The sequence below is a fragment of the Oryza brachyantha genome, chromosome 11 (genome assembly GCF_000231095.2).
Source record: "Oryza brachyantha chromosome 11, ObraRS2, whole genome shotgun sequence".
Taxonomy (NCBI): domain Eukaryota; kingdom Viridiplantae; phylum Streptophyta; class Magnoliopsida; order Poales; family Poaceae; genus Oryza; species Oryza brachyantha.
The window spans coordinates 5,882,867-6,027,045 of record NC_023173.2 but is presented as its reverse complement, the minus strand read 5'-3'; the positions used below and the strand labels follow the sequence as shown (position 1 = coordinate 6,027,045).

The window sequence follows — 144,179 nt, the reverse complement described above, 5'->3', positions numbered from 1 at the left end:
GGAGAAGTTCACCACGAGTTTACCCATGGGGCCTCCAAATTATAGAGGTATGTATGCATATTCATATAAAATATCCCATTATCACAAAAGCCTACCAAACACAACTCGTTGGAAACCATAAATATCATCAGTGTAATCCCTAATCACGATCCTTCCCCCTCCAGTAGCCTCCTAGCTCCATCTTCCCCTACACCGACAGTTGTCGACTCCTCCTCCACGCTAGCTCCCAGGCTAACGACCCTTTCCTTCACATTGACCAATGCCCAAGGGACCTCCCCTCCCCAGTGTTGGTCGGTGATGGGGCTCCACGAGACCGGAGATGAATTTTGCCCGGGTGTGCGGTACGGGCCTGGGTTCGAGACGGGGTCGTCCTCATCCAATTTGGCCCCACCCTGCCCCTTGCGAGTATTACTAGAGGGGGAAGAGTGGTCAGCTAGCGTCTTTGCTGATTCATGGAAGCCATCACAGTGTAGGCGTGTCGCGCCATCTTTCATCGTGTTGTTCATTATCTCGTAGATTTGATCGGACGGAGTTGATGACCACCAGGATAGATTTGAAAATTTTGAATTCATAAGCTGGTATGTCGGCAAAAACCGTGTGATTTCTTGACAAAACCATGAAGAGTGAAATCTAAGGGTAAAAAATTCAAAAAAAAATCAGAAAAATAGCACAAAATTATATAGAAAGTAGAATAAGAAATATGCTATAATTGTAACAAAAGGGGAAATTTTAGCAATAACTCTATTTAATTAGGGCCATTGCAATAATTATATATAACAATAGATAACTGCAATTAATATAGAACACAAGTGGTATTTAAAGTATATGAGTACACCACAACACAACTATTCTCTCCGTTCCATATTATCTAGATTCATATATATGCTAATGAATCTAGACACATATACCAAACATATATATTGATATATGGATGAATCTAGGGAAACTCAGAAAATCTTATAATATAAAACATAGGTAGTAATAAGTAGCACAAATCTTATATCATCCATTTTTTTCTACATAATCTCCAAAGTACAAATTTATACCTATAGATAATTCAATTAGTAACTATTACCTAACAAGTGACAAATATGATTTTTATTTTTCATACAACCTTAACCCTAAAACGTACAAACATATGCCTAGATGGCCACAAATCATTGACATGCTGACTAACAACTTCATTTCACATTTTCTATAGAATCTTATACCTATAAACAATTATTATAACTTGATAGCTAGACTGAAACTTAACCATCGACCTACAAACAATTATTATAAAATATCTACACATCAATTTACATACTCAAAGCATTCAAATACCTAAACCATTTAGATACATTTTAAATACTCAAAAAAGAAACTAAAAAATCATCGGTTTTACGGAAGAAACCACAAAAAAATAGATGGTTATCATGGTTTGGGAGGCGATAACCATGCCATTAAGGTGCTGACGTTAGCTGGTGGTTGGCCCTCAAAACAACGATTCCATGCTTAGGCCTTGTTGGGCTGTCCTTGCATTTTTTTTTTTTGTTTTTTCCGCCAGCTTTTGTTTTCACTTTATTCTTGTGTTTAAATTTGTTTTCTCCTCTATTTCTTTCACCTAACATCACTAGAAATTATTCTCTACCATGTATCTTTTTGTTTCGAATTTTCTCTTTTTTTTAATTCAACCTAAATTCATATGGCCCTAGTGTGGCTTACCATTACTGAGTCCTCGTCAACTAACCGCTATCTCAAATGTTCTTAAGGTTTTAGCCAGTAAACATTTACCGAACTTTGCTACAGTCACTCATAATTTGTACCAGAAAACTTTCTTTCTATGCTGAACCAATCCTATTTTTTCATCTCCAATTTTTCTACATCTTTTCCACCAAATTTGACATTGATAAGTTCGATGGCGTGATCAGTTTTTGTGTGTGACAGATTTTTATGAAACTTGTTTTGATATGAGTTGGTGTGGACATGCCAAAAATAATTAACTCGGAGAAGACTTTTATTCTTGTTTTAATTACTTTAATCAATTTGTTTTAGCTGAATTAGCTACATCCACCAAACATGTGTGTTTGTGGTATGAGAGTCAAGGTCTCTATAATAGTAGCTTGCTGAGCAGAGCATGGGGGCTGATGATCGCCTTCCTTTTTTTTTGGGAGGTGGCCCAACTTGATGCCATTCCTAGGGAGCGGGAGGGTTCTCCTGGAGGGCCTTACGGGATCCTTGACATTATGTCGATGAGAAGACAATCCTAGATCTAGGTGCATTCGTTTAGGAGGGGTCAGGCCACCCTGACCACTTGAAGAGCAAGCCGCCATTGGCAGAGATCGAAGTTCTTTGTTTTGGAAGTGCCAAATTTGTATCACTATTTGAGTTTGAGTTTCACCAATAGATTTAGGAATTAATTTCCATGGTGAGTTTGAAATATCATCTACCGCCTCTATTCAAGACAAGCGAGATTCATGTTGTTCATAAGTTTGATTTGTGTTCACTGTAGTCCACTATTTGGCGCATGATGAATTTACCTATATGTGGTTTTTTTTTGTGATTGATGATTTTTATGCTACAAGACAAATTCATCGCAAGACTTGTAATATTTTTCTATTATGACTCTTACACTATATATATATATATATATATATATATATATATATATATATATATATATATATATATATATATATATATATATATATATATTAAACTGTGTAGGAAAAGTGCAACGACCTATTGTTATTCTTCTCATTGTAGTTGCCTTCTTGTAATGGTTATTGTCAGTCGGTGACTTGTTTTTTTACTGGTTTCCATGTAAAATTTTATATCTGTGTTGTGTATCTAGTTTCCTAATAAATTTTTTATAAAATGAACAATGTATGTTCTATATAAATATATCATTGTCCATATTATACATAGGCATTGGCCACTCCATCAGCTTGGCAACATAGTTGAGTAACTGAGGTACACTATACACTTGTATAAAAGTGGTCTAGCTCGGTTTGGATGATTTTGGTAAAAGTGAATGTGAGATTTATTGCATCTTCATCATCTACTTTCATGAATAACACCTAAAACTTCGGCTACATTTTTGTCCCACTAATTATTCCTCAGCATTTTGCACACACGTTTTTTGAATTCACTACTAGAAAAAGCATTATCGCAAGCGGCCGAATATGATCTTCGCAGGTGGGGCGGCCGTCCACCTATACAAAAAGGACTGTGAAAATCACCGATCTTCGTAGGCGGGGTGGCCACCTGCCTGAGAAGATAATTTTCGCAGGCGGGCGTTGGCTAATTTGGTCCGCCTGTGAAAATAGGAAACTGCCGCCTGCGAAGAGAGTTAGAAATTTTTGATATTTAATAATAATTTGCCCATTAATAGAAATTCTTGCAGGTAGATTATTATATACATATAATGGAAGATTATCGAGCATTTGGTATTAAGAAATTTACATATATTACATAACTCAAAAGTGTTGCCAAAATATATATATTACAATATTTTTATATATTGTTACTTCAAATACATCATCTACTAACATTATGGCATAGCATTATTCCACTCCTAAAGATTCTTGAATTCGTCGCAGCCTTCACCCCCATGAGCTGAAGAATGAGCTTAGGTGTAGCCTCTGCAATTCAGGCCAGCCAAGCAAGGTTAGTTAGCAAACTTAGCATGAAGAAGAGATCGCTCGAAAAATAAAATTCAGGCTGACTAAAAATCCTGAATAAAATTCAGGTAAAGAACAGAAAGGCAGGAACAATTCAAGGTACTGTGGGAAAGTTGCTCTCATGAAAAAAAGACAGCAACAGGAACACGCTAGCTATGTCTACGAATACCAGAGAAACAAACAACCAAGGGCAACAGAAAACATGGTTGTCTCAGCAAGCCCTAGAGATAGATGGAGGTCTTGTGAGGATGAAATATAATCTTCCGATCGACGAATGCACGAGGAAAAAACGAGGATGAAATAATGCCCACAGAGAGGTGAAGCATAAACATCACAAACATGCATGAACGAACACTTGAGCTGTTGAGCAGCTAGCTAGCACTTGGGATTTGGGAATTGAAACTAGGCAGGAGGAAGGAAGAGAGAAGAACGCACTGTCTTGGCCACTGAGGAATTCTATGGCTTGCACGAAGCTGCAGTGGAGCTCCGCCGTCCACCTCAGCCTCGGCACCTTGGACTTGATGTACTGCCTCACAGCACCGTTCCTGCCTCCACCGCCGCCGCTGCCCATCTCCACCGTTCCAGCTCATGGGGGTGAAGGGGCCGGCGGTGGAGGCCGGCGGCTGGGGCTGCGAGGGGGCAGTGGAGACCGGCGGATGGGGCGGTGTCGCAGCTTGCGTCCGTGCGAGCGGCCAGCAGAGGCAGAGGTGGAAGAGGCGGTGAAAGAGCGGCGGTGGAGGCGGGTGGATGGGGCTGCGACGGCGACATTGGAGGCCGGCGGCACGGTGGATGTTCCGACGGCGGCGACCGGATGTCAAAGCGCGGCGGCGGAGGCCGGAGAGCGATGGCGTAGGCGGGCGGCGACAGAGGACGGCATGCGGTGGCAAAAAAAATTAGCAGCCTCACGGCGCCAAAAATGTAGGGTTTGCGCTCGGACTTAAAAATTTTAGGGCAGGGCGCAGGCGCTTATATAGGGAAAAGGTTTTCGCAGGCGGACGGTCCACCTGCAAAGCTCATTTTCGCAGGCGGACCGCCCGCCTGCGAAAACTATGTTCACAATCTTTGCAGGCGGGCCGCCCGCCTGCGAAAATGTAACCCCTACACGGCATAACTATCTTCGCAAACGACCCGTCCGCCTGCGAAAATTGTTATGGATGTGAATGTATTTATTTTGAATTTTTTTAGTTTATTTTTGTAATTTGTAAATGTATAATAAAAATATTAATTTTAGTACAAATATAGAAACCTCAATATTATTAATTTTAATTTTTTAAAAAATTTCCATACAATGGTAGGTTCACATAAAAGTTTGGTACTAAATTTTGAAACCTCTTTTTAAAAAAACTTTAACATATAAAAAACTGTACATTGTACCCTACAAATGGTAATTGCGCCTAAAAAATAGAAAAAATTATTATGCAAAATGTTGAGTAAAATTTTTTTAGTTTATTTTTGTAATTTGTAAATGTATATGGTAGTTGTAATAAAAATATTAATTTTACGTGCAAATATACAAACCTCAATATTATTACTTTTAATTTTTAAAAAATTTCCATACAATGCTAGGTTCACATAAAATTTGGTACTAAATTTTCAAACCTCTTTTTAAAAAACCTTTGACATATAAAAAATTGTACATTGTACCTTATAAATGGTAATTGCGCATAAAAAATAGTAAAAACTAATATGCAAAATGCTGAGTAAAATTTTTTAGTTCATTTTTGTAATTTTTAAATGTATACAGTTGTTGTAATAAAAAATTAATTTTACGTACAAATATAGAAACCTTAATATTATTATGTTTAATTTTTTTAAAAAAATATTTCCATTCAATGGTAGGTTCACATAAAAATTTGGTACTAAATTTTCAAACCTCCTTTTAAAAAACCTTTTGCATATAAAAAACTATACATTGTAACTTACAAATGGTAATTGTGCATAAAAAATAGTACAAACTAATATGTAAAATGTTGAGTAATTTTTTTGTCAATTTTTAATATGATAAAAAATAGTAAGACCAACGTAAATAGAGGCATCTTTGCAGGCAGTCCAAACAAGAGGTGCCTGCGAAAATAGATTTTAACAGGCGCACGACCTTGCCGCCTGTGAAGATTGTTCTTCGCAGGTGACGCTTATATGGCCCACCTGCAAAGATCCATCTTCTCAGGCGGGCTGCCCCCCCTTTCGACGCCGAAAATGAGTTTTCTAGTAGTGATTGTTGTATGTTTTCACAGACAATTTCTATATAGAAGTTTATCATCTGACCTTTGTAGAGTAGATTTTAAATTTTATAGTACTTAATCATTTACGCTATAAAATAGAACACAACCTTCGTAGTGTAAATTCTAAGAAACTATATGAGACAAGCTTGTGCAAGATACCTCTTTGTAAGAAACTATATGAGTAAAATGGTGGATGGTAAAGTGTCACACTCATACAAAATCTATAGGAAAGGGAGGCACCAGGAAAGTAGACCCAAAGCAACAACGTGCCTAACAGATAAACCGTGTCCCTGCTTCCTCTTTAGAAATTTATTATTTCTGCCAGAATTTCAGTTATGTCATATTATAATCATTATAATCCATTGCAATTGATTATTTTGTCCTAATTTCAGTTACTTGATATTCTACATGGAATTGACATATTTTCACTCTAAATTTTTGTAAGCTAACTCCACAGCTACGTGAAGGCTATATAATTCCTCTTTGTCCAAATTTTTAAAAAGCTGTTGTTCAAATTATTACAGACCGTAGTTTCTGCTAACAGATAGTCGAGCTTGTGTAGCCAAAGAAATACCAGCGAAAAAATTGCTTGTCTGTTCTTGAGTAATTGAACACATGTAGTATTAGAACAAAAAAAAAATTACTCTTGTCAGTGCAATATGGCTATAGATGCTTTGTTGATGGCTGTTCGAGTAAAAAGATTAGATCGACGGATACCCAGTATGACAACAGTAAAATAATTTAATATTGCAAATCGAAGTTCATGCGATTGCCGGTTCAGTCGTTCACTGACAACCGATGAAAAAAACACTCCATATTTTTTTTATATGAAACCGTTGAGTTATGTTTGACCGTTCGTCTGATTTAAAATTTATATTAAAATATGTAAAATTATATGACACACTTAGAGTTCTTATAATAATAAATTATATTATAATAAAATAATTAATAATGATATTTTTTTTAAATTATATGACACGCTTAAAGTTCTTATAATAATAAATTATATTATAATAAAATAATCAGTAATGATATTTTTAATAAGACAAATGGTCAAACGTAAAACTAAAAATCAACTGCGTCATATAAAAAAATACGGAGGAAGTATTAAAATGGATTTGAAGGAGCGGCACAATAACAATTCGATTAGTTGGTAGCCGGTGACTGCCTCCTGCCTCTTGGACCTTCGATGCTAGGGTTCTTGGTGGAGATCCAGTTCTTGTTTAGATCGATACTCATGGTTTGCTAGATGGGCTTAAAAAGCGGCCCAATATATTTTATTTTGGATTATCACTAGAATCTAAAGTTGGGATTATATAATATGTTTGACCAGTGGTTGGATTCTTCTTATTAACATGATAGCTCCTATAAGGTACCGGCCGGGCTTGAAAAGCAGCCCAATATATTTTATTTTGTATTATCAATAGAATCTATGGTTGGGATTATATTTTTTGTTTGATCAGTGGCTGATTTTTTTCTGATTAGCGTGAGAACTCTAAAAAGTTTGTAGGTATAGATAGATAGATAGATAGATAGATGAGCAATTAAGCAAATTGTATAATGCAACAAGGAAAGGTTGTCGCATGCGCTTCACTACAGCTGAGAACATAAAAAAAACTATACTCGCAGTTGTGATTCGTGCATTTAAGATTTATACCTAATTGGTAATCATTGTGTTATGTATACAGATCACTGATCACAAGAGTTTGAAATACATACATGATAAACAAAATTTATGTATATATACAAAATTTATACATATAAACAAATTTATAGCCTATAAAATATCCAGTAGAAAATATATTAAAAACCATCAATCTTCGAAAAATGTATTATGCACATACATGATACACGCGAGGTAGATGGCCATCGTCCTAATCGATAGTTGCAATAGGTTTGTTTTTCCTGTTAATGTACGTTACGTGGCAACAGATAGATCGGTCTTGGCTCGGTTGTTTCACGCATCCATCAGGCCTCCAGGCCAATGGCAAGATCAATCTGAAATTTTTTTTTCATTATGTATTCTTTTGATTAAAGATTACGTAAATTCTTAATAACTATTTAATAATATAAATGATGAAATTAATTGTTATAAATTAAAAATATATTCTATAAATAGTAGATGACAAACTTACACATTTTTTCTGTTTGGTAAACGTGCGAAAAAGGCAAGAAATAATCTCGTTCAAATAAGCCGACGAATATATCCTTCATCTTGTTTTATTTTAGATCTTCAACTAGCACATATATAACGTTATATACGAAGGTTCTGTCTATAACATGTAGTAGTACATTTCAAGATGCACATGTGAGAAGGTGTATTTGCCGATTCTATATTTGAAGCTCTCAATAGAGGGCGTTTTCCAACATAATTGTTAGAATTTAGTATAGAGACTCATTTGATTATTCTTTGGAGATGCTCTAAGGATGATTGTGAGTTGGTCCATGGGTAATCCATGACTGGTGAGTCCAAATAAATTAATTAGGTTTTAAGTTTTATTTTTAAGACCTTAAAATAAAACTTAGTTAATTTTTAGACCTCAAAATAAAATGTAGTTTATTTATTTGAAGTAGAGCTAGCCACGAACTACTTAAGTGCCTATCTACGCTCATCCCTATAGAGTCGGTAGTACTAGGAATATATCTTATAGGTGCCAGTGTGACATATATATTTGGTTTATTTATAGGTGTTAGTGTATTCGTTAATTTAGACATTTCACCTTACTTGGCCCTACTATAAATTGGATTGTTTTGAGGCCTACACTGTCATGGCTTCCATCCTATATAGTGCATCCTGGCTCTTAGATTGTGGACATCACTTGCACATATTCCGATAGGAAATGGAGGCATTTGGAATTCACATCAGAAATGTGACACTAGACATTGTCAATTTAGCCTTAGAAAGCCTATGGTTCTCTTTAGCAATTGATTTTTATTAGAACAAGGGTACACCAGGGTTCATGTTTTATCTCTCCGTATAATTTTCGAGCCTCGAAAGAGACAAGTTCAAGCCTGTGGTGCCCAATAACCGTGCAGCTTCCGACAGAAAAAACAATAGGTTTATTCTTAACACTAAAAGTTAACAGGAACACAACAAAATCTCATTACAGCTACATCATCATATTGAGTCAGAACTCTTGAGAGTGGATGAAGATTGGTTTGTCAACTACTGCGACGGCTGGCGTTCCAGTCTATCGGCCTTCAGTCCTGTTCATCCCCTACTAAGCTGCACACCTTTTTTGTATCTTATATCTTAGGTAAAATTTCATGCAATGGTTTAACATCCTGTAATGAATGCAATTTTCTTTGTTTTGATTCATAATTCTGTACGTACTGACCTTAAAACATAAGAGAAAAAAACAAGTATTGGACAGGCATAAGAAACACATCAAGGCCTAAGCAAATTTAATTAATTAGTTAAGTGACAAAGAACAATATACCCTAACATTTGACAAATAAAAAAATGTTACATTAATATTTTTGCGTTCTCTTTAGCTTAATTCAGTGAAAATTTCTGCTTGGGCTTTGGACTAGACATGTCAATCAAAACTGGCATACATTTATATACATGTGCAAGGAATAAATTAAATTTCCTTCTTCGATCATCAAAACATGCCACACTAACATCTTGTACGTCACCACCCAGATGGTTCAAGTTCATTTCTAATTTCAACACTATTTTTACATCCACCTTTCGAACCGATATTTACATATACATGTGGAAGGCAAGAGCACTCATATCGTATATTGAGTTGGGGCCTGCACAATGGGATTGGGATCCCCTGCTCCTATGTAGACACATGGGTCTCGTTCTCACATGGGTATATATAATATATGTCAGTGACCGTAATGTCATTGTTATAATGGCAGCGGATGTGAATCCGCCACCAAGATTGATATTTTTTGCCTTATTTGAGTTATGCTGACACTGGGCCGCTGCTCTCAATTGCCTGTCCCCGGAGATGGTGCTAGAACGCACGACCTAGCTGTGAGTCCTTTGGCAGCACTTGCAAAAGATAATACTATAGCCACCATCTGTTGAACATATAAGTAGATGTATATTCAATTTATTTCATAAACAAATCATAATATTAAATACAAAAAGTAACAGAATAATCTAATATACGATCTAAACATGTAAACTAAAGTATTGGACAAGAATAAATTGAATATAAGCAACATTACTAAAACATACCAACAATTTGGAACTAGATTCTAAATCTTATTGATGATTCAGAACTAGGATCTCAATTACAGCGTTCACGATAGGAGTCGCTCAAACTTTGTGCACCAGCACACATTGATAATGTCTTGCCGTAACGAAAGAATGAAGACATGCCATGGTGGAAGAACAACGAGAAGTTACGTGCAATGCTTACCAAAAACCTTATTCGTCCTCTCTCGGTGCAGGACGTTGAGCAGGATGGACACTGGCGATCGGGATGGACTAGACCACATGCAACGGTGAAGTATAGTGAAATTAGCAAACCCTAGTTGTTTTCACATATGTTGCCTAGAGGCATCGACTCGGTATTTATAGAGAGATCAGGACGCATGATCATGACGTTTGTGTCATCTCTACAACTTGTAACCTGATGTGAACGCATGAAGGTTTGGTTCCCGATCATTCGATGGGAGGAATTGATAATTCGAATGGGATAGAGACGACGTTCATGGCCCGACCGCAACCATTCAAGGATGTTGCACCATAGCAATAGTGAGTTTACTCATCTAATTTGTCGTGCACACTTATATGCTGAGGGGCAGGGCTTACAGAAAGAGACCCAATGTAAAAAATCAAGTCTATTTGGCCCAGATACGAACAGAACATGTAATCTAGGGATACAATCTAGCTAGATATTAACAAACTCCTAACTGACCTGGCACAAGATTACATCTTTCCAACTTACTTGGTACCCCCTTTCCTATATAGATAAGTACACCATATGGATATCCCATATCTAGGTATCCCACAGGAACCTTTCAATTTCCATTTTTAAGTTTTTTTATTGCATTGGGTGGTGGCGAATGGTCGTGGTGGAGTTGGGATGAGACTGAAATCCGAATTGGATGTGAATTTCATAGCATATTTAAGTGAAACATCTGATTGTAAAATAGAAATGTAACCCTAGTGTATGTGATTCCATGTTTATTATTAATTATATTTCTATTTGGATATTTTTTTGAATAAAACTAAATGTAAATTGTGTTCTAACATTGTAGATTTGTATTGGATATAATAAGGCAAAAAAGAAATGAATCAAAACAACCTGGCATGTGACCAATGCCTTAACTATTGGGCTACGTACGAAGCTTTTCTTTACTAAGGACAAGTATGGATCCTATCGAAACAACGGTTTTCGGATGGATGGCTACTCAAAAAATAAAGAAAAAACACAAAACATGCTCACAGCGAGAATCAAACTCATGACCATTCACTTATGAAGCGAATACACTATCACTGTGCTACATGCTGTGACCACTCAAGGTAGACCACTTGGAAAGATGGAAGGCCCATGCAGAAAATGAGAACGTGTAAAAAATATAAAAATTTTCTACGTAAATTTGTGATTGTGTACAAAAACACACACATAATGATAAAGTGTAAAAAAATACAAAGATTCTATACAAAAAATAAGAATGAATGCATAAATAAATACAAAAAAATTCTACACACAAAATAAGAAAGTGTAAATAAATACAAAATAACTACATACACAAAATGATAATGAATATGTAAATAAATACGAAAAATTCTATATAAAGAATGATAATGTATAAAGAAACAGAAATACACTATAGCCAAGTGATCTTATTGGCTTTGCATGTAAACTTCTGACAACTAGGGCTCAAGTTATTTCTTACGGATTCTACTTATGGACGACGGAATCACTGCTTATTTTTATAATCCCCTTTTCCGATATAGTTTACCCACAAAACTTAATTTCTAGGAGATCACATCATCATTAAATCATAGCCATCTGATCAAATCTGGTGAACTCTAGATTTTCGCCAAGTGTCCATAGATTTTCATCTATTCAGTTCAAAAGCCCACCATCCCTCAGCCAAAAAAGCCTACCATCATCCCACCACGCAGATCGTGTTTGAAATTGCCGCTGCGTTGGTAGATAATATATGATAGTTCACTCACTTTGTTTTCCATTGATAGTGTTTGGAGTTGCTGCAATTTCTATTGATAGCTCAACATTTCACATATGTACATATAATGTTGAACTTTGTTTGGTCTTTGGCATGTTTTATGGTACTAGGTAGTTAAATCATCAAACTGTTTTATTTTAGAAAAATATATGCTGATACATAATATTGTTATTTGTTATTTATTCAGAGGATGATATAGGTAAATTACATGCTAAAACTATGAGCAAATTAATAAGGTTTATCTTTCTTGGACCTCACATAAAATTATAGAAGTCTAAAGCTGCCGTGCATTATTATACCTTCAACACTATCAAATATAAGATCTCCAACATATTTTTGTCTCAAATTCTATTTTATTCCTTTTATCATATAGAATTATACACCACTCTTATTTCACTGTAAGTATGGTTTTACCCATATAGTAGCCCGCCGCAACGCGCGGGGTATCATCTAGTTACAATAGTAGTACATCCCTAACCCTACTCAAAGGTGGAGAGGCCCTGATGATTGTTGGCACAAGACTAAACCCATATTTAAAGGGCTACTGCGAATTTAATTAACTAGAAACCACCAACAGTGCAACACACACTTAATTAGCCCAATGAATTGTTTTTTTTTCATTTTTACCTTTACTTTGTATCCAGGCCTTTGGTTTACGCTATAAGACATCTTTCATTGCCACAAGAGTGCGAATCACTTCGTCATATGTCCAAAAAACCTTCCATATATACCATCTATGATATGATATAGTTAAATCCATCATAGTTGGTTCTGCTAGCTAGTTTTCGTCTATATAATGATTTTGGTGAATAGCCTCCTAAGGTCAAGGTTGGTCGGTGACTCCATAACACAATAAAATTTTCAGCTCCATCATGTTCATGACCTACCAAAAAGGCATGAAAAAACTTGTTATGTACTTTCTTAATTAACACCGTAAAAGGTACTTCATCTTATGATTTTTCTCAAGAGCTTCTTAACGTCCAGGATGGTTGGTGCCTCTGTGACACCACAAAACTTTAGGGGATTCCACATCATGTTTATAACTGACTGAAAAAGACGTCAAACGCTTTCCACCTACTTTCTTTAATAACATCGTAAAAGGTACTTCATCTTCTACTAGTATATATAAAGGAGGCAAGGTCATGCAAGTTATCTCCTCCCAAGAAATTGTAGCAATAAAATTGTTGATGATAGCTAGAACGCAAGTCAAAGTGTCATGCGCGCATATAGCTAGGAAATGGAGGCACCAGGAAATTAGATCCAAGCAACAACACACCAAATAGATAACCGTCTCCCTGCTCGCTCTTTAGGAGGCAAGAACGATCTATTGGATCGTGTATGATTCGGTGTAAGTTATCTCCTAGTATATATAAAGGAGGCAAGCTCGTGCAAGTTATCTCCTCCTAACAAATTGTACCAATAAAGTGGTGGACAAATTATACTAATAAAATGGTGGATGATAACTATAACGGCAAGTGAAAGTGTCACGCGCGCATATAGCTAGGAAACGGAGCCACCAGGAAATTAGACTCAAGCAAAACACACCAAACAGATAACTGTGTCCCTGCTCGCTCTTCACAAGGCAAGAACGGTCTATTTGATCGTGTAGGATGGTGTGCTGCAGCATCACTGCACACCGAAGCATGCCAATGAGCAAGAGTTTTCAATGGGAAACAGCAAAAATTGCGGTGTGGCAGCCAAGCGCATTTCTCAGGGCCAAGCTGACCAAGCTGGTGGGCTTCCATTGCACATGTAACTGAACAAGTGCGCTGGATGACATGTGCGTGTAAATGTCTTTGTGTTGTTAGGTATTCAGCTTGGGTGACTTCTCATTCTAGCCATACCATGAGTGATCTGTGATCGATGTAGTTCCATCGTTATGATTAGGGAAATCAAAACAATGGAACGGTAACCATAGAGGTGGAATTTCAATGCCAAGAAACTTAAATTTTGACCAACTTTAGGTTAGAATTGAATATTTTCTTGATTAAAAATAATTGAAATTTTTAGCTAAAAGAATATCTTATCGGAGGATCAAAATTAAATACTGTAAATTTTATTTTCAAAAATGGAACCCCGCTATTTACTAGTCACACCAAAGCAAGGTAATAAATGTGTAGTGCATAATTTACGGCTTTAATCATGAGAAGTTGTGTCAATATTGTGCTAGGTAGGGAACAATACTAACTTACAATTTATCCATTTCTCTTTTAGTTTAGCGGTCCTCTTTGAAATAAAATAGTGATAGAATACTACACTATCGCAATATTTTTTTATTTTTTGTTTCATATTGTATAGGCCGGTCAAATTTAAAATTGTATGTTTTAAAATGAATGTATATCAAAATTTATCCATCATAACAAGCAAGGAATTGTGTTGTGGTAAATATAGTACACATACATACATCGAGATTAATGCTAGCAAGGAGATACCCATTACCTATAGCCCGAATATTTGAAAACCTAGAAAAGGTATTGTATCTATGTCTCTATATATACATATGTACGGTCTGTATATTTCTTGATTTTACAAATTCAACCACATATGTTATATTTGAATTTCTCTTTATCCATATTATAACATAGACATTACTCTCTCGAGCATGCTATCATAGTTGAGTGGTCGAGGATACTCCAAGGGCAAGAACAAAGGCACACCATGATAGACGAACAACTGGCAGTGGCATGTAGAGTTTCTCAATAATCTTATTCACCCTCTCCCGATGTGGGACATGGAAGGCGGCGTTTTCAGATATCTGCTCTCCTGATCTACTAGTGCACACTAGCGAGCCGAATGGAGTAAACAATGTGTGAATGCGTAGTATAGAGGAAGTAACAAACACTAGTTATTTTCGCATCTGTTGCATAGAAGCATCAACTCGGTATTTATAGAACTAAACCAGATAATTGACACAACCTATCTACACTCCACGTGAACCAGACAAAGTAGTAAATAACCCAAGTTGTTTTCGCATCTATTACGTGGAGGCATCGACTCGGTATTTATAGAGAGATCATGACGCATGATCAGAACGTCTGTATTATCCCTACAATTCATAATCAAACCATATTAGTCACATGTAACATATCTAGACTCCACACGGGATGTGATCAGGATATCTGCGGTGTCCCCACAACTCATAACCAAACCAGATAAGTCACACGTAATCTATCCAGACTCCATATGAACTAGATAAACAAGAATTTCAAAGCAAACTCTAAATAAATCTGGTTAAATTGGTAATAAAATAAAACTCCAAAATAAAGCTGCATCTACGCAAGCATTCATCTGCATCAACAAAAAGAAGATAACCTTGATTCAGTGCATACTTGATATCGGTGAAAAGAAGGTAGATATCAGTGGTTTACTTTGCCTTAATTATCAGAGCTAAAATGCTACTCTGAAATCTTTCAATGACATCAAAGTTAATGTATAGTTGCCATGTAGTTTATTCAATTAATTAGTCTCGAGTTATCGTGAGGTAGGCATGCACATACCTCATGATTAACAGACTAGCAAGGAGTATATCCCTATATCGCGGTATCTTCAAAAACATAAAAAAAAATAACTCTGATAGCTAAATCTTGTGTAAAATTATATGTTCGGTATATTCAATGATTTTACATATTTAACAATATGTTTGTTCTATTTAAATTTATGTTTATGCATATTGTAGCATTGGGGATTGCCACTCGGTCAAACATGGCATGCAACTATGACGGAGTTTACTCGCAAATTGTTAGGTCAACTATACTTATGTAAAAGTAGTCTCATTTCATGGCGGTATGTGGTTAAGTAAAAGTTCATATGAAACATGTTTTTGGATTCGCTGCATCCTGCTATTGGCAACCAAATTTATATACGTATTCATGGGAAAAAAAACTAAACGGCATAAAATTCATGAATAAAAATTTTATATATGTATTCTTAGCGATCTAAGAATCGTGGCTGGAAAATAAGCTTCGGTGGAAAATAAAATTTGGTCAAATGTTGTCTTATAAGCATAACAAAAGCGAAAAGATGGAGTTTAATAGGATACGATTAAAGCAATTTCACGGCAAATTTAGAAAGAAAAAGAAAAGCCTTCTATAAGGCATCAGACCGTCTATTATAGGGGCCGATCTGACCAGGGGGTATGATCAACGGTGGCGCAACAATCTAACCCAACAGATCCAAGTACAGGTCGAAGATAACTCTCGTTTTTTCCTTAGGGCATGTTCAAGGGTAGTCTGCTATAGACTTATTTTTTATCCACCTCAGTAACACTAAATTATTTTATAAGATAGAGACGGTATGGTTTCTTCATTAATACTACATAATATATTTTTATTGTTCTTCTTTCCTTTTAATCTACCTCATACAACAAAATTTCCTTAAATAAATGCGAAGAGTCGACTCTAAGTTGTTGCTATGCATAAGAACTATTTTTATGTCTTCTCACTTCTCTTTCTTCCATGCCATCTTATTCGCTCACGTGGCAACGAACACAGTTAGCTAATTATTATCGTTGTGCATGCCCTTAGGTGTGCTCGATATTTAACAAGTTATAATTAATATCTAACCCTACTCGGAGATGGAGAGGGCCTGGTGATTGTTGAAGCTAGGGCTGGATAACGAGCCAGCTCGGCTCGGCTCGGCTCGGTCCCGCTCATTAAGATAACAAGCTGGTTTGGCTCGGCTCGTTATTGTAACGAGCTAAAAACCCGGCTCGGCTCGTTATAAAGCTCGAGCTGGCTTGTTAGGCTCATGAGCCGTGCATAAAAAGTTAACCTAAATAATTTTTTAATAGGTTATACAAACAAATTTTTATTTTAAACGTGTAAATCATATAAAATTGTATTTAAATATTAAAGTTTGAACCAACAAATCACATGGTGAACCTATGAAGTACTGAACACATGCATTCCAGGGTGAAATCAATGAACACCTATGAATCTTGTGTCTTTGGTTTAGCTCGTTAGGCTCACAAGCCAGCTCAAGCTGGCTCGTTATCTCTAACGAGCTAAGATGCTAGCTCGGCTCGTTAGAAAAATGAAACGAGCCGAGTCGAGCCGAGCCGAGTTTGTCACGAGTCGAGCGAGCTAACGAGCCACGAGCTTTCTGTCCACCCCTAGTTTGAAGCAACACTAAACCCATATTTAAACGGCTACTGCTGATTTAATTAACTGGAAACCACCAACAATGCAACACACAGTTAGCCTATTCAATCGTTCGTTCATCTTTGCCTTGTATCCATCTTTACACAGTTATGCTATAATTAAGACATCTTTCATTGCCAGAAGAGTGCGAATCACATGCATGGTGGTCTGTCCAGAAAACCTTTCGTACTATAAGATATATGGTTGAATCGATCCATCATAATTGGTTTCTGCTAGCCAGTTCTAATCTATCTTATGATTTTGGTGAAGAGCATTTTAAGCTCGAGGTGATTGGTGACTCCATAACACAACAAGATGTTTAGGCGATTCTCCATCATGTTGATAACCGACCGAAAAAGGCAAGAAACAATTGTCTTCTACTTTCTCAAATAACACCATAAAAGATAATCCATCTTATAACTTTCCTCACGAGCTTCTTAACGTCAACGATGGTTGATTCCCTCATGTTTATAACCGAAAAAAAAAAGACATCAGACCCTTCCCACCTACTTTGTTCAATAACACCATAAAAGGTACATCATCTTCTAGTACATATAAAAGGAGCCAAGCTCGTGCAAGTTATCACCTCCCAAGAAATTGTATGAATAAAATGGTGCATGATAGCTAGAACGGCAAGTGAAAGCGTCACACAAGCATAGCTAGGAAAGGGAGGCACTAGGAAATTGGACCCAAGCAACAACACACCAAATAGATAGTTGTGTCCCTACTCCCTCTTCTGAAGGTAAGAACGATTTATTGGATCATGTACGATTCAATGTAGGATGGTATGCTGCAGCGTCACTGTAGGCTAAGCACGCTGACAAGCGAGAGTTTTCGATGGGAAATAGCACAATTGTGCTGTGGCGGCCAAGCGCATTTCTTAGAAGTTTGGGTGGCTTCTTATTCTAGCCATATCGTGAGTGACATGTGATCGATGCAGTTTGATCGTTTTGATTAGGGAAATCAAAATTATGGAAGTGTAGCAATAGAGGTGGATCAGTCCCGAGAAACTTAAAATTTGACCAACTTTAGGTTAAATTTGAATATTTTCAATTTTTAGCTGAAAGAATATCTTATTACGGGATCAAAATTAAATATTAGAAGTTTTTTTCAAAAATGGAACCCTGCTCTTTACTACTCACACAAAAACAAGGTAATAAATATGTAGTGCATAATTTACGGTTTTCATCCTGAACAAGAAGTTGTGTCCATGTTGCGCTAGGTATGGAGCAATACTAACTTACAATTTATCCATTTCTCTTTTAGTTTATGGGTCCTTTTCAAAATAAAATAGTGACCAAATAGTACACACTATCCCAATCATATTTGTTATTCATTAGTGCATAACAGCATTTTGTGCCGAGTCTAATCATACGTTTGTGTCAGGTATTAACCAGGCACAAAATCCGTGACACTGATGAGGGAGGGCATCAGTGTTGGGTCCCACAACCGGCATAGTTAAGTACAACCCTGTGCATGGTTATTACCCGTCATTGATAAAAGAATCGTTAGTACTAGGGTCGCTTTCGGCACCTACTCTAAGGAATAAGTTCCTAAAAAGTTTTTTCAAAAATATCACATCGAATTTCTAGATATTTAAATGGAGCATTAAATATAGATAAAATAAAAAACTAATTGCATAGTTATGGGATAAATCTTAAGACGAATCTTTTGAGCTTAATTAGTCCATGATTAGCCAATAGTGCTACAGTAGCCAAAAAATGCTAATGACGACTTAATTAGGCTTAAAAAATTCGTCTCGCGGTTTCTAACCGAGCTGTGAAATTTGTTTGTTCATTCATGTCTAAAAACCCCTTCTGACATCCGATCAAACGTTCGATGTGACCCTTCCACAAAACTTTTGCCATCTAAACGGGGATTAAGTTAACTTAACCCCTCGTTTTCCGTGCCCACGCTTCTCAAACTGCTAAATTCTATAGGAAAGTTGTTTTAAAAAATCATATTAATCTATTTTATATTTTTTTAATAATTAATAATTAATTAATCATGTACTAATCTATTACTACGTTTTTCGCGCCGGGGTAAGTTAACTTACCACGTCTCAAAAGAACGCGGCCTAGGTATGTTTAGAGAACCAGCATAGATATGTTTACGGAATCGGCACAAGAGATTAGTTTTTTGCCGGGTATGAAATGGAACCGTCAGTCCGTCACAGGCAGTTTTATATATGGAACCGGCACAAACGAGGGCCTGTTTGGTAGGGCTCTAAACTCCAGATCCTAGCTCTAAACTCCAACTCCAATAAGAGCTGCTCCTGTGAGAGCCGGAGAGCAAATTAAAACTGTTTGGCTAGCTTGGTCTGCTACAGAATTCCTAAAAGAGAATACGAAGTAGATTGACAATAATAGTCTTGCGGATTATGTGTAGTCATGATTAAACCATAATTTAATTATGTTTCTTTTCATGTAATTAAATACTGATTCTTTTTCTTTTGAACTTCAACAACCAAACTATATGGTTATAAAATATTATATGATAGTTAACACACAATATAATATTTACTAATAATATATAGTAGCATGAGTGGTATATTCAAGTAATTACAATAAAATAATAAAGGGTAGTGGGTCTTTTGGCGTGGAGTGGAGCTGTGGAGCAGCAAAAACCCAACTCCACCCCTGTAGTTCATTTTTCGGAAGCAGCTCCACCAACTCCACTCTAAAATCTGTACCGTTTGGCACAACTTCAGCTCCAGTTAAGTTAGAGTTAGGAGCTGGAGCTGTGTCAAACGGGCCCTGAGTCTACGTGTGTCGGGTTTGAATTGGAACGTCACTGATAATTAACGGAACCTGCAGAAATGAGACTATTTGTGCCGGTTATAAGCGAAACCGTCACATATGTTTGTATTTGTGCCAGTTTTATACTGAACCATCATAGATGTACAAATCATTTGACAATGTAAAAAAAATAGGAATATTAGTTCATTTGACAATATAAAAAATAGGAATAGTAGTTCTGTTGAACCATGTCCATAACAAGAGAAAACATTATCATATCGAACACATACGAGGCATGTACAAGTTCACAAATCAGACATGTATACATACTGAAGTATACATGTAGAATATCAACACATGGCATATATCAATATAGGCTAAAACATCAGCATATACAGTGCAGTATACGACTAATTATGGCAATTTTCAGGCCATGAAAACTGGTGAAAATTATTTAGCCCATTCTCTCTACATCTAGATAGTGCATCTGCAATGGCATTCTGATGATGTGGATCAACAAGGATACCATTCTTCAGGACCTGCATTAAATCCACAAGAAAGTAGACAGTGATTTACCCCTTCAGTGCATTGCTGTATTTTGATAAGGAGCATTGTACTTTCACCGGTCCTAAGTGTTTAACGTCGTTGACTTTTTTATATACGTTTGACTATTCGTCTTATTTAAAAAATTTACATAATTATTAATTATTTTTATATCATTTTATTTATTGTTAAATATACTTTTATGCATATATATATATAGTTTTACATATTTTTTAAAATAATTTAAATAAGACGAATTGGTCAAACGTGTATAAAAGGTCAACGGCGCCAAACATTTAGATACGGAGGTAGTAGAACATAAAGTGCATAAAAAACATCAACAGGCAGTTCCTCAGAGGGTGGTTGTGCACAAACCATGCCTCTTCATGAGCAGACTCAGCCCGTTGTTCTCGTACAGCTGATAATCTACACTGCACTCACTGATATTTAACTTGACTATTTCTTCACCCAAGTATTCCCTCAAAAAATATGGAATAAGTTACCACAATTGGCAAGTAAGATCACCATATGTCAATTTATTTTCAGAAATATTTACAGCTTGTATATTTTTTAATGTTAGTCTAAATTTATACCTACACTAATTGAATAATAGGGAGGCCACTTTTCCTCCCCCGAACCCTAAGATTTTTTTCCAGAAATTCAGAAGGATGAGAGTGTCTGGCCAATAAAACCAATTATTTTCCAATTCTACCATCTTCCTCCGATCTTTAGATTTGGCCAATAAATTCGGGAAAAAATTGAGGGAACAGGAGGAGGAGAAGTTACCTTGCAATTTCATCCGAAAAAAATAATGCAAAACGATTGTGTTTAGAGTGGATTTGAGAGAGATTGGTGAGAGGATAAGAGAAAGAAGGAACCAGCCTTGGGATGGAGGAGGAAGAAGAAAGAGAGATTAGGAGAAGTTGGGGAAGGGAAAGTGGAGTGCCGGTCCCACTGCCCAGGGCTCGACGCTACTCCCCCCTCCCCCCGCGCCGTCACGTTGGAGCTAGCTCGGTTGAATGACAACCTGGTCAATTGGACCTCAACACACCACCTAACATGGTATCGAGATGTATAACTTATGTTTTGTGGCACTAAACTATGGGTCCATTTCTAAAATATGTAAAATATTTGTTTTAAAAAAAAGGACTAAATTGTGCAAAATCAACAACAAAAACGTGGTTCAAGTTACTTTTCATGGCTTGGTAGGCTCACTTAACAAACTAGAAAGACTATGGTCGTTTCGTAACCAGCGCGTAAAACAAAGTAGCGGATCAGTATATGATTAATTAGGATTAGCATATGATTAATTAATTAATTATTAGATATAAAAAACTTTAAAAAATATATTGATATGATTTTTTAAATCAACTTTCTTATATAAAATTTTCATAAAATATACACCAGTTTAGTAAGTGTACGCGTAAAAAACGAGTGAATATAAGCGTAAACACCTACTTGGGAAGAAGATAGATCAATTTGTCGAAGAACCAAGCGATGAATCCCATGGACACCCATGATAGGCCAGCACCATAATAGCTTCCAGAGTTTTATCAATCAAGTAGTGCGACTGAATTTCGAAAAATGATCAGAAGGTAATGGAAAAAAATCGCAAGCGCAGTTTTGCCATCACTCGACAACAGCAAGGAACATCACAGCGCTTCAAAGGTTACAACTTCCCAAGGTTGGAACTTTTTTTTTTCTTTGATTGGAAGCCAACACCAGTAGTGCTAGCAGCTGCACCCAAGCATACCACCATTCGATTTCGCACGCCAACACAAACCTTTCCTGCGTGTCAGGAAGAGTTTGGTCGCGTTCGGCTCCCCAGCAACTGACCTTACATTTTCTCGTTTTTCGTACGCATATTTTCTGAACTACTAAATATATATTTTTTATAAACATTTTCTATAAAAAAGTTACTTTAAAATCATATTTATCTATTTTATTTTTTTATAATTAATAATTAATTAATCATATACTAATCTATTACTGTTACGTTTTCTACACCAGATAACTAACCTCGTTTAAGCATACGCCGAACGTGGCCTTTGGACACTATGCTAAAGAACCCAGTACCGGAGCCAGCACCATAGCAGTCAGAGGTACATCAGCACCGGCAGCAGACTGCGGACTGTTCGAGACACCTCAGCAAGCAAGTCTACCACAAGGATTCAGACATGGACACTATGGACACGTGAACTATGTGTGTGCTGAGGAGACTCACCATGATCAAGGCTTAGTAAGGCCACGTTCGGTTAAAAGGTGATAAGTTACCTGACCCAGAAAACGTACTAATAGATTAGTACATGATTAATTAATTATTAATTATTAAAAAATATAAAATAGATTAATATGATTTTTTAAATAACTTTTTTTTTGCAAAAAATACACCGTTTAGCAGTTCGAGAAGCGTGCGCGCGAAAAACAAGTGAGTTAAGTTAACTTAGGGACGGTGGCGAACGCAGCCTAAGTGGTACTGATATGTTCTCTATTAAGATCACCCAGTCATGGTTTTTTGATTCAGGAGCTTCGCATTCATTCAATTCTTTGAAAGCAACCGAAAAACATAAGTTGAAAATGGTGGACGTATAGAAACCTCTACTAGTGCATTCACCTGGATGAGAAATTAGGGTTCACAAGGCATGTATCGATGTGCCCATAAGACTTCGGGATGAGATATTCCTGTCCAATCTAATGGTTCTCACCCCACAAACCCTATGCATTATCTTGGAAATGGATTGGCTGGGCAGCCATCAAGGTGTAATAAATTGTGCTCGTAGGGAAGTCACAATGAGCACACATTAGGGATCACCGATTAAGATAGTCATATATCATGACCTCAAGCTTTGTGAATATAGTCATATATCATGACCTCAAGATTTGTGAATGGGTGTCTGGGATTTTCACTTTGCTACCTATGGAAGGGATGTTCATAGTGCAGAAATGCCCAGACATTTTTTCAAAAGAATTACTGGAATACTCCCTAGCCAGGATATAGAATTCATCATTGAGTTGATGCCAGGGACCACTTCTATATCAAAGAGACCATATAGTATGCTCACCAATGAATTAGAAGACCTTGAGAAAAAAACTTAAGCTACAAGATAAAATATGTGTGGCCTAGCTCGTTGCCATAGGGAGCACCCGTTCTTTTTGTTAAAAAGGATGGGAGCATGAAGATGCGTGTGGATTACTGGTTACTTAACAAAGTGACAATCAAGAATAAATATCTATTGTCCTTAATAGATGATTTGTTCAACATGACTCAAAGGAGCCAAGGTGTTCTTCAAGATCGACAATACCATCACTTAAAAATTAGGGTCGATGACATTCTAAAATGACTTTTTCCACTTGATACAGGTCGTATGAGTTTACAGTTATGGTATTTGGATTGACGAACATGCCCACGTACTTCATGAACCTAATGAATAAGATGTTTATAGAATACCGAAACAATTTTTTTTTCAGTAGTGTTCATTGATGATATGCTTGTCTATTCTATGAGTGAGGAAGAACACGAGGAACATCTCAGCCTAGCGCTTAGAGAAATTAAGAGAGCATCAGTTCTATATTACCAGTGATTTATTGAAGGATTTTCAAAAATCATGTGACCAATAACCCCGTTACTCAAGAAAGAAAAAAAATTCGTGTGGACGGATCAATATGCCAAAATAACTTTGAAGGGTTGAAGAAGCTAACCTCAGCACCAATATCAATTTCACCGAATATCAGGAAAAATTTCATTTTATACTGTGTTGCCTCTAGGCTAGGTGTTGTAGTACCCAACTACTCATGCAACAAGGAAAGGCTGTCGCATGCGCTTCACTTCAGCTGAGACAACATAAGAAAAACTACTCGCAGTTGTGATTCATGCATTAAAGATTTATAGAAATTACCTAATTGGTAATCATTGTGATATCTATACAGATCACAGATCACAAGAGTTTGAAATACACAACCCATAATAACTTAAATTTGAGACTGGTAAGGTCGTTAGAGCCTACCAAGGATTATGATTTGGAGCTTCATTATCATCCCAGCAAGGCCAATGTGGTAGCACATTTTCTACTCTGTTCTACTAGGTATATATTGTTTACAAAAACTTGCCCCTACCAGGGTAAGTTGCTGGAAATTTGGCAAGACTGATGTCCCCCTACTCATTCTATTGAATAGATTTAGGCTATACAAAATAATAGATAATCTACCAATGATGCTGACAGGAAGACCATCCAGACAATATGCCAACCAAAAGAAGAGCCTTCTTCCTGATCTAGCAGGTCAGTAAATAATGCATCTACATCAAATACATAAGGCATCACTTCCAAAAGTTCTAAGAGGATCTTATTTTCTTTTGCTTTGGATTTGGACTTGACGATTCCTTGAAAGCTGAAAGACATATGTTGTTTATGCCACACATGTCACATTTGGGCCTAAGTGGAGTACAGATTGTCTGCCCAAATCCAACCTACATGAAAATTTTTTTAAGAAAAAAGTCAATTTAGACAAGCACTTGCACTTCTGCAATTTAGGTAGGATGCAGATAGCAATTGCAAAAGTCACTACCTTGCAGTTATTTATATAGTAGAAAATACATTAGTGATGATGGAAAGAAGATCCAGTTCATACCAGCAATGGGTTGATAGGTTCCCACTCATCCTTTGGTAGCCACTTCTCAAGAGAGATTCTTGTCTGCTCTGGTGTTGTAGTTTTCTGCGCAAAGTATACAAAAGGGGCAATTTGTCAGTGATAATGGATTTTCCTTATGTATAATTTATTTTTCTTCAAAGACACAAAAAAATTAATCAACAAACCTGTTTTGTTCCTTCTCGGAAAACCCACCCAAGACGATTAGATATGCGATGCACATGAGTGTCAACACAAATTCCCTGAGTATTTTTCCATGCAATGCTCATCACCTGTTTAGTTTTTTTCATTAAAAAGGGCTAACAAAATAAGCTTATGTTTCAACTCGAAAGGATATAATGAGTAGTAGTTGATTACTAAATGAGCCATTTTAGGACCAACTCCTTTCAGAGCAAGAAGCTCATTCAGAGAATCTGGAATATCCCCTCCAAAACGTTCAAGGCAAATTTTAGAAGCTTCTTTTATATATTTGGCCTTCCTCTGATAGAATCCAACCTGATTAAACAACAAGCAGTATGATGTGAAAGGCTGATCTGAGTAATTTCCAGCAAGCAACAAACAACATTATAACCATTAAAACTGGTACAGCTCTAGCTTGTTGACTTCTGGAGTTCAAATCAAGGTTATGCTTCAAGTAAATTAGATGCATTCAAAGTTGGCCATGTGCAAGAGCCCATTCTGTGATCAAGAATGCAGATGTATGTATATTGTTTTCTACATTTGTAGGTTCGATCCTTACAGTGGATAGTTCAGATGCAGTAATTTGTCTCCTAATTGTTCAAATAAGTACCCACATTGTTAAACAATCCTTGCAACTTACAGGTTTGATAAGATTTGCTAGTGTGACCTCATCTGTTCTGACAATAGCATTCGGTTCAAGTAACCCTTTCTCAGATAGACGTTCAACAGCAGCTGACAACAATTGAATCCAAAATACAATAATCATTTCTCTGAAAGAATGGATTACAAGATGCAGCAAACAGACATAGTTCTGGTACATAAAGTGAGATATTTATGACAAGGTTGGGTTGATGCACAGGATGGTCACATAACGTGAAGTTCTGAACTACCAATAATTACTAAGAATATAAAACAATTTGCAAAAATGAGAGTTTCATTCAAAACTGAGCAAATATATTTAGAAATTATCATGTGAACCATTCCTCAATAGAGTACACATAAACTCCAATCAGAATAGATCTCATGATCTTTTTCATTTTCTATTAATATTTTAACTATAGGGAAACCATAACAAAGCTGGCAAAAAGAATAGTATATAGTCAATTCCAACAAAGAAATTTTCATGAGGCATACCATGTGTAACTTCATCTTTTGTTTGGCTTGACATCATGGTTGATACCAGAACTGCGAATCTCCTTTCCTGTGCAAGAAATGCAGCATATGATTACATGGGATGAAGAAGAGTTACATAATATCATTACATATAGTTGGGAAAACCTTTTAACAACAAAATAATGGTATTAAATGGATGGATCGATATAGTACTATGCAAGACGACTTCCAAGCCAGGAAATGCTCGTAGTAGTGAATTGTGACTACCGACAAGTGAAACACTTGAATTTAAACTTTGATATGGCAACACAGCACAAGAAAAATAGGGGGATTGCATATGCACTACGCCTCTGCAAGAAAACTTGGGCCTGATCACAACAAATGGCTATGCACTAGATACTACACTTATGATATATCATATATTACAGGTTGAAAAAATGATGCAAGAACAAAAACTACCTTGGGTGGAAGAAGAGAACCAGCTTTTTCACAGCCCTTTGTATCTACAGGGGCCTCGCCAGATAACCTCATGTTTTTAATACCCTTAAGGATTGCTTCCCAATTTTCTGGAGCTCCAGCTGCATAAATGGTTACTTTAGCTTTCTTGCACCAATAAATGTATTTAAAAAATTCTTAAATAAAATAGACAGCAAATCTGATCTTGACATATATTTTGTTTGAAAGGTACAGCAATGTGTAGTGGCCACATATTCACTGATGTGTGTCATAAGGATACACTTAATTTAATGTTGAACAATCTGCTACTGAACCTGACATCTTTTTGGCAGCTAGGATTGTAAATAGTAGGAAAACATGCGATGCAAATTTGAAGTTCAAGAACTTGAACTTAACATAAGATTTAGAGATTTCATGAATAATGTGTATGCGAAACTGGAGACTGAATGGCCATCTTGTATTCTGACCACGTCAGAACCAATACATTAAAACATAGTAGTATATCTTCCGGTTTGGATGATACAAGCCTTAATCCAGTGACTGTTCATTTTTTGCAATCCAGAGAAGCATAAACATTTGAGAATTACATAAAAGTTATCTAGCATGTAATTGAAAACTTTAGCATAGTACTGTCAATATTGTTTGAACAGATTTAACTTGATATCAGCTGGCACAGAAAGAAACTAACACACAACCAGAAAACTATGATGATGTAAGACAAAAATGCATAGCTTTTCTCAACAAGTAGTCTTCTGAGTACCTTTTATAACAGATGAAACTCTGACCTTTTTCTCCAACCTAACTGAAGAAAACAAGCGTTAAGCTTCTTTTCTTTTGCGAGACATGGAACAAAGATAGATTATAAGTGTGAATAAGATTGTAGTATGGCACATGGAGGCTTACAAACAGATTATACAGACTTAAGATACCACAAATGAAAGAAATTAACAGTACTGTGTGTTAAAATGAGCAAACTCTTGGTACAGTATTTATCAACATCACAAAATTCCAATTGGTGCAGAAATGACTTATTAGCGATTAAAACATAATTTGTGGGTAAAACATTTATACACATGTTTTTAACAGTTTAAAAGCAAATGCTGGAAAATAAACTACGACGAGAAAATCGCAGAAGTCAACTCCAAAATTATGTTCTCAATACAGACTTTCTCTTATGCTTACAATCTGATGGCAAAACAATGCCCTGATAATACCTAACTGTGAAATTCAACAACAATCAAAAATGTTTTTTATAAGCAATAAATAGCAGACGCACTGACTGGTGTGTAATAATTGACAGATGAGTATAATTTATGTTTTCACTATTTAGAATGGTGTAACTGTTCTTACCCAAAGATGGGGATGCCTTGCCATATCGAAAATCTTCAATGTCAGGAACAATACCAACCTGCATGTGTGCAAAATTTATTTTCTTCAGTTCACCTCAATTGAACCAAACTAACAGGGCAAAAACGGAGCAACTATTAAAGTGAGTGCTGAATGGAAAACTGCAGTTGGAGAGAACGGGTATATTTACATTTTATAGTGAGGTCAGAATTTAAATTGAGGGGACAAAAGTGCTGAAGGAAATATTATAAATGCAGGAAACTTCCTTTTTAAGAATGATCTATCAAAGACATGGCATGGCATTCAGTCAGCAGACACTTCTTTCTTTCTCTTTTTTTAAACAAAGGACAGAAGCTATGGCTTGGTTATTGATGGAGAAGTGAGAAAACATCACCAATCAAAGAAGGTAAACACACCGACCTTTTTTTTAAGATTCTCCTCAGTAACTTCAAGCACCCGCTTAACATTTTTCCTCTTCACGGAAGAAACCACTTCAGGTTTGGACAATTCAAAAGAAATACTGGATTCACATTTCACCTCTTTGACATCTGAAATGGCATCAATTGTAAGCTTTACTGCCAAATAATCGACTGTACTAAACAGGCTTTAAAAAGCCAGATAGACAGTGATAAGCTTATGTGTTACATCAAATGGTAGATAGATAAAAAATTGGGAGTTACTGATGGATGCTTTTAAAGTTGGTGTGAACGGTGTCTAATCGATGCTTTATAATTGAATATCGAGCTTTTCATTCATCACTTTTTTCATCAAGAACTAGTAGAATGAGCAAGATACATTCATAGCATGGCAAAACCAAATTGTGGATACGCAGGTTCTGACACCATACTAAAAGCTTGTTTTGGCTGAAAATTGAAGGAAACATACACGAGATCATTCTTCTCAAAATTTCCCTCCTACAATGACTTTCCAGAAACGGACGCACAATAACACCACCAAATTTACAACACTACTAAATCACTAATCGACACGGCTTATGAGCAGAAATGAAACAAGATGGACAATCCACACCCCTCCCAACAGTATCCAACCCTGCAGCAAAGACAGGATAGAAGCATCTATCTGACGCATTTCAAGAAATAACCTCACCAAGGATGAAATATCTTAACTTTTTTTACCTAAATGCATAACCATTGGAATATTAAGCTCAGCTATCAAGCAAACAATATCCGCAATGGCAGCAGCGAGTCGGAAATAGAGTATAAGAGTGCTCTTCCTCTCCCAACGAGAAGGTAAAAGAAAGGGAAAATAGAAAAAAAAAGGAGGAACTTTTCACCTGGGTTGAGCTCCGCATGGGCGGCACGAAGCATCCTGGAGGAGCGCGTGGTGGGCGGCATGGCGACGGAGCAGAAGAGAGCGGCGCGGGCGAGGAGAGCGAGGGGCATTCGCGCGCGCTCGAGCGCCGCTGCCGCCGCTAGGGTTTTAGCCGGAGCCGGTGGCGTGCGTGCTCGGCGCTCATTGCGCTTTCGCTCTACTTGTCTAGGACTATTTTTTGTTCTCCGCTTCCTTGGTTTTTTTGAGTTGTGGTATTTGATCAGGAATCGTGGCCCTGTGGCTTGTGGTGCTCCGGTTTGTTGCGTGGAAGTCGATACATTTATTGATCGACGTCTTTAGTTTTATATTAACCATAAATAAAATGACTTATTCCCTTATATTAAAAAGCACTTGTTGTTTAGAACAAGATTTTTTAAAAATTTCTAAAATTTTAACAAGCAATTATTTCCTAAATATTTAGGTTAATATAAATTATATACATAGGTTCCTCTCGAAAAGTAGTATCATAATATCATAAACATACTAGGTTTTATAAATTTGTATTAACACAAAATTGCAGAGAGAGGTTGTGTGTTTAGTAGTTGAGCTGGTATATTTACTGTTAGTGACACTGCCAGGGACCATGGTCATCAATCAAAGTATGATGTTTCCCTGTGTATAAAACTGAACTAATTCTATCTTCAAGTTTGCTTGGTGTATGTTCTAGATTTTTCATGATTGCAGATCATTGACTATATTTGGTGCTGAATAGCATAGTTCCTTTCTAAGTTTGTAGGAAAGCGCGAAAAATCTGAATATAAGTGCACAACTGAGCTTTTAGCTAAACCTGGTGATGACTAATAGTACTATTTTGTTAGTTCAATATGTGATGTGATGTTTAAAACTTTGACAAAATCCCAGGTGATGTTTACATTTTCACCTGTTGCAAAACAACATTTTCATTTAATTAGCTAGCTTTAGGTTGCTTATATTTTCAGATAACTAACATGTTGATTTGGGTCGACATATGTACCTCTCAGCACAGGCAAGGATAGAAGGACAAATTCATTTGGCCAATGTTAATTTGACTTGGCATACTCTTTGTATCAAATGTTTTGTATATTATGGTGCCAGATGAAACGAAAGTACAGTGGTGTGTACAAGAAATAGAATTATCCAGGTTCAGGTCTTGAAATAAGAAGTAATACCCTACTCCTATTAGCTAGGGTTTAGTCGTGTTTATGGGTGGGTGTTGAATATCGATGTGAATCTCGTGCCTTCGAAGGGTCCCGTGTCTTTTCTTGTACATCGAGGGACAGGGTTATAAGATAGAGAACCTAGCTCAACACAACTTTGGTTTCCTTCTATGTAAATAATATTATTTGATTAAGACTCTATTTTTCTCATCCAAGTTATAGTCTAACTCATAATATAATGGATCCGGGCTATCCCTATCGATAGTTGGTTATATCTTTTATGTGAGGGTATTCGGTATTTATACCATCCACAGTAGTCCTTGAGTGCTTCATATTTAAGCTGCAGTCTTTCTCGTGGTTCACGGCTAATGTGAAGTGCTCCAACTCTCCTGATTGATCTTCTTGAGTGTTGTCTTTCTCCTTCATATCATGTAGATATATTGTGGTAGACCTTTGCTGATAAAATCATATGTGCATCGAATAGATGCACATATAGGTGTAGCTCTCCCCCCTTCAACTCTATACTTAGATGGAAGCAACTAAACATAGAGTCAAATGTGACTATATCTGAAGATAAAAATTCTAGGTTTGTCGAATAGGGACGCCTAATAGGTGTAGCCTCCTACTTCATGTTTATATTGAAAATAACTAAACATGGAGTCTTTTAGGATGGTATCCAACTATAGACTTGGTAGGTGTCAAGAGGCAATAACCCCGAGTGGTTTCATCTTGAGTGCAATAGCACCACATGGTTTTACTCGGGTATGAAGCATAGCTCAAGGCCCAATGCACTGAGGTTCTCACCTTGTACATGCATCTTTATTAAAAGACCAGCTATCGGCTCTTTTTTAAGAGCGTATAGTTGATGTCAAGAAACATCTATAATATCCAAAATTAAGCTATTGTAGCAGCATAGAACTATTATAGCTTTTCTTAAATTAGTTTAATGCACTGACACCATACATTAGCAATGGTCCCCTATCAGCGCAAATAGGGAAGCATGTCAACCTAACAACTTCGTGACTTTTTGTCAATAGACAAGCCACTTAGTTGTGTAATGGAAATTAAGCCCAACATTACATAGGTAAACCAAAGCATATTCTGCTCTTGAGTTTTAAATCTCTCAAGTGATGTAGACCAATTGCATCTCATCTAAGTGGCTTCTGATCCAAGTCTTCTCTTATATTTTGGTTATCATACTAGTTGCATTGATACGTTGATCTTACAAGATGGCTACTAATATAACTTACATAAGCTAAAAAAAGAATGAAGTTTTGATCAAGGTGATATTATATGTGAAGCAGGGCTATCGTCGAATCCTAATTGTTGTTCATAGGTAACCTATGGCCAGTACAAGAACTTTTAATATGAACTATGAAAGCTATGAAATTATCTAACAAAAGGCCGTACAAAATCATGATGCATATTCTACGAGCATTAATGCGATGTTGATCTAGAGTTAACAAGTAATATGGCATCTTTCTTGGTGAAGGATGTCGCATTTGAGGTCTCTCTACACTTGAGTGTGCTTCTACATCTCTATACTTCAAATAGATTTGTGCTCTTCAAAATTTATGTTTGTATATATAACATGGTGATTTCTTCGTATCCATGCTAATTTGCTTTTCTATGTTGTTCTTAAAAAGTACTAAAGATAAGAAAAACCAGCATGTAGTATTTGGTTGCAATAGGGGAGCAATGCTGGTAATTAGAGGCGAGGAGGCTTCTCTGACGTAAGTCACGTAACTGCATGAGCATTTCTGTCACTGACACGTGGATCATAGTAAAGTGGGGCCCACATATAAATGACTCAACTACACATAAAGTTAAGTCAGAGGCTCTGTGTCCAATTAGAGTTGGAGGGTAAGGCAAAGCAGGGAAAGGTCAGTGGTGCATGAAGAAGATGATAGATGCCATCACAACCATCATATGAGCTGTCAATTGCTTCATTTGTTGCTCCTAGTGTTAGACCCTATTATTCTTCATTGACTAACAACATTCCAGTGAGAAGGACTGTAGGTAAAATCAACCCGAGGGTGTAAGTTTCTCGGAAATCCACTGTTGTAATTTTATTTTATTTTGGCCTACCACTACATTGAGGAAAGAGTTTGTTCTATCATATTTGAAACACAAGAACCAAGCCTACCAGATGGACAATGAATGGTAGGAACACCAAAACCAAATATTTTTACCAAAAATAAAAAGAACTCTAACCTCATGAAGTATTCGCCGCCTCTAGTCTAACCGCCTCCTCACCGCCAAAAATACAACCCGAACATACGTTTGAAGTATATCAACTTCATTAATTAAATAGGACATACAAAATATGACTTTACTATTACTTATCATATTACATATAGGCTCAAGCTGCCTCATGAAAAACACAACTGCTCATTCTATGCTCAATCCCATCAAACACCTAGGCATCAGTAAGGGGTATCTTAATTTCTTCAAAACCGTACTACTATGTTCGTTTCATATCGTAAGATTTTTTGGCTTTGCCAAAATTTATCTGTCGGTGCTACGGGAACTAGGGTTCTTGACCAGTTGGCTTTGTGGCGTCCTAAGGCATGTCTGCATCTCCACTGGGGGTGGGGGGCTCGGGATGCCCCGATCCCTCCCCTCAAGTAGCAAGCGGGTGTCGGGGTAACTCTATGCCCGCCAACATAGCATGTTGTCGAAGTCCGGTGGAGGGGCCTACCAAGAGAATGTTTTCTAGCGAAGCGATTCTCTCACCGACCGCATTTAATGTCGAATACATGTGGTGTCAGGTATGCATGTCATCTGGAACTATTTGCCCCACACCACAACACTTGTGCTGGGAATGAGCCCGCCATTCGTTGGCTAGGTGTGAAAAATAGGACGTCTCTTGCTGGGTCCCCTAGACCATCATCATCATCAACCAAACTCATGATAGCTAACCAATAGCGTTGAGCTAGCTCAATGACCACTTGCCACCCGTTCTCACCAACAGGTGGGGGCCGCTAGGGCATATCCAAGGGGTGGTCCCCAAAATTCTATGAGGAGAAAAAAAGAAAAAAAATTCCTTAATAATATGTGATAATAATGTTTTGATAATTTTATACATGTACTATATTTTTGGCATGATATATTTACGGTATTTGGAAAACTATATAAGTTACCACCCAAACATAAGATACTAGATATACCACTTAGGGCCGCTGGTCAAACGTCTATAGGGAAGAAACATGGTTCACAAGGGCATGGTTCATGAAGGCTGACAAGTCTGCGTAAGGTTATCACCATCCTTCAGTACCGTCAACCCCATTGGAAGTCCCGTCAATAGGGAAGTAACATGCACATTAAATGGCTACGTAGAAGGCACAAGACGAACGAGATAAGTCCCTGTAGTAGCACGTTACATGACCATAATTGAACCATTATGGTATCTACTTAGCACTATAAAAGAAGAACTAAACTAAATGAAAAAGATAAATAGAATATCTTAGAAGGAAGAAGAGAAAATAGCTGATGATAATATTGACCTAGGAATGTTCATGATCTATGTAAAGAATAAGATAGTGGGTACTAAGGCTGCGTTCAATTTCTAAAAAATTTTGGAAGAGAGGTCACATCGATACGTATGGGCACACATTTGAAGTATTAAACGTAGTCTAATTACATAAATTTTAGATTCCGCCTAGAAACCGCGAGACGGATCTTTTGAGTCTAATTAATCCGTCATTAGCACATGTTGGTTACTGTAGCACTTATGGCTAATCATGTACTAATTAGGCTCAAACGATTCGTCTCACGATTTTCCCTATAACTGTAATTAGTTTTAATGTTCATGTATATTTAATGCTTCATTTAAGTATCCAAAGATACGATGTGATGTTTTCGGAACTAAACAGGGCCTAATTTAAGAGCTCGGAGTGTCGAAGAGCTAGATGAGGAAACTCGCAAGCATTAGAAATTTTTCGCTCATACCACATGTTGTAAGGAAACTATTAGAAACTATGAAATAAAACATACCACCGCTGATAGAGTGCTCATATTTACATCATCTATACTACATAAAATAAAAAAAAACATGCATAGAAGTACGATTATTACGTCTTCAGGCAGCTTAAATATGCGCGGTTATTACGCTTTCACGCCTCCTAAACATATATAATATTTTTTCATGTAATTTCTTCACACTTCTACCACACCACTTATCAAGTTTGAACTCGTGATTTCTCCTATGCTCCCTACCTGAACATAATTTTTTTTACATGGAACGAAAGAGTAATCTACCCTATAGTGCACCAACTCGTTTTACCCATCATCATCATTGTGTGACATATCTGACGGTCTAAAACATATATAAGCGGTTCAACGATCTAGATCCTTCTCCCTTATGGCAGTTAAATGTTTTCATTTAACATAAACCTTTAATATGGAAAGTCGACAACATATTATGGAAGGAGCACTAATTAAGAATTTTCCTTCAAAGATCTTATATATTTAATTATTTTTATGTAATGATCACTAATTTACGATGGATACTATTTGATATACTATTTCTATATTAGGAGAGTTTTTATACACAAGACAAATTATTTCACGGAATCATCGAAGATTGACAAATTACACTATTGTTGTCTACATTATTCTTAACCACAATGAACGTTGGTAGACAGCTGGCGCAGTAGCAGTCCCATGGCTAATAACACATTAATGTCGTCCGTAGCAGCCATGTATGTTGGCAGATGCCTGTTGCAATGCCATTTTCACAATTGATCAGTAGCAGTGGCACATGTTTTATGATACTTCTGTTTCATTCACTAATTTTGTATTAAAAATGTTGTTTTAAGTATTTTTACGTGTGTGCGCATATGTGTGGTTACTTTTCAAGGTAAGTAATAATAGGACGATATAATTATTTTGATTGTGAAGAGAATAACACCAGATATATAAATAAGTTTGAGTGTTTGGTTTATATATGATAATATTTAAAATAATTTAAAATATCTTATTTACATTATTAAATTGTACCTATATTGCTAGTTTTGGAAATTCATTTAATGCTTGTGCAGCGCTAGTTCGTGCCGCTCCTCCGCTCGCCGCCGCCTTCGCCGCGCCCGCCGCTTGGCCGGAGCGTCCGTCAGACCCCCGACGCCTCCGCCGAGCCCGTCTCCGCCGCTCAGGCTGCACCCGACCTCCCCGACCGAGATGGCGGTGAACCCCGGCTCCCCCCTTCTCCTCCTCCCCGCTCGGATCGTGTGCGCCGCTGTCTTCTTCGCCTGCCTCCCCGGCCTCGTCGCCGGCATCCGGTGAGCGAGATCCGTCCAACCTCACCCACCCCCCGTTCAGCTCCCCGTTGTGGAAAATGCGGCGTTAACCCCTTTTTCCCGCTCTTTGATGTGTTCCTGTTTATTTTATTCTCCGATGTATTTTAGTGCGCGTGTAAACCTCAATCGGGGGTGATGGAGTTTGGAAATGATGGATGAGGCTCAAAATGATTAAAGGAACATAAATTTGGGCGTGTGTGCCCGCGCCCTGCTAAGATCCATAATTTCCTTATGAATGCTGCAGTACTTCTTGTATTCACTCCGTTCCATATTATAAGTCTTTCTGGTCTTGCTTAGACTCATTTATGTGCTAATGAATCTAGATATTTATATACATTTATATAAAATATATATATAGATACATTGATGAATTTAGGTACAGTTAGAAAGTCTTATAATCTAGAATGGAGAGAGTGGTTATTAATGCCACACCTTAGCATTTCAAGAAAGAAGGGGGAAAGAAGCAATTTTGTGCCTATTTTTGCATTTGTGCCAATGCATAACCACTACACTACGGAGTGCAGAATGGAAATACAGAGGTGCAGGTTTTCAGTTAGGTATTATGTACGGGTTGATGAGTTCCATTATCAAATTGTGCTTTGAACTGGTTTCTGGAACTGGGAGTAGCCTGGGACAGAATTCATTCTATATATCATCATGCGGTCTTGATCCCATGTGTGCCCTTGAGCTATCAGCGTCCCCGTAGTGTTACAACATTCAGTTTTTCCTTTCCATGCTGAATATATTGATGTTGGAGTATCTGCTTCTGTAAGTCTAGTGATGCAGCTTGATTTTAAGTATTGTGCAGGAAGGACATTGGTTTTGCGTTACCCATCATGTGCAGGAGCACTGTGCAAGGACGGCACTTGATATCAGACGATAATGGTAGTATGCCTGCCCATCTCTTTTTGCTGACATGTACCGCCTAATAAGCAGATTATTTTCTTTCTAGACTTCATCTGCTGATAAGTACTTCTTTTTAGGTTATGTATGTTCTTCCCTTTCAATTGATCCATGGTCTGGGTGTTGCCCAAGAACTGGGTCACACTTTTCCTGTCAGTGAGTTTCTTATCTTTTGTTTCCCACTTCAATTTCAGTACTGCATCATAATAAATGGTTAGAGTTAATTTAACAATCTTAATGACACCTACCAGAGGTTGCAAACTCGATTTACAGTGCTGTGATTCTTATGAATATTGCGTCTCGTGCTGCTTAAACCCTTCAAGGGTAAGTTTGTATTATTACAAATTGCCCTGATTTTGGCATGGAAGAACTGAGTTGTTTCCTAAATTTGTACCCATGTTTTGACAGACCAAGGAAGCAGATGTGCTGAAGTTGAAGGTAGCTAAACCTGTTACTTCTGGTAAAATCTCGTCAATATCAATTGGTGGATGTAGAATACTAAATGTGCTGGGAGTTCACAGTTTATTGATCTCCAGGAACTTACAAAAATGTCTTTGATTTCTGCATGGGAAGATGCCGCCATAGTTCTGCAAGTGTGGTACTGTTTCTTTCAATGTTCTAATATGATTATTCATAATATTTTAGGACATGGTTTTCCACTTTTACCTTCCATACACAAAACAATGAACCAAGGCTCAGGGTACAGTTACATCCTGGTGTTCTTGTTATGCTAGCATGTATTAATTTTTAAAAATATATGTGCCAGAATGTTCTGATAAACAGCATTTTCTTCAATCAATTGTATTGTTTAATCAACCAGGTACATGAAAATGCGTATGCAAGTGACTTCCATCATTGCTTCTTGCTGCAGCAGAATTCTTCGGGTATGCATGTTTTGCTTGGTATTGTAATGCTCTATTGCTATAAGGCATAGTTTTTTTTTCAAACTTGTTGCAAAATAGAAGGCATTCATGTGAGGTTGTTGATTTTTTCAGTCTTATCACTTTATTAATTAGAAACATGTCCCTGTCCTCACATATTTCCAAGGTGTTTTAGTGTAGGTAGGATGTCCTGGAATGTTTTTTCTCACAAAAACCAAGAAACAAGACAGGGGCAGTTTATCATGCTATAGTCAATTAGTTAGATCAAGAAACCAAGATAATATAGTCCGTTAGATTGACTCAGTTGAAAAGTTCCTTTGATCTTAATTTGATTTAAGTAATCAATTAGTTGTCATTTATTGTGGATTCATATGAAGAGCTCGACTGGAGTGGATACTGATATGAGTTTCTTCTTGGTGGTTTTATTGACTGATGATTGATGAAGAGGTATCTGTCTTTTCTTTCTTAGTGGTGAAGACATGTTGCTTGCATGTTATGGCAGGCTGATAGGCTGGCAAGACACTTGCAGTCTATTGGACCATAACAGGATTCACGTCTGGGTAATTCACCAGCAAATTAGATAGTAATCCAGTTCTCTGCAGTAACATGCTCATTAGTTTAGATAAGGTTAGTATGGTTTATTGAGATAAGATGAGTCCGTTTGATTACATTATCTTTTTAGGATCCCTATCTCTTGATAGAAATAAGGTGGTTGGTTATCAATTACTCCTTCCATCCTAAAATAACTCCATCTTTTCAGTTCAAATTTGAATAGAAAGATGAAGTTATTTTGGGACGGAGGAAGTATGAGATAAGCAAGAATGGTGAATTAATCTACCTCTCCATGGTCACCTCTCCCTATCCCTAATCTAGTACCTCAAACCTGGTCCTGTCGGTATGTTAATTACTTTGATGAACTAACGCTCATCATACACAAATATAACAATGTAATAACATTCATGTCGTTTCTAGTTTCAAGCTTAATCTGAGCTGAGCTTGCCCAAGCAGCACACAAGCTGCTACCATTAGTCATTTATTCACTACTAGTACAATTGCAATTTTTGTTTAATTATGTATTAGGAAATGATTATAGAAAAACTATATCACAGGATCAGCTGATTTTGGTTCTGGACCAAGGCTGGATGGCGTTAACATCAGCATAGGAAGGTAAAGCCTTTTCCAATTTAAGGGCTCTATATATAGGAAGAGACTGTAACACCTTGGGATTGCTTTATGAAATCAAAGTTGCATTTCAGGAGGGGGGAATCTTGTAGTTCTGTGTGCAGAGCAAAAGGGCAATCATGTGTTCCAAGCAGACTTTCAGCGCTGAACAAATGCGAGATGTGAGTTCACTTTTCTGATTTTGTCCTTTTTGTTCATGATGTATCTTCAAATAACATGTTATGGTAGAAAACTGTAGTTTTTGTCATCAAATGGCTTATCCTCTTCAACAATAACTGAAGTTAATTGATTAGTCAAAGTAGCTACCTCCATTTTGATTATATATTGATTTGCATGATTACATGTACAACTTTTTGTATTAGAATGTTTCTGCGGTGATAGTTATGATGTAATGATGCTCTACTGGTAGCTTGAAATCAACAGTATTAGATTACTAACTTGGAGTATTTAACCTGTCTAACTGAAAACCATTAAATACCATTTTGTATTTACATCACTTTTCAAGTTTCAATTGCCATCAAATGATCAAACCACCATCACCAACACATTTTGCATTTGTAGTCTGAACGCTTACTCTTTGTGGGTGACCAATTGTCTGCTAGCTGTGTACCCCTATCCTAGAGCCACAGTGGTTAATTGCTTCACTGTTCCATTAGAATCTGGCTTTATCATTTTCTTTGTTGGAGAAGTTTAGATACAGACAGCCATCTAAATCATCATATTATCTTGTAATGCATATGTGATTAAGTTAGCTAGGAAAATAACAAACGGAGCACACATAACTGTAGATTGAAGAGCCAAGGATTCTTTGTGTTGCATTATACAAATGCAGTAGTAGAACTACAAAAGCTAAGAAAGTAGCATATATCTTAATATGAATGATTGTATGCATAGCCTAATTTGTTCAAAATCTGAAATTTTTGCACTATAGTTGTTTGTTCATGATGGATTCGACATCCTATGTGACAGCCTGGCTGAAAAATGAAGTTGTGCTGATCTGGAGTCTTTAGAAAAATGTAATTCTGTTTCTTTTCTGAGATTTGTGATCATTAACTTGATATTGATAATTTTGTTAACAACTTTATTTATGAATGAGATATTTGGTTTCCGAATATCTTAATATCGGCTTATAAACAATTTTCGATATGGTTATTATTACGGGGTTACCTACAACAAGTTGACAGCACATCCTCACGTTGTTTATAAACAATTTTCCCATTCACATCAGAACAAGGGGACCTTTTCATGCGGCACTTTCTTTCTCTGATATTATCATGTCATAATTATTGTATAAATATATCTGTTAATCTTTTATTGCTCAAATCAGTTTGCAGAAATATATGAGATGCAAAAGTGGCTGTTCTAGCAGTCTTGGACCAGATCAGCCTGCTCAAGTTGTAGATGAAGCTCCAAGCAATTTGGTATGACCAAATAACTATTTTTTTTTACTTTGTGTAGGTAGTAGTAGTGCCATAATGATTATCTATTTATCTAATGTCAGGACTGGAGGCCATGACGGGATAACCATTTAGATTCTTAATTATTTCAGAATTCTACGCTTCTTAACTTTGCATCATTGGAAGTCCTTACTCATGTATTTCCATTGTTAAAACATATTGCTAATTGCATTTTGATGCTATTTCAGAATCCAGGAGCATGTTTGTACATGCAGATGGATGAGCGACTCACATGTGACGGTTCACATCAACATACCCGAAGGCTCTGTCCTTGTGCGTGAAATTCGAAAAGTTGTGGCTATCATAACTCATAAGAGGTATTTTCCCTGAAAAGGCTCTTCAGGTTTTAAAAAATCACATAATTCCCAAGATATCACCAAGGCCAGTCTAGTTCACATCAATCAAAATCACTTGCCAGGAAACAAGTGGAGATGATCTTCTTAAAACTGATGGCTCTCCTTGATGAGCAACCTTTGTCACTGTTTGTTGTCCCAACAAGAAACCGCCATTTTACAAACAGTGCAACAGTTGATGGAAAACGGAATATAATATGGATACCTGTGAATCATCCTATGGTATTTGCTAGGATGGTACATATTGAAAGGAAATGCATGCATCTTTAGTGCCACTGCTCTATATACATTTCAGAATGCAAGATGCATTGCATCCATGCTTCCCTTAGAATCTTTTATTGTAGCTCTGTCTTACGTGGGTTATTTTATCTCTCTTCTTTACACGCATCATTCATGTGCAGAGCAAACAGCTTCTCAAACAATTATATTCATAATATATTGTGCAGTTTCCCACGCATGTTTAGGACATAACAAACCAGATGGAACTACAGATACATGTTCCCATTTCTTTCCTTTCTAAATTAATTGCACCACAACAGCATCTCTGCATCACAAACTTCCATGCTGACAGCCCCATCTTCAAAAGGAGTAGTCAGGCTTGAAATCTCTCATGAACTTTGGCCTCTCCTTCCCTTTGTTGTCATCCTTGCTCTGACCAGTGGCTGCAGGTGTCTCACTCTCCAACTCTGCTTCCTCTTCTTGGCCCTCCCCAAAGGCAGGGTGTGTGAGTATGTTCCCCAGGAGCTGTGTCCCTCTGAGGGCATTGGTGAGAGGCAGGTGCCCCTCAGGTGTGTCATCACTCAGCTCCCACACAAACTCATCAGGGAAGGCCCTGTAGTTGAATTGCTCCACCTCGGTGTCCAGCTTCTTCATCCAGCCCACCCTGATGAAGAAGCGGGTGAAGTCGCGGCGCGACTTCTCCCACAGCCGCCGCTGCACGCTGTACCCGAACTTGCCGCCGCTGTGCTCCCTCCAGAGCGCGTCGATGGCCCGGAGGTCCTCAGTGGAGATGAACTGCACCTCCGAGAAGAAGACGTACCCGCGGCGCCGCGCGGGCTCACCGGCAAGCTCGATGAGGAGCGCGCGGGTGGTCTCGTCGGCCCCGCGGTAATCCCTCCCGGCGAGCTGGCTGCCCAGGAGCTCCAGCGACGGCGGAGGAGGCGTGGTGGGGGTCGCCGGAGTTGGAGCTGATGAGTTGGGGCTTGAGGCTGTGGTCACTGATGATGATGAGGTGGTGTTGGAGAAGAGCTTGAAGGAAATGCTGGTGCTGGTGCTGGTGTTAGTGTTGGCTGTGAGCCTGAGTACCACAGGAGGGGAGGATCCTTCATGGCTGCTGCTGAGGAAAGAATGGTGGTGGTGAAGAAGAAAGGACCGGAGAGAAGCATTTGCCATGGCAGAAGAAGAGAGAGAGGAGGGGAGGAGCCAAGCTGCTCCTGGAAATGGAAATGAGGGGAGGAAAGGGAGGGAAAGGATGATAAAGAAGTGGATGGGGTTCAACTGAGGGAGAGGATTGTTTACCTGACCTGAGGCTGTCAAGGGTTTGTGAACATTTTGCTGGTGGTGGCTTTGTAGAGGGGTGTGTGTGTGCATGTAGGAGAGAGAATACAAAGGAGTGCTGTGATTGGTGGGCTGTGGGTGAGGTGAGGATACTGGCTATCACAACTAGATGGAGACCTTCACAGATCACAAGGGAGCCAGGCAGGGTGAGGTGGGTACTGGGTAGGCCTTGTCCATAGATTTTTAACTATTTCTGTGATACTAGCAAAATATCATGCTTTGCTAGAAAATATATTATAAAATACTACGATGTTTTTTTATCAACTGTGCTAATATAATTTGTTTGAAACAAATTTGGATTATTCTATAATATCAGAAAAAGCAGATGGTAATTTATAAAAAAAACTATAAAAAGCAATGAGTGGCAGATTTAATGTCATCATCCACTAGATATTTACATACATGTAAAGTAATATAAATTATACTTCCTCCGATGCATATTATAAGACTTTCTGGGTTTATCTAAATTTATTCATATATCAATGTATATGTTTTGTATATATGTTTAGATTCATTAACACTTATATGAATCTAGCATTAGAATCGAGGCAATGTTAGAAAGTTTTATAATCTGAAACGGAGGGAGGAGCAGTAGTATTCTGTTTTGTTTTGTTCTTAGTTTAATGAAAATTTTTGAACTTTACACCCTTGCTGGCCTCATATTTGTGTATTGTTTTTAAACCCTTGATTTTAGTTCCTAGCATGTACAGGTGATAATAGATTTCAGTTCACATGGTATTTTTTTCACGTATAAAAAATCTCTACTCTGTCCCTGTTGATGTTGATAGGTTCAGTACATTGGTTTAGGCTTTAAATACGGAAAATAATCATCCCAAAAACTTTAAAAAGTGCATGCATATTTTCCATACAATCAGCTAAGCATACACGGGCTTTGCTATCTCGATGTACCATCGAAATATGAGGTCCAGGAGATCATTGTTTTCACGATTTTTCAATCAAAATCTAACAATTTTAGCAAACTTTGAGAACCAAAAGAAGAATGTGAAAACTCAAAATGTTCTTCGCTCACCAATTGCTAATTTCTTTAAATCATCAAAAAATCGATTGAAATCCTTAAAGCTCGGTGATATTTTCCTAGAAATAGAAGGAATATGGAATAAATATTAGAAAACCGGGGAAAATTCTACAGAATAATGGGTACAATATTGGGAATTTATGGGAATTTTAGGAATTTGGAGAAAAGTGTGAAAAGTCGAATTTCATCGAGAAAGTAAAACCTGACTTTGCGTATACCTTTATGTACAGAATGTAATTTTATGTTGGACAGTCACAAAAAGATAACATGTGAATTAACGTAGTGCTAGTAAGTTTAAAATACACCATCATAGTCATCAACCATTTTTTTAATATAGAATTAGTAGATAGTACTAATAAAATATGAAATTCAACTTTGTTTTAAAAAAAATAATCAGGTAATCTCTTCCAGTACTTTGAGGCGCCTTTTTAATGAGGAGGTTAGGAGGGTTTTTTCATGCTAAACGAGGTGATCATTAGTATATCATTGATTAAGTATTAATTTTTACGAACTTGAAAAATAAATCTTCTGATTTTTTTAAAACAAAACCGGTGAAGTACCGATCTAAAACTCAATAACGGGGCCTAAAGCCAGTTTCATTTATGGTATACAAAACCATGATAACTGTGACTATTATCCCAATAAGTGCACGAGCCACCGGGACGCAGCTTACTTAGTTTCACGAGATTTCAAAAATTTTCAAGAAATATTTGTAAAATGTTCGAAAAAAATTGTGGGGACAGTTCTCATTTTTAGAACTTTTAGGAAGAAAATTTTTAAAAATAATATATATGTAGCATCGAATTATGATAAGAAAACGAATTGTATTTGAATAAATCAATAAAAGCCAAAGAGGGCGCAAAGTGTTCATCCTAGCCAAAAATTTTAGTTGTTGTAAAAACCACATTTACCGTGAGATATTACACAAAAACATGCAATTATAGATGAAATCCTTGTCATTATCAATATTGATCGTGCCACCGTGATTATCGGCATATGTAGTCCACAGTGATATTATCAAATATATCACGATAATTATGACATATCGTGCAATTTTCACATCAAACCACGGTCGTCGGTGTGTGTATATATCATGGTTATCAATATTAATTGTTTCGTCTTAACGATCGACAAATATATACTGCGGGATTTATCATCCAAACCGCTAAGGCATTTCCCGTGTCCCTGCACTTGATTTTGAGTGTTGATTGCAGGGCATTTCCCGTGTCCGTCCAGCGGAGGCGTGAGTTCCCGAGCGAGTCACGTGAGGCTTAGGCGTTTTGGACCCAAGTGCCCACGAGGCTGAAGTGGTGAGGTTTCGGGGAATTTAGAACTATTCGCCACTCTTATCTACACACCAAGGCGATCATTATTTTTCTTTACAATCATAAGCAAAATAATTTATTTACTATTAAAAAAATAAATTTTAGTTAAAATTTTTATATACGAGTTCATAGCGACCTAAAAGCGAATAATGAAAAATAAATTACTGTGAAAAATCTCAAAATCAACTCAAAATTAAAATTTTGTCTTATAAGCATAAACGAAAGTTGAGGAACTCTCTGAATATTGTTTTAAGTTTGCCTCTGCAAATTTACTATTGGAAATAGATGTTTATTTTAGCTATTTACCACTTTTGCCTACATGGTGTAGGTATGCTATCATAACACCCTTTTGTGGGTCTACCTGTTAGATCATCGTCTTCCTCTAGCTAATGGGAACCGAGGATTGTCTTTCCTCTTCTAGTGCTCTCTAGCACAGTAAACTATTCTTTGATACTCTATAACAACTTTGCTTGCTTATGTGATCTTTAGAACAATCTATCCCCCACACACACATGAATGTTTACTGGATATACATAGATCTATAGGAAAAATACCCTTGTAGTACATGTTGGGGCAAAAGCGTGACATCATCCTCGGCTCCCATGCACATGTGTGCCGCCACCACGTGCTCCATCACCCGTGACCGCGTGCCTACATTCAGCTTGATCATCCCTAGGGAGGTAAGACAAATGCAGCCTTGAGGATGATGCTCATCACTAGTTTCTCTTGGCTAGGTGAGGAAGACAACCCCTTGTTCCTCTTGGCTAGAGAGGAAGATGCCCTAACAAGTGGGCCCCATACTAGCATGTCTATATGCCACGTAAATAAAAGTGATAAATAATTAATCTATCTCCAATGGAAAAATGGGCATTTGGAGAGTCGATGTTCGTAAGAGTGTCATTTAGTTAAATTCTATTGTAAAACTAGATATTTTAGAAGTTGTATCTATATTTAGGATAAAAACTTACCAAAAAAATATAGATTTAAGGCTAGTATCACAAAACTACATAGTAAATGTTTAAGTTATCACAAAACTGCAAAATTTATACTATAAATTTGTAGGATATAACAAAAAAGTATTGTATTTCTCTGAATAAATTGATCCTAAACCAGTAGTTTTATGATAATTTTTTTTATTAAGTCTATACTTTTGTGATATCTCATCTTACATATATATTTTTGTGACATTTTTAGTGCTAAATCTATAGTCGTATGATACATTTGGTTAAATATGTAATTTTGTGATAATTTGGTATAAGAATATATAGTTTTTATAAAATTTACTAAAAAAACTTACCATCAAGTATCCACAATAGCAAATTGCATCCTAACATCATGAGAAAAACTAAAATTACCATCTTATCCTATGATTAAAAAATATTCATTCTGTTAAAAACCTTTATCTTTGTAGTTTTATTTAATCTAAAAATGTAAACTTATTATGAGATAGTCGACTATTATGCATGGTCGATGGTTCGGTTTTTTTGTTGAGTTTTTTTTATCTAGTTGGTTGTGCAGTTGAGCCTACGTAGAAATATGACTCCCCTTCACAGCTGAATTTTAGATCTCATTTCTCTTATTTAAAAATACATAATTAATATTATTTGTGTGATTTTTTTATCATTAAATAAACTTTAAACATAAATTATATTTTTTTATTATTTGTGCAAAAATATTAAATAAGATAAAATGACGATTCATATATCTTAGTGCCGCAGGCGTTAAACCTTAAAATTTTGAGGGAGTATGCTTTTGGTTCCTGCGAATGTTCATGTTACATGAAATTATTTCCGTAGTGAGTTGTAACTCATAGACTGTGTTCTTCTCTACTTATTATTCTCAGCTTTTTACTTGACTTGTGCGTAATTTTTCTAAACCGTTAAATGGTGTGTTTTCTACAAAATATTTTCTATATATAAGTTCACCATATTACATCTCTAAAATAGAATTCTAAACTTTCGATAGCTAATTCTATCATTTAAACTATTAAATAAATAACCTAAAAATCAAATCTTCCATATTTTATTTCCAGTGATAAAAGAAAACAGCCATAGGCCATGTTCGGCTTACCCTAAGATTTCCTTATTTTTTATGCGCACGTTTTCTGAATTATCTTTTACAAAAATATTTTATAGGAAAGTTGCTTTAAAAATTATATTAATCTATTTTATAATTAATAATTAATTAATTAATTAATTATATACTAATTTATTACTACTTTTTTTCGTGCCGGAAGTCAAACCCACGTGTGCCTAACGTGGCCATTCTAGCAGAAAACCCCTTGTCTGCACCGTCCGTTGTGCGTCAAGATTGGGTTCTTCCTGGAGAAATTACGGCCCCATCAGCCCACTATTTCCGGGCCATATTGCTCTCCGCCGCCGCCTCGCACCGTCCCTGTGCAGTCGACCGCCGCCGCCGCCGCCGCCTCCGCATCCACCTCCACCTCCACCTCCGGCCTTCTCCCTTTCTCGCCGTCGGGCCTACGCCACCCTACGTTCCCCATGGCGCTCGCCACCCGTCGCTGGTTTCACTAATACTCGGAGGAGTAGTAGGAGGAGTGCCACTGCTGCGCGGAGCCTCGTCCCCTCGCACTCCGGTGATGTCGGATGCGGAGGAGGAGGAGGAGGAGCGCCGCAGCGCACACGCGCCCGTGGGGGCGGTGGTGGAGGAGGAGGAGGATGCCAACGGGCAGGAGGAGCCTGGCAGGGAGGAGTGCGACGGGGATGAGGAGGGGGAGGGGGATGGGGAGGAGGAGGAAGAGGAGTACGAGTTCGGCGACGCCGACGAGGCGATGCAGTGCGTGGAGATGGCGGAGCGGAGCGCCCCCAATGCGGGCGTGCAGGACTACGAGGTGCTCGCGGCGCGGAAGCGCAAGGCCCTCGCCGACGAGCGAACCGAACGGTGTGGATTGCTCGCCCCTGATGCCGAAACATAACCTAGTCTCAAATCTGCTGCTCGAGATAATTTCACTTTGCTAAGTATGTTTATAAACAATCCCAGTCCATCTTGCAAATAGGGACATCCTGTGGAGGCAAAATTTTGAAAATGACTTGTTGTAATTATGTGATATTCCATTGATGATTTGATGCTACTGTTTTATATGCTTCACGAATTCATACTCTTACTTAATAATGTCAAAATTGTGTCGTAGTTTCATGAGTGCATTGTGACGTTTTAAATCGTACCTTTGGTTTTCTCCCACTTAGCTGTTGTCTATCACCTGTCCTCATCTCATGGTCTGTGGACTTGCGACCATTTAAGCTTGTTTTTGTCTTTGCATTCTGTCTAAAGTTTTGTTTCGAAGGCATTCTAGCATCCATCAAATATCTTGTTGCAAGTAACTTCATTGCTGTGTTGACATTTCAAGTCCTGGTCATCATCCAGGGATGCATCTTCAAAGAAGCCAAGGCAGGGTGAGCTTTCAGAAGCGGAAGCAGCAACTGTGTTTGACCAACTGATGGAAGGCTTTGGCCTTCGGCGGAAAAGAAGGTCCAAAGATGTATGGTACCACTTTTAATCTGTTAGCACACACGATGCTCAAAAAATCCCCTTGTAGCATTGACTATTCTTGAGTTGATTTGGAAAATATTTGGTGTTTATGCATAAGTTTTTGTTTATACTTGAGATGTAATGCTGTTCTGAATGTAGTTTATTCTTCAATTTGATATAATTGATCAAAATTTCATCAGGCCAAGAAAAGGGGAAGACGGAAAGGAACAAGGAATAAGTACAGTCCTGAAGTTACTAAAAAATTGGGTGATGCCACACTGCTTTTTACAGAGAGCAGGTTTAAGGAGGTCCAATATCTATCTTTCTTAGTCTAATCAATAGTTGTTGGGTGTTATTAATTAAATATTCTATATTCTGGCAGAATCAATGTTTATAGTGGCAAGATTGTGACTCTTGCTTCAGTTTGCATGGTGATTTAGTTAAAGAGTGATTTCTTTTTTCCTTCTAATCGTTTGTAAGTTGCATGATTACTAAATAGATTAGATGGATGATTTGTAATTTTGCATGTTCATTTGACCTTGTTATCTACTATTAGGACAAGTTTTTGACTTGAAGTGTCTTCAAAGATTATATGAGTTGGTTCCCACAAGGATTATTGATAACTGATTTGCTGATGCTTTATTATAATTTTATGTAGTTGTGTTGACCAATACACTAGGTGCTGGCCACAGCAGCAGACCAGGTCTCGGGTGCCTAATTGGTGATTAGGTGTTCTAGGCATGAAAACATGACTAGGCAGCCTAGCCTGTAGGATATTTATGAAGGAAACAAGATTGAGAACAATGGCATTATTTTAGTAATTCTAGATCTGGGCATGGCAGTGTCAAGGTGCGATGAGGTTCACGCCATTGTCCAGTCACCTCATCTTCCTCAAAGATCACCAGTGTCATGTGAACACCTGTTCTCGAAGGCTTGTGACCATGTTTAACTTTTGGAGTAGATCATGTTTCCATCTTGCCTTAGGAACTGTAGTTGATCAATCAAGATAGAGCTGTGACTTCCCTTCATGCTATTTCTTGATTGTTGAAGTTTTGCTATTGGAGGTCACTGAAATAGAGGCTTTCTGATGAGTAACACGATTGAGTTTTTTGCTCAATATTGTCATATTCTTACTTGAAATGAGTTTCCTCTGCTATAAGAATTGTTAATGCGTACTACGTCTTATCAATTTCCTGACGGTTTCTTAGATACAGAACAGCTTAGATATAATGTCCTTGGTACATGACAGAAAATGTTAAATTCATGAGATTCCACATTCAATTTGTAATCTGCATGATCAATTTACATGCATACCTATAAGTTCAAGTAAATGAAGATAAAAAAATCTTGCTAATGTTAATCCTTAAATATCAAACAAGACGGTCATCCTTATCATCTAGGGTATTTCAGAAATTTTATCCTTCGACTTCAACAAAAGGGCAAGTTGTCCAATAGTCCACCTTAGCTTGTTAGGACCCATAACAATTAAAACCAAACTACAATTCACTGAAATTGGAATGGGGTTCACTGGGTGAACAGAGGTGGAGGATAAGAAAAATTGTGGAACCATATGACCAGGAAAGATGGGGAAGTGGCATTAGGCATAAAACACAGGGTTTTGGCATGACCATTAAACATGTGGCTTTGTGCAATGCTGACCATAAAATATGTTTTTCCAAGCACTATGGAGTTTTAGAAATTTCTACAACCCAACTTATCCATTTTCATTTTGTTCTTTAATTGGTACGAGTCGTATGAGTCAGGTGTGATGGTAACCTTTTCCTTCCATACTGTACTGCAGGCAATTCCTATATTACATGAGGTTGTGCGGATTGCGCCGAATTTGTCAAATTCTTACCATTTACTTGGTAGCATTTATAAAGAGTGTGGTGAAGTAGATAAAGCCTTGAATTTTCTTATTCTTGCTGCATATGTCTCCCCAAAGGATGTTTTTCTGTGGAAGAAACTCATTGACATGGCATTGTGAGTTGAAGCTATCCCCTTTTCCTTGTCTCCTGTCTCATCTTTAATTTCAGTTCTCTTAATAAACTTTTAATTGCTACTTCCTCTCCCAAAATGTACGTATTTCTAGGTTGTTTTGGAGAGATTAAGAAATCTGATATAAAGACCAAAAATGCCCTCATTAATGCAAGGAGGCCTTGGGGGGGAGAACGACTTGGCAGGTGTGAGGTGGTTGGTAGGGGGTATAATGAATATAATACCAGCAAAATAGCTAAAAATGGCTATATAGGACAAAGCTTAGATGCTAGAAATAGCTACATTTTGGGACAGAGGGAGTGTATTAGTTAGCCTGATTTATGCAGAGTATAAATGCTGCATTCAGTAATAAGGTCTCATCATCAGTTTTTCTTTGATGTTTTATGATACTATTTTTCAGGAAATATCTTGTTCTCGTTACTACATGAATTCAAAGTATTCCAATTGCTGATTATCTGACATAATATTTTTCTTGCACATGAGACATACATATGTTGGTCTGAAACTTGGAATGGAGTTAATATAAGGGACCTCATTGCTTACTACTCCAATATTATATTTATCAGGAAAAAGGAAGATGCTGCTTTAGCAAGGCACTGTGTCTTAAAAGCAATGAGAGCAGATCCTGAAGATGTAGGATTGAAGTTTGATTGTGCCAATATATATCGTGCCTTTCGTGATTATCAGAAAGCTGCAGAGATATATGAGCAGATAGTCAGAATTTATCCTTCAAACATTGTTGCTCGTAAAGCAGCAGCACAGGTTTGTTTGCTTGTAACAGCTTTTGCGTTATTTTGTGGTGCACATAAATTATGCATTGATTTTAGCTGTTATGGGCTAGTAACGTTAGGTGAATGGAGTTCTTCCTGGTAGCTGTCAGCAGGGATGTCATGTACAGGAAGTCAGAATCAAGAGGAAGAGGGAGAAATAGATATTCTGATCTTGCTTGCCTCTATTTGAGTCAATCCATACAAATATATAGGTCCCTAATGCATACATGTAAATAGCACCCAATAAGCATCGTCTAGGCAGGAGTCTTATCTCTAAGTAGCTTAAGGCACAAGCAACTAATCAACTATGGGAGCTCTTAACTTTTATGGACTCTGGACTCCTGGATGCCAACTGCTAGGACTCTTAACTGTTATAGATTCTAGATTCCTTAATGCACATGCACATAACTAAGAACTCATTTATCTCAACTGCTATTTTGTCACTGAAGCCAGAAAATAACAATTGCAACTTTTGGACTCATTACTTCTTGCATGGTCTAGATAACTGCCAGGAACCAGCTAGGTTTGGTTCTCTAGACCCTTGTCCAATCCACATTGTAAATTTGAACCGCACTGAAAAAAGTGGTCCAAGTGTTGGCTGGAAACTTTGTGAAAACCTAGTTCTGGTTTTAGAATGTTTTAACTTCCACTCATTGCTTTGTTACTTCTTTGTCCAGATGTACAGAGACTGTGGTCAAATAGATAAAGCTATTAGTTTATTGGAGGATTATGTGAATGGTCAAACTACAAACATTGACTCGAGTCTTCTGGATCTACTGATATCCCTTCATCTGAGAAATGATGCCCATAGTGAAGCAATGAGGCAGATTGAGAAAGCACACCTAGTGTTTGGATCTCAAGACAAATTACCAGTACAATTGCAGGCAAAAGCTGTAATCTGTCATGCTTATCTTGGAGACATGGAACATGCTGAGGTTTGTCCCAGTTCTGTTCAATTATAGCTCGCTTCACTTGACATCCATGATTAGTCGAAAGCACTTTCTGCTACCATTGGTTTATTATAGCATTAGTATGTCAGACACTATAAATACTTGAGACGACTTTTGAAGAATGAGCTCCCTCTGATAACAGGGTGTACTCTGCAAGATTAGTTTGTGCTTGTATGGATACTGTTTCCAAAACTACTTAAATGTGTACCTTTTGAGTTTCTTAGTTGTTGAATTGGTATTTTTGTTCAGGTGTTTCTTCAGAATGTGCATCTGGAGCGTTCAAAAGATAACACTGATGTGATCAAGGAGGTTGCTAACACTCTTGAAAATTTAGGACAATATGAGTATGCAATAAAGTTTTATTTGATGATTGAAGATGTTGCTGTTCATAATGATGTGAGTAGCTGATTTGTTTCATTTTGAATTTCGCTTTCAGTATTATATGTTTCCAGAGTTCATTTTAGAATCCACATATCAATTCGTCCCTTTTGAATTTAGCATGCCACAAATGTTAATCAGGACCATCAGACCATGTAAATGATCCAAAAAGTCCACTTAACCCCATGAATTATGAAACCTGGTATTTTACTCCCTAAAGCATGAACAACTGTTTGAAACCCCCCTGGAGTTGTTTTATAAGTGTTTTCCTCCATGCGGGCAATGAAGAGAAGAGTGGCTTGGTGATGGATTCAGTTACATATTTTTTTAGTAGTGGGACAGCTTGGAGAAGAATAGTACTGGCAGGTGGTTTCTGGGCTTGCCAACTGAAGAAAGGGAGTGCTTGAGCCAGCTTGGGTTAAATAGGATGGTCATGTGTCATGCAAGTAACACCACCCACCAATGTTGTCACCCACATAGACTAACCACATTGCTTCCTGGGGTTAAGTAAACTTTTTCCTAAATGCTCTGAAATCTTCAAGAAATCAACTCAATCATGTGAATCTTTTGACATAGGTAACGCTATAAGTGCATAACATGTTTATGATAGACTTGTTAATTGGAATCAAACAACGAATACATTCATGGAAGGGGAAGAATATCCATTCAAAGGAACAGAATAAAGTTGAATCACCTATCCATTGGTAGTTATATTGGGTAAAATTATGTAACTTTATGTAATTCAGAAGCTTGGGTCATGTGAAGCCCTTTTCAACTGCTACTGAAAGAAGTTGGTGCCAAGCAGGTTCTGCTAGTGTAGACAAATAAATTCAAATTAATTGAGAGTAAATTTCAGAAAGCTACAACTATTTTGTTGAAACTATCAGTTTGCTGCAGCTTTAACTAAGGCCCTGTTTGGCTCATGTTTAGTCCTTACTTATTAGTCCCTTTTAGTCTCCTTTAGTCTCTAAAGTCCCAAATAGGAGGGACTAATAAGTCTCTATTTGAGGTGCTAAAATAAGTCCCTAAAGAGGTGCTTATTTGGGACTAAAGGAACTAATCGTGGGGCCCACAGAGCAAATCCACCCTTTAGTACTACTTTAACCGCTTATTAGTCACCCTTTAGTCCCTTAAACCAAACAGCACAGACTAAAGTAGGGACTAAACTTTAGACGTGTGACTAAAGTTTAGTCATATGACTAAAAGAACCAAACAGGGCCTAAGCATTTCAGTGAACTGCAACACTAGTATATCATTTTATCAGAAAATTGCAGCTTTATAAGTTTGACAAGTTTAGGCCCACCTGTCATACACATACAATACTTATGTTATTGCATGTTGAGCTCATGGCATACACAGATACAATACTCATGTTAATCCTATGGGAACTTGCTTATAGCATAATGTACATCTTCTAGCTAGTCACTTAAATGTTCCAAATTTGATTAGAATGTAACATGCTCTCTAGAAAGCTTGATTAGTGCTCCCATGATCCAACAAGGGCTTTGTTTCATTTAATGCATGATCCAAAAATGAGATATTCTGGAACCCATAAAAAATGTTCTAATTCACATTGGATCAACCAGCCACTTGCTTTCACATGTACAAAGGATGCAATCGTTCATAAAAAGATTCTATACATACCAAACATATGCCTACAGATATCCATCTATAAATGATACTTTGGAAAGGAAAGGATTGGTGTAAAGTCCATCTATAAATGATACTTTGGAAAGGAAAGGATTGGTGTAAAGCATACTATCACAATCACCTAGTCCGTTAAGAGATTAAAGATAGTTGTATATATGTTTTGTTTCCTTCACCCTTCCCTAGTTTGATATACTGTAATTTGTTTCAGGGTAGTTCATATGTGAAAGTTGGTGAATGCTACGTGGTCATAGGGGAGAAAAGGAAAGCAATCCCTTACTTTTATAAAGGTTCTGTTCTATTTCCTTGATGAATCCCTTCCTCTTTGGTAGCTAACTTCACATTGCTTACAAATTTACGTAAAAAGATATAACTAGTGAAAATCCAGTAAAAATGATGTTTTGGTTGGAGGAACACCGGATCCACTTAATTTGAAATATCTTTGGAAGTGTTGTTACTTGGAGTGGATCTTCTGCCCTGTGTCTTATTTTCTATTTTTTTAATATTTGGATAAATTTTGCTTTCTAGTATTCTCCCAATATTCCTCAATGGCTTTGCTATGCATGCCCTAAACCAAATTCTATACTTTCAAAATAGTTACTACTACGTCCGTCACAATATAATTGCATTACTAGCACTGTGGGGTAAATCAGTTAGAAGAAATAATGACTTAAATGCCCCTCATTAAATAAGAAAGTGGTATGAAGTGAGAGGTAGGTGGGGTAAAATGGAGAGAAATTTGAACATGAGGTGATTGATGAGACAACTAGTACTCTACAACCGAGACAAATTTGAATTTCAGAAATGCACTTATTATGGGACAAAGGTAGTATATGGAATCACAAAAGAGAATAAATTCTACTGATAGGGATGACGGCTGTTATTTTAATGGAACATCACGGAGGTTCAGCTTCTTAATTCAAGGACATGACATGCTAGGATCCTAGGAAATGACGTGTTATACATGGCCAATTGGCCATACAGAAAAGACAAATCAGAACAAATACAGAAAAATGTATTGTAACACCTCAGTAACTACAAGAAACCTAAGATGCTTCTAAACAACCATAAGCTACCTCATTTGGATAAGTACAACCCCATATGGTGCTATTTAAAATGGATTGGCAATTAGTTGTCAGAAAGTTCACTTTAGTTGAGGTTCAGACCTTCATTAGCTGTCTTAATGCCTTCTCTACATAACATCATAACTACACATTTTTATCTACTACTATTATAAAAGTGAAGATTGTTTCCCTCGTCCGTTACCTATTGCGCTGACGTCCATCTACATAACTACACGCACATAAACATAATTGTCGCGTTAGCCCAATGGATAGGGTGCGATTTCTGTAATTGTTCGGTCCAGGGTTCGATCCCCAACTTGGTTGTTTTTGTCTCCTTTTTTTTTCCAGCGCCAGCCAAGCTCTTCTTTTTTTTTTTCCCGTGCTAGCCAGCTTGGTCGTAGCACAAGCGAAGTTGTTTTGATTTTTTTATACTTTTTTTTCTCTTAGATATAAAGTTGCTCTTATATGTAACTCTTATATGTAATATATCAAGACAATTGATTTAAAATTTAAAACAAAACAATTATCACCTAAATAAACTCTCAAAATAAAATCATTATTATTGTGATTTTAGGGACAATTGATTGAAAATTTAAAACAAAAAAATATCACCTAAATAAACTCACAAAATAAATCATTATTATTGTGATTTTAGGGACAATTGATTGAAAAATTTAAAACAAAAACTTATCCCCTAATTAAAATCTCAAAATAAATCATTATTATTGTGATTTTAGGGTAGATTATTTTGATTGTTGTACAAAGTTGACGAGCAAAAATATTTCTAGAATAAATATTTTAATTATGTATAAAGTTCATGAACATAAATATTTTATTTGTGTTTAAAGTTTATAAATACCTATGCATAAAGTTTATGACTAGAAATATTTTATTTATGTGTAAAATTAATGAATGGACATTTTATTTGGGGCTATTTCATTATTGCCTCTGTTTTCAACTACCATTGTGATTTTTCCCTACCTTTTTCAACTTTGTGATTCTACCCTTGTGTTTTCAAAGTGAAGCTTATGCTTGCACCTATTTCGTTAAGTCCACCTAACGTTGTTAAATATATGTATGCCATTTGTAGATTTGTCCTATCTTTTAATGAATTTACCCCTGTTTTGACATGAAATATTTTAACATTATTTTAGCCCCACATCGAATTTTTAAAAATACAGTCAAGCATAAGCTTGACATGAATTTTGGCACTATTTTGACTTGGTTTTTGACATCGTCAAGGGAGCTTAACGGAATAGAGGCAAACATAAGTTTCAGTTTGGTTGAAAATGACATAACAAGTTTTAGCATGCCTCTGTCTTTCTTCATTGCCGAAAAAACACCCATCTTATTTAATCTGTTTATAATCTTACGCACATTTTACTATTCTCAATTATAAGCTTTCCGATACAACGCACGCTTCTCAATCAATTGTATGTTGATGACAATTTACCATTCCTGGCTCGAGGTACAATTTATTTTTTAAATTTATTTTAATTTGCACAATTAAAATTAACTTAACCCGGTGCAACACATGGGCATTTTTTTCTAGTACAATATAAAAATCTACACCCTGATGAAGTTTGAGAATTTTTTATGTTTAGTTACTGGTTATTAAGTTTTGAAGCATATTATCTGAATTTTGTACAGTTTTTAACCTTGTTTTCAAGTGAGGAATAGGAAATCTAAATGACAGTAAAAATATGGTTTGTACATTAAAATTGTTTTGGCATAGTTCTATGGTGGTTTAGTACTATCTCAGCCTCTCAGGCTTGTAGTTGCTGTGTTTTTTCTTTTACATGTATTTTGAGATTCTTTTTAAGATATGCAATTCTACATTTCTGAACTTTCATGTACTATCCTATCCTTCTGAATGGCTTTGAGACTTGTACAATAGAAATTACAATTATTCAAAGATGGGATGTTGACAATCCTGTCACTCATTTTCTGATGGTGACAGCACATGGACATCTATGAACATCGGAAAAAAATATTATCCTTTGTCTTATATGCTCTCTCTCAAGTGATGGCGCTTTCGGTGCTTATCTTCAATCATAAGATGGTCACCCGCCCTAAGCAACATCGGTTCACCATAGATATCTCGAGAACTTCTCTTCTTGACTAGGATAGCGCTCTTCCTTCCTTTGGCGATGAAGTTATGGATGCTCATTTATGGATAAGGCAAGGTCCGAATATTGGGATACAAGTGAGATTGCTATTGTTGGCGCTGAGCTTGCCCTAACCTTATTTATCGGGACAAGCCCAGCACTGAGGAGAGCAATCTCACCTTTATCCCGGTTTCACACCCTTATCCTATCCATGAATCAGTATCTATAACATATAAGATTGTGAATTTGGAAGGTAAATATTCATTTAGAATTCTTAGAACATATCTGAGGTTTGAATCTGTGTAATAGAGTGGTTAGCCCTAATAGTGAAAATTTCACGTCCTTGGCATGAGGTTTTTTCTATTTAATTTCTTTGAGGTTTGATGTAGTTTTTAAATTCTTTGATAGCCTTGCAAAGGATGGAGGACAATGTTGATGTGCGAATAACCTTATCCTCTCTTCTTGTTGATGAGGATAAGAGTGATGAAGCTATTGTTTTGCTTTCTCCTCCTGACAATTCAGGTATACTATTCCTAACTTGTTTAATGCACTAGCTGCTTCCGTTGTTCAGTTTTTTTAATGGCATTTGAAGAATCACAGTCTGCTAACAGATAAACCAAAACCATGGTGGCTTGATGGGAAAGTAAAGATGCACCTTGCGAAACTATATTACAATAAAGGCATGCTCGAGAACTTTGTGGGCACCATTCTTATCCCCATTCTTGAAACACTGAATATTGAGTATGCTAATCGAAAGGTAGAGACATTGATTTCCATCTGTAGTGTACATGTGTTTACTTGAGCATTGACTTCATATCTTTTTCATTTTGTTCTTACTGGTTAGTATACCATCTGATGTTTTTTCCTTACTAACTTATCATTTAGATGAGCCAAATTGGTCTGTACGCCTGCATGCTTTAGTGTACTTATGCACAACAGCTTTCTACTAAGACTACTTGTAGTTGCATCAGTTCTTTGGAATTTGTTAAATAGCTTTGTGTTTAATTTGTCTGTTTCCTTCCAGCAATTTGATTAGAAGACACATATGCTGGCTTAATACTGTGTTAGTTCATAATAATCTTGTTTGTTCTTTGAATTTTTTTTTTATTATCAGATCGATTTGTTTATCCTTCTAGCAGAATTTCTATAATTACTGGGACATATGGCCATTTTTTCTGTGTACTACTTAATCCAGTTGACATTCTGCAAACTAGGATTTTGTTCTGTGTTGCTTATCAAAGAAATAAATTTGCTGTCAATGTTGTATACCTTCAATGCATTTTTGGGTTGACTAAAGGGAGTCTAAATTGGCACATGGCAAGCATGATTGGTTCAGGAACCTACACTTTCTACTGTCGGTCGTCACCCTTTTCTAGATCTTATATATTTTGCTCTGTAGTGTTTTTCTCTTTACCCCCAATGGATGAATATCAGGTAGTAGAGAGAAAGAGGATGATGTGGTCCTCCTAGACATCTTTGTTTATGCTTATCTATGGATTAATACTAAGTTGTTTTTTTTTTATTTTCTTAAATAACAATATGTTTAAGTAAGTGACTAGTGATTTATGGTTGCTCTTGGGCTTGAAGTTTGATGTGTTAAGTGAATAAATTATGTATTTTCGGTAATTTCAATCAGGTGAGGAAATCTAAAAAACTTCCAACGAATGTTCTATATGAAAGAGCAAAAGTATTAGCTGAACAACGCCCAGAAAGTGTATTTCAAGGATTAAGGCCAATAGCGTCACCGGCGGAGTTGTAAGTGCACTGTTCTTCCACAATGTATTTCTGTAATCTTTTATTTTTCAGACTAGTTTACCACAAGCACATGCCCACAAAATATTATAAATAAAAACACCGTAGAATAGGGTTTAAGCTGTCGTTTGTGTGGTCTTAGAAGTTGAGTGTGAAAAATGACCGGTTTTTGAATCCAGGGTGAAAAATGGACTCTGAGAATAGTTTGAGGGCCAAAAAAGGACTTTGCCCTAGCTATGTTGCACAGAACCACAAATATATTTTGCATGGTGTGAGCAGGTGGAGTTCCATGTCAATTCTGCTGATGCACACTATCTAAAATAATCTATTCCTAGCCTATTCTCTGCCTTTGTTTTTTCTTTTTTTTTTAGTAATATTTGTAGACATTTTAACATCTAGCTTGATAGTTGGGTCACTAATTCAAAGGGATGACGTCCTGTGTCCTGCTATATTACTACCCCTGTACGACCCACAATTTTAGCAACCTGTGGCCTGATCCCATGACTTTATATCTTTGGTCCCACTTGACCCAGATGTCTGGCAAGTAGCAGCTGTGAGTTTATGTGCTATATTCAACAGTCTTTAGTTCTCATCAATTATCATTATGCTTTTGGTTTCATTCCATTCAATCGCTAACTTCGGCCTACATACGGTTTTCGTTTGTATTGACGTTTTACTAGGCAAAAGGCAAACAGAGCAAAGAAATTGCTAGAGAAAAGGGCAGCTTCAAACGAAGATATGATAAAAGATGATCTGGTATCTGTTTCCTGCTGGTGTTTCTAATTGGACTTGTTTTTTCCCTGACTAAATTCCTCACGCCTTCCTTGTTTGATGTTTTTAGCAAAGGTCGAAGCAAGTACCTCCTATATCTGGTCTATTAACGGATGCAGAGAATCATCAACTTGTGTTACATGTTCGTATCTGGCAGATGCCTTTCCCTACCCCTTTTTGATTAATGTTTCTTTTGCAATTCACTTTGCTTTACTCAGAATGTTTCGAGTAAGCCCTATAATTTCACAATTATGGTTGATCTGGCAGGCCCATACATTGTGTAACTGTGGCACTTAGGACCCTAAACTTGCATTTTTGATCTAGTGGATTCCTACACTTTAATATAATTTGTCCGTAAGGAGAATGCATCTCTTCTGGTGTTGCAGGGCATGCTGATAAACATATTAGGGCCGCGTTCGCCAGCGTAGGCAGGGGCGGAACCAGGCATGGGGCGGCTTGCGCTTAAGCCCCATGCCTGGCTAAAAATTGCATTAGGAGTATATTAAATTTTAGCTAAGATTTATCCAAATAATTCATACTCTATCATTTGAGCCCTAGGTTTAGGAAACTTCTGGTTCCGCCCCTGAGCGTAGCTAGGTTAACTTATCTCCCTCGTTTTCCGCTTTGCAGTTCAATTTCTCTGTTACTTAGTTCCGCTTCCATTTGTTCCTCACACCTTGTTCATATTCAAATATCTTGCTGGTACTGTGTTCAGTTGTAGGTGCTAACCGCCTTCTATCTTTGCTTCTTTGTATTCCTAAATCCCCCGTCTTACTTGATTTGATGCTGTGATTTGGAACATGTGAGGTATTTCACGGAAGGAATGAGAGTTCTAATTATTCCCAGTTTGTGATTCTTTACATGCATGAACTGTTCGCATTGGTTGTCTTTGCAAGGCTATGCTGACTGCAGACATTAGCTGAATGGATAATGATATACTTGCCTAATTGAGACAACTATAGGGTTCTAACTGCTACCTTAATGTAAATTTAAGGACACACAATACTAAACTTCGAGTATAAGGACCTAAATGCCACATCCTTTTTTTTGGGGGGACGAAAGATACAGCTCCTTTTTTTTTTTTTTTTGATATTGCCCTTTCTAATCTTGGACTGGCTATTAACCTTGCCTTTGTTTTGTAGCTTTGTCAAACATTAGCTTTACTTCACCGATACTGGGAGGCTCTACAAGTGATCAACCGTACTCTTAAACTTGGAAATGATACTTTCTCTGATGAAAACAAAGAGGAGCTCAGATCCTTGGGTGCTCGTAAGATCTATTCCCAGTACTATGTATTATTTAATCGAGAAAAATGATAAAATGTTACTTGTTCTTAATTCATCTTAATGGACAGCATGCTACCAATTTCAAGTTGTTGATCCAATGTTTCCATTGGTCTCATGTAATGACCACCCTTTTCACTGTCAGATTGAGCTGAACTGTGTATTAACATGGTTTGCTTCAGTCTGGCCAATGTGACAGATTAGCTCAGCCAGATAAAGATTCAGCCAATCATTTGCTCTGTTCTGAATATCCTCTGCTGTACACCTCTCTCTTACATCTCAATCACGCTGCTCCACTGCTCATCCACCCACACTAGTTGTTCTGGGAATCTGGCATAGTGAATGGCTGGTATTAGTCCTCCAGTACACTTCTCAATCACAATTTATAATTGATACAACTAAAAAACAATGGGCATGTTTGGTTTACCACTCTCAAACACTTCAAAAACCATACTGGTGAGTGAACGTGTCAGTCTATTGTGGTTCACAGGTCCAACCACAGAACCGCTGAACCAGATGGCTAGTAAATATTATTTTTCAATATTTTTAACTGAAAACAAGTATTTCAGTGCATATATAATAGAAATAAGGCTCATATAAGTACTAATTCCCTTTCTAGTCATGTAAGTGCAGTAGCCCAGATGGTGACTGTCCATGCATATGGATGTCAAGAAGTGCTGGGTTTTTAAACTTTCCTATTTTTTTCCTCCTCCATATGTTGCCAAAGGTTTGATTAAATAAAACTGATTGCTGGCTGCACCTTAGGCATACAGGTGTATGAAAGGGGGCTCTAGGGGAAAAAGACCGTCACACCAGAACTGTGGCAGTTAAACAAACAGCTACAACAAAAACATCTAGAATTTGCCAGTGTGGTTAAACCAAACATCCCTTAAACAAAAGGGCAACTATTGCAACCAGGAACTTTCATTCATCTATACGATCTGCAACCATCAGAATGACCTCACCTCATAATAAAAGTTTTAACTGATGTGGGACACAAAGCTGGTCCTGAATCTCTCCACAATGGAGTTCCCATGACTTCTGCCTTACGTGATATATGCTGGCTGTAACTAAGATTAGGAGTGGTGATGACTAGGTAGGAAATGCTCAAGAATGAGGCCAGAGTGATGTTGTATGTAGTGAACCAGAACCAGATTGCCAATTGCAACTAAATTAGTGTCATTTTGTTGATACTCTTAATGAGTGACTGAGTGGACAATTTGTCAATTTCTTATTGTATCATTAATATTGAGACAGGTTATTTGGTAATATTTATGAGAAGTTCTTAGTAAATGGACAATTTGTTTGAGTTGATATTATTGTTGTGATTTTGCAGAAATAGCTTATAGAGCTCCAGATCCCAGACATGGCTTTAATTATGTTCGCTATGTAGTTCAGCAGCATCCGTATTCTCTTGCTGCATGGAACTCATACTACAAAGTGACATCAAGGTGATTAGTTGATATGATTGATGTTTTGCACTTCATTATACTAGTCACACTATATATGTTCTGTGTTGCATGCTGTATTCAATTTTGTGAGGCACAAACCCTTGGGTGCCTTTTTGTCAGGTTCAAAGACCTTTTACTTGTTTTCACCAGCACTGGTAATTTTGTTTCAGTAACCTGTGTTAAACAATATTATGCAGCTACAAAACCCAGCTGTGAATTGGCTGAAGGTATCCTAGAGCTGGTTAGTTGGTTTTTGCTCTTTTTGGCATAGGCACCACGAAAATGGGTTGAGTTGTGTTGTCAATTCTTCAAGTTTTGTCAGAATATTTGAAAATGTTATAATTCAGAATTGAATGAACATTCTGGTCTGTGACTATAGCATATTCAGTCTAATTTGGATTGGCGAACCAACCTATTGAACCCTAATCTGCTTAATGTCTGAAACCTCTCAATTGTCTAGGACAGTCTTGTTAAAAAACTATTATTGATCTGTGGTACTAGTTTTCCAATCCTTCCTTTGTAAAAATAGATGGTGTTTTAGACTGTTAGAACATGGTTTGTTCAACACATGTTTATATGCAATATCATCGAGGACTTTCCCAATGGACCTTCTAGTGTTGTATCGTGTGGCATTGCTCTTGCTTTCACTGCTGGGCTCTACAATTTCCAGTTACTTTTAAAGCCTCCCATCCTTTCGCTTATTCTTATGCTTACAAACCAGAATTTGAATTTTAAAACATAAGTTTGGAGTTGAGTTTGGGGTTTTATCATTGTAGTTTATTTTCTCAGCCTTTGCTTTTAGATCGCTAAGAACATGTATATAAAAGTTTTACTCAAATTATTGTTTAATCGTTAATAAGCCATTTAGCTTATGCTTAATTTCAGCAAAACAATTACGCGATGTGGTCTGTATGTGTCTCGTTCGCTAAATATAAATTTTGAAATCAAAAGCAGCTGTTCACTCGTATTCTAATTTCGCATTGGCTTTGCAGAATAGAAGATAGGTTCTCACGTCATCATAAGTTTCTTCTTCGGACAAGAGAAGAAAAGACCGACTGTGTGCCTCCTATAGTCATATCTGGCCATCGATTTACTGCTATCAGCCAGCATCAGTCAGCTGCTCGTGATTATCTGGAAGCTTATAAATTGAACCCAGAAAATCCACTTATTAATCTCTGTGTTGGTATGTTACCAAAACCATGGCAATATTAACATGCTTCAACATGTAAGTACTAATTGTGGTTGTTCAATCTTTGCAGGATCTGCTCTAATTAATTTAGCCCTTGGCTTCCGGCTTCAGAATAAGAACCAGTGCATCGTCCAAGCTTTTTCATTCCTCTACCGGTACTTACGTCTTTCTGACAACAGCCAGGTTTGTCGTTGTGATTCATATGGATAGTGCTCTAGTATTACAGCATCTGAGCATCTAGTAAGGTCCATTGTTTTTTTATGGGTTTAATGGCTTGGCTTAACATGGAGTCTGCAAAGAGAGGGTATAAAACTCCTTTAATTTGGATTTTTGGGGTTTAGAGGGTGGGGTGTGATATTTTTATTTTTTTCTCTTAAAACCTCAAAAGCAGAAAACTAACTTGTCAATTAAACAAGACTTCCAAGTTGAATAAACAACAGTTAATACATGTATTTCATGGTCCATTGCTAACTATTGTTTTCCGTCTCGTAGGAAGCCTTGTACAACATCGCCCGGGCGTATCACCATGTTGGCCTGAACACCTTGGCAGCAATTTACTACGAGAAGGCTTTAGCCATTGAAGTGAAGGATCACCCTATTCCTAGGCTTCCATACGAGGAGAATTCCTGTGCCCAGCAGGATCTGAAGCCAGGGTATTGCGACGTTCGGAGAGAGGCTGCGTTCAATTTGCATCTGATCTACAAGAAAAGCGGAGCAAATGATCTCGCCAGACGGATTCTTAGGACTTACTGTTCTATTTAGTAGCTAGAATCATACATATATGTTTAATGGCCTCGCCAGATGTTACATGACTAAACTGTACAGCTTGAAAGAAATTAAATGTCATCCTGTTAAATTATTCTCCTGTTAGTGTACCCTCCATAAAAAAGATTAAATGGAAGGTGTGAGTTCAGGTGTAAAATATCATTTAATGCTATATTTTTCGTTACATTGAAATTCTTTACAATCTCAAGTTGCGTGGTACTTACAGAACAGCATGTGCTGTATCTTCTGTGGACTTGTGAACCAGGATTCCTGTTACGATGGTAACCGGGGACGCAGTACGAGATGTCACGTGGTTTTGAGTTTAAATTCAAGGAGGATTTAAAAATTGAGAAAATTTAATGGAAAAATATATGCTGTATAGGTTTATATATAGTATAGATGTAAAAGAAATTCATGAAAATGTGTATTTCTGGCGTAATTAAAAACCATAGCCAAGAATTTTGGGAGAAAAAATTAAAAAATAGTCTATTGCAAATAATATCTCATAACAAGATGGTTAAGAATATTTTGTTGTTGAGTCATTATTAATTTGCACGGGATATCCCAGTATGTAATATTGAAATACAAATATAGAAGGATGGATATAGAGAAAATATGTATGGAGAAAAATTATATGTGCTTGTTAGTACATACATAATTATTATTCGTAATAATGGATAGTAGGTATAGTTGTGACGTAGCAATCAAAATAAAGTTATTACTTGTTATTGATGTAAATTATTTGGTGAAGGGTGATATGATTGTGTATGTTTGTATGTTGCAATGTCAAGAATTAAAAAAAGGTCATATCAAATTTTTCTTGTTTTCCTTATAACATGTCCTAAATGTCACGAATATTGTCGCAAAATATTTTTCCTATTTTTTCTGTATTTTTTTTTCAATTTTTTAAAGTTTTTTTGCATTTGACATTTCACAAATTTTCTTATTTTTAAATCTTCTTCCTGCGATTTTCTCGCGATAACCGTGGTTTCTATGAAACTGCTCAGGAAACCACGGTTTTCACCACCGTTCCCTTCGGTTTCCTCGCGGTTAGCCGCGGTTGCTGTGCGAAACTTCGCGGTAACCGTGTTTACGTAGAGATTTGAATTTAAACTTTTGGTTTTAAAATTTATCGAGGTTTTTACGGTACCCGTGGTACCACCGAGCCACGGTAAGTGAAACCCGGTTGTAAACTCCCGAGAAGAAAGATTGGCACTGTTCCAATGAGCTGGGTTATTCACTTGTTGTATGTAGAAGTTATTTTTTCAAAAAAAAAAATCCAACGGAACTATTTTTAAGTAGTTAATTAATCATATTATGGGTGATATTATGGATTAAGGTTACCAATATATCATGTACAGTTTAACTCGGGTAAGAAAATGCCTATTATGATTTATGGTGTAATCCCAATAGGATGGGGTTAGATTTAGATATTACTCCCTCCGTTATAAGACACAACTAATTTACTCCTATGTTCTAAAATATAAGACGCACATTAATTACATTACTACATGCATTGACTGATTTATACTAGGCAGATATATGATTAAATGTTTCTTGGTCTTTATATACAAAATGGATGTGCGAACAGAGGGAGTATATAACAGATGGTGAGATTGTAAAGTACTTCTAACTAGGTAACTCCATTGGTCTAGTTCTTGGTATATAAGAGGAGTTTTTGTTATTCAATTTGGATAAATTCTCTGTCCCGTACATACTGTATTTCTTTCGATCTCACCTACCACTCACTTTGTTACATGGACATATATACTAATGCTTGCTAGTACAGATCCTTTTATCTGTGACAGCCCGTTACATGCCTGAGCTGTTGGACCATTATAATAAAGTCATCTCAGTCGGGCCTAAAATGAGCTCATCATAGATATAGTAGCACAGCCGAATCTAGATGTATATGCTTAGAGCCCGTCAGAGATGATACTCATCTGTGACGGACGGACACAAATATATGCCCGATTGAAATTGTCTCGATCATCTCAATCGGACCAAACTATTAAGCCCGTCAAAGTGACACTCATCTCAATCGGACCTAAATTATGGCCCGTCATCGATGACCTTCATCTCTGACGGGCTATAATTATGGCCCGTCATTGATGACCCTCGTCTTTGACGGGTCTAAATTATGGTCCGTCACTAATGACTATTTTTAAATATAACAACTTTAAATAATATTTTTAAATACTAAATGATTTCAAATGAAAAAAATTATCAACAATAAAGTTGTATAACTTACGAAGATTTACAACTTTTATTTTGGTTATTTTCTATATCATGTTTTTTTAACAATTTGAATTTAAATTTGAAAATATGACAATTTCAAAACACCATTTTCAAATACTAAATGATTTCAACTAAAAAGTCATCAACAACAAAGTTTTATATCCTTAAAATTTTATTTATAGCTGGCTTATAGTCTACTACTGCTTGCTCTTACAAGGTTGCATAACAACATAGGAACAGACCACAGCATTCTGACCCTAAAGCTAGCGCCTGAACGGCTTAATCAGTAAGCTCAAAATCAAAGCTGGAATAGAGCCCCAAAACAACCCGCAAACAGGCTGACCGAAAGAAAGGGAGGGGGAGGAAACAGAATACCTTTCCTATATACGACAATGGATTAGAGTTAATTATTCCTATTTATGAAAAGCAAGGGAACAAAAAAAATGTTGATTAGTTAACACACCATAGCTAATTATCTTTATATTAATATCCTAGAAGAGTTTAGTACTATACTCTACCTTTCAGCATAGCCAAAATAAGAATGATTTTCCATTCGAGGCTAAATAGTTTGTCTAAATTATCGTCCATGATGTAGTGAAACTATTACAACATCTATAATTCCAGGTACATATTTCCAGTTTTACATATATGCAAAAATATAATACACGGTTCTCCCATCGATGTTTTGATTTACTGCCTTATAGAGGTTGTTCTTGTTTAGTCCGATATTCTTCCAAGTTCCTGTCATCAGCAAGTAAATACGAAAAAAAGCATTATATACATATATACATACACACACACATATATTTATATAAATATAATATATATATATAGCTTAAAGGATAAATTACAGGCAATGGTAGAGACAGTTCTTCAAGTACCAGATAAAGTGGAAATGGTTTATTTATGGCGATCGGCGACAGTTACCGGGTTTCAAAAACTGGCCTGCATACGAGAATCCAATACCATAAAAGTAATTAAGACATTTTTATCTTACAGTTCGAACTGCACACATTTTGCTACTGTTGCGGTAGACGATAAGCCGTTCAACATAATGAGAAAAAATATTTCATATTTTATTGGGTTTTCTGCCATCCCCTATTCCGTTAATTTAAAGTGAAAACTGTTACGCACTTTACACGAAAAACTATCTTTGAACTAGCAACAATTGTCGAGATCATACATGCTGAAAAACAATTTGACGTGTACTAGTCCTCCAATATGATGCAGCCACCCGGTACCCATTAGGGTTGGCAACGGGGCGGGGTGGGACCGGGGAGTGCTGGAACGGTCTTGCCCCTAGCCCTGAAGTGGGTCCCCCTGGCCCCGAAATGCATTTCGGGGGCAAAACTGGCCCCATCCTTGGTCTCGCCAGGGCCTGCCCCCGAACGGGGACCTGAATTCTCCGAAGCGTCGCGGCGTCACCCTAGTGGAGGCGGCCTCATGGCATCGCGCCGTTGTGGCGTCTTTGGGCACTGGACACTGGGCAGGCGACGTCGGCCGAAGGCGGTGGCGTCCGAAGGTCACGTGGAGGTCAGTCGGTCGGTGCCCGGCAGCGGTGTTCGTAGGCAGCGGCGTGTCGGTCGGTGGGCGTCGTCCGGTGGCGGCGGGGTTGGTCGATCTACGCCTGGTCAGCAGAGGGCCGAGGGCGGCGGCCGAGTTGCGCAATGTCTGCGCCGCCGAGAAGGAGAGAACGAGAGAGTGGGTGAGAGAGAGAGAGTGGCCGGGGATCGGGGTGTGGCTAGGGTTTGCTGGTTTGGTGAATGAAGTATGCGCCACCGTGGCATACCACGTCAGCGGATGGAGCGGGTCGGAGCCCGTTTGGACCTATATGACACCCTCGGACAAGTTCGGGACCCAAAAACATATTTTGAGAGTTTAGGGACCTAGATAACATATGCACATAAGTTAAGGGACTGCTGGTGCATTTCACTCTTATTTTTTGTTTGTAAATATGTCTTTTACGTTTTTAGGAAAAAAGTTAAAAGATAAGGGCTCTAGAAACATAGGCAGGTGTAGGATTGGGCAAAATCTAACGAGTATTGGGTTCTTTGCACCATAGAGAAAAATACGAGATGGGTTGATCCGGTGATTCGTTTTGATTTAATGGACCACATCGCTTTGAATTTGCTGTATTAAATGTTGCATCTTCTAAATAAATGTGTTTTATTCCCATTTAATTTGTACTGTATTTATTTTATATTACAAAACTTTATTGTTTTATTTGGATTTTTCAGTTGACCCCTATATACAATATATATAGAGGCAAGACGTCTTATACATCAGGGAACAGAGAGACTGTTTATATGGGAAGTAAAATCAAATAAATTTTACTGCTATAACAATCAGTGCTAGATCTTGATTCTTCTAAGGGGGTGTTTAGATGGCAAAATTTTTTGGAACAAATGTCACATTGAACGTTTGACCGGATGTCGAAAGAGATTTTTGACATGAATGAAAAAACGAATTTAACAGCTCATCTGAAAACCACGAGACAAATCTTTTAAGCCTAATTATGCCGTCATTAGCACATATTGGTTAGCACATATTAGTCTCAAAAAATTCGTCTCATGATTTCTCTCGTAACTGTGCAATTAGTTTTTTAGTTTATCTATGTTTAATGCTTTATATAGATGTTCATAGATTCGATGAGATGTTTTTTGGAAAATTTTTGGGAACTAAACGTGGCCTAAATTTTGGTCAGTATCTTTCTCTTCGTTTCTTCCGTGATGTTTCTTGGCAAGTAGGACTTGGCAACGGTCCTTTGTACTACTAGTCTTATACTACTGATAGTATTATTATTAGTAGTAGAATAATATTAAAATATAATTTAGGACAGTCTAATATCACTAACAAAAAATATTGTACTATGAGCGGTGCTTTATTGGATTAGAAAAACTAAATGCAAGATTAATTCTACTGCCTATATAGAGGCGTAAAACAACTGCTCGATCGTGGTGAATTTTTCAAACGGATCACACTTGGTTAATCGGAGTAACAAAGTTCTCAGTACTCGTTTAATATTACTTAAACTTGTTTTTTTTTTCTGTATTTGTGGAGAAATTGCGCACTGTGATAGCTAAGGACATAGAAGGATAGGTAAAATTCATGATATACAGAAAAGGATTATCTTACTGAATATACAGAGGCAGTGTCTGTTAATTAATTTGATGGAGATAAATCTATGGAACCATGGTTCAAGAGGCTTAATTAGTCACATGGACGTGGATATACATTGTCGCCCTCCTTGACGACGACCGCCAGGACGAGCATCGGCCGCCGTAGGGCGGAGCTGCTTGTAACGGGGTTCTCAGGAAACTCCCTTAGATAAAATTTTCACTAAAATTTATCACTTTTCCATATATATATATACGTTCACTCGATCTAAATTCAAACACTCGTAGTCATCTAAACCTGTTTGAAAACACTGAAAACTGAAAAACGAATAAGTGACACCGTCCGCCCCTGTCGGTGACCTGGTGGTCTGGTCCCAAACACCCACGCTCGACCATCTTTAGCAGATAGGCCGAGACATCGTCGCTTTTGATGCCGCTTCTCATTGGTTTCGTCTTGAGGCTGTGAGGCTGAGCAATTAGCGGCAGCCCGCACGGACTACGGAAAAAATCTTTGTTGCATCCGGGCTCCAAACCCAGCGCTGCTCGCGATTGATGGAATGGAACGTCTCCAACCCCGATCTTTTCGCTTTTGCTTACCTTTAAACACCAAAATTTAAATTTTAACGTTAAATTTGGAGTTGATTTTGATAATACTAGTACACAACTTTCTATCCTTAACGGCCTCTAAAATGCCTAGAATTAGTGGGGCTGGGCCGGCATGGATCAGTTATCTGTGACGGAGCAAAAAATCGCACGATTGAAATATGGTCGAATAGACATGTTAGATGGACAAAAAAACTCAGACCCGTCACAGATGACACCTATTAGCGACGGGCCATAGTCTAAGCCCAATTGAGATAACATTATATATCTCAATCGGGCACCAGCTTAGTGTCCGTCACGGATGACTCTTATCTCTGACGGGGCTAAATTATAGCCTATCATAGATGACTCTCATCTCTTGTCACGAATAACCCTCGCCCTCTGACAGGCCTACATTATGTCCCGTCCCAGAGGACTATTTTTAAATATGACAATTTCAAACAATATTTTTAAACACTAAATGATTTCAAATGAAAAAATTATCAACAACAAAATTGTATAATTACAAAGATTTACAATTTTTATTTTGGTCATTTTTCTATATAACGTCTTTTTGAACAATTTGAATTTGAATTTGAAAATATAACAACTTCAAAATAATATTTTCAAATACTAAATGATTTCAACTAAAAAATCATCGACAACAAAGTTTTATAACTCATAAAGAGCTATAACTTTTATTTTGGTCATTTTCTATATAATTTTATTAAACAGTTTAAATTTAAATTTGAAAATATGACAACTTCAAACAACATTTTCAAGTACTAAATGATTTTAGCTAAAAAATTCATCAACAAAAAAGTTGTATAACTCATCAAAATCTATAACTTTTTGTTTGTCATTTTTTCATCTGACAAAATATTAGTAATATTGTTCACTTTGTCAGATGAAGAAATGACTAAAATAAAAGTTATAGATATTGATGAGTTATACATCTTTGTTGTTGATGACTTTTTTAATTAAAATCATTTAGTATTTTAAAATGTTGTTTGAAGTTGTCATATTTTCAAATTCAAACTGTTCAAAAACATGTTGTATAGAAAATTGAATAAAATAAAAGTTATATATATTGATGAGTTATACAACTTTGTTGTTGATGACTTTTTCAGTTGAAATCATTTAGTATTTGAAAAATATTGTTTGAACTTGTCGTATTTTTAAATTCAAATTCAAATTGTTCAAAAAATGTTATATAGCAAAAATACAAAAGTAAAAGTTATAGATCTTGATGAATTATATGTCTTTGTTGTTAATGACGTTTTCAGTTGAAATCATTTAGTATTTCAAAATTTTGTTTGAAGTTGTCATATTTTTAAATTTAAACTGTTTAAAAAAATGTTGTATAGAAAAATGAACAAAATAAAAGTTATAAATATTGATGAGTTATACAACTTTATTGTTGATGACCTTTTCAGTTGAGATCATTTAGTATTTGAAAATATTGTTTGAAGTTGTCATATTTTAAATTCAAATTCAAATTGTTCAAAAAATATTATATAGCAAAAATACCAAAGTAAAAAATTTATATGAATGTGGTTGTGTTAAATATATTAATGGTTGTGTTTTTGAATGAATCTATATGACTTGGGGATGCTAGAATGTGACATCCTGGCTCAGGGGTTAATAGAATTAATAGAATACTTATATTAATAAATTATAATTTTTTTCTCGGAAGCAATCTTCAAAGAACTATGAGGTTAAGCGTGCTTAGCCTAGAACAATTCTTGCATGGATCACCTACCAGGAAGGCACACCAGTGAGGGCAAATGCTAACCAGATGACCAAAGGCACATATATGACAATTTATTTTTTTCAGATTATACTCATCTGTGACGGGCCATAATCTAGGTCTGTCAAAGATAAGAGTCATCCGCGACGGTCGGATGCCCGAATGAGATATTTTCTCACATCACTTACCTTTGCTCAGTGACAGAGGCCCTGTCCGATATAGATGATACTTTAAGCCCATTAGAGATAACCGATTCCGTTCTAGTGTATATTTTTCCTTATAATTTATTTTCCATCTTTTGCTTTTAGAGATAGCTTTAAACACGTATAAAAATGTTTATTGGCAAATTATGTTCTATTTGAAAGAGACCCCTCTCAGTTCCAGGCGTTGGACCGCAAGGGGACACCTGCAGGCTGCAGCTCTCCTCCAGCACCGCCGTGTTTCCCTTACGCCTACGGTGCTATGTCCTGCTACCTCCGTTTCATAATGTAATTTGTTTGACTTTTTAGTTGTAACTTTTGACCATTCGTCTTATTTAAAAATTTAGTATAAATATAAAAAATAACATGACATGCTTGAAGTTTTTCTGATAATAAAGTAAGTCACAAACCAAATAAATGATATTTCCATAATTTTTTGAATAAGACAAATGATCAAAAACTGCAAGCAAAAAAGTCAAACATGGGAGAAAATTGCAAATCTATTATTATAAACGGAGGGATTCACTGGAATACCATTATGTAAATGGGCTTCGCCCAAATGCCATCCAAATGGTTGTGCGGTTTGCCCCAAATGCCATTCAAATGGTTATGCGGTTTGCTATTTTACCATTTTGGTTGTTAACACCATTTTAGTGATTTTTTGTTCCTAATTTGCCACTCCCAACTCATTCCTCCATATGTGTCATACATACGCTATTTGCTCTTAACTTTTCTGTATAGTACAAGAGGCACGCAAAGTTGACGCTCTTTATTTTTTCTCATCGCACAACACGGCATATTTTATTTTTTTATTTGTCAAAAATTAGTAAATAAAAAAAATACAGTGAGAATGAAGAAAAAAATACGCGTGTGACAAATAAAAAAAATAAAATATGCCATCATGCACGATGAGAAAAAAACGTAGAGTATCAACCTTGTGTGCCTCTTGTACGATACAAAAATTTTTGGAGTAAATAGCGTATGTGTGACACATATGGAGGCAATAAGTTGGGAGGGGCATATTAGAAAAACAATGCACTAAAATGAAGTTAACAGCCAAAATGATAAAATAGCAAACCGGGCAACTATTTGATGGGCGAAGCCCATTTACATAATGGCATTCCAGTGAATCCATCCGTTTACGAGGGGAGATACGCAATTTTCTCAAACTAAGGAGTACCTAGGATCGATCTCCTGTTGTAAGCAGCTAGCCAGGTGGAAGTTTATGTTTCGTTGACGAAAGAATATAGTCATTGAAGTTGAAGGTGTCATGTTTCAGAACAAATTTCAGCTGCTAGAACTAATTAAATAAATTAATTAAAGTATTGCTTGGGATCACAAAATCTATAATATTTTAGGATAAAGTTAAATAGGAAAATCATTTATATTATGGGAAATATCGATGAACTAACATTTGCTTCGTACTACCTCTGTCCCGAAATAAGATCGTTTTTCGTTTTTCCGTGCCTAACGTTTGACTATTCGTCTTATTTGAAGAATTTGTATAAATACTTAAAAAAATTAGTCACGCATAAAATACTATTCATGTTTTATCATCTGGTAAAAACAAAAATATTAATCACAAAATTTTTTCAAATAAGACGAATGGTCAAACGTTAGACACGGAAAAACGAAAAACGATCTTATTTCGGGACGGAGGTAGTATATACATATACTACTGCGTATGGACAAAGGAACTGTAGCTAAAGAGGCATACTTACAGGCAGAACTACAGGGATTTTTTAGGCCACAAGAATCCATGTGGTCGACCACGAATACAAGCAGGATGATCAATTTGATAACCGGCAATAAAAGTCGGACGTACCAAGCTCTGGTCGACATGTTCTCGGTGTTCACTACGAAGGGAGACACTGCGATCCAATTTATACCAACTTGATCAAGCCGTGTGGAGATCTATGAGTTCATGTAGACCACAATAAACCACTCTATAAGAGCACGTATAATAGCAGGTAGTAAGCCGACTAAATACTGAGGTGGAGGAGAGATGGCAGGAGAGAGAGGAGAAACGAGCTGTAAGTAGGTCTTATATTAATGATAAAAAGCTAACTATTATATGAGTAGGATGAAAGAAGGTTCTAAAGAGTCTTATAACCGACTTACTGACTATATTACTTGACTTGCTCTAACTACTTCATCCATCCTATAATATAAGACATATCTACCACTAATACTAAGGTCAAGAAAAAATTATAACCATATTCTTGTTTAGATTACCGTGTATATATGCATACATGTAAGGTGGTTGAATTTTTTTGATGGTGATGAATTTAAAATACATCAAGTTTAGAGAAAAATATATGCTAGTAATACATGCTTGCATGCACATCTTATATTATGTAGTATATAAAAAATAGTTATGCTTTATATTATAGGATGGAGCAAGCATTAGTTACCATAGCATCCCATTCATCGAGAAAATGCCACTTTAGAGATGTTCAACGTTTCAAGGAGGATATTCTGCAAAAGAATCTGTTAATTATAACAAACTTTTGGTTTTTTATCATGTTAAAAACTTTATGCTTTATTTGTTGCAACTCCATTCAATGTAGAGTACGTGTAATAATATGCCTTCAAGCTTTAAATGTTTTTTGATACTGCCTGCCAGTATATTTAGTTTGGCAGTGGCCCCTCCCTCTGACCCAAGCTGTGCTGGCGCCCCTACCTCCGGCCATGCCTCCGTTGTCCCTTGATTCTCTACCTCCATACTCGCTCGTAAAAGATCGAAGAACACATAAACCTTACGTCCAAATAGAACATATCAACAAATTAGACTAATACCTGTCCATATGTGTATGTAAGACACATTTGTCATTCTAGTACCATTAATTTTACATTAATGCTACATGTTATAACTTTTTCTTTCCGTATATTATCCCTCGTAGATCAATAGCTCACGTGGCCCGACCCCTCTGTACATTCTTGTACCTTGCAAATATTGTATGGTCCCTCTGGTTTTATGTATCATTGTGTGATTAAAATATATCTACTGTTGTGAAATTTACTCGTACCAATTTAATTTTAGTGGTCATGGATGACTACTTTAAAAAAATATTCATGGACACTATATCATCTTTTAGAAACTTGCTAAAAGAACACCTGGTTACAAAATTACACCTGGGGTACTCTATTAATTAAGCCCTGCCTATATATGAATCGATGTTCGTTGCTAACCAATTAAAATAGCTGACTAAAAGAAATATTCCCATTTTTACTGGCAACCCTCTTTAGAACAGCTACATAAAAAATAAATTTACTTCTCACCTTCATATCTTCATATCTGAAATTAATTTTTAATTTGTTTGTCAAAAAGCATTTTTTTAAGCGACCATGGTACAGTGCCTGTCTGCAAAAATTAATTTTGACATGCAGATTCGGTCCCTCTGAGAAAAATGATTTAGGGCGTGCAAAAAGAGCTAATGCACATATAGTATATATATAGTGGACTACAGGGTGTTGAAGTCTCTTGCCGCTGTCTGCTCTCGGTTTAGTCGACATCGAGAAAGTTATATAAAATTATACCAACACGACCTGCACACGCCGAGACCGTCAGATAGTAGGACAAGATACCCCTGTCCAACACGTCTGCAACAGTCCAAAGTAATGCCATCGCTTACGTAGAAAAAACGCACGCTTCAAAGGACCAATTAATTAATTCAAACTTAACGACCGGTGACTTAATTTGTTTGCATACATTCGAGTGACTCGATTCATCATCTATAGACTATAGACATGGAAGTCATTGGGAGTTGTCGTTTGGACGGCTACATTACTGATAAGTATGCTGGCCCTTGTCTCTCCCTCTGTCTGCATTACTGTTAAGTTCTAGTACTCTCGTATATCCATGGTTTTCTTATTTCGTGCTCCAGTTATGCACATTTTGCATGCTAATCTAGATCGATGACACTAGTAGGTAAATAACAATAAAACATACCGAAATTATGTTTGTTTTAAGCAAAATCCATATGATCGAATATATTTTAGGACATGTGTGGAATATACTAGTCCTATAAGATTAAATTCGGTAACCCGCTGGCCAATAAATAGTTAGGTAAACCACCACAATGAAGTAATGGTAACTACTATGTAGCGTAGGCACGTTATAACACCCTAGGTATCCAAAACACACCAAAAATCATCTTGTTAAAAGACTATACATGACAGGAAGTTTGTTAACATACTTGAATACAAAGTATCTAGAAATTAACTCAAGTAGCCATGATAATCTAATCATGAAATAATTTTTTGTATTAACAAGAAACTATTTTATGTTAGAGATCAGTCGAGATAAAATGGTACTAATTCCCGGTGGGAAGATCCCGCCCACATATGAAAGCAGAAGCAAAACCATCAAAGTAATCGCAAGATATCACCTCGACATTGTCATCATCCACACAAAAGTACATTCATATAGTACCTATAACGCGACCTGATATAGTGCTTAAACTAGCCTTATCAAAAGTAATTTCACAAGTTTCTATATTTATTGTTAGGCTTCGAATTAAACAAGTACTCGGTGAAAAATCTCAAAATCAACTCTAAATTTAAGGTTAAAGTTTAAATTATGATTTATAGGCATAACCAAAAGTGAAAAGACAGGGATAAAACATAACACGTGTGAGCGCAAGACTAGTCTAGTAGATGTAAATAAAACACACGCTTCAAAGGACCACTTCAAACTTAACGACAGGGGACTTTGTTCGTATACATTCAAGCGACTCGATCAATTGTCTTGACTCAAAAGTCAGTGAGAGTTGTAGTTTGGATGGCTACATCACTGATAAGTATGCCCTTGTCTCCCTCTGTCACATATTCTTTGTTTTCTTATTTCATTCTATAGTTATGCACATTTTGCTAATTTAGATGTCACTAGTAGATAAATAACAATGAAACTTAATTACTGAAATTAAGTTTGTTTTAAGCAAAAGCCTTATCAGTATATGTCAGGATGCATGTCAAATATACTAGTCCCGTAAGATAAGAGTTCTATAACCCGACAACCCAATAAATAGTTAAATAAAACGCCGCAATGAAGCAATGGTAACTATCATGTAACATACGCATGTCGTAACATCCCAGAAATAGAAAGCACATCAAATTAAAATCACCTTGTTAAAACACTAAAATAGCAACATGCATGATTGAAGGTTCATAAACTTACCAGATGACACGTATCTTATAAGCCTGATATCATGAACGATTTCCAAGAATTAATTAACTCAAATAATCATAAGCTAGCGCTAAAATTTGGTATGATTCATTAGTGGGTTCGATTAAGGAAAGGACACAATCAGTCGATGGCAAGATTATCCTCAAGTGTCTGAGTCTAAGAAGGAATCGTGAAGACCATAACAAAACATGACAGTTTAATTGTATCTATTAATTATGCGAAGTTTAATAATTTTCCATTTTCTTGATATGGTTTTATCTTATATCCAATTAGGACTATGTTTTTTTATTTAGGAAATGACTTCCACGAATTAACTCAAAAAGCCATGATAATCTAATCATGATATAAATTATTATATTGTCAGGAAACTATGTTATGTTAGAGATCTGTGTAACTGTTGAGGTAAAATGGTCCGACTTCCCACCATACATGCTGGTGTTACTTCATTCTTAAAAAACAAACAAAAGAAAAGATTGAGTATAAAAATATTCAGTAATTCATATGAAACTGAAAATAAATCAAATGGTTGGTAGGATATTACAACAAGAATCTATCATTCAAAACAAACTACGTGAATGAAAATACATGAATAAACACCATATTCATTGAAATAGTAGTTCCTCTCTTGGTCAAATATAGACGTCTTTTTAACTTCATCGGTAAGTCGAGTAAGTGGGACCAACACTTAGTACAAGAATCATACATGAAAAATTAGCTGAAATAGTCCATGGCTATGCATTGAACTTGAATGAGTTAATTGGAGAAGAACTATGATCATGAAACTTAAGAAAAACGTGGTGAACTGAATTGTCAACTAGAAACAAGAATAAATTTAATTTGGATATTTCCATGGAATGAGTTTCAGAAATATGGATGATCAACTAAATATATAATATCTTATATATATATATATATATATATATATATATATATATATATATATATATATGAAGCCTATATACTAACCGATCTTTCTGGCCGGAGGAGCCGCAAACGAAGTACGAACATCCTTTCTGTTTCCTAGCCGGAGAAGCAGACACGATCTAAAATACGGTAATAGTAATTTCTGTTTTTTAGCCGAAAGAGCAGTTACATTATTTTCTCTTTCAACGATCTTTTCTGTTTTCTAGCCCGAGAAATACAACAACGATCTTTTCTATCTCCTAGCCCGAGAAGCAGAACGATCTGTACGGTAATACTAATTTCTGTTTTTAATCCGAAATATAAATTTCGAAATTTCAATGTTGGATCAATCACGTTATACTAATTTCTGTTTTTTAGCCGGAAGAGCAGCAACATTATTTTCTATTTCAATAATATTTTCTGTTTTGTAGCCGGAGGAATACAACTACGATATCTTTTCTTTTCTGTTTCCTAGACGGAGAAGAAGAAATGATATGAAATACGGTAATACTAATTTTTGCTTTTAACCCGGAAGAGCAGCAACAATATTTTCTGTTTTCTAGCTGGATGAATACAAATTTCGAAAAGGTAAATACTAATTTCTGTTTTTAATCCGAAAGAGCAGCAACAATATTTTCTGTTTTCTAGCCGGAGGAATATAAATTTGAAAATTTCAAGGTTGGATCAATCACACGTTAGTGGTAGAGAATATGGATAGCATGGCATTTCAATTGTTATCTGTTGCAACGGCTTTGACAAAGCGTGTGGGTCACACTGCGGGCCATAGAGAGGAACCACAACACTCTAAGGCAAGAAAGAAAGCATTCTAGGATAGCACGCACCCCCGTAATTAATTAAGATTTTGATATCCATATGCTAAGAGGCATTCGGGAAGTGAATAGTCGCTTCGGCGAAGCTTAACAAAGGCCGACTACTACATAGAGACAACTACCAGTCAAGAGCGATAGTGAAGCCGTCAGAGTCAGACCAGAATGAGCTTGTCGGCGGACCACTGCCATCCCATTCTTTAGTGAGCTGGAGCGCTACCATCTTATCCATAGAAAACGTGTCAAGCTAGGTAGTACAAAGACTTTTACACAGAAACATACCAATTAATACACCTAAACATATTGATTTAAGCTATTTACTATCCTCATCAAGTATTATTCTCATGTAAACCAGGGATGGCATTATCATCATCAAGTAATCTTGACCCCTCTTCCTCACACATCTCCGACTTACCCTTACTATCAAGAATTTCCTTAAATGCGAAATCTTGAAATACCTTTTGGATCGATGATGTCACTTCCTCCAACCCTTCCTTTATAACAAACTTAGTATAACTAGGCACATATGCCTTGTCTTTGAAGAATAAATCAATAAATTCTGATGGTACCGGGGCATTTCCTTAACACATCAATGAGGATAAAGTCCCTTCAAGTTCAAAGAACTCTCTTTTCTTGCAATCCCCCTTCTCTCGAGCTTTAGCTTGATGAGAAAGAACTCCATAATAATGCTGATGAAAGCAAAGCAGAACTTTCCAAGAAACCCAGTCTCGCAGAGCACCAATTAACTCTTTTAGGCTAGTCTCAGGAGTTTATTTATTTGAGCCTCTGTCTCGGATAGATTAGTGCAGATCCTTGTTGTCAAGCGTGCAGGACCAGTGAAGAAAAAAGATTTGCAAAAACACACATGAAACATATTGAAATCCTAAGAAACACCTGACCTCAGGTGCTTTTTTCTCTTGCCTTCTGGATGGTTCTGAAGTAGTGAAAAGCTTCTAACCATTATGACCTTTTTATTGAATTTTGGATTTTCTATAGGAGCTCACTGCTGCATTTCAAATGTGCCCGCCTATTGCCTTAATTTACAGACCACATATTAGTCACACAAACTCATCCTGTACTTGACTCAACTCCGGTGATAACTTGGATCAATATTTCTCACGTTTGAACCCTCCACACTTATGGAGCAAAACATCGTAATACTCCCTCCGTATTTCTTTGTAAGGCATTTTAGACAACATTGGCAAAATTAAGGAAGGGGTAAAATGACCTTTCTGCCCCTGATTAGTGTGCGCAGCCGCCTTGAGCAAGGCCTGGACGTCGTCGCTGCCGAGGGTGGGTGGGAGGAGCATGCAGGCCGTTGCTGCCGAGGGTAAGGGGCAAACTTGGAATAATAATTTCGGGATGTATATGGGCGTCATACATTAAAAACACCTTTGAAACGTACGCGGGCGTCTTACAAAGAAATACGGAGGGAGTATAACTCTATACATAACCTTCTATAGCTTTTAGAACATTTAAAATCAACAAAAGACAAAGTTTTAAACTTTCCATCGACCCATGTTAATCAACCTAGAGTGATTATTGTTTTATACATAATTCATAGTCTGTCTAATAAAAAGTGGAAAATCATATACTTTGGATATCCACGGAAATTCCCTGCAACGTTTTGTTTTGAAAAAAAATCATATTAGGTCTGTATCAATCCAAGGTAAGGAAAAACAAACCGCTGCATCGGTTCCTAACCAAGTCAGCGGCACTTATTTAAGTGTTTCTACGAAACCATTGATCTGAATCAAGTGAAACCATCACTGATAGACATAAATTTAGAAAGGTATAAAACTTTTATTTAGATTGCAAATCATGATTGCTAATATATTAATCACTTCCCTAGGAACCCCTGACATGTCAGATGGTTTCCAAGAAAAAATATCTTTATTATCTTGTAGGAAAGTGAGGGAGCCCGAGTTCCTATTTATGATCTAATTGTGTTTCTATGAATGTAAACTTGGAGGGGTCGGCCGGATCAAGTGGGATTTGCTTCTTCTCATCGGAGGAGATCTTGACCGTCTTTTTGGATGGCAAGTCTTCATCCTCCAGCTTCTGAGTTGAGTCTTCATGTATCTGCTCTCGGCGGCCTTCTCCTTGGCGTGCTGGGCGATCTCGCAGCTGAAGGCCTGCTTGATGTCTCTGCGCAGAGTGATGACTCTGTGGGGTCCACGCATCTTGACCATTAGATAGCTATAGTTCGGGATCCCCATGAACTTCGCCAGCGTGGGCCTGCCAATGATGGTGTGTGATGGTGTGGTATGCTATTTCGAAGTTTGCGACCTCAAAGCTGATGTTCTCCGTCCGATAATTATCCTTCGATCTGAAGGTTACTGAAAGGGTAATTTGCCCGAGTGGTGTTGCCGATAGCCCGGGGATGACCCCATGGAAGGGTGAGTTACTCGGGCGTAGCTTAGTGTCTTCATGTCGTCTAGTGTCTTGGTGAAGAGGACGCTGAGGGTGTTCCTGCAGTCTATGAGCACCCGCTTTAGCTTGACATTGTTGCTGACTGGGGCTAATACCAGTGGGTACCGCCCCGGGTGAACCACTCGATCAGGATGATCCGAGCGGTCGAACACGACCGGAACCTCCGATCAACGCAAGTATTGGGGGACGTCCACCATTGTAGTATTTATCTCCCTTGAAGTCAGCTTCTTCTTCCGTTTTGACTCGTGAGTGAGTGGGCCACCCAAGATATGGTTAAGCTCGGCTTGCAGGCCCTGGAAGTTGTCGTTCTTCTTGTCAGCAGGGCTTGGTTTTGCTTGACCCGACCGCTCACGTCTGGCCCTTGGCGAGCTGTTTTGCGTAGCGACGCATGACGAAGTAGTCTTTGGCCAGGTGGGAAGTCTTTGGGTGGTAGGGGCACTTGCTATTTACGACTTTGTCATAGTCACTCAACTTTGGACGTTGGATCGGCTGTCGGTTGGCCACAGCGACCAACTGTTCTGGCACTCCTTTCCTTTCCTTTATCGGAGGGTTGCGATTTGTCCTCCTACTTGTCACCGCGTGAAGCTGACATGGCGTCTGCAGCTGCTGTGTAGGAATTGGCCATGTCAAAGAGGTTTTTGACAGTGGTCGGTTCCTTCCTGGTGAACTTAGCGATGAATGGCTCATCTCTCACGCCTTTGCGGAAGGCGGCGATGACCACGTCATCCTTAATGTCCGGGATGGAGTTGCACACTTCTGAGAACCGTGTGATGTAGGCCCACAGGGACACTCTTTCTTTGTTAGACTTGGTATAGGTCGTACTTCGTCCTTGGCCTCTCATACGTGCCCATGAATCGATGGATCGCTTGGGAAGCCCCGATAACCAGTGTTCATCCGATTCATCAAGAGCAACTGGTAGGTAATTGGTCATTTCTTTGGTGTCGTCAACTGTGGCTCAGATAACCATGGTGTGCACTATCAGCCAAGCTTTCGGGTCAATGGAGCCATCATACTTTTTTATGCTAGTCAGCTTGAAACCAGTCAGCTGGCTTAGATTTTTGGTAAAGGCTAGGACGCCGTCAGTCATGTCAGTGTTAGAGCTCTCTGGTGACCGATGCCTAGATGCCTAACTACGGCTGCAGTGATCCCGACGAGCTTTGCGTTGGTGTTTGATCTTGCGACGAAGGTCAGAGGAGTCCTCTTGGTGGAGGTGCCTCACCTTCGCCTTGAGATCTTGGCGTTGTCAATCCGGTTGATGGATCTCATCGTCGATGCGACTTTGTCAGTTGGTGGCATCTTTTCTTTGCGTCAAGTCGGGAGATCCGCGGTGCGACATGTTTTCAGTAGGTTGCCACGAACCAGTCGGCTGCCTAGAAACGTTTAGCCTAGATCTAGCGATCTAGACGACATAGCCTTTGAACGGGCCGCTAGTGTTCCTAAAGTGCGTTGAAGAAAATGCTGGATCACAACAGTGGTTACCATGGCCTTGATCCTGTTGATGATGTCGTCGACCACCGGTAGGTCTTACTGTGGAAGCTACTGGATCACGTCGCCGAGTAGATCTGCAGCCACTCAGACGTTCTGCTGGGGCGTTTTAAAGACGTCGTACCCCTCTACTTGAATTTGAAGTAGGTTTTCACGACATCTTCCAAGATTGGTTTCGTAGCTCGACATGCGATTGTGTCGCATGTCGATCCTTCTCTTCTCATTCTTGGCGTTCGTGCTCGTCTTGGAGTCGGTGCTCCTTAGCCAGTATGGCCGCCTCTTCCTCCTGACGCTGACTCTTGGAGGTTTCTGAGATCAGCTTGACAGTGGTGAAGATCTTCCTTGGCGGCACGAAACTTCCCATGCTGCTAAGAGTGTCAAAGGCATCAACTAGGGCGGCTGGCACCAACTCGGGGTTCATCTCCACCTCCATCGGGATGATGCCATGATTAGCCTACTGGTCGGCCGACTTTGGAGATGGCATCTCAGTATCGTGCGACCCAGATTAGATCTGGATCTGATCTGATGCCTTTGTGTCGAGCTCGAACCGGCAAACCTCTTCGTCAGATTCGAAGGAGCTCGAGTCGGTGTAGGAGAGAGCACCGAACTGGTTGGTTTGGAACCAAATGCCACCAAAATTGAAGGTTGAACCCAGCGAAAACTTGCTCTTCATGACGTCGGAATTGAAGTCCATTGAGTTTCGCTCAAAAGAACCTTAGAGAAAAAAGAATAGCGCACCCCTACCTGGCGTGCCAACTGTCGACAATTGATGTAACATACTAGATTTTTCAGGGAAAATTTCTGCGAAATTATTTTAAAAAATTGTGTTCTTCGTTCATCGAGTTGGAGCTTCTAAACTCTCTTTCTCTTTTCTTTTATCTTTTGTTCGTTACCGTCTACTAAAATATCTACCACCGAATTCGTTTTCTTCCACAATTATTCGATATCAAACCGGCGCTACCAAAATTTAGAACCATACCACCTCCCCTCAAAATATTCTAAATCCAAATCTCCAATATTTATATCTCATTCAAATATCGTAAATCTTCCAAACTCATCCCAAACAAAACAAAATTCACAAATTCGTTCATACCGATTTGCCACCGATCTCGCGCGAATGGCCGTTTCGCACTTTCATCTATCCATCCGGTCAATCCAGCCATCCATTCAACTTGCTCTCTCTGCTCCGGTTTCCCCCTCTCTCTGTTCCTCTCGGTGTGCAACGCTGCTGTCGCCGCCTTGCCAAGGCAGCAGCCACGCAGCTGCTTCAGCTGCAGCTTTCATCGCCACGCGTCGTCGTCCGACGCGCGACTTGCCACCGACGTAACCGGAACCGCCTCGAAGCTGACCTCGTCATCATCATTTCGCCACCGCCTCTCACCACTGCCGCCTCTACTCCCTCTCCAAGCTTTTCCTTATCTCTTCTCTCTTGCTGCCAATCCTACCAGAGAACGAAGCTCCTGACCCTCCTTTCTCTTTCCCCAGGCCGCCCCAAGCTCGCGCCACCGGAGTTGCTGCTGCCAGCGTCATAAACAACCAGTCACACTGTAGCCGCCGACGCCATCTCCTCCAAATTCATCACCCAGCTGCCCCATCCACAAAATTGACGGTAAAAATGGATTCATCGCTTCCTCATGCCCCTTTCCCCACTCCTTCCCCGGTGGATTCTTCGCCGGAACCTTGTCGGCGCCACTGCCGCAGTCGCTACTCTGCTCTGCCGCCGCCGGTTGCACGGTCCTGCGCCGCTCCGCGCTGCCCCACGCCCGACCGTCAGTGTCTCTAGCACCGCCGCCTCCCCTTGAACCTCCCTAGCCCTTGCACCCATGCCGGAGATCGCCGGAGCGCCGCCGCCGCGGCAGCTTCCGTTGCCCGCAGCAAGCCGTCGTCGCCAGGGCCACCGGCCTCCTCCCGGCCGCCGCCGCCCCATGGGACGGGGTCGCCCGGACCCCAGGGTCACGGATCCGGCACCCTTGGCCGGAGCCGGCTCCTCCCACCGCCGGCGCCGCCCATCTGGTCGGCCTCTCCCCCTGTGAACGAGAGGAAGAATAAAGAAGAAGGGAAGAAAGAGAGAAGGACAAGAAAAAGAAAAAGAAAAAGAAAAAGAAAAAGAAAAAGAAAAAGAAAAAGAAAAAGAAAAGAAAAGGAAAGGAGAAGGAGTAGAAAAAAAAAGAGAAAAGAAAAGAAGAGAAAAAGAAAAGAAAGGAAAGGAAAAAAATAAATAAAAGGAGAAAGAAAATAAAATAATTGGAGTCCATCCTAATTTTTTTTCTATTCAAAATAAATCCAAAAATTATTATTTTCTCTGATTTAAATAATTCTTTGACCTTCAAATCCGAAGCCATCATATGACTCTTGAGTTGTTACAAATTCAATGGCAACAGTTTCATCGCCATCCAAAATTCCGAAGACATAACCCTAAATTATACCTAGGGTTACTATTCATCCTAAAATTCCTAAAATTCATTTGAAGCCTTTCAAACCCCTTTGAATCACTAATTTATCTTTTTCAGCTCCAGTTTTGTCTTTTCTTTATTTTGTTTATTTCGTTTATTTATAGTTTTGCCTTTTCTTTATTTTGTTTATTTCGTTTATTCATAGATTTTGTTTATATGCTTATTTGGTCTGTTATTTCGTGTGTGCGATAGATTGGTCTGAAGCCGTCACCGACCCCGTAGGAGCTGACGTGGACCCTGATGGCTACGTTGAAGCTTTAGAAAACCACATTGCGCACCGCAAGCCACGAAACCATCTTTGATCATTTTGAGAACGTTAGTATTTTATGCATTATTTAATGCCTAATACTATTTTGGCGTATGATTTACTTTTAAAATAATATTGTTACGTTAGTTACTGCCTTTCTATATATTTGTTATTACAGCCAATACTCTATCCTGTACCTTGATAGTCTAGGTATAGCTCTACACACTTCAGAATAATATTGTAGTAAATAATACCACCAAACTTCTATGCACATATATCTGTTGTGTCCGTCGTCACATGATGACGCTATCGGGCTGCATAAAATATTGTTTTGGTATAAATCACTCGCCTTGAGTGATATGGAAGGTGACTCCGGGTGAAGGTTGATGTTCTGGATATTATAACATATATTACTATGCTTATTATATACACGTGTTATATTAATTTATTTGTTTCCCCGGATATAAGGACAAACTCACTTATGCTATGGAAAGTGATATAGTTTGCGCCCATCTACAGGACCGAGTAATCGGCTACGTGGTCGCACTATATGAACGACTGTTAGATGCTCTAGGAGCATATAGGAGTGGACATGTATAAGAGGCCGCGGGCCAAGTTGACATGATCTCACAACAGTGTCACTCTTGAAATCAGCGACCTTACTATGCCTTACTTGTGGCTGAGTGAGTGTCCGACTGCTAGGACGGACAATATCCCACTGGGCGGTGCTAATCCAGTCGTGATATTGTGTGGGTGAAGCTGGATAGACGCTGTAGAGTTATATTGTATTCGAATACACCGTGCTCCCGGTTAATGGAGATGTGTCATTGGGTGATTCATATTTCTTGGTATGAGTAGATTTTATAATTACAATTTGGATTGGAATGAGACGAGAATGTTGGTGATTAATATTGCTACGTTTTAAACTATCGATTTTTAAAGGTTTGCAAATAAACCGTTTTTTCAAAATAGGGAAAAACTACTTATAATAGGCTTGTTATCAACCCATCTTGATGAACCCTATATCCTTGTACTACTTGCATGTATTCTACCTATACTCTTGGATCGTGGTTTGCTGGGTACGTTAGTACTTACCTCTTGCATATAATGTGGTTCAGAGGAGTAGTTCTTCGTCGAAGAAGCGCCAGAAAGCGAAGAGTTTTTTTTGTGGCGAGGAGTTTTTTTAGGTCGGCCTGCTCAGGCATGCATGTGGTGTTTAGTTGGGTTTTGCGCTTGTTTTTTTGCTCGTAGGTTAGTCTATTATGTGAGTTTGGCCGGTTGGCCCTTAAAAGCTGAAGTTGTTGTAGTTGTCTTTTGTATGTTATTTCATGTAAAATATGCTGGTACTATATCCGTTTATCAATCTGTGCATGATCGAAATCCTGCACGATCGTGGGTGGATTCGGGATACCAAGCTTAAACAGGGTGTCTCCACAATTAATGTCGGCAATAAATTTATAGTGTGGTCATTGGTTAGGATGAAAAAGAAGTCGATTTACCCAGGTTCAAGCTCTCGGCTAAGCGAGATAATATACTAATCTTGTTTGGCAATTGTATTGGATGTGTTTGATCGTGTCCTATGTGGGGTGCCCCATACACCCCTTATATAGTCGGGGATTAGGTTTACAGATATGGTAGAGTCATAATCTAATAAGACTAAAACATATCTAAGTTCAGGGTTTACAGATCTGGTACGTATGGCATACAATCCGATAGTTACTGTACTCCAGTTGATACCATACATATATAATCTTATTCCTATTTGGTACCCCTATAACTATATGTATTCACATAGTCTATGGATACTCCTTGTATAGGTATCCCACAAAATTAATGATCGAAAAGTAGAATTTTGATGCGAGTCATCTAGTTATTTGTCTGAAAATTACCTAATTATAGCACGGAGTATTACGTATATGTAGGGGAAGGTTGTTGGCGAGCCTATATATCCGTCTCAGCTAGTTGCTACGTTGATTAGGGAGCACCCATAAATTAGAACTCTTAGAATTAGGCTTTAATTAGCTGAATATCCTTAACAAATATTGTGTGTCCGTGTGTTATCAGTTGGCGTTTTTGAGTTGATCTATGATTGGCAAGATCAGGAAGGCTTCCTTATCATGCAATTTTCATAAGATGTACTCCGTACTATTAGACTAAATGGTTTCGACATAAAATCAAGTTGTCAAGAGAAAGACCAAATAGGAGGTGGGACCATGCATCTATAGAGAATATCGTCAACTGTAGCGATTAGACGATGGCAACCATGAGGATGTTGTGGAGGTGAAATCCTGGCTGGTTATCAGACCAGCGAGGACGAAATATGACCAAAAGAAGGAGCCAGCTGCAACCAAACATGGCCGGAGAGAACGGAGGTGTATCTTCGGTGACAGAGTGAAACGAATGATCGGACGTCTGGCCTACTGCCAAGGTCTGATATCGGTCGCCATCTCGACATTGTCTTCGTCTTCATCATCCACACAAAAGTACCTATAATATCTGATATAGTAAAAATTTTACACTAAAAGTTTTGATACCTAAATATACTTTTTCAAAAGATGATAAAAAAGCTTATACGGATAACGGAGACTTAAGTGCTTCCCGATGGATATGGACATGTAGAATGCTTAACTGCGGTTTATCCTGTAGGACGCTTTAGGTCTATACGATGCGATTGCGTGGGCTGGTCGATCTCGTCAGTATGTGAAAAGGACGATTGTTTTGGCAGCTGGTCACGTGTGCAAAAATCTTTTGGTCGTCTCATGATGGCAATTATCTCATGTATTTTGATCGCCTGATGATAAAAATTATTGCACGTGCCTACTTCCCTATTGCCAACAATTTGAAGTGGAATATTTTTTAAATAAAAGGTCAGAGCTCTGCTTTTACAGAAAGCACAATGACCAAAGCCTCCCGGGGCTACTGGTTTACAAGGTTGCATAACAACACACGAATATACCACAGCATTCTGACCCTAAAGCGAGCGCTGAACTGCTTAATCAATAAGCTCAAAAGCAAAGCTGGAATAGACCCCCCCAAAACAACCCGCAAACACACTGAAGTAAAGAAAGGGAGGGGAGAAAACAGAAAAAATAAACACAGGAATTTCACTTTATGAGAATAAATAAAATGAAAAGCAAGGCAGCAAAAAAATATTTTGCTGATTGGTTAACACACCATAGCTAACACTCCCTTTAATTATATTAATATTTATAAGATGAGTTCTTATTGCTAATGTGGATTAGAGAAGAGTTAGTATTGTACTCTACCTTTAAGCATACCCAAAATAAGAAATATTTTTCATTTTGATGCTAAATAGTTTGTCTAAATTATCGTCCAAGATGCAGTGAAACTATTACAATATCTATAAATCCAGCTACATATTTGCAGTTTTACATATACACGAAAATATAATACACGCTCCTCCCATCCATTTTTTGATTTACTGCCTTTTAGAGGCTGTTCTTGTTTACTCCGATATTCTTCCAAGTTCCTGTCCTCAGCATGTCAAAACGAAAAAAAAAAGGCATTATATACACATGTATACACACATATATATTTGTTATATATTGTATACAAACATATATATACACACATATGTCTGTCTGTCTGTCTGTCTGTCAAGAGCTTAACGGATAAATTATACGGCGAGAGTAGAGACCGTTCTTCAAGTACCAGATAAAGTGGAAATGGTTTATTTATGGCGATCGGCGACAGCTACTGGGTTCCAAATACTGGCCTGCATACGAGAATCATCCAATACCATAAGAGTCATTAAGACATTTTTATTTTACAGTTCGAACTGCACATTTTGCTACTGTTGCGGTAGACGACAAGCCGTATAACATAATGAGAAAAAAATATTTGATATTTTATTGGGTTTTCTTCCCATCCCCTATTCCGTTAATTTAAAGTGAGATCATATATATATCCTGCAATATAATGCTGCCACTCGGTTCCCATCAAAATTAGATTAACTTTGTACAACTATTTTAAATTTAGTTCCGAAATTCAGTGTTGAATTATTACTTATTATCTTTATTATCTACTACCCCGTCCCGTAATAAGATCGTTTTTCAGTTTTTTATATAATGTTTGGATTCTTCGTCTTATTTAAAATTTTTTGCGATCAATATTTTTATTCTTACTAGATGATAAAATATAAATAGTACTTTATACGTGACTAATTTTTTTAAGTTTTTTAACAAATTTTTTAAATAAGACGAATGGTCAAACGTTGCACACAGAAAAAACGAAAAATAAAATTACTGTGGAGTAACATGGGACACTGTAGGGTCGTTGACGCAATCAACTGACGTGATGGCAGTGGCTGGGAGAAAAACAACCAGTCTTGTCTTTTCGTGACGCTTATAAACTTAAATTTTGATTTTGAATTTTATGTCGGGAGTTGATTTTAGGATTATAGTTTATTTTTTATTCTTTACTATTAGATCATTAATACATGAATATAAAAGTTTTATCGTAAAATATTTTTTATTTGTAAATATGTCTTATAGTCTTTTTTTAGTTGAAACGCTAAAAGATAAGGGCCCTACAAACCTAGGCAATTGTATGATTGGGCAAAATCTAACGAGAGGTGCACCAAAGAGAAAAATACGAGATTGGTTGATCTGGTGAATCGTTTTGATCTAATGGAGCACGTCGCTATGAATTTGCTGTAATAAATATTGGATCTTCTAAATATATGTGTTTTATTCCCATATAATATGTACTATACCTATTTCATACTCCCTCAGTTTCACGATGTAAGACTTTCTAGGATTGTTTAGATTCATATGGATGATAATGAATCTAAACATATATATAAGTTATATATATTCATCAATTGATAAATTTAGGCAAGGCTAAAAAATCTTACAATATGAAACGAACGTAGTACTATAAAACTTTATGGTTTTATCTAGTTTTTTTATTTAACCCATACATATAATTTATATATGTGTAGATTTATTACCATATATACCAATTTAGGAAAGCGTCTTATATTATGGAAAAGAGAAACTGTCATAGAGAAAACCAAATTAAATAAATCTTGCTGCTATAACTAACGCTAGATCTTAATTCTTCTAAATTTTGGGCAATATTTTCCTTTACGTTTCTTCCATGATGTTTCTTGGCAAGTGGGACTTGGCTGGCAACGGTCCGTTGTACTAAATATACTACTGATAGTATAATAATAACATCAAAGATAATTTAGAGCAATCTAATAGCACCAGAAAATATTCTACAGATGTGTTAGTTAGTATAAATTGATAAGGTTTATTACATTAGAAAAACTAAATGATAGATTAATTCTACTGCTATATAGAGGCGTAAAACAACTGTTCGTACAACCCTTGGTTAATCGGAGTAACAAAGCTCTCACATAAAATCAGTTGCTACTCGTTTAATATTATTTAAACTTCTTTTTTCTGTATATCTGGAGAAATTGCGCACTGTGATAGCTAAGGACATAGAAGGATAGGTAGGATTCAAGATACAGAAGGGGATCATCTTACTGAATATACAGAGCCAGTGTCTGTTAATTATTTTGATGGAGATAAGATAAACCTATCGAACCATGTGCTCCCTCTGTCACTTAAAAAGGTAACCTTTCGGTTTTCGTGTCAACTGTTTTGATTATCCGTTTTATTTAAAAAATTAAGAAATTTTAAAAAAATAGTCACACATAAAGTATTATTTATATTTTATCATCTAATAAAAACAAAAATATTAATTATCAAAATTTTTTAAATAAGACGAAGAGTCAAATATTATATCTAAAAACTAAAAAAATTGATCTGTTTTGCAACCGAGAGAGTATGGCTCAAGAGGCTTAATTACTCACATGGATGAGGATATACATTAACGTCCTTGACGACGAGAATGATGATGAGTTGCACGACCAACGACGGCAGTCGGGCAAACCACGCACTTGTCGTCGGCATCTTCCTAGAGCCAGTGAGGAGGATCATAACGCATCTTCCTAGACTCTTATAGCTTGATCTGGTAGCTTGTCAACCACAATTAACTGAATTTTTATAAGATAACTTAACACTAGATTTGATTTTAATGTGAGGCCTTGGATATTGTGCCAACTTGGCTGAGATGACGCCATCCCAACCCTCCATATATGTCATCTAGTTTGCATAGCAATAAATATATTGCCACATAAATAAAAATCTTATGTGGCAAGACAGTTAATGAGTAGAGAGGAAAAAAGATGAAGAAATCATTTCTCATGAAAAAAAAACCACCTCCACACAATAAGATGATATGTGAATAAAAGGAGAGAAGAGAGATGATTTGATGAGAATTACTTGAAGACACCATCGATTGAATACATAGTTTTTACTCATTATATCTATATGATATGATAAGTATAGAAATTGCTTGATAGTTTTGGTTTAGGAATGCCTATATCAATATCAGAGTAAAATTTTCTGCACTTTGTACACCTATATCAATTAAATATTTTAAAGAAATATAGGAAAACTTTGCTGATTCTAAAAAATATCCACCTATTAAAAAATGTACATTATATACTGATAAGATCGCAAAATGCATTTCAAACAAGTTACGAAATCATTCACGCGTACTCTTTGCAGGCTCCAAAATCTTACATTTTGATCCTTAAACATGTAAACCTTGCATTTAGGTCCTTTCGTCTCATCCAAAATTTAAATATATACTCTCAAGCTACCTTTGTTCTTTAAAACTTCTGTTAATCTTTGAAATATGCCCTTTCATATTTTACAATCCTAGGTATGGCAAAAAAATTAAGGTTGCGTTCGGTTGTCTCTTGTACGTAATCATATTCCCGTGTTTTTTACGTGCACGTTTCCCGGAAGGTTAAATGGTGTGTTTTTTACGAAAATTTTCAATAGAGAAGTTGCTCTAAAATACCATATTAATAATTTATTTTTTTAATTAATAATTAATTAATCATGTACTAATCTATTACTGTGTTTTCTGTACTGGATAAGTTATCCGTAAAAGCGAGCGCCTGAACGGTTTAATCAATAAGCTCAAAAGCAAAGCTGGAATTGACCCCCAAAACAACCCGCAAACACACTGAAGAAAAGAAAGGGAGGGGAGAAAACAGAATACCGTTGCTATATACGACAATGGATTATAGTTAATTCTTCCTATTTATTAAAGGAATTTTGTTTTATGAGAATAAATAAAATGAAAAACAAGGCAACAAAAAAATATTTTGTTTATTGGTTAACACACCATAGCTAACTCTCCCTTTATATTAATATTTATAAGATGAGTTCTTATTACTAATGTGGATCAGAGATGAGTTAGTACTGTACTCTACTTTTGAGCATACCCAAAATCAGAAAGATTTTCCATTTGAGGCTAAATAGTTTGTCTAAATTATCGTCCATGATGTAGTGAAACTATTACAATATCTATAAATCCGGGTACATGTTCGCAGTTTTACATATACGCAAAAATATAATACACGGTCCTCCCATCGATGTTTTGATTTACTGCCCTTTAGAGGTTGTTCTTGTTTATTCCGATATTCTTGGAAGTTCCTGTCCTCAGCAAGTCAAAACAGAAAAAAAAGGCATTATATACATATACACACACACCGCATATATATAGTCTTGCTAAAATGAGTCATAATTTACGGGCTGTTTCGTGAGTCGCTGTGTCAAAAAACATATAAAATCACCTCAAAATTTTGATTTATATGGCTCAATACATTCTTCATATCAAAATCTTATATCACACAATTTTTTTTATTTTTGGACACTTTTAAGTATTCGTTTGAGATTTTTTTAATGATACTTTTAAAAATTCTTAAACAAATACTTAAAAATTTTCAAAAATGAAAAAAATTTAGCGTGCTATAAGATTTTGATATAAGTAATTTATTAAGCCATATAAAATCAAAATTTAGAAATGATTTAATATATTCTTGACCCTGACTCACGAAACAGCATATGAGTTAAAGACTTGTAGCTAAACTATGTATGTATGTATGTATGTATGGGCAAGGGTAGAGACAGTTCTTCAAGTACCAGATAAAGTGGAAATGGTTTATTTATGGCGATAGCCGACAGTTACGGGATCCCAAATAATGGCCTGCATACGAGAATCCAATTCCATAAAAGTAACTAAGACATATTTTAACGCACAGTTCAAACTGCACATCTGGCTACTGTTGCGGTAGAAGACAGGCCGTAACTGTCATGCAGTTTTTTTATCTATGCTAAAAAATATTTGATGTGGTACTAGCCCTGCAATATGACGCGCGTCACCCGGTTTCCATCAAAATTAGATTAACTTTGTACAACTATTTTAAATTTAGTTTCGAAATTCAGTGCTGAATTATTACTTATTATCTTATCTATTAGTGCAATGGGACACTGTAGGGTCATTTTGAGCAATCAACTGACGTGATAGCAGTGGCATGGAGAAAAACGACCAGTCCTATCTTTTCCGGGCTATTTGTGCTTATAAACTGAAATTCAGATTTTTAATTTTAAATTAGGAGTTAATTTTAGTTGTTTTATTGTAGCGATCATTAATAATATGTATATAAAAGTATTATATATAAAATATTTTTTATTTGGAAATATATCTTTTAGGTTTTTTAGAGAAAAAGCTAAAAGTTAAGGGCCCTAGAAACCTAGGCAGTTGTAGGATTGGTCAAAATCTAACGAGAGTTGGGTTCTTTGCGCCAAAGAGAAAAATACGAGATGCGTTGATCCGGTGAGAATCGTTTTGATCTAATGGACCACGTCGCTTTGATTTGCTATTTGATCTTCTAAATAAATGTGTTTTATTCTCATATAATATGTACTATATATACCTATTTAATATTATAAAACTTTATAGTTTTATCTGGTTTTTTTTATTTAACCCATATATACAATCTATACATGTGTAGATTAATAAAATCAAATAAATTTTACTGCTATAACCATTAATGCTAGATCTTGATTCTTCTAAATGTTTGGCAATATTTTCCTCCTCGTTTCTTCCATGATGTTTCTTGGCGAGTGGGACTCGGCAACGGTCCTTTGTCCTACTAGTGGTATAATAATATCAAAAGATAATTTAGAGCACTCTAATATCACTAAAAAATATTATACTTCCATTGATGTGTTAGTATAAATAAGTAAGGTTTATTAGATTAGAAAAAGTAAATGCTAGATTAATTCTACTGCCTCTATAGAGGCTTAAGACAACTGTTCGTATAACCCTTGGTTGAGTAACAATGTTTTCACATAAAATCAGTTGCTACTCGTTTAATATTATTAGGAGTAGAATGATATCAAAAGATAATTGTGGACGATCTAATGTCACTAAGGAAAAATATTCTATTGTGAGTAGTTTGATGTGTTAGTGTAAATAGATATAGTTTATTGGATTAGAAAATTAAACTAAATGCAAGATTAATTCTACTCCCTATATAGAGCCGTAAAACAACTGCTCGATTGTCATCAATTTTTCAAACGAATCTCTAGTTTGTTCGTATAACCTGCCGTAAGGACATATACAGTGCTCCTACGTGGCTCACGGCTCTGGCTCGCCATGTAGGAACGTGGCTGTAGCTGGCCAAAAACGAGCTACCTACGAAGAGAGGTGTTACCTGCATAAGACACGAAGCCCTGGCTCAGGGCCACACCTACAGCCGCATTGGCTGGCCGAAAGCCTCAGCCCGTGGTTTCACGACCACACAATCCCCATCCCGTCCTCCCGCATGCATCAGTTGGAAGTTTATGGTTCATTGACAGAACAATATATTATTGAAGGTATCATGTTTTAGAACAAATTTCGTCAACTGCTAGAACTAATTAAATAAAGTACTGTTTGGGATAAAAAAATCTATAATATTTTAGGATAAAGTTAAATAGGAAAATCATTTCAATTATGGGATTGATGAACTAACCATCTGCTTCCTATATACATATACTGCGTATGGACAAGGGAACTGTAGCTGAAGAGAAGCTTACTTACATGGAAAATCAGGTTCGTTCTGACGTTGAGCTCCGGCATAAGAATCCATGTTGTCGACCACTAATACAAGCAGGATGATCAATTTGATAACCGGCAATAAAAGTCGGACAAACCAAGCTCTGGTCGACATGTTCTCACCGTTCACTACGATGGGAGACACTGCGATCTGTAAATTAGTGGGTTTCACACTAGACAATTTATACCAACTCGATCAAGCCGTGTTTGAGACCTATGAGTCCATTTAGACCCCAATAAGCCACTCTATAGATACTCCATCCATCCCATCATATAAGACGCAACTATCATTGACACTAAAATGAATAAAGAGTGCTAACCATTTTCTCGTTAAGATTACCTAGGTGTATCTAGGTGTATGTATGCATGTAACGTGGTTGGACATTTTGATGGTGAAGTATTTAAAAAATTCAAATTTAGATAAAAGATATATGTTAGTTAATATATGCTTGCATGAACGTCTTATATTATGTGATAGATAAAAAAAATAGTTATGCTTTATATCGTGGGATGGAGGGAGTACTAGTTATTACAACATCTCATTCATCGAGAAAATGTCACTTTATAGATGATCAACTTTTCAATGAGGATATTCTGCAAAAGGATCGGCTAATTATAATAAAATGTTGGTTTTTTTATCGGGTTAAGACCTTAATGCTTTATTTGTTGCAACTCCATTTATTGTAGAATATGTGTAATAATATGTCTTTATTTGTTTTTGACACTGGCCGCTCCCTCTGACCCAAGCTCCGCTGGCGCCCCTGCCTCCGTCCACGGCTTTACCGTCTCCCTCAATTCTCCGCCTCCAAACTTACTCGTAGTAGATCGAAGAACACGTAAATTCTCCCTACAAACAGAATATTGTTCTTTAGTCTTTCTGTTAAAAAGTTGATGAACCCTGGTTACAAAAATACACCTGGGGTACTCGGTTAATTAAACCCTGCCTATGAATCGGATTTCATTGCTAACCACTTTAAAATACTCGACTACAAAAATATTCCCATTTTTATTGGCAACCCTCTTTAGACCAGCTCTATAAAAATAAATTTATTTCTCACCTTCACATCTTCATATATATCTGGAATTATTTTTTAATTTTTAGTCAAAAAAACATTTTTTTGAAGCGGCCGTGGGGAAAGAGCTACATATTGTCTATTAACGGCCGCTGTCTGCTTTCGTTTTAGTCGACATCGTGAAAATTAGATAGTAATGCCAACAAGACATGCACATGCCGAGACCGTTAATTAGATAGTAGGACAAGACAACATCGTCCAAAGTCTGCAACAGTCCAAAGTAATGCCATCGTTTACGTACTCCCTCCATATTTAAATGAAAAAAAAATATGAGGGAGTAGAATATATACTCCATTCCACATAGCACGTGTGATCATAAAAAAAAAAAGGCACGCTTCAAAGGACCAATTCAAACGTAACGACCGGTGACTTTGTCTGCATACAGGAATTCTTTGAGAGTTGTAGTCTTGACATGGAAGTCCCCTTCTGTGTGCATCGAAGTTCCAGTCCTCTCATATATCCTTGGTTTTCTTGTTTCGTACTCTAGTTATGCACATTTTGCTAATTTAGATGCCACTAGTAGGTAAATAACAATAAAACTTACCGAAATTATATATGTTTGTTTTAAGAAAAATCCTTATGAATATATGTAAGGATATGTGTGGAATATGCTAGTTCTAGAATATTCAAACTTAACGACCGGTGACTTTGTTTGTATACATCCAAGCAACTCGATCCATTATCTTGACTCAAAAGTCAGTGAGAGTTGTAGTTTGGATGGCTACATCACTGATAAGTATGCCCTTGTCTCCATGACTCCCTCTGTCATATATTCTTCGTCTTCTTATTTTATACTATAATTATGCACATTTCCTAATTTAGATGACACTAATAGGTAAATAACAATGAAACTTAATTACTGAAATTAAGTTTGTTTTAAGCAAAAACCTTATCCGTATATGTTAGGATACATTTCAAATATACTAGTCTCGTAAGATTAGAGTTATGTAACCCGAGAACCCAATAAATAGTTGGGTAAACTGTCACAATGAAGTAATGGTAACTACCATGTAACACAAGCTTGTTGTAACATCCTACATATTGAAAGCACACCAATTAAAATCACCTTTTAAAAAAACTAAAATAGCAACATGCATGATCGAAAGTTCATATACGTACTTACCTGATAGCATGTATCCTATAAGCGTGATATCATGAACAATTTCCAATAATTAACTCAAATAACCATGTGTTAACACTAAAATTTAGTAAGATTTTTTATTGGGTTCGATTAAGGAAAGAACACAATCAACCGATGGAAAGATTATCCAGAAGTGTCCGAGTTTAAAAAGAAATCGTAAAGATCATGACATGACAGTTTAATTTTATCTATTAATTAGGCCAATTTTAATATATTCCATTATCTTTAGGAGGTTTTATCTTGTATCCAATTAGGACCATGTTTTCTTTTGTATTTAGGAAACAGCTTCCAAGAATTAACTCAAATAGCCACGATAATCTAATCATAAAATAAATTATTATATTATAAGAAAACTATGTTATGTTAGGGATCTGTGTAAGTGTCGAGGTAAAATGGTGCTCTTTCCCGCCATACATGCTAGTGTTCATTCTTAAAAACAATAAAAGACAAGATTGAGTATAAAAATATTCAGCAGTTAATTAATATGAAACTAAAAACATAAACCGAATGGCTGGAAATATATATCAACAAGAATCTTCCATTCAAAACAAACTACAAATTCAATTTAACGATAATTACTATCCCGTGCAGACATGAATGGACACCATATTTATTGAAATAGTAGTTCCTCTCTATGTCAACTATAGACGTCCTTTTAGCTCTATCCGTGCAGACAAGGATCATACATAAAGAATCAGGTGAAATAGTCCATGGCTATACATGGTACTTGAACGAGTTAATCGGAGAAGAGCAGGATAATAAAACTTAAAAACAACATGGTGAACTCAATTCTCAACTAGAAACAAGAATAAATTTAATTTGGATATTTGCATGGGATGAGGTTTAGAAATATGGATGATCAACTAAATAAATATACATTAGAGAATAGGGATAGCATAACATTTCAGTCACCACATATCAATCACACAAATTCATCCTGTACTTGACTTAACTCTGGCAAAAACTTGGATCAACATTTCTCACATATTTGAACCCTCCACACTTATGGAGCAAAACAGCATAATAAAACTCTATACATAACATTCTATATCTATTTAGAACATTTAAAATCAACAAAAAAACAGAGGTTTAAATTGTCCACTACCCATATTAATCTACCTAGAGTGATTATTGTTTTATACATAATTCATAGTCTGTATAATAAAAAGTGGAAAATCATAGCACTAATTTCCTGCAACTTTTAGTTTTGAAAGAAAATGATATTATGCATCCATCAAACTAAGGTAAGGAAAAACAAACCGCTGCATCGGTTCCTAACCAAGTCAGCGGCACTAATTTAAGCGTTTCTACTAATGAATCGTTAATCCAAATCAGGTGAAACCACCGCTCATAGACATATGTACTATTCCTATAAAAAAGAGTAGTGCTGATGGTGGGTGGAGATGAATCTGTCACCTACCCTACCACCAACTCCCTCTTATTTTTTATATACTAAACAACTTTTATTAAATTTACTTAAATCACATGCTAATAATATTTTTTTAATAAGATCTCATTATAACGCATGGATAATATGCTAGTAGTATTTAGAAAGGTATAAAACTTTTATTTAGGTTGCAAATCATGATTGCTAATATATTAAAACCAATTTTCAAGAGATTTAAATTTGGACTACCGGCGATAAAATCAATTTCATTTCGAAATGGATCAATCTATTGACTAATTTATGCATGGTTACCCTTGCAGCGAGAGAACTCAATTTGCGATGAAGGAAGCGATGACACGAGTACGTACGACTACCATCGGACTCCGAGTATCAGCGAGAAAACTCAATTCGAAGCGGAATAATTTTTTTAGATATATAAAACGTCAGAGCCCTTCTTTTATACGGAGTAGTAAGGCCAGGTTCGTTTGAGTGTGAGTAAGCTAACTTACCCTGACACGGAAAATATAGTAATATATTAGTACATGATTAATTAATTATTAATCATTTAAAAAATAAAATAGATTAATCTGATTTTTAAAAACAACTTTTCTATAAAATTTTTTTAAAAAAACATACACCGTTTAGCATTTCGGGAATTGTATGCACGAAAAACGAGAGGGATAAGTTAACTTGGGATGGATGAACGCCCTAAGTGCAGTGACCAAAGCCTCCTGGGCCTACGGGTTTACGTGGTTGCAAGAACAGTACAATAGCAGGCTATAAGCCAACTATAAGCATATTTTAAATAGATAAGAGGGAAGAGAGAAGAGAGATGGGCTACTAATTTATAGCCAGCTGCACACGAGCTCCAAGACAAAATGTGTGTATGACATGTAGGGTCATGTATTGATGTTTTGTAGCTAACTATTGTATGCATTGACTATTAGATTGGTTATAAATGAATTGGAGCTAGTAGTTAGCTATACTATCGAACTTGCTCTAACAACACAGGAACAGACGACAGCATTCTGACCCTGAAGGTAGCCACTAAACGGCTTAACCAATAAGCTCAAAGGCAAAGCTGGAATAGACCCCCAAAACAACCATCAAACACAATGAAGGAATAAAAGGCATTATATACATATATATATATATATATATATGCATCCCTTAGAATAAGCTATTCTATACCTTCTTCCCTCATATGACCCAAACCCACCTCCCAACTTTTTCCAAGGGCCTAAAACCTCTCAACTAGCCTGGTCAAAATCCTCCCACGCCGGTCAAATCCATCCTTTGACCTTCCTCTACGTCGCACCTTTGCCAACTCCCATCTATCTAAAAAGTACAGTAACACCAAGACAAAACTACAGTAACGTGCCGTATAAAATGCAGTAACAACGTCAAAATATAGTCATGACGGATCTATTATTTAATAATATTTTTTAACCAATGTGGTGAAAACGGTTTTAGAAAATAATATAAAACATATGAGATATTGCTCTCTAAAGATTGGGAATATAATATTTTTAGCTCTCTCACATGCATTAGTTGTAATGTAGCAATATTATACAATCATGATGTAACTGTACTTCTATCGTGATGTCACGACGTTACTGTAACTGTGTAACACATATGTTATTGCATGTATAACGCGATATTACTGTACTTCTATCACAACGTTACTGTAATTGTGCAGTAACAATACATATATTATATAGCAACATAATGTTATTACTGCATAGAAAGCACATCATTACTGCACTTATAGATATTTTTTAAGATTTTGAACTTTAAAAAAATTTATCTCTCACCTCATATATTATTTTTTAAGAACTTTTGTACCATATTGTTTAAAACTGTTTTAAAAAATATATCACTAATGGATATGTACCATATATATATATATATATATATATAATATACATAGCTTAACGGATAAATTACAACGGAAAGGGTAGAGACAGTTCTTCAAAGTACCAGATAAAGTGGACATGGTTTATTTATGGCGATCAGCGACAGTTACGGCGGTCCAAATACCAGCCTGCATACGGGAATCCAACATATTAATTAAGACATATTTTATCGCACAGTTCGAACTGCACATCTTGCTACTGTTGCGGTAGACGACAGGCCGTACAACATAATGAGAAAAAATATTTGATATTTTATTGGGTTTTCTTCCATCCCCTATTCCGTTAATTTAAAGTGAAAACTGTTATGAACTTTTCATGGAAATTTGTATTTGAACTAGCAACAATTGTCGAGATCATATATGCCGAAAAATATTTGACGTAGTGCTAGTCCGCAATATGATGCTGCCACTCGGTTCCCATCAAAATTAGATTAACTTTGTACAACTATTATAAATTTAGTCGAAATTCAGTGTTGAATTATTGCTTATTATCTTTATTATCTAGTAGTACCATGGGATACTTTAGGGTCATTGACGCAATCAACTGACGTGATGGCAGTGGCTGCGAGAAGAACGACCAGTGTCTTATCTTTTCGTGGCTATTTGTGTTCAATTTAGGCTTTTTTTAATTATAGTTTATTAGTTATTCTATACTATACTATTAGATCAATTATAATATGTATATAAAAGTTTTATTTGTAAAATATTTTTTATTGACAAATATGTCTTTTAGTTTTTATAAGTCAAGAAGCTAAAAGATAAGGGCCCTACAAACCTAAGGCAGTTGTAGGATTGGGCAAAATCTAACGAGAGTTGGGTTCTTTGCACCAAAGAGAAAAATACGAGATGGGTTGATCCGGTGAATCGTTTTGATCTAATGGAGCACCTCGCTATGAATTTGCTGTAATAAATATTGGATCTTCTAAATAAATGTGTTTTATTCCCATATCATATGTACTATACCTATTTTATATTATAAAACTTTATGGTTTTATCTAGTTTTTTATTTGAACCATAAATATAATTTATATACGTGTAGATTTATTACCATATATATCAATGGCACATCTTATATTATGGAACAGAGGAACTGTTAGAGGAGGAAAATATTCTACTAATAGTCGTTGATGTGTTATTATAAATATATAAGATTTATTATATTAGAAAAAATAAATGCTAGATTAATTCTACCGCCTATATGTTATAAAAAAAAATTCTACCGCCTATATATAAGCGTAAAACAACTGTTCGTATAACCCTTGGTTAATCGGAGTAACAAAGTTCTCACATAAAATCTGTTGCTACTCGTTTAATATATATTACTTAAACTTCTTCTTAAATTGCGCACTGTGATAGCTATGGATCGACATATAAAGAAGGATAGGTAGGAGATAAGATAAATCTAACTGAATATACAGAGGGGATTATATTACTGAATATACAGAGGCAGTGTCTGTTAATTAATTTGATGGAGATAAGATAAATCTATGGAACCAACCATGTATGGCTCAAGAGGCTTAATTACTCACATGGTTGTGGTCGTGATCGTTGATATACACGACCGCCCGCCTTGACGACGACCGCGAGGACGAGCATGATGATTAGCTGCATGACCAACGACGGCAGTCGGGTAAACCACGCACTCGTCGTCGACATCTTCTCAGAGCCAGTGAGGACGATCATAACGTGCTTGCTTGTCTATATATATACTCCTGTAGCTTTGCTTTGGTAGCTTGCCAACCACAATTAATTGAATTTTAATGTGAAAACTTAACTCTAGATTTGATTTTAAAGTGAGGTCTTAGATATGGAGCTGACTACGGTGTATTTTACTGATAGTAGAATTTAATCTACATCGTTGATCTATTTTATCGGATAGATATGATTAAATTATACTACCAACGATATTAGGTGTGGTAGAAATTTAAAGGGGTAATATCGTCATTTTTATTGTGATCTTTATTGCCAAAAAACAAAATTAAAAATACTACTAATCAATTAATTAACAAAGTACCAAAATACCCTTTTAAATCAACGGATGAGATTAGTTCTGCTATATAATACTACCAGTAGAATGGACCGGAGAAAGACCGTGGGATATGGTGTCAACTTAGTTTGAGATGACAGGTTCAGTTTGAACAGGACTGGCCAACCAACCAATCCTATAAGTAGAAGCTGAGTGGGTCAGGCGGTCAGGCCTCCCTTGATGCCTGGTTCAGAGCAGCATGCCTCGTTCCAACTTCTTCTAAGGTTGGGCCGGTTGGTCAGAGCTAGTAGTCCATTTCTGTAAGACGACAAAGATCCGTTCCTTCATTTTTTATCTTCATTTGTAACTATCGGCAAAATGGTTTCAGTATCATGCAACATTATGTAAGATTAAGGAGTTGATCTATAAGTTTGACGATAAACAATTGCCGATTTGTGATTATGAGTAAGGTTTTTTTGATGCACTGACCGTGGCGGAAATTACCTCACACATGCTATGACTATACGAGTTGATATTTTATTCTAATGATTCATAGACCACACTGGCAAAATATATTTCTAAAAGGGAGAACAGAGTCTAGTTTTAACATTATAATATAAAGTACTATAGTCCAAAGACTCCTTATGCTTAAGACAGTTCAAGGTGGTTCACAATACAATAATGCTCCTAATGTGCAAAATTGATCCATATGCAAGTTTCCAGTTGTATGCATCTGGAATTACATCTTTCTCTTCGGTTTCCAATCAGTTCGTTCTATGGCAAGCTTCTTGGTTAGCAATGAATGTGATGCTTTCTTAAGTCATAATCCCTTTTAGGATGGGAGGATTCTATATCCATAGCAATTCAAGAGTACAGGGAGTTCTCCCGGCCAGTCGCCTTGTAATGGGAGGCTGCTGATCGGATTCTATTTGTTCGCCGCATGACCAGTCTTTGTTCCACCTACTGAGTACTTCTTTCACTGGGGTACATGCACCATCTATCTTGTTGCTACTTGCTTTGGTTATTACCAACAAATCGCTAGGTGGATACGGTTCTTCCAATGAATATCATTGCAAATGTTACACAAGTAGTATTATAGTGGATCTCTTGGAGGGCAAATAGATTTCATGCGTGGGCGGAACATCTTGGATGGTGTCGTCATTGTGCATGAAACAGTTCATGAATTACATCGGAAAAAATATAATTCAAGGTCATCTTTCAAGGTGTTTAGGAGAAAAGTCAAATGACATATTTACAACCGAGAAAAAATTATCAATAAACCTTTTATATACGTTTTTCTAGCAATCCAAAAGGCAAGCCTGGAAAATAAACTACAATAGAAAAAGTAAGCATAAGCATAAGCCTATGTATGTGTGTATATATATATGGACAATTTTACAGTACTTGAATAGGTAACAACAGGTACTAAAATTTTAGTTTAAAATTAATTTGGTACCTAATAGTAACTAAGGTACCAACAGGTACCAAAATTTACATAGAAAAAAATGGTACTTCCTAGTACCCTTTCAAAGACCATACAATTAATATATATATATATATAACAATGTTAACACTTTCTGTTGAGTGGGAGCAGAAACAGTTATGAAAGTGTTTCTCATTATGAACGTGAAGAGAGTAGGTACACCTGATAGTAGGATCTATTTTTCATATATATATATATATATATATATATATGGGGGATGGAAATTATGGAATAGGGGGTGATGATGCTTATAGACAAGTGGAGCGCCACCACCACCGTATGGTTGGTCTTGTTTGGACCTGACCACGACCACGAGTATGAGCAGTTGGATCAGCAGCAATAAGAGTCGGATGGACCGCGCTCTCGTCGACATTATTTCTCAGAGCTTGGTAGGTGCCTTAGCCATATTACATTTTCTAGTCAATATATAGGGCCTGCGCGGGCTTTTTTTTTTTTTAAAGAACATCTTCTTTTATAATTTTTGGCTCTCCAAACAATCTGGATTTGCGCTAAAATTGAAAAAAATAAACTAAATCCAAACATGACAAACCTAGTCTCTTTTAAGCTCGCCAAACAGGGCCACTGGTGCCTGTTCAAATAGTAGTTCATTTTACACCTATGATGTTTTCAAACCGTTCTCTTTTTATCCTTCAAAACAACCAGCCCAATTTTAATCGAGGTGATGATTAGGTGGCGATGGGATCTACATGTCATGCTCTCTTCCAATCTGTATCTATTTTCTCTGGGCTTTTTTATTGTGCCGTCTTGTTTTCCTAGTGAAGGAGATGAGGCCAACGTTGCCCTTCTCATCCACCATGTCGAGGTGTTGCGCGTTGCTCCTCGTAGGTAAGGATGTTGTTTACCATCCTTAAGAAGTAATTTGAGGTACTAAAAAATTTTAGTTCAATATTTTAGTAAACTAAAATACATTGTACCTCGAGGTATTAAATTGTACATTAAAAATTATGATATCTCCTCAAGATACATTACAAGGATGGTAGAAAAGCTCCACAGGTAAGGGAACGTTGCCACCGCCACGCGTGCACTACCTCCTCTGTTTGGCTGCTGCTATTAGTACCCCATTTCTAAGGGTTGATCAACAAGCCACCTTGTCTATCAATAGGATTATGCTAGCATTGAAATATAGGTCCCTTGATCACTTCTTGTGCACCTTTCTTGACAGAAGAAGCACACAAATTAGCAACTGATCACTCCATGGTAAAAAAAAAAAAAGCTTGATTTGAATAGTCTTTCAGTCTTTGTAAGGGTTACATCCGAAATACCCCCTCAACCATCGCAAAAAAATCGATTTACGAACTCTGCTATGAATCAAAAATACAGCTCCCCATTCAAAAGGAATGGTTTTACTATTACGTGACAGTAGGGCCTAACGTGAATTCTTTATTCTGATTTCCTTTTCTTTTTACTGGTCCTTCAAAAAGTTGTTGGAATCCTCCTCTCCTTCAACTTAACAACTGTTAATCAAAATGGGCTAGGCCCAATAAAAGTTGATTAAAATTCCACTAGCCACAATGAATAGTAGAGACAATAATACCACCTTGGAGATTTAAAGTGGAGAAACTCAACTTAAATAGAGAGGTTAGTGAGACTCTCCGTTGACTGGTTGAGACAGTAGGAAGACCGCCACACGCGCGCGCGCCGGCTAGACAGCCGGTCCAGGACGCGGCGCCCGCCCATCCCTTCCTTTTTGCAACGGCTGGGAATTGAAGGAAAGAATTTCGAATCCCCGTAATTGCGCAGCGGTAATTACGCGATTTGACTGCGCGGTAATTCCGTAACGGAATCGCGAGATCAGGGGACGCGGTTTCGGGGGTTTCCATATTCCTCCTTCTTCCCGAGGTCAGAGCGTTCTTCTCCATAACTTTTTCTCCTCGAATTCTTGCGCCACCCATCTGTCTCTCCGGTTCTGTTTCTCTTGCGCGCACGAGAGTTCGGAACGAGCAGGCCTCCGGAACTCCTCTCGCCAGAGTACCTGCTCGGGTAGACGGGTGCTAAGGTTTTTGGGGAGTGCATTCGCACGACTGCTCACTGCGCCATGTCAACTGACGGGAATGGAAGCGGGAGCAGTGGTGCTCACGGCGACGACAGCGGTGCTCACGGTGACGACAGCCAATCAATGGGAACAACAACACCAACGGAGGCAGTACTGCCTCAAACACCAGCGGAGGGCTATTTTCAGGATATATTGCGCTCTCCTCTATTCTGTTTAATATTTTCAAATGCCTGATAGCAATGGTTTCATTGCTATTTCATGATCATATGGATGCTTGTGCTTATCGTATATTAAGCATGCTGTCAAATGTTCTGTTCGTAATCGTTAGATTATTACCTATGTTTGTCATGCCTATTGTCTTATTATTTTAGATTAAAATATGCCGAAATATGACCATATTTCCAACAACAACTACTGTGCCTAGTGGAGATGCCAGTCGAACCAAGTTCCATGAGGTCGTGACGCTATGAGACTTTTGTGACAGTGGAACAAAGGTAAAGGTTAAAGGAGAGTCAGTGACTATGGGTGTGCAGGACACCAGGGGTGAATAACAAAAGGAGAGGGCTAAGGAAGGAGTAGGGAAGAACATGGGTGGAGAGAGGCAGCATGGTTGCAATCCTTCGGCAACACCTTGGCAATGTCTCTCTGCTACCTTCCCGCTAAACTTCATCACCAGTTTTAGGTACACCTCTACCTCCTCCACCATTAGCTTCAGAGGTGGCGGACCTTGTGATTCCCTTAATCTCCTATTCCCAATCCCTAACCTCCACTTCAAAGCTTTGTGTTTGCCTCTCGGAGTAGCACATGCTCCTTGCATCAAAGGTTGAGGAGGAGACACACAATAGCAGCGGCCTTGGGGAGATTGGACAAGGTAGCACTGGTTGTCAGGTAGCACAAAGAGAAGCGACAAAGGTACAAGTTGTCTTGTCCCAAAGGCCCAACCTCGAATGCGTCATCATCACTTCCTGGTTGACAATTTCTCACTCCTTTGCAACTGCTACACAGGTTCCTTTCCCGTGGCAACGGCAATAGCCTTGAAGCTTGATGGAGACCTACGACTATGGGACTAAATCTCCTGCCTATATACTTAGCAGTAATAGGCCTCGCCAGACACTTGTTGCTATTCATCCCCTTTTCTACCAATCACTTATGCTTAGGTTGGTAGGAGGTAAACCGTTGGTGTTTAGGTGGGATAGAAGAAAGGGTGGCACCAAACAATCCACTCACCAAAACCTAGTTCTTGCCAGCCAAATCCACTAGGGGGGAAACTGGGGTCACTGGATCCACTAGTGAGGAAACCATCATGATATGACATGGGAGGAGCAATTCGTTCATGGTTCCATAGGCAAGAGAGTAGTGGCATCCTTTCATAGGGATGCATCCTTTGGTGTTGGTGCATGTGGGATAAGAGATATTGTGGCCAGCGGGGAAAGAGGGGATGGGGAATGATTGGGTGTGGCCCTATGCTTTAATAATTCTGATTTCTTTCACAAATAAGGTTTGCTTTGGTGCCACTTAAATTAGTTTTTTAAATTAGATTATCATACATAAAACTCAGTACATCTCAAATTAAAGCTCTTTTTTATAGGTTATCATATAAGTGTACTTTTTTAAAATCAGTTCCAATAGGCGGTCATTGACTAGAGACACTAATGCATTTTTACTAGTGGGTGTTGTTTCACACCACGTGTAAAAATAACAGAAACTCTAGGGAATGAACTCCCGTTCAGACGGGAGTCGACTCTACGCCACGTCGTCTCCTCCGTACTACTCGTTGGTGTTGCTCCTTCGTGTTGCTCGCACATGTCGCGCCTCCTGTTAACACCAGATTTTAGAAATTATCGTCATGGATTAATGCGGGATTAAATACCGAATTGGAAAAGAGAAAGGGGATCGGCTGGAAGAAGAGATTGAAGACAATACGAGTTCAGCTGATAGAGTCTGAATCAGACAAGGATTGCAGTCCGATTGGGCCCGGAAGATTAGAGATAGATTTGGTATTAATCAAAGTCCGTGTAATTTAGTTTTATTTTATCTTAGAGTTTGTTTAGGATTTTATATCTAATTAAGGTCCGAGTGTAATAGCTTAGTTACTAATACGGATCCATATCCGGTTAGATTAGTTAGATCAGCTAACAGATTAAGCAACCGAGAAGCGGAAAAAAGCAGTAAACCCTAAATGATCGAAAGCGGCGGGGTAAGAAAAGGGAATGAGAATGAGATTACCTCAGGAATCTCAAAAGGAGCATTTGCCGCTGGCGGAGGAGCGCTCGATGAGGCCATTGCACGGCGGATGGTTGTACGGTAGTGAAACCCTTGGCACGAGGCGGAAAAGGTCCCCGATGAGCATGGCGATCTCGATGAAAGGTGAATGCAGCGGAGTGCTGGAGAATCACAGGAGCTCAGGGAAGGAGATAAGAAAGATTGCGAGAATGCCTAAGTCTGGAAAGGCGGAAGCTTATAAAGCAAGCTAATAGGAAACGACCATTAGCACAGTGCGCTGAAACAGGGTAACCGTTAAACTGTACCGTTGAAGCTGCATTTGAGCCGATGACAGAAGGGTGTTGAAATAGAAAAGAGCCGATGGCGGAAGTCGGTTACAAGAGAGGAAATTTCGTAACGATAAATTATTCCAAAATTGGGGGGCATGTGTTAACCCTAGATTTTGGAAATTATCGTTATGGATTAATGCACGATTAAAGACCGAATCAGACAACAGAAAGGGGATCGGCGGGAAGAAGAGATTGAAGACAATACGAGTTCAACTGATAGAGTCCGAATCGGACAAGGATTAGAGTCCGATTGGACCCAAAAGATTAGAGATAGATTCAGCATTAATCAGAGTCCATGTAATTTAGTTTTATTTTATCTTAGAGTTTGTTTAGGATTTTATATCTAATTAAAGTCCGAGTGTAATGGGTTAGTTACTTATACGGATCCATATCCGGTTAGGTTAGGTAGATTCTGGGATATAATTAGGTGATCCCGCAGCTTTGTAAAAACAACAATCAGTTCATCAATTCAACTTCGGCACATCGCCAAACTTTTCGACAGAGCGAGCTCTCAGCGCGAGGTTTGTTAACTTCGCAACGTAAGTTCATTTTCGTCAACCCATTGATCGGCTAGAACAGGACTCTCTCGATTAAATTCGATCTCCTGCCTAGTTGGTCAACGGTATGAGATCTATTGTTGCTTTAATCTACTTGTAGTTTAGAGTCGTAGTAGTTCTCGATCAAGTCCTCACGGGTTCCTTTATTCGATCTATCAATATGAACTTGTTCAACTAGATTCTATCTTGGTTTGGTGCGATCAATCTAGCTAGTTGGTCGAGTTTGTATTGTCATATTGGATTGAGTACTCATGAGGGCTTTTCACTGGAGTTCTAGCCAACATTATCCCAAGTAATCCATCGATTTGTTTGTTAAACTCATTGATCTTCGTGTTTCCTATAGTTATATCATGATTGTCTGCATATTGTCTCGGTTAAGTTCGATCCATGTAAGTTTGGTTCGATCTGATTATAGGAACTCATCCGATCGGCTGAGATTAATAAATAGATTGACGGATTACACTGGTTTGGTATCTGATCACTCATATGTTGCAATATTTTACTGATTTCATGCATGATTACATTTAGATCTAAACCGTCTTGGTTTAGTCCGATCTTCTAGGTCTAGCGCGAGCATTTATGTAGTTAGTTATTATTGTTTCATATTCGTAATTTTATAGCAATCCAATTTATCTCAAATTCCATGTTCAGTCTCCTATCGGCTGCTGATTGTGCATGCGATAAGCAACAGATTGGTTCGATCAGCTGGTTAATCTTAAGACTGTCTCGTTTAAGTCTGATCTTTTAAGATTAACTGGTTCATTGAGCTATTTGGGAAATATCCTATTAATGATTCAGCCGATCGAGCATATTTCTATTCATCATCATTAAATTCATATAAAGCCGATCGTCTAGCTCATCGGCTAGGGTCCTGAAACAGTATCGGCTATCCGGCCGATAGCGGTTTGGGTTTAACTGTTTTTTCTATGTTATATCTTGTCAGTTACAGGATCAAACCGACTGGCACGCCCAGCAATCTAAGAATTTAGGTCATGCACTGGAGTGGTCTTAGAGTAACTCCCAGTCCTTCATGTCTGACACATTGTTGTTATTTTCAGCGTCAACACCTCCACTCTACACCATCTCCACCCCCATGCTGCTCCATGCGCCGATGCCGATCTTCGCCTTGCTGCTCCCCTTTGCCGATGTTCGTTGACAATGCCAATCTTTGTCTGCACTACTCCCCTCCATCAGTTTCACACTCCACCTCCCCTGCACTTTGTTGTGCCCTCCATGTTGTCTCGACACCAGAGCTGATATATGTCTACACTGCTCCCCTACCACGTGGTGCCTCGGCGGGGGTGCCTTCCACCTTAGAGGGAAGCAACCGCGAAAGCCAGGGTTGACGAAGCAGAAGCAAGAATGTAATTGCATGTGCATCTACCGAAACAACTAGGAATGTTTCAAAAGAAAGTAGGCATACGACGTACAAAAAGTACGCACATTACATTATCTCTAAAGATGAGATGTGCTAACCATCCAACAACTATTCCATCTCCATTGGTCATTGAGCCTACTCTGAATTATCCCCCGTTTGTTAGATTAGTACCAATATATATAATCATAAGAGGCTAATGTACTAATCTTTTTTCTTTGTGAATAGAAAATTTTCATTGTATCGTTGGGTCGGAGGTTTGCTGCACAAACATTCGGAACAAAACGTCTACCGCATTGAAGCCTATAGCATTGAAGTTCTACGAAAGTATGATTCTTACCATCAACAGCTTTTTGAACGTCTCTACGATAGATCCATATTTGGTATCATCTTCTACCAGATAATATAATTTTATTTGTAATTTATCTTGTCTGGACGCGATCCCGTTCTGAGGCATGCAGTAGGATAAGAGTTGGTCAGTCCATGGATTTGAGGACACGAATCTGAGGTAGCTAGGCCGCTGGATGAGATGCAGTTAGTCAATCATGGATTTCGTGATCTAAAACCAGGAGCACGTGGGATGAGAGTTGGCCTCTCCATCGGCAAATCATTGACTTGGTCCAGTTTTACCATATATTGTAGATCTATATATAATCCGCTGGAAAGCGAAATGGCAATTGAACAACAAAGCCGCGTGCCGCTTGTCCATTACTGTGACTGCACCGAGTAAAGGTCGTCTGAACCCTATGTTTAACTTATAAGTCAAAATTTAACTTTTTTACGTTAAGTTTAAAGTTGATTTTGAGATTTTTATCGTAATTTATTATTCAGTCTTGGTTTTTTTAGATCGCTAAAAACACGTACGTATATATAAGTTTTATTCATAAGTTATTTTTTATTTCCAAATATATTCCTCTGATCAGCCAAAAGATGAGTAGCATTATTGGAACCTAAGGACTTCTCCAAATTCCAGCAATCCAAATAAATTATTCAAGGAGTTCTTGAACGTGGAATTCTTTTGAGCCAGGAAGTAAATCCATCTAACAACTGTATAACATAAAGTCGTCTTGAAAGCATCCCAGCGGCCAAGTGTACTGCAATGACTTGACAAAATACCAATCAACTGTAGTCAAACATATTGACTATAAGGAAAAATACTAGCAAGTGACAATGGCCGTCGGAATCCACCGAAAATTTCTCTAGTCTGTACCGAGAAACTAGTTTTAGTGTCCCAAAATTAATTCATTACCTTGTTCATTTGTATAATGGTTATCACAATTATAATGAAAACCATAATCAATACTCCCTCCGTTATATACTATAAGATATTTTAACATTTTTGGTGTCAACCATTTCTATATTTTATCATATTAATAGGAAATGATATTAATATTCTCGACACGAAACAAATTTGATATTAAAACATACTTCTTTTTTTTCGTATTGTAAGACACTTTCAGCTATGTCTAAATTTATCTGTATATTATATATATATAGATTCATTGGCATGTATATATGAATGTACTTAATGCTACAATGTAAAAGAACTTATTAATGATTAAAAATAGTTGAAAGGTAGAATGATTTTAATAATTTAAAAGCAAACACTGAACCATAAATTAAAACCAAAAGTTCCAAAATCAACTTCAGCGTCAAGTTTTAAAATTTAATTTTTTTTATAAATATAAACATAAGCAGAAAGATGGAGACTAAATCAGTAGTCCGGATGACAGTAGGACTTCAACATTTTACCGAACACCAAATTAATGCTCAAAAACTACCAACGTGATTGGTTGGCTTTCTTATGAAAAACGTCAGACGATATTTTTAAAAACAAAAAATAGTTTACGAATAAAATTTTTGAAAACGTGTTTCTAGCTATTTAAAATCTAGTGTTGGAAATAAACTACGATTAAAAATCCTAAATTAACTAAATTAACTCTAAATTTAAGATTTAGATATTAAATTTTGATTTAGTGTCTATCAGCTTTTGAAGCGATCTGCTCCGAATACTTTGGCTAAGTTCGTTTATGGGACATATGGAAAAAACAGGCGTGGCTTTTCACGATCACCCCTACAAACTAATAATTGTTGTATTTTTAAGATACTTAAATATCACATTAATATTTTTTAATTTATAATAACTACTCCCTCCGTTTCTTAACGTAAGACTTTCTAGTCTTGCCTAGATTTATATGGTTGCTAATAAATCTAGACATACATATCAATTAGATACATTCATCAATTGATGAATATAGGTAAGACTAGAAAGTCTTATAATATGAAACGGAGGTAGTAATACTTAATTTATAATTTAAGTCATTTTTGCGTGGTGGTCATTTTTTTTTCCCTCACTTTAGAACTCACCGTAAAGTCAATGGAGTAGTTGGAAACTTGGCATTGTGCCTTCTATTAAATTATCCTGTGCAGTAGAAGAATGATCACATAGCCCAAACTATTCATCCATCTACTGGAGCAAGATGGCTCATTTAGAGACACATAAGTGGCCGATGGTTTTGTTAATTTTACTCCATTTCTTGACCATGTTTCCTTGCATCCATTCAGGCACCGACAGGGATGCCCTTCTCTGCCTCAAGTCCCAGCTCTCTGATCCCTCAGGAGCCTTGGCCTCCTGGAGAAACGACTCCTCAATCTTCTGCAACTGGCATGGAGTGAAGTGCAGCAGCCAGAATGCATCCCAGGTCATCTCACTGGACCTTGAGTCACTGAACCTTGCCGGCCAGATATTCCCATGCATTGCTCAGCTCAGTTTCCTCTCACGAGTTAGTCTGAAAAACAACAGCATCAGTGGTGAAATCCCTGCTGCTCTATTCAACAGCACAACGCTTTCTTACATAGATCTCTCACGCAATCGCCTTTCTGGGCCTGTCCCACCCTTCTCTGAACCCTCCATGCCACTGCAGTTCCTCAGTCTCACTGAAAACAGTCTGACAGGGGAGATTCCTGCATCGGTTGGAAACATTTCCTCCCTGTCATCCCTGCTTCTTACCCAGAATTACTTGCAAGGGAGCATTCCAGACACCTTGAGTAAGATTCCCAGCCTGAGAGTGTTAAACCTAAAGAATAACAACTTGTCAGGAACTGTTCCTGTGTCATTGTTTAATGTGTCATCTCTTACTTATCTTAGCCTCAGTAATAACCAGCTTGTAGGGACAGTTCCTGACAACATTGGCACCACACTTCCAAACATCACTGAACTGATAATTGGAGGCAACCAGTTCGAAGGCAAAATATCCAGCTCACTGGCCAATTCATCAACCCTCCAAAATCTTGACATTCGAAGTAATTTGTTCACAGGTCAGATCCCTTCTCTTGGACTCCTGACAAAATTGAAAATACTAGACCTGGGTACAAATAGGCTTCAAGCCGGAGATTGGGCATTCTTTTCCTCTCTAACAAACTGTACACAATTGCAAATGTTGTGCTTGGATTTCAATGGCTTTGAGGGGAGAATACCTAGTTCCATTGGCAACCTGTCACAAGATTTAAAGGTACTTCTCTTAACAGAAAACAAATTGACTGGTGAAATACCATTAGAGATAGGGAAGCTTAGCAGCCTCACTGCCCTTTCATTGCAATCAAATATGCTCACCGGGCATATCCCTGATACAGTTGGAGATCTTCAAAACCTCTCTCTCCTAAGCATAGCAGATAACAAACTTTCAGGGGAAATCCCACAATCAATAGGAAAACTAGATCAGCTAACTATTCTTTATTTAAGGGAAAATGAATTAGTTGGTCGAATCCCTGCAAGTTTAGCTGGATGCAAAAATTTGCTTGAACTAAACCTTTCTTCTAATAGATTGAATGGAAACATTCCACGTGAGCTTTTTTCTGTTCACACACTTTCAATTGGCTTAGATTTATCACACAACCAACTCACCGGGAACCTGCCATTGGAGATAGGTAAATTGATCAACCTGAATCTACTCAGTATTTCGAACAACCAATTATCAGGTGAGATCCCTTCAACCCTTGGTGATTGCATTCTTTTGCAAACTTTGCATTTAGAGGCAAATCTTCTAAAGGGAGGCATCCCAAAATCTCTCGTCAACTTGAGAGGCATCGTCGAGATGGATCTTTCCCAAAACTACCTGTCTGGTGAAATCCCAGAATTCTTAGGATCATTCAGCTCTTTAAATATTCTCAACCTATCATTTAATGACCTTAGTGGAAAACTTCCAAACGGTGGTGTGTTCGAGAATTCAAGTGCTGTGTTCGTCGAAGGAAACAGAAAGTTGTGTGCAAGTTCTCCAGTGTTTCGGTTACCTCTCTGTGCAGAATCAGAATCACCATCTAAGAGGAAGAAGATACGATCCATTTTAGTTATTTGTATTCCAGTTGCTGCAATTGCTCTGATTACATTTGCATGTGTTATGGTCCTTCTGAAGAAGAGATACAGCGCAGCACAACCCACCAACGAATCACTGAAGCAACTCAAGAGCTTCTCATATCATGATTTATCAAAAGCAACGGACAGTTTCTCTTCAGAGAACATGATTGGTTCGGGGAGATTTGGATTTGTGTATAGAGGCTGCATCAAGTCTGATGCATGCACAATTATTGCTGTTAAGGTATTCAGACTTGACCAGTTTGGAGCACCAAACAATTTCGCAGCTGAATGTGAGGCATTGAGAAACATCCGCCACAGAAATCTGATAAGAGTGATTAGCCTGTGCTCAACTTTTGATCCAGCTGGAAGTGAGTTTAAGGCACTTGTTCTTGAGTACATGGCCAATGGAAACCTAGAAACCTGGCTCCATCCAAAACCAGACAAACGAATTCCAAAACGACCGTTGACTCTAGCCTCAACAATATCAATAGCCGTGGATATAGCAGCTGCATTAGAGTATCTTCATAACCGAAGTAGTCCTCCGCTAGTTCATTGTGATCTTAAACCAAGCAATGTCCTTTTGGATGATGAAATGGTTGCTCATGTCAGTGACTTTGGTCTTGCAAAGTTTCTTTACAGTGACTCCTCGATGATGAGTAGTACTTCGGATAGCATTGCTGGACCAAGAGGATCAGTCGGGTATATTGCACCAGGTTAGTTCTTGCTATGCTAAATTTGGGGTTGACTCCGGTGCATTTTACTAGTAGTAGAATATAATCCATATCGTTAATCTATTTTTATCGGATGACTGTGATTAAATTATACTACCAGCAATATTAGGTGTAATAGAAATTTGAAGGGGTAATATCGTTATTTTTATTATTATCTTTATTATAAAAAAAACAAAATTACAAAACAATGCTAATCAAGTAATTAACAAAGTATAAAAATACCCTTTTTCTACTGTTAGGATAATACTACCAGTAAAATGCATCGGAAAGTTGCCCGCTAAATTTTGTTCATACGTAATATATAATATGTCAGAACTATTCTGACAAAAAATGTTGTGAAGCTATGCTCGGTATAATCTATCATCTGGAAGCCAGTAATTGAATATTCTCATGATCAATTGCACCTCATTGCAGAATATGCCCTTGGGTGCAAAATCTCATTTGAGGGTGACATCTACAGCTATGGAATTATTCTTCTAGAGATGATCACAGGAAAGTATCCCACTGATGAGGTGTTTAAAGATGGCATGAACCTTCACAAGATGGTTGGGTCAGCACTTCCACACAGAATTGGTGAGATTTTGGAACCTAGTCTTACCAAAGAGCATTTGGGTGAACACACAAGTCATGAATTGGTACAAATGCAAAGGCCTTTCATGCAATTGGCTTTACTTGGTCTTAGATGCAGTGTGACATCACCCAAGGACAGACCAAAGATCGAGGATGTTTATAAGGAAATCATCGCCATCCAAAATATGTTTTCAGCACTGCACAATTAAGGATTTTCATGTATCAATATTACAGAGAAGTGAACTGCTGCATGCGTCCGTATGTTTCCATATTAGATTCCATATTTTTCATGTATCAATACAATTAAGGATTTTTCATGTATCAATATCACAGAAGTACGTGACTAAAGAGTTGCATTTTAGATATGTCATCAATATGTTTCCATATTCAAATAAATTTTCAAATAAAAACGAGAGATGCTTCCATCGTCCGTCGCTGGCTTGCTGCTTAATTGCGTCACGCGCTATAGCCCTTCAAGGTTTTTCTTCAGTAAAACAACCATGGAACCCAACTGATTCCAAGTTTCTATACTACTTAAAAGAAAGCAATAGTGGCGGCAGCGAATCTGTCATCCCACTACCTATCTTGTTTTTTTACCAACTACTCTGTATCCTTTAGTGTTAAAAAATACTAAATCTACATGTTATTAATATTTTATTTTATCTCTAGAATACAATTTACCCCTCTCAAAGAATCTATGAAGCATTTGATATACCATTGAAAAGCATGGGTACTTTGCTAGTACCATAAAAACGACACAAACGGCTCCAAGTTCACAAAACGCATGCATAAATCGTATATTTCATTAATGGTATATATACATCATGTTTGCGAACATGCAAATGCTTTGCGCGTCAACAGAGATTAGAAGGTGGGTATTAATTATAGGTCATGAAAACTCAACCCTAATCATCTATAAATATTGTTTACAATTATTTTATATATTTTACAGACCCGACAAGACATTTTGGCTTTTACATTAACTTCTTATAATAGCATTATATATAAATAGTTTTTTTTCCAGGCAATACGAGGTGTTTTACCATGCTCCATCTTACCTCCTAGGAGGTAATAGCTTTTTTTTTCCTTAAAAACTGGTGGGTGCATTTTGTTTCCTTTAAACTGCCACTAATGCTTTATATGGTTTTCTTCTCAACATAAAATTTGTAGAAAATATTCATTACATATCCAGAGTTCTATCATTCTCCATTTTTTATTAGGAAGTTTGCGAGTTATATATGAAACAATGAAGGCATCAATATGAGTAGTTAACTACGGGTTGATGGCATAAATAAATTTTTGTGTTTTGTCATACAAAAATGTTAACTTTTCTAACACCGGTAGTTAGTCACGTATATAGGTCTTAGATATATATATAGTTTTGCTCCACATGTGTTGAGAGTTCCAACGTGGGAGGTATTGAACCAGGTTATCGAAAGAGTTAAGACAAGTACATGGCAAACTTATTGAGATATGATGTGTGGTATGATTTAATTTACATGTCTTTCCTTTACTGTGTGCATGATATCACTATGATTTGATAATTTATCAGTTATCATTCATGCTATACTTCGTGTTCTGTTATATTTCTGACTCTTTAACATGCATGTTTTCATTTGTTCAATTGATTCTTCATTCATGATCCTAGAAGTAAGCAGTGGCTCCGCTTACTCAGCTTAACGATAATGCTGAAGAATGTCCATGTATGCCTAGGAGGAAAACTACTTATTTAAAAAAGAACAAATCTTATTTTGATTTGTTTCTCCCTGTAACAGTGATATACTAATTTTTTTACTAGTTCCATATAATACTTGTTGAGTATTCTTTGGATTTAGATACAAAATGATAGAGACATGGTTTCAAGTATCCACAAACACTAGCTAGGTTTAGTCCAGAATGGTCTGAAGCATACGATTGATTGGAGTATAAAGAGAAGGCACCTAAAACATCTTTCATGTATTGCTACTTGTTTAGGGATTGTGTTGAACACCAAGCTGGAAATGATCGATGCCATTTAATTTGTAACAAAATGTTTCGCTTTCTGGAACAATAAAAATATAGGAGTGTTTTTTGTAAGGAGGTTGTGAAAAGATATAACAATCTGTTAAGGCCAAACCAATCAATTGAGTGACATGTTGCAAAAGAGGAGTACTTTTACTCGACGACTAAGTACTTTTAGAAATACTATAATAATATTGTATCGGGAGTATCTTTTTTGATGATGCCAGGTAGGGTTGTTCAAACACTGGGCTAGGCCTGGAAAAAACCAGCCAAAAGTCTAGGCTCAAGCCTGACAATTTATGAAAGACAAAGCTCGGGATAAAGCTATTCGTTAAGAAAACTGGAAAATAAAACAAGAAGGTTAGCCTTAAAATGTTGTCTACAGAAATTGAAATAAACATATATTGCATCTCAAATTTAAAAAATGCATGTAGAAAAGAATGACATTTCTTTTTACCATGCCTAACTAACAATGGTGGATCCACAAAATTAAAATTTAAGCCTGAATATATATATATATATATATAATTTAACTATATCTAATACTTACTATAGATTTTTTTTCTATTTTTAGTTTTTCTAAATCACATGCAATTTGAGTGGATTGTCGAACGGTGGATATGCCACCGGCTACTAAGACCCTCTTTATTTGGGCTCACACTTATTGGATTAAGCTTTTAAGCTGGATTTCGGCTCCTATGATTTATAAGTCGGTGGCTTTAAAGCTTCAGTAGGGTGCCACCTCTATTCCCAATAAACCAAAAAGCCAATTCGAACCTAGCTTTTGGCTTAACACTGCAATAGTGCCTTATGACTTTTAAAAGCCCACTCAAAAAACTGATTTTTTTATTAAATTTAGGCTTATGTTTTTCGGCTTAAAAGTTGGTTTATGAAACCAAACAAAAGGGCCTAAATTAACCTAGAGTGACAGCGATAAAGATGAGAGAGACTGCAGCAACGACGGCCATGACTTGTCCTATTGGGCCGCCAGGTAAGTGCGCAGTCTTATTGGGCCGCTGGGTAGGATTTTATTGGGCCGCCAGCTCTCCGGGCTCAGACGGCCCGCACGGCCCACAGGATAAACCCTAGGTGAAATCGTCATCACCACCCTCGCCTCTCCCCGCCTCCTTCCTCTTCGCCGGCTGACGCGACCGGAGTGAGGCGGCGCCGTCGCACGCAGGCGAGGGGGAGGCGCCCAGGAGCTTATAGCCCCCAGCATCCTCTCCGTCTCCTCCGTTTCTGTGGAAGAGGGTGAGAGTGACTCCATGGCCACCGCCGCCCCGCGGTCTCTGTCTTCTCCGTCCGGCTCCGCCGCCGCTGTGAACCCTCACAAGCGCAAGAGGCCGGCGGCGATGGCGAAGACGGGCAAGGGAAAGCCCGGCGGCCGCCTTGCCAAGATGCCCAGGCGCTCCGACGAGCCCGCCGACCGCCCCCGCCGCCGCGGCAAGCCCAGCGACAAGTTCCTCAGGCTGCTCCGCAAGCGCGCCCGCGACTACAACTCCGACGACGACGACGAGGAGAAGCGCCTCGAGGAGGAGGAGGCCTCCAGCTCCGGGGACGACGAGGCCGCCGGCGCCGTCACCAGGTTCGAGGAGGGCTGCAGGGCGTTCCGCGTCGCCTTCTCCAAGATCATGGCCAAGAAGCTCCCCGACGACCCGCTGGTTCGCTTCCTCTCTTCCATTCCTTCATCTCCAGAGAAGGAAACGCGTTTCGTCTCTCCGCTGATGCATTAGCTCGCCGCCGTATTAGGGTCCAATTCTCTCGGCGCACAAGAAGCTGGTCGCCGCGAAGCTGGCCGAGGATGTAGAAGAACGGAAGCCCAAGGGAGAGGGCCGCAAGGACAAGCGCTTGGTACACCTCACCTCACTTCGATCGAGAATTTGCTTGCTCTTGTGAAGTTCTCTGTTGCTGAATGCATTTGATTTGCGCCGTAAATATGTAGGCTGCAGAGAAGGGCCATGTCATTCCCACAAACCACTTGGACAGTAAAGAGAAGGAACTCATCAAAATCGCAACCCAAGGGGGTAATCTACTGTTTTTTTTTAGCTCTGTTATTTCGCATGTCGCAAATTCAATTCTGTTGGTTGCTAATGGATGCTTTTCCTGCTGATGTCTTTCCATCAATTGTCTGGTTGCTGGGGGATTCAGTCGTCAGGTTGTTCAATGCGGTAAGCGCACAGCTTATCTTATATTTTCGCAAAGTATACATGTTGCTTTTTACGTCATGATTCTTTGTTTCGCTGAGCTTGCACTGACTCTACAATGCTGAAACTTTATTGTCTTCTTGAGGCGTTAAGCTTAATAGGTGATACTGAATTTCCATTGCTTTCTGTTTCATAGGGCATGTAAACCTCTCATGTTTGTTTATTTTTGAAGGACATCTATTTCTTGCCTGTTTAGTGTTTATTACTGCTGTTCACCGAACAAAGAGTTTTCAAATTTAGTTTCTGTAAAGTGTATTTAGTTCTATATTACCTAGTTAAGATAGTGAGACAGATTTGAGGTGCTTTCGAAGCTTTTGCAGTGAACATGTGATGAGCATGTGTTAAGGGGACACACTCTTGGATGTGTGCATGTACTTCTTCCTTGTAATCTCAGAACAAAAATAAGTGACTATTTGATGATTGATAGGCCTTCATTTTTATTTCTTCCAGGTAAGCAAGGCACAGAATTCTCGAAAAGGTTTGAACCCATCAAGGACTAAAGATGCTAAAGGTGTGTTTGTTTCCTTCCAATGTAATTTACGTCTAATTGATATATTTTTGGAACCTGTTGGGGCTAGCCTGATTGTTTTGATTTTAGACTTTCAAAAGTATTCGAATGTGAAAAATATTATATTTACACATTTATGAAAGACTAAAACAATTAGTTCGGTTCAACTATCTTGCTGTTTATTGACTGAATTGTGCAATTTCGTTCATCCTTCCCTACTGGCTAGCATGATAAAAATCATAGCAAGTGTTTGGCCTACGTATTAAAAAAAAAGTGGGAGACATATAAGTGTAAGACTTCTATGATCTATCAACTCCAGACAGTTTGAATTTGACCGTTTTATTTATGTTCTTCTGACTGCATGAAACATCTCCTATGTTTGACACAAAATGCTGAAAGTAAGCACAATTGAGGTCAGGCAGTCATGGCCTCTTGTTGGTAGCAGTATTATCATATGAAATTGTCATTTTGCACATGTACTTATTTTACATATATGCTTTTTATATGTCTGTCTGCATTTCTTTATAGATAACCGAAAATATTCTGAATAGTCTATTAATCCTAACAGCGTTGGCAAAAGAAACAAAACAGACGTTCCTCACGGAATTAAAAAAATATCCCATCCATCAAAAGGGCCAGGCATCTTCCAACTTTTCTAAGGTAACTATAATGATTCTCTCTTTACTAACTAATAACATTTTATTCGTTTTATACACTTCTATTGCTAAGTATCTGTATTGTCAATTATTTTTTTCTCTCTGAGGAATATCAAACAGTGTTCTAAGCAGTCACGCAAATTGTAGTCTGAAATTAATCAACAGAACAACTCAATACAAAAAATTGTGTGACAGAAGACCTAGCAATTAGAAAGTAAGTTGAATGTGGAAATACACTTCATAGCCCAAATGTATTAGCTGATTGCTGTAGTGTTGAACATATTACTCTCTCCGTTTCATAATGTAAGACTTTCTAGCTTTGCCTAGATTCATATGGATACTAATGAATCTAGACATATATATAAATTATATACATGTATCAATTGATGAATTTAGGCAAGGCTAGAAGGTCTTATAATATGAAACGGAGGTAGTATCCATTATGCAGTTTAGCATTGAAATTGAAATCCTCTAGCAGTCACCCCATTTTTTGTGCACTTGAATCCATGCTGGTGGTGTTGTGGAATGTGGAGATATTTTATCTGTGCCTTTTATCATGTGGGGATTCCCTATATGTACTGTATATGCCACATCAGTAACCATCACAGCTGATGCAGAAATAGAGGGGGCTTGTCTGGGCAATGCATTGCCCATCGATTTAGGAATTGTAAGTCTGGAAGTACTATTAGGAGTTTGGAAGGTCTAAGATAAGAGATGGTAAGTTAGAATATATCTTTGGCCCTGTTTGCTGTATCTCCAGCTAGCCCAGGCAGTCCAAATTCTCACCCAGATTTTCAGAATATGTAGTTGTAGAAATGTAGAATCCAGAAAATGAACTAGAAGTATAAGCGGTGAAACCTAGCTTTTCTAGATTCTCACAAGCTGTAGCTGCTGCTTAGAATCTTGAGCTCCCCTGAACAGAGCCTTTAGTTCAATCTGTGTGATTGGAGAAAGAGTTCTGATTCTTTCTTGTGTCTAGCTCCTTTCCATCTAGAACCTCAGCTGGCCGTCTTCCACATCTATTCAGTATTCACAAATGACAGATTTTAGCAATAAGAGGTGCAGGAGGGCATAGGCCTTCAATATATTTATCTACAATTGGAATGATTTGACAGGAGGGAATGTTCCACTGTGGAAATCTGAAATCACTTAAAAAAAAGTACCCTTGTCAGTTGTCACCTCAGCATTAGCTTCATGGCATTAAATAATGTCATATACAAGTTTGTATTGTGTTACTGTGGTTGCATACATGTATTCATCAGATACATTAATAAACTAACTGCTGTTTCTCATGCCATAAGTTAACCGTCTTTGATGTAAGCTCCTGACCTTAACTTGGGACTAGGCCCAGTCTGATTTCTTTTTATTTCGGAACATATTCTGCACATACCTTTATGTATCCGGAACTTAAGAAACTCTTTAATATTTCACATATTTTTATGTTCAGCACGATAGTAAAGATGAAGAAGAGCCTGGGTGGGCACCCCTGCGCAACACATACATGCTTGGCTCGAAATTGAAAGACTGGGATAAAATGCAGGTAAAGCCTCCTGATTAGCAATTAGCATTATTTGCATCAGTGCATTACTGGTAGTTTGTGCGCCTATTTTGCCTGAAGATCATCTAACTGAACTTTTATTTAACGAGTAGGCCTCTGATGTTGCGAACAAACAAACTGAGACCCCTTTGGACGACTTTTCTGATGAGGAATAGGCAAATGGATTCACCTGAAGCAGCATTTCGGTTCTGTTCCTGTGCATTTTTGAAGTCTGTTCTTGTTATTGACTTGTAAAGCGATGTTTGGATCAAAATTGCAAGTTCAGTTAGATGAATTGAGTTCTTATGATTTTTTAATGTGATGATAAATGCGCGGCAATGTTGATCCTTGAATACGCGCTGTGTTTCCACATGACATTGGTACGATTGAGAACGATTAGGGGTGAACACTCGTGAAGTCAATGTTTCACTCTTGACTTTACAAACCAGACAAAGTACGACATTTCCTTTTAAAAAATATGCAACTGATAAATAGGAGCAGAGAACCGTTCAAATCCATCTTTTTTGCTTTTGCTTATCAGCCGAAAATTTGAATTTTTAACCTTAAATTTAAAGTTAATTTTAGGATTTTTTACCAAAGTTTATTTTTTAATATTGACTTAAGCGCTAAAAATATATATATAAAAGTTTTATTCGTAAATTATTTTTTGATTGCAAATGTACCATTTAGTTTTTTCTACGAAAATATCAAACAAAATTGCAGTTTTGATAACCCAAACCAGGCGTTTCGCAATTATAAGACAGTAAACATTGTGTCCGTAAAAATAAACCTCAAAACGTTGGGCATTTGATTCTCATAATATTAGATGATAATTTAATCTAAATACATGTATTTGGAGAGAATTCCTTATATGCCACTGAAATTATATCCGGTTCCTTCTATGCTATGCAAAAAATCAAACTTTTCTATGTGTCATTTTCTTAATTTTTTCTTCTTTACTTATCACTGCCGTTAACTATTCTATTCAACTTCGTTAACTTATTTTGCTTACGTTCCTTCTATGCCACTACATACCAAATGACCTGAAATATAGAATTGAAAATTGATATTTTCAAATAAAATTTAAACATTGATATTTTCGGATAAATTTAAAAATGACCCACAACATAGAATTAAAAATTATAAAAATATCAATTTCCCTACTTTGAAGAGTACTAAAGAGCAATATTTGATCTCAGTCTCTAACTATCACAGCCTAGGTATTTTTTTAAACCTTTTGAAAAATTCCAAAAACTAAAATGGTTTTAAATCTCTGAAAAAATTAAACGAGTAAACAAAGTGGCAGAAAATCTCTGAAAAATTCTAAGTAGGGAAATTAATATTTTTTAAATTTTCAATTCTATGTTGCGGGTTATTTCAAATTTATCCGAAAATATCAATTTTTAAATTTTATTCGAAAATATCAATTTTCAGTTCTGCTGTCTTAATTTTAAATTTTATTCAAAAATATCAATTTTCAATTTTATGTTTTGGGTCATTTGGCATGTAGTGACATAAAAGGAACATAAGCAAAATAAGTTAACGGAGTTGGATGGAAAACTTAATCACGGTGGCACGTAAGGAAGAAAAAATTAAGTGAATGGCACATAGGAAAGTTTGATTTTTTGCATGCCATAAAAGGAACCGGGTATGGTTTTAGTGAGAAACAGGGAATTCTCTCGTGTATTGTTTAGGAAAGTACCCTGTTCCACCGTATACCCGCCCCGGCGAGGCCGCCTCAGCAAGCCCGGGTTCTCACGGCAGTCGGTCATCAAGATGAGCTTCCAGCAGGAGCAGGCGGTGTTCTCCACGCCGACCCCACCGTCGCCGTCCGGTTCGCCTCCCCCCACGGCCCTCACTCACTGCCTTCCTCGCCACATGCGGGACTCGCTCACCCTCTTGCTTCTTCTGCTTCTGCTGCAGGGGATGCACGGACTAGCAGGGAGGATGGCGACGCGCAGCAGCAGCAGCAGCAGGAGCTGGTGTTCGACCACGCGGCGTAGTTCTTCACCGCGAGCGACGAGAGGTTCTAGAGGCTGGTCGACGAGTGGATTGGCAAGGGCTTGGTCCGTGAGTGGAGAGGCTTGATCGGTCAGCTCAACATCGGTGGCCATTTTAGGCCTATACCTACCTCGACGCCGCAGTGCATCGGCGTGAACGGGACGGAATGCGCGCTTGCAGATGCGATTCTGCCTGAGGTATACCAATTCTGATATCCCGCATATGTTTTCTTGAGCAGTATATCAGCAAACTGTTTGCAAGATCATATTCTACTGTAGATGCTAGAACTGAATGTTAGTATGAACTGTTGTCAGAGCTCGACCTGTGTAGTATTTCCTAAACAAATACTGTATTTAGATTAAATTACCCCCTAATGTCATGATAATCAAGTGTCCAACGTTTTAAGAGTTATTTTTACGAAGACGACCTTTCGTGTCCTATAATTGCGAAATGTCTTGTTTGGGTTGTCAAAACTACAATTTTCCCTGTTATTTTGTAGGAGCAAAGATAATTGAAGTTATATTTGAATTTTGAAGTAAAGATCTGTTTTTCTGAAGGATTTGCAATGGTACTCCTTGTTTCAACATTCAGCCATGTTGTATTTGAGTTCAATCAGCATTTTATTTCACAAGGTTGCTGCACCGACAAAACTGAACTACGACATGTTTGAGCAAATAACTTACTTGAGCAGTTTTACCTTGCTCCATCTTACCTCTTATGAGGTAAGAGCTCTCGTTAACCTTGACCATTCAATTTTGCCCTTTTATTTTAATCAACATAAAATATATAACACCTTATTAATTTAGCATGCCCAAATAAGTAAAGTACTATTACAATAATCACCATTCCTTGCTAATCGGGCATGCATGCTTCCTGTGAAAATAATAATAACGCCGAGCACATTAATTTCATATAAAAATATTAGAAAAAATATTGGTAGTAGACCAACACGTCAGTCAAATTGAAATTTTTATTTATACATATTGCTAAAAATTGTGCAAGCTCCAATTGATTCTCCAAAGGATTCAAACTTAGCATAAAATTTATTACAAATATTTTCTTATCTGAAACCAAATAGATATGACTGAATTTGGAGACTAGGTTCTGTTAAAACAAAAATAAAATAAAATTACAAAAGTGAAAATTATTTGTTCATATATGCATCCTAATTATTATGAACTTAGTTTATAAATTGAAAGTATAAAGATATACAGAGTATTGCATACTTTTAATTTTACTAGTATAATTATTCTATAATTTTGAATTAGTAGTATTTAAGTTAAGAAATATTGTCTCTTTCCTTATTACAATGCAATTTATGATCATATTTAAATTTAAATGACAATAAATGACTCTTACCACACATGAGGTAAGAGTATTTTCAACTCCTGGACCTATGCACAATGGATGGCTCATATTAACTTGGTGCACCTTAAAAAAGTCCAACTTACAATCATAAGGAATCAATAATGTAGAAGAGTTCAACTATCCTTATCTAAAAGGGTCTAAAGAGAGCACAAGGACTATAGTAGTAGAGGACAGATGTGATCAGTTGTACACTAACAGAGGTATACAGTATCTAATGCAGCCAAATCAGAAGGGCATATAACACCACCCAAAAAAAAGACACATGAAACTAAGGTTTCCAATACTGGTTTCAGAAAATAAAAAATCAACACAGAAAACCAGTACCTAGCTTTTTTTTTTACTGGACAAAAATTTCAACTGACGGTTGGTTTGGATGGAGACTGGTAGCACTCCTGATGGCATCCTCTGCAGCCAATGTGTCCTCACCGGTAGCACCAAATGGAACAATGATCGCACTTATGTGCTGGAGGCCTGAAAGATGCTGGAGACCAAAGTCCAAAACACCACCATTACACTGAACTTTCTGTAGCTTGAAGGTGAGGTGATACTTCTGTAACTTTTGCATAGCTCTAGGCAAGAACAATGGCCATATCCCAGGAATGAAACACAGAAGATAGAGCTCCTGCAATGACTGAAACCCATGGGTGGGCTCTGTAATATTTCACATATTTTTATGTTCAGCACGATAGTAAAGATGAAGATGAGCCTGGGTGGGCTCCCCTGCGCAACACATACATGCTTGGCTCGAAATTGAAAGACTGGGATAAAATGCAGGTAAAGCCTCCTGATTAGCAATTAGCATTATTTGCATCAGTGCATTACTGGTAGTTTGTGCGCCTATTTTGCCTGAAGATCATCTAACTGAACTTTTATTTAACGAGTAGGCCTCTGATGTTGCGAACAAACAAACTGAGACCCCTTTGGACGACTCTTCTGATGAGGAATAGGCAAATGGATTCACCTGAAGCAGCATTTCGGTTCTGTTCCTGTGCATTTTTGAAGTCTGTTCTTGGTATTGACTTGTAAAGCAATGTTTGGATCAAAATTGCAAGTTCAGTTAGATGAATTGAGTTCTTATCATTTTTGAATGTGATGATAAATGCGCGGCAATGTTGATCCTTGAGTACGAGCTGAATGCCTGTGTTTCCACATGAGTACGATTAGGGGTTAACACAACCCTTTTTTTTCTGTTTGAAGTTTGAACACTTCGTGAAGTCAATGTTTCATTTTTGACTTTACAAACCAGACAAAGTACGACATTTCCTTTTTAAACATATACAATCTGATAAATAAGAGCAGAGAACCGCTTAACCCTATCATTTTTCTTTTTTTTATGTTTATAAGCCAAAATATGAATTTTCAAACTTGATTTAAGGGTTTTTTCACTGAAGTTTATTTTTTAGCATTGTCTTTTAAATCGCTAAAGATGTATATAAAAGTTGTATTTATAATTTATTTTTATTTGCAAATATACCTCAAAGATCATTGAAGTTATATTTGAAATAAAGTTCTGTTTTTTCTGAAGGATTTGCAATGGTACTTCTTGTTTCAAAATTCAGCCATGTTATATTTGAGTTCAGTCAGCATTTTATTTCACAAGGTTGCTGCACCGACAAAACTTAAACTACTACATGTTTGAGCGGATAACTTACAATCATAAGGAATAAAAAATGTAGAAGAGTTTAACTATCCTTAACCTAAAAAGAGCAAAAGGACTATTAGTAGTAGAGGACAGATGTGACCAGTTGTTCCCTTGTATAAGGGGTATACTAACAGAGGTATACAGTATCTAATACAGCCAAATCAGAAAGCTTTTTTTACTGGACAAAAATTTCAACTGATGGTTGGTTTGGATGGATACTGGTAGCACTCCTGATGGCATCCTCTGCATCCAATGCGTCCTCACCGGCAGCACCAAATGGAACAATGATCGCACTGATGTGCTGCAGGCTTGGAAGATTCTGGAGACCAAAGTCCCAAACACCACCATTACACCCAACTTTGTGTAGCTTGAAGGTGAGGTGATACTTCTGTAACTTCTGCATAGCTCCAGGCAAGAACAATGGCCACATCCCAGGAATGAAACATAGAAGATAGAGCTCCTGCAAGGACTGAAACCCATGGCTGTCAATGACCATCCTTCCATGGGGAGCATGCCCTGTAAACACTAGGCGAAGAAAGAGCAGAGTGGGGATTTCTTTGAGTATGTTCATGTCACTCTCCTCCATTCTTGAGATGTACAGTTCTAGGCGCATGAGGTTGTCAAATGTGCTCATCCACTTTGGCACCCTTGAAAGTGTTCTCTCAATGGTAAATTTCCGGAGATGCCGAGTTGAGAAGCATGAAGCCATGGATGGATCAAGGATGAAACTTTCATCGCCTTTGTAGTTCAGTGAGAGTGACCTCAGGTTGTGTCTGCCCAATTCATTCAGGGAAGACAGCACTGCTCCCCTGTATCGCAATCTGTGGCTCTCTGGCCCAACAGGGTCTTCAACAGCAATCGCAAGGTTTCTTAGTTTTGTCAGACATTTGAGATCTTCAACCAATCTTATTGAGTTGCTTGAGATGTGGGACAGCTCCTCTAAGCACTGCATGGATCCAATCCTGTCTGGTAGTTTCGTTATAATGCTAACATTGAGACATGCTAGTTTTCGCAACTGAACAATGGTCTCTGGAAGTGTTAGTATAGAACATAATGTGACATCTAACATCTCTAGATGTTTCAAGTTCCCAATTTGATTAGGAAGTTCAGTGATAAATTGAGAATGGAGAACAAGATACCTAAGCTGAAGCATGCCTCCTAAACATTCAATGTGGTGGTTCTCCAACAATGAGCAATAACCTAAGTCCAGCACTCGCAAAGACTGAAGATCCATAAAATATGGCACTTGCTTAGTAATCCCAAAGATGTTGAATGAACGAATACAGTTTCTGTTTGTCATGTTTGCTGGCATTACAACATCTTTGAAGTCATTGAAATGGAGGGACAGTCTACGGATCTTTTCCGGCAAAGAGCTGCACCTTTGTCCATCTATTACTGTGACAAAATTCTCTTCTTTTGACATGGAAACGATAATGCTATGAACCAAGTCATGAACTTGAAAAAATTGAACACCACCATCATATGAAATGTCGACAGGTAAGATCATACTTCTATTGATAAGCTCGTTAAAATAACTCTCTGCTACTTGGTCCAATCTCTTACACCTGTCTTCAGCAATGAATCCTTCAGATATCCATTTCCTTATCAGAATTTTTGAGCTAATCTTCCAATCCTCTGGATATATACTGAGATATAGTAAGCAAGTCTTCAAATGTGGTGGTAAATCATAGAAGCTAAGTAACAGTATCCTTTTTAGACCTTGTAGAGTATGGCTATTTTCAAGTGCTGAGCCAATAGAATTCAGCACCAACTCCCACTCTTCCTTTGAGTTAGATTTGGTTGCCAACAAGCTAGCAATATGAAGTATGGCCAATGGCAAACCACCACATTTTCTTAAAATTAATTCTGAAAGTTCCTGCAGATGTGATGGACAGGAATTCTCATCATGAAAAATTCTTTTAGAGAACAGCCTTTTGGAGTCAGTGTCACTTAATGGTTTGATGCGGTAAACACTGCTGCCTTTGAAGCTAGAGCAACATAGCGTCGCTATATCAAGAATACGTGTGGTTGTAATAATTCTACTACCAGAATTATTCTCAAGCAATACACACTTCAAGATCTCCCAATCTGACATGCTCCAGATGTCGTCAATCACAATCAAATACCTGGGCGGCCAAATTTCACATCATAAGTACGAACAGGAAAAAGAAAAAGATGAAATGCACTGTAAAGTTATTACACACGGACCTCTTGTCATGAAGAAATTCTCTGATCTTGTCGATGAGTTGCCTCTCGTTATCCCACACATTACCAGAAGCCCCAAGTTCAGAAAGCAAATCCAGAAGAATCCTCTTCACATCTGGCATCTGGGACACAAACACGAAACCGGCGCAATCAAACCGCCATTTCATCTTCTGGTACACTTGTATGGCAAGAGTCGTCTTCCCCAGACCTCCAAACCCGGTGATAGACACCATCTTAAGCTGATTCACAAGTCCACCATCTTCTTCAGGTGAATCCTCCATTAGCAACTCGATGATTTTGTCCCTTGGGCCATCGATACCGACAAGCGCACCTATCTTGGAATAAAACGATGGCAGACGAGAATCGATGTATCCACAGCCGGCTATGGACACAGATGCATCAAGCTTGTACCTTTTTCTGCGATCATTCACCTCAAGAACCTGGTTCTTGAGTTCTCCAATCGCCTGAGAGACGGCGCAGCTCGGAAGCAGCTCTCTCAGCTTCCGGACATTGTTGATAATGAACAATTTGATACCTGTAGCCCCATCGGATTGTTCGTTTCGAGCCACAAAGGCGTCGACAACGTCCTCAATGTCGTAGGCCAGCTCCCGTACCTCTTTCATCCAGGCCTTCACCTGGGGATCAGGCTCGTTCGCCATGGCGTACCTGTGCATCGCGGTGTTCATGCTGCTCAGCTCGTTTCGCAGGAACAGCAAGTCCTTTCCTACCGCTTTCTTCTTGGCATACTCCTTCTCTAGCATACTGGAGAGCTTGCAGAGGAGGGACTCCATGGCCCCCGTGGAGGCAATCACCAATGCACCCGCCATGGATTTCCTCCGATATCTCAGCAAGAAGGATCAATATATATCAAACAGATAAGAAAGAAGATGACGAAGAGATGTGTGGAAGAGAAGATAGATAGATCAACCCTCCACTGTTGGATTCCTTGGCTACCTAACTTGTTGCCAGGTCAAGTCAAGGAAAACCACGTAGGATCGAAACATAGTTAACCACGTCTACTAGAGGGGGTGAATGGTAGGTAAAACCAAAACCCAAAAATCTTTTAGCGGAAATAAAAGATTACCTCTGTTTACGCTGCTCCTGATATTACCTCTAACGTCGCTCCTATGTCGCCGCCAATCTGGTTATGCCGCTACTGAGATTAACTTAATCCCGCCGCTCCTGTGCCGTCGATCAGATCGTTGGGATCCAGAAAACCACCAGTAGATAAAAGCAGAAGACGTAGATTGGATGCTCTCAACTTTATTGTTTCAACAGATATTTACAAAGCGCGCCAACAACGTTCCTCTCAAAATTGTCACTTTGATTTTTGCCACTTTGATTTTGCAACTCGATTTTTGCCACTTTGATTTTGCAAAAGCAATTTCTCTTTCTTTTTTCTGTTTTCGAGCAAGTCTAAAACAAAAACCAACCAAATGTCCATCTTTTCCACAAAAAGTGCATGTATACTTCTCACGATGAACATGAGGTGAAATAATAGATTTAGTACTACAACAGATTTAGCACCAAAAACGGGTTTAGTATTCACAACATGTTTATCACTCGCAACCTTTGATGAAGATGTACTCAAGGAAGACATGATGCCAGCAGATTTAAACACAGTGGAATTAGGTTCAAGTTTTGTCAAAAATTTACCACTCTGAGCAACACTTAAAACATCAGGAGGTTGTCTAGAAAAGTGACCATGTGGATCAAAACCTAAACCACGATTGTTTGTGCTAACTTTAGATTGATCAAGAATCATGTTGAGTTTCTTTTTACCATTAGAAAATATTTCCAAAGAACTTTTTAAGTAAGAAACTTGACTAGTCAATTTAGCACAATTCTCACAATCAATCTTGACACTTTTGCTATTGCGACATTTGGGGCAAGAAAGCACTTCATCTGATTTCACAATATTTTCCATGTACTCAACACGAACCAAAGCAATGTTTAACTTCATTTTGTTTACAGAGCATGTTGAGCAATTTTCAGACTTTAGAACACCATGTTGTTGTTTTAACCTTTTAGCACAAAACATGTTAAACATCAAACTAGCATAAAAAGCAATTTGATATTTTTTCAACATCTTTCTAGTTAAAAACAACTCATCATAAGTGCGTGTAAGCAAGGCAAAACCAAGAGCAAGAGAAGATCTATTTTTCAAATCATGTGAAACATTGATATCTCTAATTTTTGAAATTTCATGCATCAAAACCTCACAATTTTTGCAATCATCATCATTATGAACAAGAGGTTTTAATCTAGCAATTTCATCATTAAGAGATTCAATTACAAACTCTTTTCTTATACATCTTCTCACATTTTTTATTTTTTGCACTTAAAATAAGAATTGCTTGTTCAAGAGAACTTACCTCATTATCCTCACCCTCTGAATCTGATTCATCACGCGACATAAGGCAAACACCAGAGATGTTCCTTCCTTTATGTTCATCTTCTTCACTCTCGCCATCTACATCGCTTAGTGGCTCAAAGGGGACACAGACTTGAGCCAACAACTTTTTGAGGTCCTCCTTGGTTTTCCTTCATTTGAATGTGCTCTTGAACTTAGGCTTGTCGTTCTCGGTCTTATCTCCACCATTGTCTTCCTTCTTGGCTCTCCCAAGCTTAGGACAACGCCAACGAATGTGATCAAGTGCTCCACACTCGAAGCAACGAGTTGGACCTCCTCTTTTCCTGTATCTAACATTATTCATAGCTCGAGAAATTTTGTTAGCAGCAAAAGCCAAATCCTCCTCCTCGAATTGTTCTAGTTGCTCATCGGACATGGTATTAATCAAATCAAGAATGGTAGGATTCGACGATGAAGCACCAACTTGCAATGAAGTTGAGGGAGAAACCAAAGCACTAGATTTAGAATCAACTTTACGAGAAAGAATAGTCGTCTCATGTAAAGAGAATCTAAAGTCAAAGCATACATGTCTACAGACTCCTGAATAGATGTAACTTTCATCTCCCAAATAGACATATCAAGACCATTCAAAAAGTATCGAGAAACTTCAGATTGAGAATAATTTGTTTCAAAAGAAACATCAATAGATCGAAGATTGCTTAAAACTTTATTGAAATGAGCAAGATAATCATCCAAGGACTCTCCAGATTTCATCTCAAATTTCATGTACTCTTTCTTAAAAACATCTTTGCGAAGTTCCTTGAGATGTGAAGTCCCTTGATGAAAATTATTTAGGGTTGTCCAAATCTCATTCGCAGTTTCAAGATGAGAAACACGATCGAAATCTGTAACATCCCAGCCCAAGGCTTAATAGGATTTGATAGATACTCATATCAACAAGTTGCAACTTCTTTTCCGGAAGCTTATCTCGAGAGAACTCCAAGGTTAAGTGTGCTTGGCCTGGCGCATGAGTGAGGACAAAGTGCGCAGAAAAGACATGTGTGTTGGTTGTGTGAGGGAAGTCTTGATGTCCTAGAGCACAGGCCCGACCTAGGGGGGTTCATAGGGTTGGGGCGTGATAAAATCAGAACGAGATATTCCATTAAGTAAAATATTGCGAGCTTTGCAATTATTTTCAAATTGAGTTTTTCGAGCAGTAGTATTATTCTGATCAGGAATTTCATAGGAGTTTTCAACTTTTAACCAAATATCATAATCCTCAGCCATAATATAAGATTTCATCTTTTTGCAGCAATAGGAAAAATCAGTACCATCGAACACATGTGGCTTAGTTGAAAATTTATTAGCTATAGCAACTGAAGATCAAATAAAAATCCAAAAAGATGCAAACGAGGCTCTGATACCACTTGTAGGATCGAAACAGAGTTAACCACGTCTACCAGAGAGGGGGTGAATGGTAGGTAGAATCAAAACCCAAAAATCTTTTAGCAGAAATAAAAGATTACCTCTAGTTACGCCGCTCCTGATATTACCTCTAACGTCGTTCCTGTGTCGCCGTCAATCTGGTTATGCCGCTCCTAAGATTAACTTAATCCCGCCGCTCCTGTGTCACCGATCAGATCGTTAGGATCCAGAAAACCACCAGTAGATAAAAGCAGAAGACGTAGATAGGATACTCTCAACTTTATTGCTTCAACAGATATTTACAAAGCGCACAAACAGCGTTCCTCTCAAAATTGTAAATCAACAACTATTCAACTCAAATTTTCAAATTCTAAATCTCATAAAAACATACCAAAACGATACTCCTCGGTCTTTATTTATATTGAAAATAATCTCTAACATCGGATACGATTCAAACTAAATAATTAGTCGAACTCGACCGGACACTTAGCCGCACGGCCGACCGAGGCAAATTCCGTGACCGAAGCGAACTCCCTCGCACGTACAGCATCTGCATGCTACAGTCTCGCAGCATCATGACAGCGATCCATGTGCTACAGTAATCGGCAAGCTACACTGTTGTGCTACTGTTCCACTTTCCTTTTCTTTTTCCTCATCTAATTGTAATCCGATTTACTCCGTAATTTTCCGGCGCTTACACATACAACCTGTGAAGCCCGTTACGATTCCATTTTACACGGTGTCCCTTTACCATATGTCACCTCGTATTCAACATCGTCACCCGGCATCCTGATCGTCCGGACCTCAGCTCTTCCCTGAGGGTAGTCACGATTCTACCGCTGTTGACCGATATTGACCTCCAAGGATCACGACTCCAATCCAACCATGTCACATGGCATCCCGACCTTACCAGCCATTGACCACAGTAAATTTCAAGTCACCTGCACACAGAGATAAACCAACCATTTCTGGGCACAGATATCGCAACCTGACCCACATTAGTCCCACACACTCACACCAACACCATAATCGTTTCCAAACCAAATTCTATCAATTTAGAAGCCAATTATTCATCACATAATATTAATCATGATTATGATCTTACAAACCACTCCATTGATGGCCTTCTTCTGGTCGAGGTCTCTCCTGGAGACTTGGACTTGTTGTGCCTACAGTTCCAGCCAAGGTGTTAAACAGAAATCAATCAGGATTTTTATTACTGCTGTGCGTTTTGTTTGCGAAAATCAGCAAGAAGAATGAAAGGGCCAATTTATATCTGTCTCAACAGTGTGGCTGGCTGGCTGGCTGCCACCTGCCAACATTATGTGGTCTAGTTTTCAAAGAAAACACGGTGTGCTCCATGTATTAATGCGTGTATACATAGAGAGATTAATTAGTATTTATATAAATTTAGTGGGTGCTAAAACAACTTATAATATGAAGTTGCGACTAACAAATTTGGTGCATTTGGCATGTGGCACTCAGAAATTCGGAAACGAAAAAGAAATTGATTCAGTTGTGACGTTCCATTCAGAATTTGAAACAAACACTGCTTTTTTTCAGAATTACTGAGTCGAGTACTAACTATGAAGTGAATATAATTTAAAAAAGAGTAAATTTCATAAAACTACGTATGGTTTCATTAAAGTATCATAAAAGTACATATTTAAGGGTGTGTATCACAAAACTACATATTTAATACTATTTTATTTACAAAACTATAGATTTAAGTCATGCTATCACAAAACTACAACTTTTGTAACTTAAAAATGACAATAGTGAAAGTCTGAAAACACGCAGTGCTTTGATAGTTTCACCACTACATCTGTGATTTTATCATATCAGACTTTAAATCTGTAGTTTCCTAAGAAATGTAGTGCTAAATCTATAGTTTTGTGATATACAATCTTAAATCTGTAGTTTTTGTAATAATTTAGTCAAAGCACTTATAATTTTGTAAAATTTACTCTTGATAATGTATTTTTTCCGAGGTCGTCAACGGTAGCCCTCGAGAGGTAGATTGCTTACCGGCAGTGGCGGATGGGGTGGGGGCTATAGATGGCCATATGGGCCGGGCCTTATTGAAAGCACGAGCACGGCCCGGTAAAACACGGCCCGAACATGGCCTGGCCCGGTACAATTCGTGCCCGTGCCGGCCCGGCCCAAGTGAGTGTGCCGAGCTTGGGCCGTAACCCCAGCACGCTGGGCCAGCACGAGCACGGCCCGTTAATGCCGACGGCCCGATATGGCCCGCATCAACGGTCGGATGGTCTGCGGCTGGCCTGGGAGGGGAGGAGGCCCGTTGGAGAGGCCATCCGCCGCCGTTTAAAAGGGGGCGCCGAATCGGCAACCCTAACCCTCGTCCGTCGCCTCGCATTTTCTTGCCGCCTTGTCGTCTCCTCTCCTCTAACGGTCTCGCCTCTCCTCGGCTTTCTCAGTTTCTCTTCCCGTCGCCGCCGTCGTCTAGCGGCTCTAGCCCTCACATCCTCCCGCTCCCTCGTCATCTCTGGCTCCGGCAGCCTGGCTCCTCCCATGACCCATCAGTCGTCGCCGCCGAACCTCGACACGACGCCGCCACGCACGGCTCCGTTGGTCGACACTCGGCTGGAGTGAGCAAAGCTGTCGATTCGGCTCATGTACCCACCCACCAATCTAGGCAACTCCGGTGCTCTAGCAGCACAGGTGAGCTCTCCCTCTCCCCTTCTCGCTGCTCTCGGGTCTCGGCCTCCTAACCCTAACCCTAACCCTAACCGTAACCCTAATTTCCTAATATCTTCTAGGTCGTTGGCCGGTGCTCCTCGAAGTGCCTGGCAAGTGCGGTGCACGCTGTCGAGGAGCCGGAGGGCCGACTGCCGACCTCGACATATCAGACGATGGTGACCCGATGATCATCAACGACGAGCTAAGGTTGTTGGGGGAACGAGGGGATGACGAGGACGACGTCGAGGTGTTCAGTAGCAGTGCTGATGTGGGTGTTGGCACTGGTGGCGCCACCGATGCCGATGAAGCAGATGGCGCCGGTGAAGCCGCCGCGTCATCAGCCACTGCCCACAAGCGAACCAGAATGTGTCGATCCGAGGTATGGAACGACTTCGAAGAGATCAAGCAAATCGAGCAAGGTATGGAGGTAAAGTATGCTAAGTGTCATATTTGCAAAATTGTTTTGTCTGCTAAATCAACTGGGGGTACTGGTCATCTTAAAAGACATGCTAGCGCTTGCAAACTTAAGGCTGGTCGTAAGAACATGCATCAATCTCTTCTGCAATATAGCCCTGATGGCACTGTTCGTCATTGGGAGTATGATCCTGATGTTGCTCGTACTGAAATGTGTAGGCTAATTGCACGTACTGATCTACCCCTTTCTTTTGGTGCATCTGTTGCTTTTCAAGACTATATTAGAACTGCACATAATCCTAGATTTACTGATGTTTCTAGGCAAACAACCACTAGAGATTTTGTTAAGCTTTTCAATACTTGTCGTGCTAAGCTTATGAATATATTGCAGACTAGCGTGTCCTTTATTGCTATAACTTCTGATATTTGGTCTGGGAATGCTAAGGAGGACTATATTAGTGTGGTTGCTCACTTTGTTAACTCTAATTGGTGCTTAGAGGAAAGGCTTCTTGCTCTTCGGCTCATTGATGAGTCTCACACTGGCCAAAACATTGCTGAACGTGTTCTTCTTGTTCTAGATGAGTATGGTTTAAAGGATAAGGTGTTCTCTGTTACCCTAGACAATTCATCATCTAATACTACTGCTATGGATAAGCTGACACCTAGCATTAATGGTTATATTGGTAACATGTTTATGCATCAGCGATGTGCTTGCCATATTATAAACTTGATTGTTAAGTCTGGTTTGAAAAGGTTGAAGCCTTATCTTGAGGCGACTGCCATCTCTTTCTTGAACTCTTCTAACTTAAGGATTGTTGGATTTAAAAGTTATTGCATTGCTCTGGGGGTTCGGCCTCGTAAGTTTGGTCTTGACATGGATGTTAAATGGAATTCTACATATCTCATGCTTAAGCATTTGGTCCCTTGTAGGAGCTCATTTGGTGTGTTCATTGACAGTCACTACCCAAAAGCTCCTAATGAGAATTTACTTCTAACTGACTCACATTGGTATGTTGCTGAAAAGATTCTAGAATTTCTTGAGATTTTTTATGATGCTACTGTAGTTATTTCTGGTGTTTATTATGCTACATCTCCACTTATGATTCATCAACTTCTTTCAATAGCACAACATTTGCATGCATATGAGAATGATGATTTACTTAGACATTATGTTGTTCCTATGAAGACTAAATTTCTTAAGTATTGGAGAAACATACCTGCATTGTATGCCTTTGCATTTATCCTAGACCTTAGAGGTAAAATGATAGGTTTTCATAATGTTCTCAGGGTTTTATCTTCACTAACTGGTACTGATTACTCTGCATACTCAACTCAAATTAGAGCTGAACTCAATACTATGTTTGAAAAGTACAATGATAAGTTTGGTTCAGTTAGATTGCAAAGACCCATGTTGCATCATCTGGTCCTGGTAAGAGGAGGACCAACTGGGGTATGGTCTTTGGGGAAAATTCTTCAGGTGTTGGTTCTCAAACTCTTGGTGTTGGACTTGTGTCTCCATCACCCTCTGTATCTAGGAGGGGTTCTGCTACCGCTTTGCTGCAGGCAGCAAGTGCTGGTTCACATATTAGTGCCACTGAGCTGTCGTCGTACCTTGACAGTGACACAGTCAATCAGTACAACGATGATGATTTTGATATATTGAACTGGTGTCAAGACCACAAGCTTACATATCCAGTTCTTGCTCTCTTAGCTAAAGATATACTATCGGTGTCTGCTTCAACAATTTCTTTCGAGTCTACTTGTAGTCTTTCTGGCAGGATTTTGGAGGATCGACGACGATGCTTGACCTTGGACACGGTGGAGATGATCTCTTGTATGAAGGACTGGGAGCTAGCAAATGACAAGCAACAACATACTGTCGAGGACAAGGAACTTGAAGTTTCCTTCAGTGAATTTTTTCTTGATAATGAGACTGAATGAGCTTGTAATAATGTTCTGTAATAACTTAAACATTTTAACTATTGTATGAAAAATTATAAACTTGAGCTGAGCTGCACTCTTTTTTCCTATCTAGGGTTTTCTCACGAGGTGTGAGTTTTTACCTAGATAGGTTTTTAATAAGGCAGCCATTGCACGAACAGCTCTATTTAATATATTTTGTGGTTGTTTGCCTGTGACTTGTGAGTTGTGACTGTGAATTGTGAGTTTGACTGCCTGAGTGCATGTGCCTGATAAGTGATAAATGATAATTTTGTTATTTAGTTGAGACTGTCTGGTTATTTTGAATTTTTGATTGATTGCTGAAGTATTTGTTGGTTTCTGGTTTGAGTAATTGAGTCTCAATTCATGATTCTATGATTTCTGTGATTGTCTAAATTTTGCTGAGTTTGTGAATAAAATTATGAAATTATGATCTGAGATGTCTGTAACCGGGCCGGCGCGGCACGGCCGGGCCAAACGTGCTGGCACGGCACGCTAAAACCACTTCTATGCCGTGCTTGGACTTACTGCTAAGCATGGCATGCGACACGGCACGACACGACTGACATGTCGTGCCTATCATGCCCGTGCCTTAGCATGTCGTGCCCTAACGTGCCCGTGCCGTGTCGTGCCGGGCGGCCCTTATGGCCATGTATAGTGGGGGCAGCAATGACGATGGTGGGAGACTGGGAGCAGATCGAGGTGGTAGTTATCGTGGTGCACAGCCGCCAGGGGACACGAAGTCTCCGTTCTTCCACCGCAAGTGGCAGGGCAATGGACCAGCAGCACCAGGCGGTGATCAACCACCTCAGGCGGGCTTAACATTTCTCTACTGTGCAAGAATTATCGTTTTAAAAAAAACAGAGTGGTTTCTTTAAAAAAGTCATTTCTTTTCTCCATGGAACTGTGTGATCCATCATCAGTTGTATATATGGATAGCCTCTTTTCTCTATGGACCCATGTAATCTATCATCAGTTGTATGGACTTGTTGCAATGCATGGGTGTTTGAGAAAATAGAATATATGACACCATTAAAAATAGAGTTCGTTGAAAGGTAATTCTTAAAATTGGTTTCAATACAGTAAAATTGTAAAAACAACGGTACTCTTAGTTGTAAATACGCTCTTTCTAATTTAGCTTGGTTCGAAAATCCCCTATCACCGCTACTCACACACTCTCGTATTACTTTTTCTGCTCTATACAGCCTAGCATATCTTTTGGTCAATGTGATTACGAAGCCTACTATGTTAGTCGAGCGTCTTGCACATAGTTAATCAAGTTGCACATGTTCCTCTCTGCACATGGCATCAAGCACATTTTCCCACAGTGGCACATCAATCTCATCTTCCCCACCTTGAATTCGTCAGAGAAAACCGTTTTCACCAAACCCAATGACACAGACGCAACAGCCCATCCTTTGATGATCTCGATTAGCCTAGTTGGCTTAAACGATGACCACGACTTCTGTGTTCATGTAGCTGCCGCGTTTGAGGGTCTGTGGCCACGAGAATGTGTAACCAACAACTATAGAGACAATCTCAAACCTAAGAAGTAAATTATTTGTAATAAATCGCAATCATAAGTTCAGAGTGAAACTTGAGATGGTTTTTTGCAATTTTTCCTTAAACAAGTCCATTCTCAATCGAGGGCCATTCGCCAAGATGTAATTTCATGATTTTTTTTCTCCTGCTGAGGCCGTGTTCGATTGTGTGACCCCGGTACGAAAAACATAATAATAGATTAGTGTATGATTAATTAATTATTAATTATGAAAAAAATAAAATAGATTAATATGATTTTTTTAAACCACTTTTCTATAAAAAATTTTGTAAAAAATACACCGTTTAGCCGTTCGGGAAACATGTACGTGAAAAATAATAGAAATAAGTTATCTTATGGAGGGGGACAAACGCGGCCTGAATAATTTGATTCACTCTCTTTTCTCATACGTGTTGACCGTAATCCCAATCGACAGAACACTCTGACAAGTCTATTGTTGACAGAACACTCTGACGATGTTCCATTTCGGCATTCGAGCATCTTTGATTCTTTCGGGCCTCCAGAACATCAAAAGTTGAAATTGGCTATCTCTCTGCTGACACAGACATGCAGGCAGAAGCAGTGGCTGTCAGATGCTATCACTTGATATTCGAATCCATGCTACCGTGCTGTATATTCCAGTGGAGAGAGCACAGCTGACTGGGCTCCAAAACACCAGAAATAAAGTGAATGGATTGGTTCTCCTCAGTTGTGGTAAGTAAAATCTCTTACCGTACTTATTGCCAATATACATGTCTGACCTGTTTGTTCAGTCTAGTTACATTTTCTTTTTTTTTTAATCCACAGGAAACCTGATGATCTAAGGGTCTGTTCGGATTCAGGGGCTTTTAGTAGTTCCTGGATTTTTTTCTAATAGTCTCATGGACTTTTTTATAGCCACTCTTGTTTGGAAAGAGAGACTAAAAGTATCTTGTTATAAGGTATAAGTACTATAGTACACTCAGAAAGAGTGGGGAGAAGAGAGGGCGGATGGGGGCGGTGCTGGCGGGCGGGGACGGCGCGCGTCGAGAGCTCGGTGGGCGTCGGCAAAGGGGAGAGAAGAGGGGGTGAGCAGACGGGGGTGGCGCCGTCGGGGAGGGGGCATCGACAGAGGGGAGAGAAGAGGGGATGACGCCGGCCGACAAACGGGTGGGCGGGCGTCGACAGAGGGGAGAGAAGAGGGACAATGCGTGGAAAGAGAGAAAATGTTCCTAAAAGTCCCTTCCAAAGGACTACTGATTTTTAGGGACTAAAAAAAGTCCTAAAAAAGTCCGTCCTGTTTGGAAGAAGAAGAAATTTTTTTCCTAGAAATCCCAGAAACTTTTTTGATCCAAACATGGTCTAAAAGCTCTGCAAAAACTTCTGCAACTGGAATCATCAGAGTCTTCTGCGCCGAACCAGTAGACCATATCTTGAATCCTTCAGCTTCTACATTGGGACTGGAAAGAAACATATCTTTTTTTCTTTTCTCGAAATCTAGCAGTGAAAAGATGAAGGTCAGCTGTGAGTATGGAAAATTGATTGAGGTCGTGTTTAGTTCCCAAAAATTTTTATCCAGAAACATCACATCGAATCTTTGGATATCTAAATAGAGTATTAAATATAGATAAAACAAAAAATTAATTACACGGTTATGTGAGATATCGTGAGACGAACCTTTTGGGCCTATACGTGATTAGCCATAAGTGCTACAGTAACCCACATGCGCTAATGATGGATTAATTAGGCTCAAAAGATTCGTCTCGCGATTTCTATGCCAGCCGCAAAATTCGTTTTTTTCATTTTTGTCCGAAAACCCCTTCCGACATCCGGTCAAAAGTATGATGTGACACACAAAAATTTTCATTTCACCAACTAAAAGTTTCACGGCTGGTATGGAAACCGCGAGACGAATCTTTTGAGCCTAATTAATCCATCATTAGCACATGTGGGATACTGTAGCACTTATGGCTAATCATGTACTAATTAGGCTCAAAAGATTTGTCTCACAATTTCGCACATAACTGTGCAATTAGTTTTTTGATTTATCTATGTTTAATACTCTATTTAGGTATCCAAAGATTCAATGTGATGTTTTTGGGTGAAATTTTTTGGGAACTAAACGGGGCCTAAACACCCCCTGAAATCGGTTATCAACTTCCAGATTTGCAATGTTGTTGTCAGGTATCTAGGAATCTGACTTGGAAATGTTTCTTGCTGTTGTTTCTTTCTTGTCTCCATGGTGTGAATCTGACCTGAAGTTTCTGTTCTTGTTATCATAGCTCTCTATATCTGATAATCTGAAGATATCATCTCTCTTGCTTTTACTCTAGGCTTTGTTGGCTGTTAAGTTCATTTATTTGGGCTGATCTTTTGTTCTTTCTTTGTTGGGGCTGGCCACGGTGATGAGTTTACAGTACTGCAATGAGGGTGGCTTACTTTGAAAAAAAAAACAAACGACATATTTATAAATAAAAAATAATTTATAAATAGAAATTATATATATATATTCTTAGCGATTTAAAAGCCAAGGCCAAAAAATAAAGTACGATAAAGAATCTAAAAATATATTCTAAATTTAAAATTAAAAATTTAAATTTTAGCTTGTAAGCATAAGCGATAAACGAAAAGATTGAGCTCAAGCCAGATGTCACAATCCTGAAGTACTAAATGCTGTCAAGTTGAATTGTTAAACAGTGGCGGTTGCATGGTTCGTGAATTGAACTGTAACTAGTCCGAATCTGTTGCTTGTCAAAAAGTGGTGTATTGGGTTTTGTCTGGCAAGTTGAATTGTTGAATTGTCTGGCAAGTCAGTATGTGCAATCCTGCTGATAGTTTCTCTAATCTTTTACAAATTACAACAGCCTCCTGATAACGAGTCCTTGCAACTATGGAT

General features: G+C 37.8%; 7 protein-coding genes and 3 long non-coding RNA genes across 14 annotated transcripts; 5 read left to right on the top strand and 5 right to left on the bottom strand.

Annotated features, from left to right (window-relative positions):
- Window positions 1–24,427: 24,427 nt before the first annotated feature.
- On the bottom strand, window positions 24,428–29,744 carry LOC102704748 (endonuclease III homolog 1, chloroplastic-like). Of its 2 annotated transcripts, none has more exons than XM_040528884.1 (11): window positions 29,497–29,744; window positions 28,623–28,750; window positions 28,206–28,263; window positions 27,616–27,657; window positions 26,859–26,977; window positions 26,421–26,487; window positions 25,927–26,018; window positions 25,464–25,601; window positions 25,274–25,378; window positions 25,089–25,172; window positions 24,428–24,927 (listed from the first exon to the last, which is right to left on the bottom strand). In XM_040528884.1, exons 1-11 carry the CDS (start codon window positions 29,603–29,605, stop codon window positions 24,793–24,795), a joined length of 1,077 nt encoding a protein of 358 aa, XP_040384818.1. In that variant the 5' UTR covers window positions 29,606–29,744; the 3' UTR covers window positions 24,428–24,792. The 2 variants fall into 2 exon arrangements, with proteins under 2 accessions (XP_040384818.1, XP_006662906.1); XM_006662843.3 differs by having other exon boundaries at window positions 25,488–25,601.
- A 5,957-nt stretch (window positions 29,745–35,701) lies between these two features.
- Window positions 35,702–40,945, top strand: LOC102705200. 2 transcript variants are annotated; one of them, XM_015842579.2, is made up of 12 exons: window positions 35,702–35,949; window positions 36,776–36,852; window positions 36,951–37,026; window positions 37,122–37,194; window positions 37,279–37,330; window positions 37,407–37,468; window positions 37,691–37,754; window positions 38,861–38,918; window positions 39,008–39,094; window positions 40,261–40,354; window positions 40,579–40,707; window positions 40,809–40,945. In XM_015842579.2, exons 1-11 carry the CDS (start codon window positions 35,849–35,851, stop codon window positions 40,669–40,671), a joined length of 837 nt encoding a protein of 278 aa, XP_015698065.1. In that variant the 5' UTR covers window positions 35,702–35,848; the 3' UTR covers window positions 40,672–40,707; window positions 40,809–40,945. The 2 variants fall into 2 exon arrangements, with proteins under 2 accessions (XP_015698065.1, XP_015698066.1); XM_015842580.2 differs by lacking the exons at window positions 40,579–40,707; window positions 40,809–40,945 and adding an exon at window positions 40,435–40,568.
- A 188-nt stretch (window positions 40,946–41,133) lies between these two features.
- Window positions 41,134–42,426, bottom strand: LOC102705474 (tetrapyrrole-binding protein, chloroplastic). Its single transcript, XM_006662845.3, has one exon. The coding sequence runs from the start codon at window positions 42,331–42,333 to the stop codon at window positions 41,323–41,325; it is 1,011 nt and encodes a 336-aa protein (XP_006662908.3). The 5' UTR covers window positions 42,334–42,426; the 3' UTR covers window positions 41,134–41,322.
- Window positions 42,427–47,030: 4,604 nt separating this feature from the next.
- On the top strand, window positions 47,031–64,499 carry LOC102715986 (general transcription factor 3C polypeptide 3). Of its 2 annotated transcripts, none has more exons than XM_015842614.2 (18): window positions 47,031–47,562; window positions 48,046–48,160; window positions 48,351–48,458; window positions 49,952–50,133; window positions 50,715–50,910; window positions 51,596–51,853; window positions 52,118–52,264; window positions 54,105–54,183; window positions 57,474–57,587; window positions 57,677–57,822; window positions 58,702–58,820; window positions 59,498–59,573; window positions 59,659–59,730; window positions 60,731–60,857; window positions 62,208–62,322; window positions 63,315–63,505; window positions 63,582–63,666; window positions 64,004–64,142. In XM_015842614.2, the coding sequence occupies exons 1-18, from the start codon at window positions 47,261–47,263 to the stop codon at window positions 64,047–64,049; spliced, it is 2,478 nt and encodes an 825-aa protein (XP_015698100.1). In that variant the 5' UTR covers window positions 47,031–47,260; the 3' UTR covers window positions 64,050–64,142. The 2 variants fall into 2 exon arrangements, with proteins under 2 accessions (XP_015698100.1, XP_006663355.1); XM_006663292.3 differs by having other exon boundaries at window positions 47,040–47,562; window positions 63,582–63,694; window positions 64,004–64,499.
- A 2,540-nt stretch (window positions 64,500–67,039) lies between these two features.
- Window positions 67,040–74,006, bottom strand: LOC107305297. Its single transcript, XR_001551427.1, has 3 exons — window positions 73,884–74,006; window positions 67,396–67,459; window positions 67,040–67,255 (listed from the first exon to the last, which is right to left on the bottom strand). It is a non-coding gene; the product is annotated as an uncharacterized LOC107305297 (long non-coding RNA).
- Window positions 74,007–96,429: 22,423 nt separating this feature from the next.
- LOC121055705 lies at window positions 96,430–102,837 on the bottom strand. The gene is made up of 3 exons (XR_005812692.1): window positions 102,737–102,837; window positions 101,273–101,336; window positions 96,430–96,538 (listed from the first exon to the last, which is right to left on the bottom strand). It is a non-coding gene; the product is annotated as an uncharacterized LOC121055705 (long non-coding RNA).
- A 10,860-nt stretch (window positions 102,838–113,697) lies between these two features.
- LOC102715707 (probable LRR receptor-like serine/threonine-protein kinase At3g47570) lies at window positions 113,698–117,075 on the top strand. Its single transcript, XM_006663291.2, has 2 exons — window positions 113,698–116,221; window positions 116,654–117,075. Exons 1-2 carry the CDS (start codon window positions 113,698–113,700, stop codon window positions 117,016–117,018), a joined length of 2,889 nt encoding a protein of 962 aa, XP_006663354.1. The 3' UTR covers window positions 117,019–117,075.
- A 2,864-nt stretch (window positions 117,076–119,939) lies between these two features.
- On the top strand, window positions 119,940–128,299 carry LOC102705951 (RRP15-like protein). 2 transcript variants are annotated; one of them, XM_006662846.3, is made up of 8 exons: window positions 119,940–120,471; window positions 120,560–120,661; window positions 120,753–120,834; window positions 120,959–120,978; window positions 121,465–121,525; window positions 122,091–122,182; window positions 127,766–127,858; window positions 127,969–128,299. In XM_006662846.3, exons 1-8 carry the CDS (start codon window positions 120,076–120,078, stop codon window positions 128,029–128,031), a joined length of 909 nt encoding a protein of 302 aa, XP_006662909.2. In that variant the 5' UTR covers window positions 119,940–120,075; the 3' UTR covers window positions 128,032–128,299. The 2 variants fall into 2 exon arrangements, with proteins under 2 accessions (XP_006662909.2, XP_015698074.1); XM_015842588.2 differs by lacking the exons at window positions 127,766–127,858; window positions 127,969–128,299 and adding exons at window positions 123,626–123,718; window positions 123,829–124,209.
- Window positions 125,420–126,669, top strand: LOC107305328. The gene is made up of 3 exons (XR_001551462.2): window positions 125,420–125,549; window positions 125,639–125,913; window positions 126,216–126,669. It is a non-coding gene; the product is annotated as an uncharacterized LOC107305328 (long non-coding RNA).
- On the bottom strand, window positions 127,422–131,810 carry LOC102706230 (disease resistance protein RGA5-like). Its single transcript, XM_015842587.2, has 3 exons — window positions 130,935–131,810; window positions 129,085–130,852; window positions 127,422–127,613 (listed from the first exon to the last, which is right to left on the bottom strand). Exons 1-3 carry the CDS (start codon window positions 131,756–131,758, stop codon window positions 127,422–127,424), a joined length of 2,784 nt encoding a protein of 927 aa, XP_015698073.2. The 5' UTR covers window positions 131,759–131,810.
- Window positions 131,811–144,179: the final 12,369 nt, after the last annotated feature.

What these genes read in the sequence shown, in the direction of transcription:
- LOC102705474 (XM_006662845.3), bottom strand. Translation starts at nt 42,333, where the DNA reads ATGCACACACACACCCCTCTACAAAGCCACCACCAGCAAAATGTTCAC.
- LOC102704748 (XM_040528884.1), bottom strand. Translation starts at nt 29,605, where the DNA reads ATGCCCCTCGCTCTCCTCGCCCGCGCCGCTCTCTTCTGCTCCGTCGCC. An exon ending in AGGAGAATCTTAAAAAAAAG is followed by an intron (nt 28,264 to 28,622) that starts GTCGGTGTGTTT and finishes GCACACATGCAG; the next exon opens with GTTGGTATTGTTCCTGACAT. An exon ending in GTCCTAAAATGGCTCATTTA is followed by an intron (nt 25,379 to 25,463) that starts GTAATCAACTAC and finishes AAAACTAAACAG; the next exon opens with GTGATGAGCATTGCATGGAA.
- LOC102705951 (XM_006662846.3), top strand. Translation starts at nt 120,076, where the DNA reads ATGGCCACCGCCGCCCCGCGGTCTCTGTCTTCTCCGTCCGGCTCCGCC. An exon ending in GCCGCAAGGACAAGCGCTTG is followed by an intron (nt 120,662 to 120,752) that starts GTACACCTCACC and finishes GTAAATATGTAG; the next exon opens with GCTGCAGAGAAGGGCCATGT. An exon ending in AAGGACTAAAGATGCTAAAG is followed by an intron (nt 121,526 to 122,090) that starts GTGTGTTTGTTT and finishes TAATCCTAACAG; the next exon opens with CGTTGGCAAAAGAAACAAAA.
- LOC102715986 (XM_006663292.3), top strand. Translation starts at nt 47,261, where the DNA reads ATGTCGGATGCGGAGGAGGAGGAGGAGGAGCGCCGCAGCGCACACGCG. An exon ending in TTGAGTATGCTAATCGAAAG is followed by an intron (nt 57,823 to 58,701) that starts GTAGAGACATTG and finishes AATTTCAATCAG; the next exon opens with GTGAGGAAATCTAAAAAACT. An exon ending in ACTTATTAATCTCTGTGTTG is followed by an intron (nt 63,506 to 63,581) that starts GTATGTTACCAA and finishes CAATCTTTGCAG; the next exon opens with GATCTGCTCTAATTAATTTA.
- LOC102705200 (XM_015842579.2), top strand. Translation starts at nt 35,849, where the DNA reads ATGGCGGTGAACCCCGGCTCCCCCCTTCTCCTCCTCCCCGCTCGGATC. An exon ending in GCTGCAGCAGAATTCTTCGG is followed by an intron (nt 37,755 to 38,860) that starts GTATGCATGTTT and finishes ACTATATCACAG; the next exon opens with GATCAGCTGATTTTGGTTCT. An exon ending in GTTAACATCAGCATAGGAAG is followed by an intron (nt 38,919 to 39,007) that starts GTAAAGCCTTTT and finishes GTTGCATTTCAG; the next exon opens with GAGGGGGGAATCTTGTAGTT.
- LOC102706230 (XM_015842587.2), bottom strand. Translation starts at nt 131,758, where the DNA reads ATGGCGGGTGCATTGGTGATTGCCTCCACGGGGGCCATGGAGTCCCTC. An exon ending in GAATTTCTTCATGACAAGAG is followed by an intron (nt 130,853 to 130,934) that starts GTCCGTGTGTAA and finishes TTGGCCGCCCAG; the next exon opens with GTATTTGATTGTGATTGACG. An exon ending in TCACCTTCAAGCTACACAAA is followed by an intron (nt 127,614 to 129,084) that starts GTTGGGTGTAAT and finishes CTCACCTTCAAG; the next exon opens with CTACAGAAAGTTCAGTGTAA.
- LOC102715707 (XM_006663291.2), top strand. Translation starts at nt 113,698, where the DNA reads ATGTTTCCTTGCATCCATTCAGGCACCGACAGGGATGCCCTTCTCTGC. An exon ending in AGTCGGGTATATTGCACCAG is followed by an intron (nt 116,222 to 116,653) that starts GTTAGTTCTTGC and finishes ACCTCATTGCAG; the next exon opens with AATATGCCCTTGGGTGCAAA.